Source organism: Hakea prostrata, chromosome 3 (genome assembly GCF_041222555.1).
Source record: "Hakea prostrata isolate BN-2017 chromosome 3, UWA_Hpros_2, whole genome shotgun sequence".
Taxonomy (NCBI): Eukaryota; Viridiplantae; Streptophyta; class Magnoliopsida; order Proteales; family Proteaceae; genus Hakea; species Hakea prostrata.
Window position 1 is genome coordinate 40,726,614 of NC_142602.1, and position 144,179 is coordinate 40,870,792.

A 144,179-nucleotide genomic window follows, 5' to 3' on the forward strand; every position below is an offset into this window, starting at 1 on the left:
GTTGACATCCTATAATGCTGTAATCTTGTGCTCTTCGAAGAAGATCCAGTTTCGAAAGGAAGAGAATTCAGTTTTCGAGTTCCAAGGCGAAAAGGGAAGAGTTAGCAAGAAGTCTTTGACCGCTTTAATGCAAGTACACGCTTTGAGGAAAGTGCTTCACCTGGAAGCAAGGTCAAAGAAGGGAAGAGACTTGAAGAAGTCAGAGTTGCTTGTGAATTTGCTGATGTATTTCCAAATGATCTGTCAGGATTGCCCCCTGATAGGGAAGTTGAGTTTTCCATAGACTTAACTGCTGGAGCGGCTCCGGTATCTAAAGCTCCGTATAGAATGGCACCTACCGAACTAGAAGAGTTGCAAACAGAACTGAATGAGCTCTTAGAGAGAGGTTTTGTGCAGCCAAGTGTATCACCTTAGGGAGCTCTAGTCTTGTTTGTGAAGAGGAAGGACGGTAGCATGCGTCTATGCATTGATTACCGGGAGTTGAACAAGCTGACAATCATAAATAGATACCCATTGCCCCGGATTGATGATCTTTTCGATCAGTTAAAAGGCGCAGCTGTGTTCTCGAAGATTGATTTGAGATAGGTATATTATCAATTGAAAGTGAAGTCAAGTGATATCTTTAAGACAACGTTTAGAACAAGGTATGGACATTATTGTGAAACCCAGCCCTAACCTTGACCCGGAAACCCTGTTGTTTGTAGGTCCGACAACCCGAAGTAAGGCAAGAAGTCAAATATGGGCCATCCCAATGGAAGACTTGGTGTTTGGCTTAGAACCATGAGTGTTGATGACAGGTGTTCCATTTATGGAAACGCACCTTAATGAAGAAGGAATTAGTTGATGGACTTGGAGTACTCTCTAACTTGGTTCGAAGGCATTTCTACCTACTAGGTAAGTCACTTGGTGTGTGTGCAAAACCCCTTCATGTTTGAATTTGATCTGAGCCTTCAATTCCCTATTTTGGACTTGCTGTCTTGCTTGGTCGACTGGGCCAGTCGACCAATCAATCGACCAATGAGATCTGATTTGCTGATTAGGTCTTTGCTTGCTCTATTTAAGTCCAATCTCGAGTCTACTTCGTATTTTTTGCCTCCAAACTCTTTGGAACGAACCAGAGCCCTCTGCAAGTCATCTTCTCTGCATCCTTGGTGATTTTCTTGACTGATCTTCGTCAAATCTCATGCAATTACACAAAAAAGTTATGTGATCATCCTCTTCTATGTTTCGTCTTTGATTCTCCATTACTTTTCTTTCCTTTTCTGTTTGAGGATAGTAGAGTTGATGTTGCATCTCTGTTGCAACTATCACTTTACTCATTCCCTCTCTTTTCCAAAGGATCTAAAGCTTGGTGGATGATCTTCATCAAGATCATCACTCGCTTTTGAAGGAAAACATGTATCTATTCTCTTTCCTTATTTAGATTGATGTTCTTCAGTCTTAGATCTATTTTTCTAGAAGATCTATGCATGCTTTTCATGAATTCTTTATCAGATTAGTGATCCATCATCCTATAGTTTCTCGTCCATGATTTTGATATGAATTCTTCAAGAACCATGATTGATCTAATTATGGTAAGTTTTTGTTTCCTAAATTGTAACTTGAAGACTTGATATTATTGGAGTTTTGAAGTCCTCTATATACCAATACACTACCCATGCATATTCCATCTTGTTTGGTACCCTTTTGAACCACCAAATTTGGTTTTGTATTAAAAAATCTCTGATTTTGTAGGTCACTGCCTTGCTTGGTCGACAGAGGCAGTAGACCAATCAATCGACCAATGAGGACAGCAACCTCATATTTGGTCTGTTTTGGATGATTTGATCTCTTTCCTTTTAGGTATCTGTCCTAATATGTTATATATACTTGCTTAGGACTTTCTTTCCAAGTTTAGACAAGATCCTTTGCGAATTATATAAGGTAAGGATGGTTATTTCCTTAATTACATAGATTGCATGATCTAGTTTCTATATTTGAATCTCTTTGATTTATTTCCTTAAATAGATTCTTACACTTATATACTACTGATGCAACTACCTTGATTACAGTAGCATTACTTGTTTATGCTAATTAATTCATGTATGATTTACTTACCAATTATATACAAGTTGGATGTTGTTATTGATTTCTTTCCCAGCCAGATCTGGAAGTGCCAAGACTGCTCTTATGGAGTTTCTTTTCCTTAGAGTTCCTTAGATTATTTCCATTGCAAACTTTAAACATTCTTTCTTTTCTTAGAACTTTGGTGTTTAGTTTTGATTAAAAATTTTGGACTATTGTAATCTTTTCTTTTTCATTCTTAATAATTAAATACTTGAACCTGTTTTATTTCCTGTCCATTTAATTGTCCTTTATCATGTATTGTATGGAATTGTCACAAAACCTAGATCTTGCGGTGTATCATTCCCACGGGTATTCGGGTATGACCAAATCTGGCTGGGAAGGGTATGACATATACTTTAGTTTTGTCATCACTTCCACACTGATTCAGTTTTGAGATCCTTCTAAGATCCTTATTACTTTACATATTTCTTTATTAATATTATAACGTTGATTTATTCTTGCTCATGATTTGATATTCTATGGAATGGTTGGTATTTGTCTGAGACTTGATCTGTAGGGTTGTGGATCACACCCCTGGGTATTCAAGTAAATGGATACCGGTTGAGTGGATGTGAAAGAGTGATATCAGAGCCCAAGGTTTCACACAATCCTAACCACAAAAAACATAATAGTGGAGCATCCTTGGGTCATAGATCCAGAAGTGATCCAATTCTCTTAGAGTGAATAATAACAACCAAAAAACTAGATACTTGAATTAAAGAAACATAATATATCAAGTGCAAATAATACACAATAACCATGGTGAAACAAACATACATTATATTTAAAGGAAATAAATTCATAATGCATAATAAATAAAGTGAAACAGAAATTATTTAAATTTCTTTAATTGATTAGCAAAATTTTTACAAGATAAAACTAAATAAATACATCTAAAGTCAACATAAGTCAAAATCCTAGAGTTAATAGTCTATCTAGGTGAACTAGATATTCACTCTTCTAGTACTTCTGCTAGCTTTGAGATCTCTACAACTATTGTTCTATTTTCTAAGGCTGTGTGCTTCTACTAATTCGATTGTCGGAGATGTTGCTTGATCAACCTAGTTGAGCATGTATTTTGTAGGTTAGTTCGCCGCTTCCGCAGAACTGTTTTTTGAAGCAACACAACCAATACAATTTCTCGAGCTTCAAAATCTTTGTTGGAAATGGAGCCCTATCAAAGCTATTAAACGAATCGAGTGAATTGGTGAACCTAGGGATTTTTGGGTAAATTTTTCAAAAAATTAAGTGAAGTTTTTATAAAATAAAACAACTCATATTTTTTTTTTCACCTCATGGGCAAAATAGTCATTTCATTTCAATACTATTTCAAAGTTAACAGAGAAGTAACCAGAGGTAACTTATAGTTTCTCAAATGGTCAATGTGGGCATCATGTAATTTTTGCCACTTAAGTAAACAGACAAGAGTTAAGGCTCAATTTAAGTGGGCAACCAACATGAATAAAAATCAAAAAGATAATAGCCAATGTAGGGTTGATCAGTTGATAAGATCAACATCTCTTAGTAAAGAGATTATGGGTTAGACTTTTGCTCATTGCATATGTAATACACCCATTTTTTTAATTTTTTTTTGGTAAAAAAGGAAAGGTTGGGCAGTGTTTTCTCCCTATTATATTTATTGGGAAAATCAATTGGACCACACAGCACGGTCCACACTTTTACCAACCGGGGTTGGTGAGTGGGTGATGATCTCTGCTTGATGGCAGTGGCATCACGACAAATCCATTTACCCTTTCCTGTAAAAGCAGCATCACAAATCTCATGTTCTCAACCAATGAACAGAGCGTCCACAACTGCTAGCGGCCCCCGCATCAGTTTTTATCAATAAGGAGAGGCTGCAACGTTATCCAAATGGTTGTGTATAATGGGGTGCATACAGGCATTCAGCAATGACAGCTCTCACTTGTTCCACTTGTTCTGCTTGTACAACCGAAGCCACAGCGACAGCGTCTGTTCTGTGCTGCCACAAAACCCAGAGGAGGAGAATGTTCGCCAGAACCCTCCGCCGACCCATCTTCTGCAGCCCTCCCTTCACCCCCACTTCTCCCTTTATCCACCACCCCTTCTCATTACGGGGTAATTTTTTATTCTCTCTGCTGTTCAATTAGTTACTGGGAATACTGCAAAATTTATTATGGATTTCTCCTCGAACTCCAATCACACCTGAATAATGAGAGAAGTAAATTATCTGTTCAGTGCGTCATTGTTTTTGGGTAGAGATTTTCTACTGCTGCTTCTTTTGAAAGAATTAGATTTTCAGCTTGGGTTCACAGGGTAGATTCTTGTATAGCTTCACTTGCCATCAGACTTCAATGCTCTCGTTTTGCTATGGAGTTCTATATTTATACAACTGTTTATTGTGTCTAAATTGAAACTACCCTTGTTTGGGATTCAAATTCTATCTTGATGGTACTTGATGGCACTGACTTGTCAATAGTGCCAGCACTAGGGCACCGTTCAAAGCTGATCAGATTAATCTCCTTTGATGGGCAGCACATGCTTTATCCAAATCCCCCGTCCCTTCACCTTTTTATTCACTTTTTCTAGAATAAAAAGGTGAAGGAAGCAAAACTGTCAAATAAAAATGTGAAAGAAGCAAAAACTATAAAGGTGAAAGAAGCAAAAATAATAAAAATTTTCTATTCAAAGGAATTACAACTAGTAACAAAGTTGGATTTGTTTTGTGCAACTCAATTAACAACTGCTGAACCAAATATTTGCCCAAAATATTAATCTCATGCAGCTATCAGAGTTCAGTTGTAGGATAAAAAAGAAGATGGTTCTTTTATAGAGTACTTATAGTCTATAGTCTAAATTAGTGTTTTATTAGAATCAAGTATTCAAGTGCTTCATGTGTTCTGCAGTTACAAATGATTCTAATAGGACTGAAGTTCCTCCTGATCCTACAATTGAAATGTCTGAGGCTGACAAGCTCGTTGATGGAATGAGCTTTGGTGAGCTTTGCAATGATTTTGAGTGCATTAGTAGCCCCTCTATTGAAGCCGCAGCAAGGCAACTAGCGCGTGACATTCTGGAGCTACGAGAAGGCAATCGTGCTCTGGGAACTTTCTCTATCTCTGTCAAGTACAAGGTACTCCCTTTTCTATTATAAACTTCAAATTTTCTTCCATTTCACATGATTAGATATTTTTGTCATTTTACTTGAAGAAGCTAATAACTTGGCAAGTCAAAAGAGTGACATTCTTGGAAAATGTAAACTGCCTATTCAATGCAAACACTTAGCAAGGATCATCTCTCCAGTTTAAACTCCTGCTGATACGCTTTCCATTAAACAGCAAGGAGCCGAACCAACAATTACAAAATGCACTAAGTTTGCATAACTGTATGACCCTTCCACAAAGGAGGTGAGGTGTTAGGATAGTTCTAGGTTGTTGATGAGAAACAGCAGATGTGCTTGGGAACTTACTTCAAGCAATCGTGCATATAATTAAGATAAGATGACCATTTCTAAAGATCATGAAACTTATCACCCAACCCAGTCTTCAAAATCGAAGCCATATAAAAAAAAATCCTAAATTTTATTTTTCCTTTTTTGCAAGTAACTACCAGCTGAAGCTTGTTTGGAAGTAATGTCGGACAATTGTGACAGTGGTTGCAAGCTTATGCCTACTTGACACAGCATTTACAGGGGCTTTGTATCTATACTTAACTTCCTCCAGCTTTTTGGCCCGACCTATGCGAGGATGAAAACCTGAAGCTATTCCACATATGTATCACTTTCTGATTGTCTTCCCTTCTATATGTAGGATAGTTTATTACCTTCCGCCAAAAAAAGAAAAAAGAGTTGTTTATTTACTATCCTGTTTATAATGGCTATTTTGTGTGGGAAGAAAATGAGACCTATCATTATCTGAGATGGCAATTATTGTAACATGCACCTCAACTCAAATTGCCTTAAACCCATTATGTGAGGTTAGCATTATCAATACTAGTTATCCATTTCACCCTGTTTAAGTTTATATCTGCTGTTGACTTCTAAGCAGTCATGTAGTTTTCTAACACAAAAAGACAGGTCAATTTTCCTTTTCCTTGTCCATTTAATGCATTATTATTATTATGTACCAAATTTCCGAATGCGGACCTGGGAGTAGGCTTCTATAGTGGGTTTTGACAGAATGGGAACTAGAAGTGTAGGAAGAAGGGGAATACACAAGGGAAGAAATGCACAAGGCACTCACTCTCAAATCAAAGAGAATACTTAACTTCTATCAAATTCACTCCAGAATTAATAGCCTAGAAGCAAATGTAAAGGGAAATAATAACTCTTTACTATGATTATAACAACTTGAAATAACTACTTATTTCTCCTGGTACGTTTAGGAGAACTGCTAGCAGATTTGCTTACATAGCCTATAGGGAATATGAGAGATGATTATAGTTGTGAGATTATTTTTGTAAGAAGCTGGCCGTGAATAATATCTATGCTCCAACTTGAGGGGGACTGGTAGAATAAATCATAAAATGCACAAAAGGTTTGGCAGAAAAGGGGAATCCTTCTTTTGGAACTAACTCCTGTTGTTTATCCTGTGGGGGATTCTATGATGTGTAGTTGGGTTGTTCTTTCCTTTCTGGTCTTGGATTTCCTTTGGGTTGTTCTTCCTTTTTGGTCTTGCACTGCCTTTGTATTGGATCTTTATATAAATGTAATACGTGTAGAGGCTTCTACAACATAACCTGAAGTCTCTTTTAGTTCACTACATTATTTTTTTCTTCTTCTTCTTCCTTTTCTCCTCCCATTTTGTTGTGTTGTTAAGAAGAAAAGGAAGGAAGATTAGAAGAACGAATAAGAGAGCTGAGAGAGGGGAAGAGAGAGATCGACTAGGGAGCAGAAGGCATTGGGTTGTTCTTCCTTTTTGGTCTTGCACTGCCTTTGTATTGGATCTTTATATAAATGTAATACGTGTAGAGGCTTCTACAACATAACCTGAAGTCTCTTTTAGTTCACTACATTATTTTTTTCTTCTTCTTCTTCCTTTTCTCCTCCCATTTTGTTGTGTTGTTAAGAAGAAAAGGAAGGAAGATTAGAAGAACGAATAAGAGAGCTGAGAGAGGGGAAGAGAGAGATCGACTAGGGAGCAGAAGGCATATGGTTGAAAATCAAAATTAGAAGGTATGTGGTTGGGAATCAAATTCATCTTATTGGCAACTTCAATATTTATCTATATTCATAAAATGGAGTAGTTACACTGTATGATAAGGACTCCATTTGCCCAAGACTCCTTTATGAAAACTTTATAGACTAGAGGTCCATAACACCCTTTAGTACACATAATGGAAATAGCTTACAAAGTTTAGACAATAAATTTCAAGTATAAACTTACGCATAACTATAAACATATACGTGTAACTAGTTAAATGACTGACAAATTCAGAATTGAACTCAAATTTGTTTATTGCTTTTCATGGTAGCTGATAGATAGTCACTTGTGCTTGACTGTTTGCTTCCTTACCTTGATAATAATTAACAAAAACAAGCTTGCATTTTCAAGTTCAGGATCCTGTTAGAAGTTTCACTGGTCGAGAGAAATACAAGAGACCCTTGTGGGTGACTGGTGCACTAGATAAGCCCTTTGTGGTAAGTGCTGATGTTCTTTAATGTAACTTCTTTATGTTTCTAAATATGATTCGGTTTGGCATCAGAAGTGATATACTTGTGGACTGGAGATTTCTAAGCAAGGATAATGTTTCGGTCGAAACTGGAATTTTGACCTTGAGAAAGGCCAAAATTTCGAAATTAGTGATTTTTTTAAAAAAATTCGAACTTCAATTTTAGGCCTTATATGGACTCAAAATGATTTGGATTCTTGCATACTATCTATTTCAAGCATAATAAACACTATAGAACTACTAGTTTACCAAAAAAAAACCATTGAAAATGTAGCATTCAAGTATATATTACATATGAGAATAAGCGAGAATCTTCCATTTGCACCCCATACAAATGACAATACAAGTCCTAGGATGTTTGCCCCATATAGTTGTCGGCAACTGTAGCTCTGTATGTAGCCTCATCCACATGCCTAAGATTTCCTGATGGTTGAAAGTTCTGAATCTCCAAATAAGGAATTGGCTCAATTGCATATGGAAAGGCTGGTGGTAGCTATGGTATAGAATGGAAGATCTGCTCAACAAATGAAGGAACACTCTGGTTGTCAGCATAAGCTCCATACTGACAATAAGGTTCCAGTGGTTAACTCCGATAGGTTATAGTGGGAGAGACACCATAAGCTTTATAACTTTCATAACCATAAGGCTCCATTGGTGGCTGACCCTGAGTCTGATAGCCAGGAGGAACACTATAATGTTCATAACCATAAGCTCCATAAGTCAACCCAGTAGAACCAATACTTTCCATAGCAGTTTCATATGAGAATTTTGCAGGCCTATGCCATCAGGATCCTCTGGAGGTGGGAGTCTCTGGAATCATCTATGCTCATTGATCTTATAGATCCCACTAAGCTCTCAGCATCAGCCGGACGGTAGGATCCATATGATGGCGTGTCCTCCATGCTATAGCCGTGCTGTCTCCCCTTCCCCTTCCTCGAATATGTAGAGGAAACATTTTTGCCTCCAGATGCAACTCCATTATGGTCTGAATCCTATGTCGCATGGGTGAACTTACTCTCACCTGTGAATCTCGGTGGTCGTCCTCCCCCCTGACTCTCACGTATTGCTTGTGCTGGTGCTGGTGCGAGTGGTGGTGGTTTGTTCCTAGGATCAACTGAATCCTGATCATGAGGTCCAACACCCTCCTCATCCCCTCCCATCATCATCATCATCATCATCATCATCATCATAATCACCATCGTTGTCATCGCCGGAGGCCTGAGTTGCATCATCCTCAGTGTCGGACTAGACAATCAAATTCTCACTTTGGGTGGATGCACTAGGGTGTGGCACAAAGGGACGGGTAGGAGCTGCATGTGCATTCCCCTTCTGGGCCATAAAGTCCTCCACATGAGCCCCCATCTCCTATGCAATCTGTTTACTCCCTCCACATTTAGCAATAGCTCTCAACTGCCCTTGATCCAGTCAACTACTGGGTTATCATCATCATCCATCTAAAATATGTTGGTCAACTCGATATTGTTACCCTCTCTGTCTATCCAATGATCCTCCCCCAGTCTTATATTATAGTGTAAGTAGACAAGGTCCTCTAGACGCTTCACACACAATCGGTCGCGCCTCTTTGAGTGGATGAGGTTGAAGGTGCTCCAATTTCGCTCACAACCAGTGGCAGAACATGTCTGGAAGAGCACTTTGCTTGCAATCATACTCAAGTGGGGGTAAGTCACGTCCAAATTTCAACCACCATTCAGCTGCAACAAACATAGACTCCAAGTCATTTCAATACTTAAATAACTAAGTTAAAGATATAATATAATAATTAGATATATAATGAATGAACTTACCCCCAGGGGCGGATTCCCGTCCTGATACGGCCATGAACGACTGAAGCTCCCAGTGGCATCCCTAAATGCCTTTATCTAATATATAAAAAAAAAAAAAAAAAAAAAAAAAATCAATAACTAGGTTAATAACTTAGTAGAAAACTATGAATAAGGATGATTGTTTGTTTAGATGGATTCGGTTCCAACTTCTCCACTACAGTTTGGACGGCATCCATTAAATCTTGCCTCATTTCAAGATTGTCCTTGTAATGGTACTTGGGATTTAAAAAGTATGTTGTGTAAGAAAAAGTATGTCATAAAAGGGAATAGTTAATGCTTAAATACTTAATAGTGTGATAACATAATGAAAATTAAATTTAATCTTAGATTTAACAACTCACCAGCCTTATGTAGTTAATGTTGCAACATAGACTCCCATCTAACTTGGATGATGTAGAGAACTTTCTTGTTGCCGTGTGGGTAGACTTGAGCAACTTGCTGCTTCATCCTATCTATTGTAGCCCATATGTGTGGTAGAGTAGGTCTTCTTTAATGATCTACCATCCTTAACACATGCACTGCGTCTCAAGCATCTTCACCACTATCCTCACATTATGCCAGAAACTCTCATTGAGTATGGTCAATTGTGCTCTCCTTCCTCCTACGGATGAAGAACCCTCCCAGGTAAACCACTGCTCTGATGCAAACATGTTCCTAAGGCCAGTCTTTCTATTACTTTGGATGATATACCAGTTACATAATGGCCTTCTTGATTCAATAATTTCATGCTTGGCTCACGGTAGAATGTTTAAATGAAGGCTCTTCAGACAGCAAAACCATTTGTAAATTTTTAACTTGTACAACTGGTGCTTTGAGAGTGTTGCGTCTAGAACTTCTTCGAGAGCCGGATACTTGGATGACCACTTGAAGACTTTTACAGTCGAATAGGAATAGCTGAGATGCCTGCACTCACAAAGAAAACAAGAACGGGCCGGCCAAGTCTTGGCCGGGGAATCGCCTCCGATGCCCAAGTTAGTCTAGGCAACAATAGAAGACCTTGAGAGAGTTCTCAAGGCGTAGTGAATAATGGTAATATGAATCTCGTCCCTTTCTCCTTGTAGGATGAGGGTTTATATAAAAGATACCTGGAGGCGGCATCTCCTCGGATTTTGCATATTCAGTTGAAGAGTGGGTGAGATATCTTAGGGATCATGTTCCCTTCTTTGGTGGGCCTGATAGAGCCGTTATTCGCTTATTCATCTCCCCAAGTCTCGGAACGGATGTGTTGAGTAGTTATCTGTAACTGACCTTTTTGACTTGGTCGTCTTCAACGTCACTCTTGGACTTGGTATTGAAGGTCTTCTTACCTTTCATACTCTTCTCAAGCATGGCTCCCGAAGGGATAATACACACCTGCCCTGGTGGGTATGTGCTTTCTCCCGAAAGGGTTCTCTGAGTCTCCTGAGGGAAGGAAGCACACTTACCCGAGTGGGTGTGTGTCCCTCCAGAGGGGGCTCTCTCAGTCCTCCCGAGGGAAGGGAGCACACTTACTCGAGTGGGTGTGTGTGTCCCTCCGAGGGGGTTCTCTGAGTCTCCTGAGGGAAGGGAGCACACTTACCCGAGTGGGTGTGTGTGTCCCTCCTGAGGGGGCTCTCTGAGTCTTCCCAAGGGAAGGGAGCACACTTACCTGAGTGGGTGTGTGTGTCTCTCCCGAGGGGCTCTTCAAGTCTTTCCCGAGTGGGTATGTGTTTCCTCTCGAGGGGGTTCTCGGGTTACATATCCTCCACAACAGAGCCCCCCATTCCATGGAATCGGCCTCTCGAACGTAGGGAATGCTTCTCTTACATCTTTTCTCATCCAAGCTTTTATCTAGAGACTCTTGGGTATGTCTTCTTAAATGACAAAAGTCATTTCTTCGAAAGCCTTCTTCAAACGTTATGGTTCTTAATTTGTAACCATTGTGTCGATTTGTTGTAATTGTTTCCTTGTTACGACTTGGGGTAGCCCAAAGGTTGCTTGATCTCAACCGTCGCATCCTGACACTTAGTTGTTAGATCACGACTCTCTTCTTCTTGCCTCCGCTATAGAGGTGTTAGCGTCTGTCATTCTCATTTGAGACGTTTGTTGCTCCGAGTCTCTTCAATTGTCCGATTGACTTCATTCTCTTCAACTAGCTCACCAATCAATAAATCTTCTTTCCTTCCTTGTTTCGCTTAGTTTTGTTTGAATTCCAATTGTCTCTAGACTGTCTTGTCGAGTCGAGAAGCCCCCAACCGGGTTCTCCGAGAGATGCTATTGCCTTTACTAAGGGTGTCATGCTCTTCAAGCCGTTCCACCCACTTGACCCTTGACTGTACCGAGCTTCTTGAAGAAGAAGAAACTAGAGATAGCTTCGAGAAGAAGACTTCAATAGTTCGGGAAACTCCAAAAATTGAGCGAGAAGCAAACATGGTTGAGGTGATCCTTCATCTTCTCGAGAAACAAGATCGATCTCTTTTTTTGAAGTGCCTAAAGAAAAACTTGTTTTGCTTCCTTGCTTTTTTTTTTGTAACTTCGGTCATCACACCCAAATGCTTTAAAGTAAATGAAATTTTTAAGATGGCGCTACCTTTCAATGTTGTGTGATAAATGGCTAACACTGAGGCATTATGGTTCTTCAATCGTCGACGCCTTCCCCTAGTTACTCCCCGGGCATAATGCCTTATGTTAAAACGCTTTGCCTTATTGGAGACTTTGATACTTATACTCTTCGTCTTGGATTCAAGAAGTATGCTCTTGGGTTCTTCGATCTCTTGAAGAACTCTCTTAGGTTCAAGAACTATCTTGAGTTTAAGAACTCTCTTGGGTCTTCTTCATTCGTTGAATTCTTTTGGGTTCTTGAACCTATCTGAATTCAAAAACCCTCTTGGGTTCTTCTTCGTTTGAAGAATGCTCTCGGGTTTTTCCCGAGTGGCTACCCGAGCATTATCCCGAGTGACTCCCCGAGCATAATGCCTTAGAAAAATCTATCCCTTGAAGAACCTTCTTGGGTCTTCTTTGTTTGAAGAGTGCTCTCGGGTTCTTGAACTCATTTTAAGTCAAGAACTCTCTTGGGCTCTTCTTTATTTGAAGAGCGCTCTCTGGTTCTTGAACTTATCTAAAGTTAAGAACTCTCTTGGGCTCTTCTTCATTTGAAGAGCGCTCTCGGATTCTTGAACTTATCTTAAGTCAAGAACTCTCTTGGGTTCTTTTTCATTTGAAGAGCGCTCTCGGGTTCTTGAACTTATCTTAAGTCAAGAACTCTCTTGGGTTCTTCTTCATTTGAAGAGCGCTCTTGGGTTCTTGAACTTATCTTAAGTCAAGAACTCTCTTGGGCTCTTCTTCATTTGAAGTAACGTTCTCGGGTTCTTCTACATTTGAAGAGCGCTCTCGGGTTCTTGAACTTATCTTAAGTCAAGAACTCTCTTGGGCTCTTCTTCATTTGAAGAGCGCTCTAGGGTTCTTGAACTTATCTTAATTCAAGAACTCTTTTGGGTTCTTCTTCATTTGAAGAGCGCTCACGGGTTATTGAACTTATCTTAAGTCAAGAACTCTCTTGGGCTCTTCTTAATTTTAAGAACGCTCTCAAGTTCTTGAACTTTTCTTAAGTCAAGAACTCTCTTGGGCTCTTCTTCATTTGAAGAGCCCTCTCGGATTCTTGAACTCATCTTAAGGCAAGAACTCTCTTGGGTTCTTCTTCATTTGAAGAGCGCTCTCGGGTTCTTGAACTTATCTAAAGTCAAGAACTCTCTTGTGCTCTTCAACTTCTTAATTTTAAGAATGCTCTCAGGTTCTTGAACTTATCTTAAGTCAAGAACTCTCTTGGGTTCTTCTTCATTTGGGGAAGCATTTGTGAATACTTCAATATAACTTTCTTCATGGGAAAGTGAACATTGGAGGTGGAAACGCAGACTGTATTGAAAATCAAATGGTTGCATGATTTGCAAAGCCAGAACTACATGTTTTGATTACTTCTATTGATAGAATTTTCGAACATTCGTGGAATTCCAAAATCCGTCTATTCGCTCTCCGAAAGCTTCTCCACACGCTCTGGGCTCTTCAAACTTGGTCTTTTGCGTGCTCTTGTTGGAGACTTCTCTCGATCTTGTCGCTTCCTTTGAAGATATTTTCAAGATGACCTCCTTAGATGAGTTTCTTGATCTCAACCTTGAGATTTCTACACTCATCCGTATGGTGGCCGTAGTCCTTGTGAAAGCGACAATACTTAGTCATATTCCTATCTTTGGGTCGGGCTCTAAGCTTGCCCGGCCACTTCAAGAGGTCTTTATCTTGAATTTGCAATATGATTTCTGACCTCTTAGTATTGAGAGGTGTAAAGTCCTCGATGGCGAGTCTTTCTTTCCAACTTCCTTTTTTGTCATCCTTTCCCCAAGCGTTTGAGTTCTGACTTTTTTCTCCATAATTCTTCTTCTCCTTTATTCCCTTTGTTGATTCTTCACGGGCTTCGATAACTTCTGCAATCGTTGCTTGCTTTTGGCATTTCTTGAGAAGGGCTCCATATGTCTTGGGCTTGTCTTGAAGTAACACCTCTACCAAGCGTCGTTGAGTTATTCCACTCCATAATGCATTGTATGCCACCGTATCATCCAACTCTTCTACTTCAATAGCCACTTTATCAAATCTTAAGAGATAGTCTTGAACAGACTCATTCGGCTTTTGTCTGATGGCGAAGAGGCTATCTGTTGTCTTCTTACTCCCAATACAACTTTGGAACCAGGCAATGAACTTTCTTCATAGTTCTCGGAAGTTTTGGATAGATCTTGGCCTTAAGCTAGAAAACCACTTTATCGCTGGGCCTTTGAGAGAAGCCGGGAAAGTTCGGCATAATAACTCATTTTCTCGGCCAATCACGGCCATGACAGACTTGAAATAGCTAATATGCTCGCGAGGGTTAGACTTACCTTTAAAAGGAGTGAACGTTAGCATAATGAAATTGGGTGGAAGAGGTGCTCTCATGACTTCCTCAGAGAAGGGCTCTCTATCGACCACATCATAGTCGTCATCTTGGTCCCGATTGTCATGCTTTTTCTCCAAGTCTTCTAATCTTCTCCTGAGACCATGCGCCCCTTGACGCCCTTGTGGAGACCGAATACTTCCAAGATCTGAATATTGGGAAGTAGGCCCATGAGAAGATCTTGTTTGGCTGGTTGACCCTCTCGGGTTATCTGACCTTACATCCCTTCTTCCTTGGCTTTCACCCTCTTGTTCACAAACTCTTTCATTTGGACGTCCTCTTCTTGGTAAATCTCGAGTCTGCCTGAGCCCGGTCAAATGGTTGAACACACTTCCCCGAGTTCGATTTTCTTGAGGAGGTGGTTCTTCAATATGAACTCCTTGAGTTCTTTCTTCAACAAGCTCGTTCAAATGCCTGGGCCTCCTTCGATTATGCCCTTCTCGAACCACATTCTCTAGTCGTTGTCTAACCCGAGTATGACGAGTGGCCTCATGCCTCCTTCCTTCTTGAGTATTTTGAGAGGGTCCTGGTGGCACCCCGACTTGATGAACTAAGCCTCGAACAACTCCTTGGAGTTATAACATTTGTTGTTGCACTTCCCTTTGCACATTTTGTAGATCGGCTATTGTTGCCAGAATTGGGGGTTGATTTGAACCTCCTTCTCCAAATGGAGTTGGTGTGGTTCTTGGATCTCCAGAATTCCTTCTTGACCTTCCTCTTGAATTGGAATTTGTTGATTAGGAGAAGGGAGAACCTCCTCTTCAACACGTTCTTCGCACTTGTTCTCCATCTCCTTTTCTCTTCCACGAGTAGTAACTTGATTGGAATTCGTCATCGGGTTAGCGGTACGTCTCGCCATGACTTTTTGTGACGTTTCCCACAAACGGTGCCAATTTGTTGCTTCTAGAACTTCTTTGAGAGCCGGATACTTGGATGACCACTTGAAGACTTCTACAACCGAATAGGAATAGCTGAGATGCCTGCACTCACAAAGAAAACAAGAACGAGCCAGCCAAGTCTTGGCCGGGGAACTGCCTCCGACGCCCAAGTTAGTCTAGGCAACAATAGAAGACCTTGAGAGAGTTCTCAAGGCGTAGTGAATAATGGTAATATGAATCTTGTCCCTTTCTCCTTGTAGGATGAGGGTTTATATAAAAGATACCTGGAGGCGGCGTCTTCTCGGATTTCGCATATTCAGTTGAAGAGTGGGTGAGATATCTTAGGGATGACGTTCCCTTCTTTGGCGGGCCTGATAGAGCCGTTATTCGCTTATTCATCTCCCCAAGCCTCGGAACGGATATGTTGAGTAGTTATTTGTAACTGACCGTTTTGACTTGGTCGTCTTCAACGTCACTCTTGGACTTAGTATTGAAGGTCTTCTTACCTTTCGTACTCTTCTCAAGCATGGCTCCTGAGGGGATAATACGCACCTGCCCGAGTGGGTATGTGCTTTCTCCTGAAAGGGTTCTCTGAGTCTCCCGAGGGAAGGGAGCACACTTACTCAAGTGGGTGTGTGTCCCTCCCGAGGGGGCTCTCTGAGTCCTCCTGAGGGAAGGGAGCACACTTACCCGAGTGGGTGTGTGTGTCCCTCATGAGGGGGTTCTTTGAGTCTCCCGAGGGAAGGGAGCACACTTACCTGAGTGGGTGTGTGTGTCCCTCCCGAGGGGGCTCTCTGAGTCTTCCCGAGGGAAGGGAGCACACTTACCCGAGTGGGTGTGTGTGTCTCTCCCGAGGGGCTCTTCAAGTCTTTCCCGAGTGGGTATGTATTTCCTCTCGAGGGGGTTCTTGGGTTACATATCTTCCACAACAGAGAGAATGGTATCTTGGTCTTGGTGCTTATAGACAATTACAATGGGCTCAATTACCTCTGTCGCAGTTCATCTTTGCTCTGTACAGTCAATTTCTTGGCGACTTAGCTGAACGAAATGTTTAAGAAAGAGAAGATTTCCTGAAGATGAAAATGATGTTCCCTGGACAGGAAAGATCTTCAGAAACATTACAAGCGTATGCTCCCCAAGTTCTTTGTCCTCGGCGGACTTGATGACCGAAACCTTAAGCAAGTCTTTGTGAATTCATTTCCTGAACCCCTTGGCATAGATGCTCTTAAAAATCTTGCAGCAAAAGGCCGAATCATTGATTCCAACCCCGTTGGTCAGCTCTACCAAGCAATCTTATCTTCTCTAGATAAGCTTTACAGACAGCATACGTTCTTGCAGCAATGGGAGAAAACACAAGTTAAGCTTGGAACTTCATGCAATACCTTTCCCCTTCAAATTAAATGCAAAGATTCCAATTGTACATGTCATACTATGTGTCCGATACAGTTACCCTCCTCATTACTGGTACCAACCCGCTTATTCATCAACTAAAAATAGGAGGATATATATTCGAAGACACGAGGCTTATCTTGCCAAGCTTCTAGGTGAATTCCAATCCCTAGAAGACTGGCTCCAATTCTTTGAATCACACCATGAAAAAAAGGCAATCATTCATTTCCATCTAGACCCGGATAACCTTCATCCAGCTTTTCTGGATTACATTCATCCTGATCCAGCCTTCCAGGACCCAAGCTTAAGCTCCCAAAGCCAAAACCATTTCATGTTCTATAATGCTAGTCATTCTATTTACACTGTTATAGACCATGACCTGTATTCACTTTGTGGCGATGAAAATCATTGTGAAGAATGGCGAGAGTTTCAAGTTGATATGGCTGAAATTAATGGCATCAATCCCGCCAGTATCCTGGCTCAGTTGTTTGGCCCTGAAGATGCATGAGAATTGAACCATGTACTCAATGATCCTGATGTTGTGTATATACTTTCTATTTGGCACGAGTATCGGGTGGATCATTACGAAGACTTTCTGGAAAGCCCGTCTAATGATGATCAAGATGACTGGAATTTAGATTCTGATTAAGCTCGTTGTATGGGTATTTTGTATATGTATTGTATAAAGTTGAATGTTATGTACGCTACCAATGATGTCATGCATGATGTCACGCTCAAAATATCTCACTACATTTCATTTGCGTGTTGAGTGAGTTTGCATTTCATCTCATTCTCCTTGCTCTATAAAAGGAGATTACCAGGGTGTGAATGTAAGGTTGGAAATAAAGTGGCTTTTATCTTGTGTGCTATTCTTATCTTCTTCATAGTTCTCGGACTTTCAGATTATCTTGAATGTTATTTGACAATTTCATTCATAGTGTGGTAATAGAGCCAAAATATAATTTTGACACTACAAATTCATAGATCAACACTCTAAAATAAACATTCTTAAATTTGGAAGCAATCCAACAAGATTTAGATTTACGGCACAAACAAAACAAAAATATAAAAAGGAGGAAGTTGGTTACTCACCTTGCAAGATTTGAGAAAATTCACAAATGGAGGACCAAATCTAGTGTTTGAATGAAATGGAATTTTAGAAATTAGGTGAAAAGAGGGATGAAAGCAATAGAAATAAATTTTTTTTCAAAAAGGGGTCAAAATCTGAGAGGCGATATGGGCAAAAAGGGTAAAAAATGACGATATGTCGAAATTCTGATCGAAAAGGGTGATTTTATAACCTGTGCATGTACTGTTTTGGTGTGATACGAATTGATATGAAATATCGTGTTGTATCGACCTAAATTTCATATCGTTTTGATCAATACGAAACATTTCGTGTGCCTATCATTGTGTTTCATTTCATTTTTTAAAATTGCAGACATTTTGACTGAAATTTTGATAGTTTCGGCCGAATTTTCTTCTATGTTTCTAAGCATCATAAAGTTTAAAGACCAAACTGAATTCATCATCTGAGGGCTAAAAGGTCAGCTATTACTAATTTTAACATAGTGGAGCCATGTTTTGACCAATTGAGATGTCTGGTAAAATATTTTGAAATTATTTTATCAGATCAATATTATTATTTCTTTTATAAAATATTTTGAAATGATTTTATCAGATCAATGTTATTATTTCTTTTTTTCTTCTCGCCCCTCCCAAATGTACCTGATAATTTTAACATGGACGGTTTGAAAATGCAAGGTTGCTTTCATCTATTCAATTTTACAATCTGATAATATTGCTCAAATGTATAATTAGATTCCTCATACTTAAGATTAAACGCTAGATTAAACAAACTCAAATTTGATCAATTTGGCCTCATAGTCATTGGTCTTGGGTAATATATATATATATACAGCAACTTAGAAACTGAACCAGTGAACAAAGAAGAATAAGAGACAAATGGGGAAGAGAGAGGAAAGAGGAGAGGAGGAAAGAGAGCTTTCACATACAAGGCTCCCCCATCTTTCTTACTTTATCAATCAACAGTTATGATTAGTTTATGACATCTTTCATAAGCTAAATTCCAGAAAATCGAAAGTGGATATTGCTTGCAAAAAAGAAACACGTAAAGAAGTAACTTATCCTAGAAATGATTTGCTTGTTGACCAACAAAAGGGCGAAGGGGAGCTTGTAAAAAAGGTAATCTCCTGACTGACTGAAAAGAGGTGAGCATGGAAACTGATTTTCTTGAGCTTCTTTCCTTGCTGTCATCTCAAATTCTTCTCTCAAAAAGTCAGTTCTGGTTGGTACCGGAGTTAAACAAACTCAAATTTGAGCAATTTGGCCTCATAGTCATTGGTCTTGGGTAATATATATATATATATACAGCAACTTAGAAACTGAACCAATGAACAAAGAAGAATAAGAGACAATGGGGAAGAGAGAGGAAAGAGGGGAGGAGGAAAGAGAGCTTGCGCATACAAGGCTCCCCCATCTTTCTTACTTTATTGATCAAAACAGTTATGATTAGTTTGTGACATCTTTCATAAGCTAAATTCCAGAAAATAGAAAGTGGATATTGCTTGCAAAAAAGAAGCATCTAAAAAAGTAAACTTATCCTAGAAATGATTTGCTTGTTGACCAACAAAAGGGCGAAGGGGAGCTTGTAAAAAAGGTACCAAAAGGTAGACTAGCAATTTAATTACAGCCCATACCACATGAGTTCTAATACTCCCCCTCTAGCTGGAGTAGGTAAGTCACCCATGCAACATCCATTCGTGAAGTCAGGTCCAAAGAGTGACTTGGTATAAGTGTCACCTGGTTGCTCAGTTGTAGGAACAAAGGGAGTAAAAATCTTCTTTTTGAGAACAATATCTCTGACAAAGTTGCAGTCGACTTGGATGTGCTTAGTGCACTCATGAAAGACATTACTAGCAATGTACATTGCAGCTTGATTATCACAAAACATCTTTATGGGTTGAGTGACTGGCAGTCCCAACTCAAGAAGGAAAGATTGGACCCACAACAGTTTAGCAACAGTTTGAGCCATGGATCTATATTCAGCTTTGGCACTTAATAATGCAACAATAGTTTGCTTTTTCGGTTTTTCCTTCCCCAAGTGATGAGGTTACCACCCATAAACGTATAGTACACAGTGGTAGATCATCTGTCACCATCTGATCATGCCCAATTGGCATCAAAGAAACCAATAATGTCAATATGGTGATGAGGATGATAAATAAGCCCCTTTCCTGATGCTCCCTTGAGGTAGCACAAGATGTGGCATACAACTTCCCATGGACCTTCTTGAGAGAATACATAAACTGACTTACAACACCCACAGGTCACGTCAAAGGATATGTCTAGTCTAGTAACACTAAGATATATAAGCTTGCCTACAAGTCATTTGTACTGCTAGGGATAATCAAAATCTTACTGTTGGTAGAACCAAATTTCTAAGAGGATCCATGGGAGTATAAATAGGTTCAGCTGCAAGGAACCCTATGTCAGTTAGTAAATCAAGGACATACTTCCTGTGAGACAAATTGATCCCCTTTTGGATTAGTTTCACTTCAATTCCTGGCAAATACCAAAGTAAACTCAAATCCTTTATGTGGAAATATTGATGAAGATAGGTTGTAAGTTTAGCTATACTAGTAGAATTATTGTCGGATATGATAATATCATCTACATATTCTATGGAAATTATCACTGTAGAATACTGATGTCGGACAAAGAAAAAATGATCAGAGTAACAATGTGAAAAACCATATTGAGTGAGAATGGAACTAAACAAGTCAAACCACGCTTGTGGAGATTGGTTAAGCCTATATATCGCTTTGTGAAGCTCGGACACTTCCCTTTACTCCTCCCCTTGAGCAACATGCCTTGGAGGTGACTCCATATATACTTCTTCCTCAAGATCACCATAAAGAAAAGCATTCTTCATGTCCATTAGGTATAGGAGCCAATTCAAATTTGCAGCTAAAGAGATAATGATGTGGACCGAATTAAGCTTGGACAATTGAAGAAAATTTGTCAAATAATCTACAACAAACATTCGGGTATAGCCTTTAGCAGTTAACCTTGCTTTAGGGCACTCAATTGATCCATCGGGAAGGTGCTTAATAGTTTACACCCATTGGCAACAAATGACCTTATCAGGGGGAAAATTCATAAAAGAACAGTGTCTATATCAATTTTCCAATTTTCCACCCATTATGGGAAAGAACCTTATGATAGGTTTTCGAATAATGGCAGCAAACAATGAGGACATGAAATACTGGTACAAAGTGATGCAGAATTGAAGACATATTCAAGAAAGAAGAGGCCCATTGGGTCAGGCCCATCAAAGGCCTAAAGCTATCACCCAAATCAGCCCATGGCTTTTATGGGCTAGGATTATTTTAGTGGGTTAAAGTTATCCCATATATTTTTATCTCCATGGTCTAGACCTGAGCCAAGTCTAGTTCTTGAAAAGTGAATAAAAGGGGCGTTGCTTTGAAAATATGAGAACTCATTGTCAAAGGAGTTTTCCTTTGTCAAAAGTTAGGTAGTAGTTGAGTTATTAATTGGTAGGTAGTGTTAACTAGTGGTTGGATGTTACAATTAATGGTTATGTCTCTTTAGAATGCTATATAAAGAGATTTATGTAAGAGGGTGATGACACAACTCAACCCTCAACTTTGAAGTCAAATTGTCTTTTAGCTATTTCCTCTTTGAAGAATCCTTGTGTTTGATCAAGGAAGATTGGCGTTTGATCCAATCGATCCACCTTGCAATGTGAAGCCCAGGTGTACTTTGTTGTTCTTATTTTTCTCTCAATTCTCTTATATTGTTCCTTCCATGTCTTCTTTATAGTTTTGCCCTTGTTTTGAAGACCTATTCAGTCCATGTTGTTAAGCTAATATCCTAGTACTCACACTCCAGTTTTCAGCCTACCTTCATATCTGAATTTTGTTTATCTTAAGTCCATTAAATCTAAAATTATTCCCTATAAAAGATCCTATTTGGCTATTGTTTTGATCATCAAATATAGTACTACATTACAAAGGAGTAAGATGTAAGCAAAAACAAAGTTATCAATGGGTAAACAGTTGAAGATGTCAAAGTACATAAGTGTTTACCTCGCAAGTAGCATTTGGTAAGTTAGTAGGATATGTAAAGTAAAGAGTGGATCAGGAAGAGCCTGAGATTGTATGGTAGTAGCTAGTAGCACTGGAGGATCTTGCCATTGCTGTCGCCTTTGATACACAATCATTAGCCGATCCTCAATAGCAAGAACAATAGGAAGCAAAGGAGTTGGTGGTACACCATCGGGGAATACCATAGTTAAGTCATCAGGAGAGGAGTAAAGGAGTATCCTCAAAGAAGGTAACATCAGCAATTAAAAAATGCCAGTTTTTAAATAGTGCTAAAACAGTGTTAACCTTTTTGAGTGCGTGAATATCGAAGGCAAATACGTTTTGTTCCATGGGGAGAAAGTTTAACTAAAAAAGGTTGCAAAATACTTAGAAAACAAACAGACCAAAAAACACGTGGTGGAAAGGAAAACAAGGGGGTGTTAGGATGTAAAATAGAAAACGGTATTCTATTATTCAACACAGATGAAGGTGTTGGGTCTCAGATCCGACCCTGGTCTCACAACCTTGGTGACTTGACTCCCAATAAGACCTGCAAAAGAAGTTAGACGCGAGCTGGCTTGGATGCCGGGCAACCTCCTCCAATGGCTAAGCCAGTCGGGGATTAGATCAAGGTCCTGAGTGAATGCTGCTTAGGGTTTTATGAGAAAATGTTTGTGTCTTACCCAAGGATTGAGACCTCATTAAATAGTGTGTGGGTTACCTTACTTAGAACCGACAGGGTCACGAGCACTTGCCTGCCTAACTGTTTATGGGATAGACCTTTTGTTTATGTTGGTGTCTCCTTCTTTGTCTTATCGTGAATGGGGTATTCCATATTCGTCAGATATGATTAGGATAGGTCCCGACCATATAGTTGGGTGATTACTCGGGTAAAGATCCGATCCAATCAGCCACGTGTGTTTGCACGTGTGTATCTTATCTATAACACTAGCCCCCTTGCCCGTGCGGTGATAGCTATCATTAGGCGGGATAGAATTCATCGAGAAGTTGATCGGTGTGATACTCCCGATTTGCATCCCGTCCTTAGCGAATATATGACCGTTGAGCTTCCCAGGTGCCAACCCCATTGGGCGGGATAGAATTCATCGAGAAGTTGATCAGTGTGATACTCCCGATTTGCATCCCGTCCTTAGCGAATATATGACAATTGAGCTTCCTAGGTACTAGCCCAGTCTTATGCTCACACGTCACCTGACAAGGCAGTTGGTCATAATGACTCTTACGGGTAACTCAAATGTCTCACAATCTGAGCCGTTGATCAAATTACTTCTCGTTCGTTCGATTGAGTTCATTTTCACTTCTTTTGGAGGTATAAATACCCCCTTCCATTCTCAGTCGTAAGGGTACATCGCTTTCACTGCTCTCGATTAAGCTCATGATCAATCTTTGCTTTCAGTCGTCTTCGCACTTTCCTGATCAGTAAGTTCATTATTAATCATGCCTTAAAGACGTGGTTTGGGTCCCAACCGTAGATTTAAGTTCGACTTGCCCAAGAACCCAAGGAAGAAAGTCCGTCCTGCCCTGGAGGGCTATGCGAGTCAGGGTGACAACGACCAAATGGGAGCTGTCAACCTCACGGGGGACCTTTTGAAAGACTTGCACGAGCAATCTTCAGAGGACATGTCTGATCGGTCTCCTGGTTATAGTCTTGTTGATGATGATCCGAGGGATTTGAGGAAGTCCTCGGGTTAGTGCACTCTCTTATTGAGTCGGTTAATCAAGCAGGTCAGGTCCATCCTCTATCCTGGTTGGGGAGGACCCTAGCGTAGTTCATCGGGATGCTTCAGATCCCGAAGATGAGTCTGCTTCTCCCTCTTCTTCTTTACCTAATGATCCTTTTTCCCGTGCCGGTCCATCTGGTACTTTTTCCCGATCCGGACCCTTGTCATCTTTTCGGGCTAGTCCTTCTTCCCAAACCAAAACTTCAGTTCCTTGTCCTCTATTTCAGTGCTCGAGCGGGTCTCGTGGCCCTTATCCTCCTAAGCCTAATAGGAAAAGCTAAGTGCCGCTGCCCTTGCTAGGGCCCAGAGCGAGCCCCGTACTCTGTGGCATGTTGATTATGTCCTGAGTACTTTGAGTCCTGACTTATATCCGTGCACCCTTACTTTTATGGATTTAAGTTGGTTCCTTATGTATTTTCACATTCCAGAGGGGTATGAAAATTTTCTCCTAACTAAGGATGACCAGGCTAATCATCCACCCGAGGGATGTTTCTCTATTTATTTTAATGCTTTCATTGGGGGGCTACGCGGCTCCCGTTCCAACCCCTTTTCGATGAGGTCCTTGACTATTTAGCATTTGCCTGTCTAACCTTTGCCCGAATAGATGGCGCAATGTTATAGGTTTTGTAGGCTTCTACGGTAATTTGGGCGTTGTCCTGACCTTTCGCCTCCTTCACTACTTCTTCATGCTCCGTCCTCATTCGCAGCAGGGCTGGTACTATTTGGCCAAAAGGCCTTCTCTTGCCCTTGAGTTTCAAGGGAACTTCATCGAGTAAGAAACCCTCTTGTCCACCACCAAGAAGTGAAGGGAGTTTTTCCTTTTTTGCCGGCCTACTTGTCCTGCTCCCTTTACTTGTGTCTTCCAAAAGAGGACGAAAAAGGAGTTGGACGGGCTAAATACTTAGTTCAACCTAACTCCAAAGGAGATGGATGTCGTTTGGGACATCGGTCGGGTTGATGGAAATTCCTATGCCGTACATGGTTACGCAATGGAATATGTTCCTGTTCTGCAGCTATGGGGTTTCGCCCCAGGTGAGCCCCTCGCTTTGCTTTATTTTCTTCTTTTCTTGTATGTGTGTTTGACCCGACCTCATTTTTTCTTGCAGTGCCTAAAAGAGTTTCTCTGGATGCTTTGACGGCGGCCGCTAGTGGGGTGATATCATTTTCTCGGGCTAGGAAGCCCCCATCTAAATCGAAAGCCCGCTCTTGAGCCGTCCACTACTGCTGTCGTTAGGCCCCCACCTCCTGCTGTTAAGCCCCCTCCCCCAGCAAGGAGTCCCTGGAAGAGGGCTGCTCCCGAGTCTTCCGGGAGGGCCGGTGTCATTATTTGGGAAGCCCCTCGGAAAGTGCCTCCCTAGATCTACTCCCGACTCTACCGAATCGATGGGCACTTTTGTCCCGCAGTGGGAGTTAACTGTTTGAGACTATGTTTTTGCAGATTTGGCTATTGCTCGAAGTTGGGTCGAGAAGTCTACCCTCCCGTTCGATTGGGACTATATGAAGGAGTCCTCGGACAAGGAACTCTTCCCGGATGCGTATAGGTATGTCTCCTTCGTATGCTGGTGAATTTTCATACTTGGTATTTGTAAGGACCCTTTGTTTTGTTCTTTCACTCAGATACCTGGGCAGCTCATTGTTTTGCTGAGGTGGTCGACTAGGCTCATCATCGGGAAGAGGAACTGAAACTTTCTCAGAAGGTGTGTCAGCAGGCCAACCACAGCTCGCATCAAGCCAAACAGGAGCTTGAATCGGTTCAGGAGGAGGTGGAGTCCCTTTGGAAGTAGAAATCTAAGCTTAAGGAGAGCTGGAAAAATATAAGGGGAAGGCTAAATCTCTCGGAAAGAAACTCGGGAAAGTCTCGTCTGATTTGAACAAGGCTAACACTTTGCTAGATGAGGTGACGGAGAAAATGAGCAGTTAAAGAAAACTATTAAGCATATGAAGGCTTCTTCTTCTTCTCCCAAGAGGGGCCCCAAGGATGTGAGGAGGAGAGTATTCGAGGAGTATTTTGAGACCCCTCAATTCAAAGATGCTAGCTCTCTCTGTGGCTGCTTTTAAAAAGGGGAGGGACTAGGCGTTCAAGCTTGCTCGTCAACGGACCACCTTCCCGGACATGGAGAAGCTGCACTTGGTTCTTAATACTTTGGTGTTTGATGAACTCCAATTGCCATGTCCCGAGGATCTTCCTGAGTTGCTAGCGGTGGAGGATCTAGATCCTGTTGACTTTATAGACTCTCCCCTCCCTGAAGAAGACCCTTCTCCCACGCCTTCTCCCGAGCTTCAGATTGACGATGATGGGATTCCGGATGATACTACTCTTGATATTACTACCTTTTTGATGCCGCCCCTCTTGCCGATCAATCTACTGAGCCAGTGCCCACCTCGAGCCAGTCTTGAATTTTCTTTTTATACTTTGTATCTTTTTGTACCTCGTTTTTACTCGGGACTTGTTTTTATGTCCCAAACTTTTGTAAATCGGCTTTTGTCCCGACCCCTTTTTATTGTATTACGTTTCTTTGATCTCTGATTATGTTTATACTGAATCAGGAATGTTTTTCTTGCGGGTGTGACCTAACGTATAGGGCCTGATTTACTAACGCATGATCCTGGATGTCTCCTGACTGTTATGAAGATAGCATATCCGGGACCCACTTATGTGCATGTTTTAATCCTTAAGTGCAAAGAGATATGGCCAAGACTTGTACCCGAGACATAGTACTCAAAAGTACGTTTAGTCCTCACATGAGGTGCAAAGAGATATGATCGGGACTTTACTGGGACACGTTATGTAGAAGTATGTTTGGTCCTCAAGATAGGTGCAAAATGTTACCGGGATTATACCCAGGACATAGTACTTAGGAGTACATTTAGTTCTCAAATGAGGTGCAAGGAGATACGATCGGGATTGTACCCGGGGCATGGTACTTAGTAGTATGTTTAGTCCTCACATGAGGTGCAAAGAGATATGACCGTGATTATACCTGGGACATAATACTTAGTAGTACATTTAGTCCTCACATAAGGAGCAAAGAGATACGATCGGGATCATACTCGGGACATAGTACTTAGTAGTACGTCTAGTCCTCAAGTGAGGTGCGAAGGGATCCGTGGTAGGGTTAGTAGGAGTTTTTATTCTTGAATGTTAGGCTTGTACAATTATTGGCAGAATTTCCTCAGATTGGTGGAGTTCCATGATTGGTCAATTAGCTTTCCTATCCCGGGCTCCTTTAGGTGATACGCCCCTGGCTTTGTTTCTTTGTCCACAATGTGGGGTCCTTCCCAGGTTGGGCTTAGTTTTCATTGATTTCTCGGGTTTGAAGCCCCGGTCCTTCACACCATGAGGTCTCCTGATCTGTATCTTCGGGTCTTCACTCGGGAGTTGTAATATTTTGCCACTCTCTCTTGGTATCTTTGATTCTTGTAGTTGGCCATGTCACGAACTTCTTCTAAGAAATCGAGATTGGTCTTGAGTCCTTGTTCATTTTCTTTCTCCACATAGGTTTGATATCTCACTGACCCAGCCAAGACTTTGACCGGAGCCAAGGCTTCTATTCCATAGGTCAGGCTTTCACCCATTGGGGTTGGGGTGGACGTCCGGTATGACTATAGGATACTCAGGAGTTCCTCTACCCACATGGCCCGCTATCTTCCAACCTCTTATTTATCCCATCCAACAATGTTCGGTTTGTGACTTCTACTTGTCTGTTACTTTGTGGGTAGGTGTTCAATATGGTACCTTTTATTAGAACGTCCCAAACCTAGAGCCTTCGAATTGCTTGCCGTTGTCGGTCACCAAAATTTGAGGTATCCCAAATCGGTAGATGATTTTGTCTTAAAAAATTTCTCCATTTTCTTTTCCGTGATGGAGACCAGGGGTTCTACTTCTACCCAATTTGTAAAGTAGTCAATAGCTACAATAAGATATTCTTGACCCCTTGTGGCTTTAGGCAATTTCCCAACTAAGTGCATCCCCCACATAGCAAAAGGAGTCGGGCATAAGATCGGGGACAACGGTACGAGAGGTCCTTTCGGGATGGAGGCATGCTTCTGACATTGTTCGCACTTGTGAATGTACTCAAGGGCGTCGAGCTGCATGGTTGTCAAACAGAGTCTCGACCTTAAGATTTTTTGTGCTAGGGTTTTCCTGCCCATGTGGGCACCGTATATTCCTTCATGGTCTTCTGCAAGGGCATACTTGGCTCGAGATGGGCCAATGCACTTTAAGAGAGGTTAAGAGAACAAGTGTTTTTACAGTTGGTCGTCCAGAATGGTGAACTTTGCTGCTTGGTTTCTGATTTTTCTGGCTTCCTTTTGATTGGTTGGGAGTTGATCGTCCCTTAGATAAGACATGATCGTGTCCATCCAGCTGGGCTCTTACCCGACCTCCAAGACTTCGGTCTCTTGTATGCTCGAGTAGGTGAGTTCTTTTATGTAAACTTGTTGGCTTCTTCATTTTCTTTTCGGGGGATTTGTTTGAAAATAACCTGATCAAACTCTGCCTTGCATTGCTCCACCTTTGAGAGGTATTTAGCCATCTGGTCGTTTTTTGTGTCATATTCACCTTTGATTTGATTTACAATCAACTGAGAGTCACTCTTATTTCCAAGTCCTGAGCTCTTAGAGCCCGAGCAACTCGAAGGCTAGCCAAGACCCCCTTGTACTCGGCCTCATTGTTGGAGGTCTTGAAGTTGAACCTTATAGCATAATTGACTTTAAAGCCATCTGGGCTCACTAGGGTTAATCCTGCCCTAACCTCGAGTGATTGCTCGAACCGTCCACATGTAATAACCATAGTTCCTTGCGATCATCGTCATCTATTGTTTGAGGAAGACTATTTTCCACAATGAAATCAGTTAGTACTTGGGCTTTTATGGCTCTCCTTGGCTTGAATTCGATTTGATATTCACTTAGCTCGACTGCGCACCCGACCAGTCTCTCAACTACGTCCGATCTATGCAAAATCATCTTGAGTGGGAAGTTGGTCAGCACGATGATCGGGTGTGCTTGAAAGTAGGGCCTTAGCTTTTGCGAGGCCACTAGTAAGGCCAAAGCTTGTTTGTCAATGTCTGGGTATCTTGTTTCTGCATTGATGAGTACGTGGCTCACGTATAGACCGGGTTTTGGGTCGTATCTTCTTTGACCAAGACTGCACTTACTGCGACTGGGGAGATGGCTAGGTAAATGGTGAGATTCTCACCGGGAGTAGGGAGGGCCAATACGGGAGTCGTCCCGAGCGATCTTTTAAGTTCTTCGAAGGCTTGTTGGCATTCTTCAGTCCATATGCCTTCTCCCAGATCTGATGTGGCTTTTAGTGCTTTGAAGAATAAGTTGCAGTTTTCCCCAACTCAAGAGATGAAGCGGTTTAGTGCGGCTACTATCCTGGTCAGACATTGGACATCTTTTACCGTTCTCAGGGGCTGCATATCTACTAATGCCTTGATCTTTTTGGTGTTCGCTTCGATTCCCCGTTGAGATACCATGAAGCCGAGGAACTTCCCGAAAGATACCCTGAACGCACACTTGTCAGGGTTCAGCCGCATCCGGTAGGTTCACAACATGTCGAATGCTTCTTCCAAGTCTGTTAAGTGTTTTGCCCAAGCCAAGCTTTTCATAAGCATGTCATTGATGTACACTTCCACGTTTCTCTCGATTTGGTCTTTGAAGCGAGCACGTCCTCTATCACCCGCCACCGTGCTTACGGCTCTATACCCCAACCCAACTTGCTCTGGCCCGTAGGCTTGAAAAAAAAGCCGTAGTTTGCTGAAAAAGGCCATAAATGGATTAATTAAAGTATATAACATACTTCTTATGGCCTGCCTTGAACTACAGCACCAGCACCTTTCTTGCTCCATCAAGAAGATAGCTTGAATTGGTATTGTGACTACAGATATATAGCCAATAGAAAGAGGAATGGAGAGAGTTGCTTGTTTACTGCTCTCTGGTAGGTTGCCACGGCATTCTTCAACCCAAACAACATTACTCGATAGAAGTAGCTTTCTGGTCCAGTTATGAACGAGGTGTGTTTCTCATCATGTCGGTCCATTAGTATTTGGTTGTATCCGGAGTATGTGTCCATGAAGCTGAGAACTTCATGGCCGGCGATTGGATCGATGAGCAAGTCTATTCGTTGTCAGTAGCAGTCTTTTGGGCAAGCTTTGTTTAGGTCTGTGTAATCGACGCATATCCTCCACTTCCCATTTGCTTTCTTGACCATTACCACTTTTGTTAGCTAGGTCGGGCACTCAATCGTTTCAATGAAGCTCGCTCACTCTAGTTTCTCCACTTCTACTCGGATTGCCTCGTGTTTTTCTAATGAAAAATTTCATCTTTTTTGGATGACCGGGATTGCATCCTTCTAAATCCAAAACTTGTGTTTGGCTACCCTCTTGTCAATCTTGGGCATGTCTTCTGCTGACTAAGTGAAAAAGTCTGAAGTGTCCCATAAGAATTTGGTTAACTCTTTCTTGAAGGGTTCGGGCTGTTACGACCTGATCATCGTCCTGTGCTCTAGGTAGTCCAGGTGTAGTTGGATTTTCTCCAGTTTCTCCATCGGTTCAACCCTCTGCATGTTGTCATTGTCCCGATCATCTCGGATTTCAATGGTGAGTGCGCTACCCGATCTCTTGGACCTTTGTTTCTGCTTCAAGTAATTGACATAGCACTGTCGGGACGTGGACTAGTCGGATTTACACTCCCCTACTCCAGCCTCGGTCGGGAATTTGAGCTTCATGTGCCTGGGTGAAACCACTACTTCCAGCATGTTAAGAGTTGGTCGCCCAAGTATGACGTTATATGCTATTAAGTTTGAACTACCATGAAGTTAACCTGAACAAGTGCATCTCAGGGGATGTCCCGATCCTGAGGTCGAGCTGGATTGTCCCCTCTGCTATGGCTGAAGATCCTGCGAACCCATACTTGCACAGGGAGTCAACATGTCGTCCTCTAGTTTCAACCTTTTGAACGCTTCATGCAATAGTAGATCAACTGAGGAGCAAGTATCGACTAGAACCTGATGGACTTCCCGATTGGCTAGCCTTACCTTTATGATGATCGTGTCGTTGTGAGGGGTGGCTACCTCGTTTAAGTCTTCGTCGGTGAAGGTAATTGGATCAGGACAGGATTGACTCTTCCTTTTTCTTGGCAGGTGCATAACCCCTATGAATTTGGCCTTTTGCTTTGCCTTCCTGACCGACTCGATGGTTGGTCATCCTAATATGATGTATATGGGAGTTTCCTCTCGGTTATTTTCCTTTTTCTGTCTTCTTCACAGCTTCTCCCGGGCTCTGTGATCGGGCCCTTTTTCTGTTGTCGGGTGATTTGTCTTGGGGCACGTCCCGACCCCCTCACGAACTGACCGAGTTTGCCCTCTTGTATTAACTTTTCAATTTCTGACTTGGGGCTGTGACAGTCATTCGTGTTGAGGCCGTAATCCTTGTAGAAACGACAATACTTACATGTCTCAATCTTTAGACCGGGAGTGCATCTTACCAGGCCACTTCAAGGATTTCTTATCCCGGATTTGCATGAGGATTTCTTAGGGTTTGGTGTTGAGAGGGGTGTACTTCCATTTTCCTTTTTCCCGGGCATTGTAGTGCCTATCTCTTTCCTCGTCCGGCTTGCGTTCCTTATTAGCCTTTACTCGAGCGTCTATTACTTCGTACACACTGGCTTGTTTTTGGCACTTACGTAGTAGGGCTCCATAAGTCTTTGGTTTGTCTGATAGCAGGACCTCCAAGAGTCTCTTGTGGGTGATGCCACTCCATAAAGCGTTGTATGCCACTTGGTTGTCTAACTCTTCGATCTCAATGGCTACTTCTTCAAAACGCTTCAAGTAGTCCCGTATGGACTCATTCCTGCCTTGCCTGATGGTGAACAGGCTATCAGAAGTCTTCTTGCTCCCGATCGCACTTCTGAACCGGGCTATGAACTTCCTAGCCAGTTCTATGAAGTTGTTGATATAGCTTGGCTTTAGGCGGCTGAAACATTTGATTGCCGGTCCCTTTAGAGATGCTGGGAAGGTGCGGCAGAGTAGCCTGTCCTCCCGACCCAAGACAGTCATTACAGATTTGAAGTAATTGATATGTTCCTTCAGATCTTCCCTTTCGAATGGGGTGAAAGGTGGCATGATGAAGTTGACTGGGAGGGGCATGTTTATAATTTTGTCCGAGAAGGGTTCCCGGTCTACAACATCGAAGTCCTTATCATGGTCCCAATCCTCTAGCTTTTGCTCCACTTCTGCTACTCTCCTTCGTAGCCGATTCTGTCCCAATTGATTCCTCTTGGACGACATAGTACTTGCTCGGACTAATTGTGACTGGGAGATTGATACTCTTGATCGGGACCCTTGAGGGTGAGTTTTTCCTTCTTGGTCATTTTAGCCCGGTTGACTTCTTTGGGGGAGATCCCAAGTCTGTCTATGTTCCGAGAGTCGATTGAAGGCGCTGACCTTGGTACCGTCCCCGGGTCTTTTCTCCATCTGAGTCCCAGAGTGTGCCTCTTGTCGATCGTTGGCCCGGGTTCCCCTCGCCGTCCGGGCAGCTTGCTGTAATCTTCTTGGCTGAGTGTCGTGTGGGGGTCCCTGTTGAATTCCTACCTGGTGCACTAGCCCTTACAACACTCCTTGTAGCTCGAGCATTCCTCTTCGGATCTCGTCCAGATTTGCAGCGGTGGCAGGTCCTGGGGCCCTGCCGACATACCTTCCCATAGGGGGTGCGTGGCAACTCGGGTTTTGTCCCAATCATCCTCCCAATTAGAGTGCTCGACTCCATCTTCCCGGAGGTTCTAATCATCTGGGTTTTGGTCCCTAGTCATAGTATTTTGTCGGGTAGTTTGCCCTGTATTGATTGTTCATCTCATCATGACTTGTTATCGTTTTCCCACTGACGGCGCCAAATACTGTTGCGTCTGAGATCCGACCTTGGTGAATTGATTCCCGATTGAGGTCCTGACTATGAAGAGGATAAGACTTGCAAAAGACGTTAGATGCGGGCCATCTTGGATGTCGGGCAACCGCCTTCGATAGCTAAGTTAGTCGGGGATCAGATCAAGGTCCCCAACGAATGCTGCTCAGGGTTTTACCAAAAAATTTTCATGTCTTACCCAAGGATTGAGACCTCATTAAATAGCGTGTGGGTTACCTTACTTAGAACTGACAGGGTTCCGAGCACTTGCCCGCCTAGCTATTTCTGGGACAGACCTCTGTTTATGTTGGTGTTTCCTTCTTTGTCTTAGCGTGAATGGGGTATTCCATATTCGTCAGATATGATCGGGATAGTTCCTGACCATATAGTCGGGTGATTACCTGGGTAAAGATCCGATCCAATCAGCCACGTGTGCTTGCACTTGTGTATCTTATCTGTAACAAAAGGCATGCAATTCATCAAAACGTGTAGTAAGAATTGCATCACACCGAAAGTTCCAAATGTCCTAAAGATGTCTATTCTTATGTTTAGCCACCCCCTTCTTTTCTTTTCTTTTTTTTTTTTTTTTTTTTTGGGGGGGGGGGGAGGTGGTATAAGAACGGTAGTTTGATGTATCATGCCCTTAGAAAAACAAAAATTAGATATATCCGTTTTAACATATTCTAAGGCATTATCAGACCAATTTATGTTTTTTTATGGAAGCATCAAATTGGGTCCTTATTTCATTATAAAAACTTTGTAAAACAGAAACAAACTGTGAAGGATTCATTTATGGATACACCCATGAAAAACAAGAATGATCATCTATAGAACTCATGAAGTAATGAAAACATAACCTATCTTTAACTCGACAAGGACCCCAATTATCAAAATATACTAAGGAAATTAAAGATGGGTTATGGGTATACTACTGTTAGGAATTGTTGGCCTATGATGCTTTCGCAGTTCGCATGCTTCACTTTGAAGAGAACAAGTAGACTGACAACGAGGAACCATCAGTTGTAATTTGTACAAGGAGGGAGGACCAAGATGAAATGCCACTGAAGTGGAGTGATACGTGTCGAGGCAGCAGTAGCCCTGTCTCTAGATCATGAAAAAACAAAATAAGAGGGAAAAAAGTGATAGAACAGTTAAGGGTTAGTCAGTTGGCTGACAGAAAACAAGTTCAAAGGCATTTTGGGTGTAAATAGGACGGAAGATAAAATAATGAAAGTTGTAGGAGAGACTGCTCCATGTTCTAGTACTTTAGTGGAGAAGCAATCAGCTAAAATAACAGGAGAGGAATTGGTACACTTGGTCAATAATGAAAATAAATGACTTTCCAGCTTTATGGCTGGAACCACCGTAATGAAGTACTCATGGAGTGGATGTGGATGTGGTAAGAGCAGTACTACCTGTATGGGCTAATGTAGCAGTAGAGGTGGAGACCGAATTGAATTTAAGCTGCTGTAGTCACTTAAGAAGCATGCCATAATCTTCATAGGAAACAGTGGAACTATTAGACTATCCTCTAGATGCAGAGTTTGTGAGTTGCCAATGGGTTCACAAGTGTTCTCCTTAAATTCTGTGTTTGCCAATTCATGAGTCCAGTCTGGTTTACCATTCTTTGCCCAGAACGTGTCAATGGTATGATTAAGCTTTCCACAAAAGATGCACTAGCGGGAGGACTTATCCGGCTGCTGTCCACCATGCTTAATCAAGCCATTACCATTACCTCTTGAGGAGGATTTTCCACGACCAGCCACAAAACCAGAGTAGTCCTTGGAGGAGGCATTTAAGCATTAAGAAGAGCTAGGACTAGTTGATTCAATTGAGAGAGAAGAAGATTTCATTGAGTGAAGGCACCTTCTTCCAGTAAGCAATTGACTCTTGATTGTCTGATAATGAGGATGAAGTCCAGCCAAAAAATTGGCAACATAAGACTTCGATCGTTGCTCCTTCAGTTTTTCAAGGTCAGTTGTGATGGCTGGTATTGGGGAACCTGTAGTTCCTTAAGATAGGCTTTGTAAGTAATGAAATAGTCATTCAGAGATTTGTCTCCTTGAGAAAACAGAATAATGTTTTCATACAATTCGTAGGTGCAAGATATGTTCTTAGCTTGTGAATAGCTTTCATAGAGGCCTTCCTACACTCCCTTGGCTAAATATGAAACATCAGTTTTGCAGCAATGGAGGGATCAAAACTTATTCCATAACAAAATTTTAACAACAAAATTTTCTCTCACCCATTCATCATGAGCAGCCACAGAAGTAGGATCCTTAAGGTCAAGTGTAGGTGGGTCTTCCTTCATATATTTAAGTTTGCTCTTGGCATGGATGTAGGCCTCAACAGTCTGAGTTCATAATAAATAATTAGAGACACCACTTAATTTGATGGTAATGATCTGCTCTTGTGAATCATCAGCAAGTTTAGATTCAATGATGGTCTTAGACCAGTTCAATCACCTCTGATCCAACCCCAAAAGAACCGGTCCTATGGGGTTTGGTCCAACCAAATTTGGACTTATTTAGTATTTTATATCACATTTAACTCAGTCTGTTACTTGTTTTATTATTCATACGTAAGAGTGAGTTAGACTTTGTTTAGGATTTTGTATTGGATTTTGATTTCAATTAGAATTTGTGTTTTATTTCCGGTAAATAGATTGTATTAGGATACGGTTTTCAGGTTGAATTGATTGAAGAGTTTTGTTTGTTATTGGAGAGATTTCCTTTCCCTATTCTACTTCCCCTTCTTCCCCTCCCTACTCTCTAATTCTCCTTCCCCATGATTGCAGCCCTATACTAGACCTGCATGATCTGGTATTAGAGAAGAAGGCCCCACCCCCATCTACTTCTTCTTCCTCTATTTCCTCTCCTCTTCACTGGTTTTATTTCTGTGTTGAGGCAGTCCCCAGAAAAATGAAAAATCCCTAATTCCCGTTCAACAAACCCGCAGCCCTTTTTCTTCCTTTTGCAAATTCATGTTCTGGCAGCAATTATAAAACGAAAAGTATATAAAGAAAAGGGTCTGTGTTCAGCCGCACCAGAAAACAAATAAAAACAAAGAAAGAGAGAGACAGATGAAGAAGAACTCAGAAGTCTGAGAGAGAAGTAGAGGGGAAAAAATGACAGATGATAGGCATGGAACAAAATTCGAGGTAAACAAAAGTTTTGACCCTGTGAAAATGAGAAATTTAGGTTGAAACTTGGGACTTTTTCTAGCAAATTTCGGCAGATTTTAGGGATTTTAGGGTGGAACTTTGTGTTAAGTTAATTAGAGCATAATTAACACATCAGCACATGCATTTTTCTTTAATATATATATATATATATATATATAATATATATATAAAGAGAGAGAGAGAGAGAGAGAGAGAGAGAGAGAGAGAGAGAGAGAGAGAGAGAGGTTTTGGACAAAACACCATGAACATAACATTCAATATATAAATTCTAAGTTTAAAACTTCAAATACAAAGTAACTAATTTTTAGCCTAAGCACACATCACTTAATAACCCAAGGAATTCCCAAACTTTGGGTTTTGTTTCCCTTCTTCTAATTAAAAATATTTTTGTATTAATTAAAATATTAATTATTAGTAGTTATTGAATACATGAAATCAAAATTTGACAACCTAAAATTTTGGAGGCCTTCATAACGTAGATTGAATGATAGTGTCTCACATACATCAAAACAAAGCCAATACATCATGTATATGTAAGTTATTTTTTGAAAAATATAATTTTGTAGGTAATTTTTAAAATTAGAAAAATAAAGAAATACTGGCATACTTTAAAAATTAAATCTAATAATATAAATTATTAGATCTAACTACCAAAGACAACATATATTTAATTCGAGAGAAACTGATGTGTCTCAGTTCTGATCTTGGTTCCGACTAAGCCGTTCTAATATTGGAATACTTGCTCGTGTCCAGAGACGATGAGTCCTGCAAGCAAGGTCAGACGTGGGCCGGCTAGGTTGCCGGGTAACCGCCTTTGATGGCTAAGTCAGACAGTGACTAGGTAAAGATCCCATGCAAGAGCTACACAGGAATTTGCTAAGAAAGTGTTTGTGTCTTACCGGAGGGGTGAGTCTTTGTTTAAATAGTATGCGAGTTACCTCTTTGGTTATAGATAGGCTTCCCCAATGGTTGTCCCGCCTAATCATCCTTGGACTTGACCTTCTGTTTATGGCGATGTTGCCTTATAGGTCCAGCATAGATGGAGCCTTCCATATACATGATGCAATCGGTTGACATCCTGATTGAGTTACTGGTTTTAGCCCCGGTCGGCTCCAGACCTGGTCGAGTTCAATCTTCTCGTATCAGAATCCAACATCATTTGAGCATGAAACAAAGAAAAAATAAAAAGTCTTGGGAAATTTCAATTACGTGATAAAAAATTTTGAAATGACCACCAAGAACTATGGACATCACCAAAGGAGGGAAGGAAATGACTTAAAATCACTTGGAATGCTCACAAAGGTTGAAATTAGAGGGGAAACAAAGGGTTGAAACTTGAGGTTTTGCTTGGGTTTTGTTTGAAATATTGCATTTTTGCAGAGTTTATATTGAAATTCATTATTTTAAGTGAAAAAATCCACCTGGTCGAACCGGTTGACCCATATTTTGACCAAGTTTCGTAAGTTTTGAAGAAATTTTGGAGGTTTCAATGGAAACCTGTGATTTCGTTTCGGTACCCATAGGTTTCGTTTCAACCTTTTCAAAATGGGAAATTTTGCATGTTTTGAGGGAGTATTGTTCCATGTCGGATGCCAAAATAGAGAAAAAAAAAAGAAAGATCAAAGAAGATGAAGTAGCGAGAACCGGAAGAGCGGGAAGGAAAAAAATAAAAATAGAAGGAAAAACTAGAGAAGAGAAGTTATACCTGGGTTTTCTCCTGATTGGTAGTGTTGCAGTTTTGTCTCCAACTCCAAGCTACATTGTGGTTTCCTTATTTCCATAACAACCACGATAAGTTTCCTTTCTCTTTAAACCCATATAACCCCTACATTAGTATTCGGTTCTTTTAGGTCTTAATTTTACCTTTATTTTCCAAACTACCCTTCCATTCTTCTATTATTTCCCTTGCTGCTACTTCTTTCTTTTATTTCCAAGTTTACCCTTCCCTCTAAGCATACCATTAAAATAATCCTCTGATTTTGATCCAAAACTACAATTTCTGCCACCCCCTTTGAAAAGTTTGCACTAATTACAAGTTTTTCATTATACAGTATGATTATTTACTGTTTTGCCATTCCATCCTTTCCTTATTAAGTGTTCTATTATTTTCCCTTCACCATTGTAGCCAATAATTAAGTCCTTTAGCAATTAATCTCTTATAAGGCTCACACAGATGCTAAAATTGATACATGTTCGTGAAATAAAAGTAAACTGCAAGTGCATGGTATCGTGTAGCTAATGGGTTGATCTCACGGAGATATACACTTCAAAATTTAATGATAATGTGAAAGTGCAATGATTTAAAATTTTTAACTAATTAATTAACTAAATTAGTAGATCTAAATGAGTGGTCCTAACACATACATCTAATGCGATCAAATTGAAAATAAAAATAAAACATATATAAACTAACCAATCATCATCTAATAAATAAAAAAAATGCATAAAGAAAGAGCGGGAATAAAAGATGCGAACAATTAATAAATAAACAAATAAAAGGGAAGTGATCCAAGTGTCAGCTCTGGATCTAGGGAAGGGCAGTAAAACTAGGATGGCTTTGATTGTGGACCCTTTGCCGTAGCTTACCGTCCACTGATTAAGAGAATGGATATTAAAGAAAAAAAATGTAGAAAGTAAATAACATAACAAATAACAAATCAATAAATGGAAAAGGGAAACGACTGTAGGCATCTTTGATTAAGGACCTAGGGGATAGGAAAACAATAAATAAATACTGAAAAGTAAATCCTAAGTTAAGAATATGGAGGGTTAAATAGAAGCGGGAATGGAGGGGGGAGTGAAGATTACTGACGAAGGCTACTTACTTGCATCCTTGAATCTTGAATAATAAAAAAAACCTTGAATGATCGATTTGAATCTCAACCAACCCTAATAACCAAATCTAGAATGATCCAAATCTGCAATTGTTAGACCCAGAGAAAAACAAATCCTCTTCAAAATTGAAACTTGAACCTTGAGACTTGGAGCTTGGAGATTGAACTCGATGAAATTGAAATTGAAATTGAAATTGCATTGATCAAAAGAAAGAAAATACACTTGCATAAATAAACAAAATAACTTGAATATTCATTGCATTACATAGAAAAAATTGAACCTTGGCATTCAATCTAGAAACTAGAACCCCACAAAGCAATTAAAGAACTAGAAAAACCTAAACAAGCTAAAGAGAAAAGAAGGTGTGGAAGGCCTAAACAAACTAAAGAGAAAAAAGTCTCCCCTAGGTCTAAGAGGAGAGGTATTTATAGGGGATGGTGAATGGGGTGGAAATAAGGATAATTGAATAAATAAAGAAATATGAGTTAAAAATAATAAAGGAAAAAAAATAAAGAAAGAAAAAAAAATTCGTGTAAGGGTTGGGGGGGGGGAGAGAGATAAAGAAAAACATATAAAAAAAAAATAACTTTATTTGAGTTAGATGTGGAGAAGAAAGAAAGGAAGGAAAAAAAAAATTTTAGAAAAGTAATGTGGGTTAATTAAGGGGAAAAAATAATAATAAAGTGAAAGAAATAGAAAGTGGGGAGAGAGAAAAATAATTAGGAAATAAATAAAATATAATAAAATAAAGTCTTTTAGAAAATCTATGAAAAAAAATAAAAAACCTAATCTTGACTACTTGTAGGCCCCATACATTTTTCAATTGCAATAAAGTAAAATAAAATAAAATCTTAACTAGTTTCAGCCGTAAATCAAAATTGGCTTCTTTATTTCTAAGATATTCTTGGAGTTGGCCCAAAATCGCATTTCTAGCCCATTATGCTTCAAATCAGGCCCTTTTTGCACTTGAGAATTTGAATGGACCTCTTGACGTGTAAAATTGCATGTTTTATATCCAAAACTCCAAATATTTGCTCAAATCTTGAAAAATCCTAAAATCTGCAAAAACAACATAAAACCCAAGGTAGCTCCACTCTAAGTGTGTAAAATGCATGCTTTATGCCCTAAGGTTTCACAAATAAATGTGCTTATCATTACGCTTATTGCTAATATGGATACCATGAAGACGATGTTGAATCTATACAATATCTATTGATTAATTAACAGCCTCTGATAAAGGAAAGCGCCCCTTGGTGCTTGGGAGTTCTTCTAACCGTAATCCTTATGGTACACCACCAAGGTCACCAACCCTTCTACTAGCACCCCCACCCCATCTTATAGAGCTGGTTGTTATGATCATAGTTGTTAAAGTGTTCACCTAGGAGCGCTTAAGCAGCTGCCTTGCTGCCTAGGCTCATATTTGGGTCAAGGCAACCTGGTGTCGTCTTATCGCTTAGGCGACAGCTAAGCGACGGTTTGCCACCTTGTTTGGTGTCACCTTGGTTTTCTCTGCTCTCTATCGCTTAGCCTCGCCTTGTTGCCTTGACAACTATGGTTATGATGACTGTGGAGCAGCAAGGCTGGATGTTTCAGATTTTATTGGTACAATAACCCATAACGCTATCTTGACTGCATTCATTGTTCGGAAACCTTTTTAAGGTGATATGGGTTAACCGAGGGTCGAAAAATATTACTTGCAGAAGCAAAACTGAAGGGTATAGCTCAAGTGTAGTGGATCAAGCATCAACAACAGAATTGAACCCGAGGCATTGGCATAATAAGTACCTGGGCTGAAATGCATGAAATTATGAACATAAGTGTCACATCCCTTCAGCCGGTACCCTATCTAGAATACTTGGAGGTGTGATCCACAGCCCTGAAGATCAAGTTTAGGAACGATCATATCCACTTAGCACAATAACATAATCAAAAGCAAAAACAAATCATTGTATTCAAATAATTTAATAATAAAATCAAGAAAGGATCTCAGAAGGATCACAAAAGAATATCAGAGTGCGGATATAATGATACCAAATCAAAAGAAAATTGTAGAGTATAACGGAAATATACCCCACAGCAAACGCGGAAGGTAGATCGAAAATCTAAAGAAAGGTTTCAGCTATTTCAATTATAAGTAAAGGTCTAGAAGAATAAGTCTGTCGGCTCTTCTTCTTGTTCAATCTTCATCTACTTCACCTTAGGATTGTACTCTTGTAACTTCAGGTCAGCATCTAGCTCACGATCCCATCGGCGAATAAGACGATGTCAGCTGTTGTCAATAGGAGCCGTTAGTGTAGTCCAAACCTATGTACTGGTCACACCATTGGTCATGACCTTCTCTATTGACTTCCAAAGCTGAACCATGTAATGAAGGGTTCTCTGTACTGTAGCACGGGTTTTCTTCCGATTTTGCAAAAGAATCTAAAACCCAGACCCTAAAAGGTAATCTCAAAAAGAACTTAGCAAGTAGTCCAATCACACAACAAACATCTTCACACACAATCCGAAACAATATAAATGCAATGAGATGAAACAATGAATGCAAGTATGCTTCAAACTCTATATATGCTAGTCTCTATTAGCAGACAAGCTTTAAGTCATAGCACCATACTCCTCTAGGTAGGTCTCAAATCACTCTCCCTCAACTTTCCCGGTCTTTTGGTTATCCGTTGGTAATTGGGTCCTGCATCCTTCTCGGACATTCTATGGTTGGGGTTTAGGTCACCACTCTCTCACATCACCATTGGTCTGAGTATTGGCGCGTGTTTTTTTTTTCCAGGGTTAATCTTAGCCCAATGCAAGTCATCTACTGAGTCACATCTACTTTAGATACGTCCATTCCTTGCTTCCCGCGAACCTTTCCGGTACCTTTCCCACTAGAGTCACTGTCTCCTTCCCGGCTACGTAGACTCTTAACCCTATTGGTCATCCACAAATAGTAAACGGGAAGCTCTTATGTCCTCTCACGGGTTGGTTACAGGTTTTGAGTGTCCATGAGCCCAAGACTACTACTGTAACCCTACCAATGAATGGCCCCACAATGTGATTCTTGTCCTCTCACGGGTTGGTTACCGGTCTTGGGTGCCCACAAATCCCCATTGCTTCCACGAGTCATTCGGTCTCAATTCCCTTTCCGATAGGGTCAGATATGACATGGTTTCCTAGCCGAACACTTCTAAACATGCCCTAGGTATATCAACCAGTAGTCAGGGGAAAAGTTAAGGGGTACCATAGGAAAGCGTACCATACCACCTCCACTGGTGTCCAAGGACAAAAACGCCGAAAGGGAATTCCCCATTCTACAACTACAACCTAGGCATTTACATTATATCATGATTCCATATATATCACATTCACATCATTCAATAATCAATTCTAATATGTAAATCTCAATATGAACATGCTATTGTAGTTACAGAAGTAATACAACGTTGAAAGTAAAACAACAGTAGCTAAATCATGCATTCAAGTCATATCACAACAAGGCATGTAAATTTGCATATTGTGAGTGAACGTACTCACCTCGAATTCCAAATCTATAACCTTTAAGAGAGAGATCAGAGAACAAATCCAAAATCGCCTAAACAAGCTCAAACAAACATATATAGGTCATAAGAAACAAATCTAAAAGATCGGAGTCGAAAAAGAGACAAAATAGGGAATTCTGCTGTTAGCAACTCCTTTGGTCGATGGTGCTTTGGTCTATGGCATCGACCAAGCAGGATTGACCAAGCAGACAATGTACGGACAGAATCTCCAAATTTTTATTGAAAACTCGCCGAAACACACCGATTAACAGGGAAATTCTAAAACAATATACTAAGACTATCTATAAAGGTTCAAAAATCTAAAAAGGTCAATGGAAAAGAATTTTAATAAAACATCCTTTTAGGCTAAAACTGTGGATCATCACGGAAAGGCTAGAATGAAAGGGGGCTTAATCAAAAGGATAGAGAACAGTAGATCATGCATAGAAAACAACTAAGGAGAAGGTCTAACACAAATTTAGAATAGAAAACTACAGTAAGAGTAGATCATGTTAACAAAACTAAATCAAATAGATGGAGGATCACTATATGGCTTCAAGGGAGAACATAGAGTGAATGGGGATTCACTCTAAGACAAGGAGATCAGAGGTTGGGTCATTATAGTAGTGTAATACCTTCCTCATAATCAAAACAACAAAAGAAAATAGTAGAGAGAGTAGTAGAGAAGAAAGAGATAGAATACCAACCTTGAAGAAGAGTAATCAAAGAGAGACTTTGGTTGAATGCTTGGGGATCTTCCTTGGCTTGAGGAGGAGGCTCTAGGTTCTTCCCACGTTCTCCAATAATTTAGAGGCAAAACAATTAGGTTTAGACCGAGGTGGATCCAAAATCCAAAACTTCCAAAAATAACAAATATGTTTCCGGAGTTCTTTTGGTCGATGGTATCGACCAAGGAAGGATCGACCAAAGGGTCTCTCTTTGTCCACTTGCTGAATTTTGGATCTCCAGGGTCAAAACCAACATTTAGGCCTTCAACCAACTTATGGAAAGGTCTCACCTGACTTCCTAGGACCTTCCAAAGATATCCACACTGAACTCAGGGTCCCACTTCAAGGTCAAACATCAAACTTATCACTTTTTCATCCAAAACAGACAGGGTGTCCAAGTTAGGGTTAGGGCTGGATTTCACAATAAGGGTTTTTGCATTTTGATTACTTTTTTGTGTCTATTCTTTCAATCGTAAGAGCTAGAGTCATTGGATGGTAATTTGAAATTTGATTGATTAATACATAATATAGAACAACCTTCTGGCACCAAGACCTTGATTCAGAAGCAAGCCTGTAGTTTTAATCCATTTTGGTAATTAATTTTAATCTTTTGCATGATAATTTGTTTGATTTGGACTTATAGAAATTATTTTAATAAGTTACAATTCTCACCTTGCCAATGAACAATGTTTTTAGTTCTAATTTTATATTTCAATAGACAGTGCAAGAAATGGTAATGTTGTCAACAAGTTTGCTTAGTATCAAGTGGACAGTCAAAGGAAAGCCCAAGTTTTTCCTTGCTAGTGTAGGCGGGGACCTGATAGTCAAGGTGACCTCTCTGTTTACTCTAAACCAGATAAGTGGCCAAGTGATTGAGCATGAGGAGTTCTGGGATTTGTCTTCCACATCTGCCTTTACTCAGGCATTTTTTTGGATGTCTCGTCGACTATATGCTGCAACTGAAGCTGGAAAAGACACGGCTGAGGTTGTAAAGGAGTTGACAAAGCGTTCCTCACCAGAGAAAGAGAACTTAGAGATATATCCAGATCCTTCTGGTGATCCAACTAAGGTTAGTTCTAATTATCTATGTTACTTGTCAGAGATCTTTTTGCCATGGTAATGCTGTTCTGTTGTCAGTTCTTTGCGCATGGCCTTATACTTCTGCAGTTCTTTATCATCTCTAGTTTTGATTCTATAAGCCATGTTTCTTTGTTGAATGTATTTATAGATGAATCCTTTCTCAAAAATATGTTCACTAACGAAGAACTTAAAATTCAGATACATTTTAGAAAAAAACTTCTTTGTTGTTCAGCCTTCTTGTTCCTGGATTGGACAGGTGTTATTTTTTTTTGGAATTAGCTAGATTTGGAGCCGGGTTTTGAACATTCATGTGCTCTTGTGTGTGTAACACATGTGGATAAAATTGCATGGATGCTAATATATAGGTATCAGAAAATTTTGGAAATTTCAGGAATGTAGATCCTTGATAAACCATCGGATTTGTTGGCTTTTAGTTACTATATTGATGCTGAATATGGAAGTGAAAGTGCAACGAAACAATATCCATCACAAAAGTGTTAAGGTAGAAATTGTATCAATTGACAATATGATAACGCCACGAATTGGATTCATTCACCCCCCCCCCCCAAAAAAAAAAAAGAAAAAAAGAAAAGAAGAGGATTTGAATAGGTTTTAAGTTACGTTGAAAACACATATGGCATGTTTGTGCATAGGAAATGCAGCACTAAGTCATGATCTCTGTTTGTGCACATCTCCAGTGGCCAAAACCTTTGCCTGATGAGGACAAGGATTCTTTCTTTATTCAATTCTTTCTTGAGTGTCTGTTAATGTGCATGTTGTGCAAGTTATGTTCACTGCAAGTAGGGTTTCAACAGTTCTCCTAATCACTACACAATGCATTCTATGGACATTGAGAAATATGGAACATGATCTGACATGTAATAAATCCACATCATGATTGGATCTTAGATGATCAACACTACTGACGGGCACAAATGTATTTTGAAAATGTTTTCATATATAATTATGTAATATAATAATTAAATAGTACACTTTCTGCACCCTATTTACAAAACAGTTACTAGGGCCTGGATTTGCCAGTCCCTATGGTACAATTTTCAGAGTTAGATGGTCTCCCTGAAGGGTTAGTGGAAAGCTTATCGAGTGTCACCCTTTATCACATTTTATATTAGGTATGCTAAGCAGCTGTTGTGTAGTTAATCTTGTAAATAGACATTAATTATTGGCACACCTCATCTTTGTTCCAGCTTGATGGGTTGACTACAAGAAGACCCTGGTTTCCTTGATTGCAATTCTCTCACCAAGCCAATTGCTCAATCACAGCTGAGGCAATTAGCAGAGAATAGTGAAGACTAAATGGGAATAATAAAAAAGGACCTTCATGTATTAATAGTAATGGACCTGATTTGAACTACACTGGATATCACTCACCAATGCAAACACCATTACGAGACCTTGAACATACCTACCTGAGAGTCTTTCTCTCGCCTTTGAGTTTATTTCACCCTTCCACAACTCGCATTCTTCCCTACCTTCTCTTCCCTCCCTGCTCCCTAATATATCCCAAGTAAATCCTAACTAATTAATTCCATGTAGGCCATATTGTCTGAAAATTCCCAATGGAATGTTGCCACCTGCCCTGCTTCCTTTAGCTTGCTCTGTTTCCCACATGTCCAGCTGTGTTTGATCCCGTGTTCCTTCTATCTGCTGTGGTGTACCCCATAGTTGTCACGGCGACGAGGCGATGCAAGGCGGTTTAGGCTAATTGAGGCGATGAGTCGACAAGGCGCCCTCCGAGGCGCTTTTGAGGCGGTTGAGGCGTTTTAAGTGAAATTTTTAGTGTACATCTCATTCACTCTAAATCTATCATATCTTATATGATAAAAAAACTAATATCAAACTACCTCAAGTCATCCAACATACTACAAACCACACATAATAGGTCCTAAATAAAAAGTCGCAAGAAAAAAGGAAGAGAAGAAGTTGCTTGTCACTTACCACTGCTTGCTGGAGTGTCGCTGCTGGAATGGAAGAGAAGAAGAGAGGAAGAGAGAAAGAGATTAGGGATTAAAGTGAGAGTGAGAGTGTGAGACTTGAGTCAAGAACTTAATCTCTTTCAATTTTGTTTGTTTTTATTTTTATTTTAACATTTGATCACATGTAGCGTCATTATACATATGTATAGGTTCAAACAATAGATACTTTACAATCGGAATCTAATAAGTATTTCAATATATGCCTTCGATTAGGCATCTTTCTCGTGATTTAAAAAAGAAAGAAAAAAAAGCAGACACCTTATTGCCTAAAAATAAGGCGACGCCAATTTGAGGCGCTCCGAAGGAGCCCAGACGCCGAGGCGACGATTAAGCGACGCCTTGACAACTATGGTGTACCCCCCCTAGACATCAGTGGTTTATCAGATCCAAGTAGAGAGGGAAAGTTAATATAGAATAAAGGGAAGGGGCACACCATACTGACACAAACTCTAGGGGCATCAACCTTCCCTAGCTGTCTACCAATTCATCCGTCCTACTTTAATTCTTTATGAAACATCTTTTTCTGCCCCTTACTGATTTTCGGATTTAGGAAGAGATCATCTGAAAGTGGAATTTTACAAAAGAAATCATGATCACCTTGATGTTTTAGGAATTTCATCTTCTTCTTGTTTCTGCTCCCGTGTCTGTAGACTCTTGAGTAGTGCGGAGATAACGGAAGTTTTCCTCTTTGGACTGAGCTCTTGTCAATCCCTTTGAATTGCTTTGACAATCAACCATTTCCAAAGCAGCAAAAGTGGTTGAGGAATTTTCGAAGTGACATGGTAGTGCCTTATAAGAGAACCCCATCCATCCCTGATGTCTCACTCTTGTCAGCAAGGAACAGAACTTGGGTTGGTGGTAGAGCAAACCCCATCCTACCCCCATAACCACAGGGACCTAATTTCTCAGTTATAATTCCATTGGCAGCAGTAATTTCTCAGTCTCTGAATATTTGAATTTAGTAATGAACAAAGTTGAATTGAGATTGGAAGGAACGACAAGGTCTACAAAAGGAGTTCCAGGAAGAAGTGGGGTTGCTGTGAAGTGATATAAAGAACCCATCCCATGAAGATTTGGAGAAATAGCCTCTTTCTATATGACGTTAGACAGAAACTGTCACACCCCACCCGTTGGTCTCGGTTACCCGCCCGACAACCCGTGGGAGTGATCCGTCACAGGATTCACGGTTTTAGTCTATCAACAATAATAAATACAAATAAAGACAATCAAAAGCAAAAACAGTTCAATAAATGAATTAAAGGAATTACAGGAGTCCAAATACTCCAATAAAAATAATAATTGAAAGAATGATGAATTAAAATGAATACGAGTTCAGCGGAAGCAATCAAAAAGAGTTATATTATTTTCTTTCCAGTTTCCTTTTCTAAGGCTAAATAATGTTTTTCATGAATCTCAAGAAAAGGGGTCCTCCAGTTCTTCTCCATTCGCTGAGCGAACTGTCTAACTACTTTCTGTCTTTGTCCATCAATAGGTGCGATAAGCGCATTCGCAGGAGCTCCTGCATAGGCTATCTCCATTTCCCACTGTCGGTGCCACATCCTCTTCATACGGGAAGGTTCCTTCATAGGAAATTAGTCCATCTTTCGGCACAATTCCTCCATCTGTGCAGGCTAATAAAACATATACAATAAAGGAGTGAGTTCTAGAGAACTCAGTAAGAACAATTACAATTCCCATCAAGATATCCAACGAATTAGAAATGCATAAATGATATGAATGAGTGCAAAGTATGAATGATACTATGATTCTAACTATGCAAGTCTCTAACAGTTGACATGCTTTAAGATATATACCAGCCCTCCTCTGGGTAAGTCTAGTCACTCTGATCCGGCAAGGACTGGTTACCTTTGTAGGGATCCTGGGCAAAAAGAAAGGTCCACACCTAGCTCTCAAACCATGGTTGGGGTTAAGTCAACACTCTCTCACCACGACCATTGGTAATGAGTACTGGCGCATGTTGGGGTTTCTAATCCAATGCAAGGTCATACAGGTAACATGTCTACATGAAGTCCAGATACATCCCCTATGGCACCAACCAACTCGGTTTAGTATCCTTCGCAACCTAGGAATGAGAATCCTCACGGACTGGCTACCGCTGTTGGACTCCATTCCATAACCCTATGGTCATCCACATATTGTTGGAGTGGAATGCTCTCATGACTCCTCATGACACCCGGTCCGTTCCTTGGACGTCCATGAGCCCAACCCTAACATATGCAACCCTACCATTTATATGACTAACAGTGGACCCACGTCACATCACTGTCATCATGGGTCATCCGGTTTCAATCCCCCTACCGAAGGGGTAGTAGCGTGAGGGGTACCTAGCCATGCAATTCTAGACTCTACCTAAGAATGTCGTCCAATAGTCATGATAGTGCTGGAGACATCAGCAGGCATGTGTCTCATTCCACAGCCTTCTGATATCCCAAGCTAAGATATCCCAAAGGAATACCTCATCCATCAGAACCTCATACTATGCATCATCAGTATATCACATTCATAATCAACAAAGTATATATGTAAACAAGATAAACAGCAGTAACACAACAAGATTGGTATGTAAAACATGATTACAACAGCTTATACAATGAAAGACTAATTCTAACAGACACTGGTCTAGCATGTTTAAGTCTATTCATAAAGATAGGATTGAATGTCCTTACCTGCATATAAGTAAATCGTCTGTAAAACGGAATCCGTAAACTATTATAAGACTTTCTCTTTAAACAGAGAACACCTATATACAGGGTTACAATAATGCATAAGTCAATTGAATCAATTTGGATCAAAACCAAAAGTCAGTTGGTCACTGTTTACCAGCCAGTCGCTTAGGTTGAGCGACCGCCACTAGTGACCGCCCCAAAAACAGAGAGTTTCAATCCGAAACTCAGGGCTTCGATCATCCGTTTTCAATCCGGATTTCGAGTGATCATGGCCTAAATCTCAAATCTAACACTCCTATAGCCAATGGGTGAAAGGAAACCTAACAATTACCATCATTGGATTACCCAGAACCCCTTGACTGGATCTATCCTTTTCACGAAAGCAGGGTTTCGTTTTCGGATGAATCACATCAAGAAGATTGGAAAGAGAGTTACGATTGATCAAAAGGGTAACCACCATGATGAGGGGATGGGTTAACACGAAATTGAAAGACAAAGGAGATAAAGGATGAAGGGTGAATCCATTACCTCACTCCAGAATACCAGAAACAGGGGAAGGATTGATCTCCAGATCACTGCCAACACTTCAGATCTGCTTTCGGCACTTCTCCGCAGCCGTTTAACCTCCAAAAACGGTAACCACGAATAAAATATTCGTAATTTGAACGAGGGTTACCTTTTATAGAAGTCAGGGGGCAAAATAGGGCAAAACCCCGAAAACAGACCGGGCGGTCGCTCCAGGCAGTCGCTTGGTTTGATCGACCGCCACTAGCAACCGCCCCCATGTATTTTGCCATACAAGGGTGCTTTTGCTAGGGGGTTGATATTCAAGTACAACCTAGCCTTAAAGAAGAGATGGGGGAGATCTTACCTTCATTCCGAACATCTCCAGACATCACTTGCCTTCCAGAAGACTAACTACCAAGCAAGGCAGGCTCTTCAGACAGAGGATTCAGATCCATGGGTTCAGGGTATGGATCATGGACTTCTATCCGAACACTCCACAAATTTACCCGACTAGACCTTCGGGTTCTCGGACCTGCAATACGGGTCTCGGGTTAGAAATACGGGGGTTGTTACAGAAACTGTGTAGATCATAAGCTATATTAGATCCTTGTTGCAGACTAAGCATTATCAGTTGATCTGAAACTCAGGTTAGTAAAATTTACGTTTTCAGTATAGCTTTTACTGCCAACTTTGGCTTAATTATTTTGCAAAGAGAAAAATGGAAGTTCCACTATTTTTCCTATTCTCTACATCTCCCCTGTTTTCTAACTAGTCTATTATTTTCTTTTGGGATTATTCCCAAGACTCATGTTTAGAGAGGCCTGTAACTTCATCGGGTTCTTCTCTTCTGTTATTAAACCAATGTTTTCAGAAAGGGAAGGAAGCATTTCTCTTAGTGATTTGATCCTTAGGTTATTATATCTTACGGATAATCTTGTCTTTAAGTTAAAGGGTATTTTAGTCTTTTAGTTGGTTTTAACTCACTAGGTATTTTAGCCTTTTAACAATGTTAGGAGTAAAATCAACTTGATCCCATTTAACAGGGAAAACTAAAGGTGAGGAGGTTTTCATCAGGATTTCTAGGTAGGAAGGGAAGTAATAGTCATTTTCTTTTGTAAGATTCATATTAAAGTGTAAATTACAAAGAAGGCATCCTCCTTAGAACCTCTTCAGAGAGAGGGGTAAGGGGAATCTAGATGGGAACCCAATTTTAGGGTTAAGTTTTCTAGGATGGTTTCTCTAAAATTAATAGTTTGCCTAGAATCTTCTAGCAAATAAGTCTAAGTATTATGGGATGTTTGTGGATCTCTAAAGAATTTATGGGAAGATCCTAGAGAGGAACAATATGGGTTGTTGGCAAGCTCCCAAGGGATGGTTTGAGATACCCAAAATTAATATGGGATGAAAAGGATCAATCTGAAATTGATATGGAAAGGTCAATTATCTAAACCTAAATATATTGGGTTAATTTTGGGAAAAGGGAAAATTTAGGGTCTTATCAAATTCCCATGGGTTGATTTGTGAGAGGTAAAGTTGTTACTAGGATTGGTAGTAAAAGGGAAAGGTGGTTTGTTTTGGTAAGGTTTAGGGAAGATTTTAGGGATATGGGAAAAGGGTTGGATCACAAAATTCGGTGGTTTCTTGGATGGATCTTGGGCAATCTTCCTTTTCTTTTCTTTCCTTTCCTTAGATTTTGTTTTCTCTTCCTTTTGTTCTCTTCTTTCTTTTCTGTTTTTGTATCTGCCTGCAAGTCGAAAAAGGGGGTGGGAGGGGTCTGATAGAGAGAGGAGAGGGAATGGGGAAACCGCAGGGTAGGGGCTGGGGAGTGTCCCAGGGGGTAGGGGAGGGGTTCTAAGTGGCTGTCGGGGTGGGGGAGTGGGGGATAGGGGCTGCGATGAGGAGGGTGGGGTTTCCTAAGTGCACAAGAGAGAAAAAGGGGTGGGGAGGGACTGCGATGGGGCTGGAGGTGGGGGAAGGGACTGGGGATGCTGGTACTTGTTTTATGCTGGAGAAGGAGAAGGGTTGCTGGTTTGTTGAAGAAGGCTCTTGCTACTTGAATCAAGACTATTAAATCCACCGTGGCCCTCCTAAAGAGAACCACAACCTGTTTCCTACAAGCAATATTAAATATTTATTCAATTCCGACTAAAGTTTACTGCCATTGACTGGCTTATTTTTTGCCTTACATAAAAAAGAATGGACTTAACTCAAACTGGGAGACTCTATCTGGACTCTATACTAAGACTTAGAGACCAACATACCTAGGGTTTCCTTTATAACTTAGGATACCCTGCCTACAACTAAATAATAGAGACAAATTAAAGGAACTCTTCTTGAAATAAAAGACAAACTTTTCTATTAGAGTCCTACTTGAAGGAAAGATTCCTGAAGACTTAATAACTCAACTAAGAAATCATACTAAGAGTTTTAAACTAAATTGGATTCTGAAAATCAAATTTAAAATTCTGAAATTGAATTCCATCGTCTAATTAGGGCTAGAATTGACCAAAATACTCCTCTTTGATATGATATTTTGTCCTCTATGCTCGAAGATACACTTGTTCTTTTAGCAAGGGATAGTGACATCCTTATTGTAAAGCCATGGTCTTCTTAAAGTAATATCTACCATCCTCATAAGTACTACATCGCACCAAATCTCGTTGGAGTTGACTGTAAGGTGGCTGGGACTAGATGTCTGGTTGAAACATCCATCCTGGTATAGTTGAGTCAAGAGACCTTGCTTGGTTGAAGATGCTTCTTTGGCTTTAGTCCTGTTCCCTGTATGAAACTCTCAGAGATGTGTTGATGCTGCTACCACTATCCACGATGGTCTGTGCTATGAGTCCTCCTGCTCTAATGTGGAAGACAAAGTTCCATCGCTAGTCTTCCTCTTCAGTAGTAGCCACTATGGTTTTAGAGATTAGATTAAGTTGGGACGCTGGATCTATCTTATCCTCGCTGTACTCATTCTCAAAGTCTAGTGTTGGACACTTATGGGTCTCTTTAGAATATGAGTTTGGATCTGACTGGTTGTGTCTAAGACTGCGAGTCCTCTCCTCTTAGGACACTCTCTAGCAAGGTGTCCTCTTTCGTGACAGCAAAAACACTCACCAGGATTGCTGCTGAATATGGATCCACAGTTCTCTGCTATGATAGGATTGGGGACCCTTGGTGTCGCTGTTGTAGTGGGACTATAGGGCTTGGCGCTTAGTTGTTCGTTCAAAATTCTTGACTGCTTTACTTCTTTTCCGCCAATAGGGACTTTGCTTGGAGGGCTTTATCGAATAGTGTGGGTTGAGTTCTTCTAGGAGTTCAACTCTATTAGAGTTTTTGTTCGTATAGCTTTTTATTTCTTGTTACCTAAGTGAGGGTATTTATGTAATAGTGTTATTTCACTTTATTATATATAGAGGGCATGAGATCACACTGATCAAGTGAGCCATTCTATCAACATCATGTTTCTCGACATGGTATCAAAGCCTAAGTTCGATTAGGGAAGAGAAGAAAAAGAAAATCTCGCTAAGGAAGACCTACCTCCATTGCTGAGACATCTCTTCACCTGCAACTATTCCAAAAGCCATCTACCCTCGACCCCCTTTCGGTCATCAACCCAAACTGTACCACACCTATCGCAAAAACATTCGCTGACGAAGATCTACCACTTCCGCCACAGCAATTGCACCATTACCGCTGCAACCCAACACCTTCTTCTTCATCTGCAACACCCCATCGCACCTAACAGACCTACAACTGCTCCAAAACCTATCGCCTAGACCTAACAAAACTGCAACTGCTCCATAACCCATTGCCTAGGCCTGCAACTACTCTAAAACATATTGCCCAGACCTACAATTGCCCCAAACCCATCACCTCTTCTCGTTTTCACCTCCAACCTTTCTTCCGCCATCAACCAAAGAAAAAAAAAAGAAAGAAAAAAAAAGACCAGGGCCATTGACTGTGACTCTGCTTCCGCCATCAACCCTACTTCTAGCTTCTTCTCTCTTTCACCTATCGAGACTGCATCATTCTATCCCCATCGAGATTGCATCGCTCCATCACTTTACCTAAACCCAGGGTTGATGCATCTAATAACCTATTAGCCCATCTCATGGACCAGACCAAAACATCACATCCTTTAACCAAACCATATTTTGTTTTTTCCCCTCCAAACCTACGGTTTTATTAGCCCAAAACCAGAAAGAAAAAAATATTGATGTTTTAGGGGCTTAATTTGTAAATTTGCATATTTTCAGAGATTTAATTGAAAATTTGCATATTTTATGGACCTATTTGTGAATTTATATAGTTTCAGGGGCTTATTTTTAAATCTGCATATTTTAGGGACTTATTTGCAAATTCATATTTGCAGGGGCTTAGTTGTAATTTCTCATAGTTTTAGGGCCTCTATATAAAATAATAATAAAAAACATTCCCTAGATTTGTTTGGGTGGTTTGGCTTGCATTCTGCGACATTTCTATTACTTTGAAAGGGTGAAGAATTTTGGACGAAAAAAAGAAAGAAAGGGTGAAGACTGAAGAACTGCAGACAATTTTGTCAAAATGGCAACTGCTGATGGTAGTCCTACTCCCACTGGCTCCAAACATTACCCCACTCTTCATCCTCTTTTGGTGAGATTTGATGGAACAAATTATTTGATCTAGTATCGGTTTGCTGACCTAACAGTCACTAGAAGAGCATTTGTTGGACACATTACATGCACCACTATCAAACCTGCTATTATAGGTGTTTCACAGGATAAATGGATCTCAAATGACTCTCTTATTATGTCATTTCTTTTGAATTCCATGAATCCAAATATTGCCTATGGATACCTATTACTTGATACTGCAGCCCAAATTTGGGAGGCTACTACTGAAACATATGGACAGTTGGGGAATGATGCACAAGTTTATTAGCTATTAAAGAAGCTTCATGAGACTACGTAAAAGGAACTGACTATGGCCCATTATTATGCGGAGTTGCGATCTCTTTGGCAGGAGTTATATCATTATGGGTGATATGGGGATTATTACCCCACTAATCCAGATGATGTGGCTACTTATAGGAAGCACGTTGATAAGATTCGAGTATATGACTTCTTGGCAGGTTTGAATGTGGAGTACGATCAGATCAGAGTGCAAGTATTTAGTCGTTCTCCCTTTCCTATACTTGAACAGTCTTATGCCCTTGTTCAGTGTGAAGAAAGCCGTTGTTTAGCCATGCTTCATGCTCCTATTGTGGAGAAATCAGCCTTACAGTCTGTTAGCACTAAATCTAATTCAGCTAAGGAGATTGTCAAGTGTGAGCATTGTCATAAACCATATCATACCAAGGCCAATTGTTGGAAGCTCTATTGGAAATTTGCTGATTTTGAGCAAAAAAGAGCACAAAGAAGGGGAAAACCGAAGTCTAATCTTTCTGAGACGGTTTTCACAACACCCTCTATAGACATTGATTTTTCACAGGAGGAATTAACTACTTTGTGACGTATTCTGCAGTCTCCTACTACCGGTACAGCCTCTAGTATTGCTTCCTCCACTACCCATACCAACTCCTACTTGCTACTTCAGGTAAAACTTTTACAGGTTTCCATATTTCTGCTCCCTGGACCATTGATATGGGAGCCACATATCATATGACAGGTTCATCCTTTTTTTTTTGACATTATGCCCCAACTTTTGGAAAAGATAAAGTTTGAATGCTGATGGCTCCTATTCTTCCATTGCTGGAAAAGGAACAATTCAGCATTCTCCATCACTTTCTTTGTCTAAAATTTTACACGTTCCCTCTTTCTCTACTAACTTGCTCTCTATCAGTAATCTTACACATGCCTTGAATTGTAAAGTGACTTTTTCCCATCTTAGTGTATCTTCCAGGATTTGGTCATGAGGAAGGAGATTGGACGTGGACCTTTCTATCACACCACCACAACACAACTTAGGAGTTCAAGAAGTGTTTTCGACCAAGGGGAGACTTTGGCCAAGTATACCTGAGGACTCTAATTTTCCCCCTCCATTTTTTGAACCATGTGAAGAACTTGGTTAGGGGGAGACCATTCCTGTGAGGCACATTATCGAGGTCTTTCAAAACAAGATTGACCAGAATAAGGAGGTGCAGACTTATCAGAGGAAGAATTACAACCGGCCAAAGCAGGTGGAGAAAGGTGACTCGTTAACACTTCAGTCTCCTGCTCCAGAATTAGATAATCAGATTCTATTGTTCCCCTTGAGGTATCTTCTTTGATCTTCCTATTATTGCTGTTAGAAAAGGAGTCAGTACTCAGCATCATGGTGGGAGATCCCGCTCTCGAGCGAAATCTCGCCACTCAAGAAAAGCGAGATCTCGACCGAGATGGCGAGATCTCGGTCGAGATCTACCAAAAAAATGGCGGTAGTCTCGATGGCCCATCTCGGTGGGTTTTAGGGCTCTGGTTGGGTTAAAACTTGGTATTTAGCCTATTTAAGGCCTTTTGAACACATTGGTGGCCTTAGATTTGTGAGAAAATAACCCTAACTATGTCTCCTAAGTCGACCCTATGTGTAAAACCGAAATTTTGTGAAATGCAAGGTTAAAGACTTAGAGTCTTAGTCTCTTAGAGTCTTAAAGAGTCAGAGAGACAGAGACAACATGTAATATTGTAATGTAAAGATATCAAGTAATTCAAGTTAATGAGTTATCATTTATCAACTATCAAGTATCAAATACAATAACATTACACAACAAGTATTCAAGTCAACAAGTGATCAAAGTTCAAACTATCAAAGATTCAAAGTAATAAATTGTTAAATAAATGTCTTGGGGGAAAATCTTACATTTCTTGAAGATCACTTGAAATAGGCTTGAATCACTTGAAATATGTTTAAATTTGTTGTTGTAGATGAGTTGATGATGTTGTTATGTTGAATCCCTAACAAATTCCGGCCAAATTCAGGCAAAAAATCGAGTTTTCCTGCCAAATTTGGGCTTCTGGTGAGATAGAGGAGAGAGAGAGAGGCTCGAGAGAGCCCTCTCTCGAGCGAGACAAGGGCTTTAAAAAGCCCCTAAAGTGTGGAAAAAAGACCCGTTAGCGAGATCTCGCTGAGATATTGGCGAGATCTCACGAGATGATCGAGATCTCAAGCAAGAATTTCGCAGATCTCGCCAGAGATCTCGTCTCGCTATTGGAAAAAAGTGAGATATCTCGGCGAGATCTCGCGAGATCTCCCACCATGCTCAGCATCCCATAGTTAAATATGTTTTTTATGACTCTTTGTCTGACTCTTAACGTGCTTTTATATCCTCTTTATCATATGTATCTATTCCTAAAAGTTGGTAGGAAGCCTATACTAATAAGAGATTGAAGGCAACTATGGTAGTGGAAATGCAGGCAACGAAGAAAAATGATACTTGGGAGCTGGTTACACTTTCTCCAGGAAAAAAACCCGTGGACTGCAAATGGGTGTTTGTAGTTAAACAAAATATGGATGGATAAGTCAACAGGTTAAGGCTAGACTAGTTGCAAAGGGATTTACCCAGACCTATGGGATTGATTATCAGGAGACTGTTGCCCATTTTGCGAAACTAAACATTGTCAGAGTTCTGTTGTTTGTAGTTGTGAACAAAGGCTAGAACTTACACCAATTAGACGTAACGAATGCCTTCTTACATGGGGAGTTACAAGACGAAGTCTATATGGAAATCCCAAATGGTTTCTCCAATGACAATATTGCAGGGAAAGTTTGTCAGTTAAAGAGATCAATTTATGGGTTAAAACAGTCTCCTAAATGTTGGTTTGGACACCTCCTAAAGGAAATGACTTCTATTGGGTACAAGCAAAGCAATGCTGATCATACACTATTTGTCAAGAAGTCAAGTACTAACATCACACTTCTCATTGTTTATGGACGATATTGTCATCACAAGGAATGATGGTGAAGAAATTCAAAGGTTGAAGGACTTTCTTTGCAGAGAGTTTGAGATTAAAGATCTAAGGAAGTTACAGTACTTCTTAGGGATTGAGGTGGCTCGATCAAAGATAGGTATATTCCTATCCCAAAGAAAGTATGTCCTAGATTTATTATTAGAAGTGGGAATGTTGGGGTGTACCCTATTGAAGTTGGAGCTAAATTTAAGGAAAAAGAGGGAGAATCAGTGGACAAATGAAGATACCAAAGGCTGGAAGTTAATTTCAAGTTACTGTACCTTTGTTGGAGGTAATCTAGTTACTTGGAGAAGTAAGAAACAAAATGTGGTAGCTTTATCCAGTACCCAAGCTAAATATAGAGCTATGGTTCGTGGAGTTTGTGAGCTACTATGGTTGAAAGGCTTGCTAGAAGATATTGGAGTCCAAGTTCTAAACCCTATGATGCTATATTATGACCACAAGGCTGCTATTAATATTGCTAATAATCCTGTGCAACATGATCGAACTAAGGACATTGAAATTGACAGGTTTTTTGTCAAAGGAAAGTTGAAACAAGGGCTCATCTGCATGCCTTTTGTGAAGTCTGGAGACCAAGTGGCAAATATTTTCACTAAGGGTTTGAAGGAAGGAGATTTCCTTCCTATTGTAGGCAAGCTGTGCATGCCTAATATCTATACCTTAACTTGAGGGGGAGTGTGGGTTGAGTTCTACTAGGGGTTCAACTCTATTAGAGTTTTTGTTCATGTAAATATCTATTTCTTGTTACCCAAGTGAGGGTATTTATGTAATAGTCTTATTTTCATTTTATTATAAATAGAGGGCTTGAGATCCCACTGATCAAGTGAGCCACTCTACCAACATCGTGTTTCTCAACAAATAGGTCTCTTAGGTCTAGGATGTCTATGACTTCAAGTGCTAAATGAATGTCTGGCTTCAGACCAAGTTTGAACCAAGTTGTGGTCTGGAGCTTGCTTTCCCTGGTGCCTATCCTAGATGCTAAAGAATTGAATTGCTAGATGTAGTTAGCCACAGTCTTGGTACCTTGCTCAATGTATGGATTTGCTCTTGTAGTCTGGCCTTGTAGTGTTCTGGAAGCTACCTTTCAGTGAGTTACTTCGGCATCTAGTTCCAAGTGGTTGGTTCTCTGCCCTTGTATTGCAGCTCTTGCTCAACAGTACTCCACCAGTCTCTAGCCATGCATGCCAATATAGTCTTTACTAGCATCATCTTCCTGTCTTCTGATAGGTCATTCCAGTTGAAATAATCATCAAGGGGAGCTCTCCAATCGTGGAAAACCTGAGGATCTATGGATCTGCTGACCTCCTAAAGCTACAATGAGACCTTGTGGTTGTCTGCACCTCTTCTTTGGTCCTGTCCTCCACTGAAGTATTACTGTAAATATTCTTCTAGTGAGGTTTGCACTCCCTGAGGTCTCCTCTGCTGTCCATCCTCGATATCATATCGATCATAAACTGGGTTGTCATACCTGGACGCTTTGGTATGCCTGTTTCTGTCTCTGGAGTTTCTAGGAGGATATGGTTCAGCTTCTCCATCATCTTTGTACCTCCTTGCACCACTGAGTTCTTCTCTGTTGGGTACGTACACTTGGAGTTAAGTCTAGGTACTGGCAGTGGAGGGTTTCTGTAGGGGATCTCCATTCTTGGCTTGCTCAATATTGGTCACCCTTGTATTCAGATCTTGCAATTGAGCTAGCATGTCTTCTTGTGTTTTCAAGATTTGCTCTAGCTGTCTAGGGATTCCTGGCTAATCCATCGTTATGATATGAAGGAAGTAGGACTTGCTGGAACTGCAGCTCTGATACCAGATGATGGGAACCCAATTTTAGGGTTAGGGCTTCTAGGATTGTTTCCCTAAAATTAAAGGTTTGCCAAGAATCTTCCAGCAAATAAGTCTAGTATTATGGGATGTTTGTGGGTCTCTAAAGAATTATGGGAAGATCCTAGGGACAAGTTAGGATTTATATGGGTTGTTGACAAGCTCCCAAGGGATGGTTTGAGATACCCAAAATTAATATGGAATGAAAAGGATCAACCTAAAATGGATAAGGAAAGCTCAGTCAACTGAACCTAAGGGGGCCAGGTAAATTTTGGAAAAGGGGAAATTTAGGGTTTTATGTTTTATCAAATTCCTGTGTTGATCTTGAGAGTTAAAGTTGATCCTGGGATTGGTAGGAAAAGGGAAGGGATAATTTGGTTTGTTTTTGGTAAAGTTTAGGGAAGACTTTAGGGATATGGGAAAAAGGTTGGATCACGAAAATTGGTGGTTTCTTGAATGGATCTTGGGCAATTTTTCTTTTCTTTTCTTTCTTTTCCTTTTCTTTTTCTTCTTTCTTATCTGTTTTCAGATCTGCCTGCAAGTCAGAAAAAGGGTTGGGAGCAGTACGACAGGGAGAGGAGAGGGAATGGGGAAGCTTCAGGGTAGGGGAGGTGTTGGGGAGGGGCTGGGGAGTGTCACATGGGGTGGGGTGGGGGGGTTCTAGGTTGCTGTTGAGGGTAGGCGAGAGGGGGATAGGGGTGGGGTCTCCTAGGTGCACAAGAGAGAAAGAGAGTTGGGAAGGGCTGGAGGTGGGGTAAGGGGCGGGGATGCTGGTACTTGTTTTACTGTTGGAGGATGAGAAGTGGTAAGGGGATAAGTCAGTTTGATGCATGGAGAGACTTAACACCAAGATCTTTCTTTTCAGCAAATTGTCTGTATTCTGCAAGGCATCTCTAAAGCATTTCTGACCTGTAAAACAGTGTCTAAGAATATTGTCCACAAACTGCACCACCATCCCCCAATTCACTTCCTGTGCTTTTCAGTGGATGATAAACCAAGTTAATTTGGTGGAGAACAAACCTGTGGCAGTCCCTCCCCACACCACCATGTTCGCTTTAGTATGAGCAATCCTTTCTACTAGTGACAAGTCTCTCCATGCATCCATCAAAGTTGTTGATTGGCCTATATAGTTTCTCCACCTTCCCTCAATGAGAATCTTGTCCACCATCTCTATTGAGACCTGACGTTAAGCCTGATTGTGTTCCCGGAGCTGTTGATCAACACACCTTTATTGTGCCAATTTTCCAGCCACATGCAAGTCCCCTTTCCATCTTCAGTGACATGTTTAAGGGGTTCTGCCTTATCATTGTATTTCAAAACCTTTTCACCAAATCCAAGAACAATTAACAATTTGTTTAACAGTCCATATGGAATCTTGTTTTAAGGTATCTATTGTACACCTAACAGACCCATATAGTGATGTGAACCCAATTTTAGGGTTAGGGTTTTTGGATGAATTTCCCTAAAATTAAGGGTTTGCCCAGAATCTTCCAGCAAATGATTCTAAAATCCTATCGGAGGGTTTGGATGTTTGTGGATCTCTAAAGAATTTATAGGAGTATCCTAAAGACAAGTTAGGATTGATATGGATTGGTTTTGGGATAGTTGTGACTTGTAGGGAAGGACAATGAGATAAAATTGGGATCTAATGGGTTGATAGGGAAAACTTAAGGTTTTACCAAATTCTGTTTGGATGATCTTGAAAGATAAAATTGACCAGAGGATCGGTAGAAAAAGGAAAGGGATAATTTGGTTTGTTTTTAGGAAAGATTTTAGGGATGTGGGAAAAGGGTTGGATAAAAAATTGGTGGATTCTTGGATAGATCTTGGGCAATTTTTCTTGAGTCTTTCTTTTCATTCTTCTTTTTCATTTCTGTTTGCAGACCTGCTGCAAGTCAGAAAGAGGGGTGGGAGGGGTGCAATAGAGAGAAGACAGGGAATGGGTGAGCCGTAGGGTAGAGGGGGGGGGGCTGGGAGGTGTCACAAGGGGTAGGGGAAGGGGATCCATAGTGCTGTCGGGGGTGAGGGAGAGGCTGGGAGGGGCTGCAATGGAGAGGGGATGGGGTTTCCAAGGTGCACAAGAGAGATGGGTGGGGAGGGGCTGCAATGGCTAGGGATAAGGGGAGGGTGTTAGTACTTGGATGCTTCTGTTGAAATGGAAGGAGCTGGAACTTGAAGCTTCGCTGCTACAATTGAAGTCAAGAATATCAACATCTGCCATGGCCCTCCCAAGAAGGCCACAACCAATTTTCCAGAAGAGATCTCTTTTCTTTATTCAGTGCAGACTTATCTTCGACAATTATAGGCTAGCTTATTTATAGCCTTACATAAAAAGAAAGAATCTAACTATAATTGGGATACTTTATTTGTACTCATCTAAAACTTAGAAACCAACTGAACTAAGGTTCCCTTCATGAGTTAGGATACTCTTTTACAACTAAATAACAACCACGTAAATTAATAGAACTCTTCTTGAAATAATGGACCTAATTAACTATAAGTTTCATACTTTAAAGAAAGACTCCTGAGGACTCAAGAACTCAACTACCAACTAAACTGAGACTTTTAAACAGAATTGGACTCTGAAAATTAAAACTAAAATTCTTAAGTTAAATTCCAGCAACTAATTAGGGCCAGAATTGACCAAAATACCCCTTTTGAGGGTTGGCCAGCCCTAGCTGCGCCACTTTGGAGTGGCCTTGGGGCCCACTCTAAGTCTTTCAGCTAGGGGATGGACACTTGTTCACATCAGTTCTCCCCCTCTTAAAGACATTCATCCCTGATGAATGGTTTGACTATGCTGAGACTCTTAGTGCAGTTGGGACTGCTAGGCCTCGTTGGAACTTCATTGGACTGGGCCATCATAACTGGTGTGCTCTAGGTGGGGTCTCTCTGGTTGGTGCTATGGTCTGCCTTCTCCTGGAGTCTTTAGCAAGCTTTGGGGGTAGTAGCATGATCTTCTGCCCTCTATGCTTGAAGATGCACTTGTTCTATTGGCAAGGGATAGTGATGTCCTTGTCATTAAGCAATGGTCTCCCTAAAAATAATGTAAACTATCCTCATAAGTACTACATCACACCACATCTCCTCAAGAGTAGGAGTGTAAGGTGACTGGGACTAGACACCTGGTTAAAAGTTAAAACATCCATCCTAGCATCGTTGAGTAAGAGACCTTGATGGGTGGGGATGCATCACTAGCTTGAGTTCTTGTTCTTTGTATGAAACTCTCGGAGACCGCACGCTCACACTTCTACCACTGTCCATGATGGTCTGTGCTATGAGTCCTCTTGCCCGTATTCTAGTGTGGAAACTAGAGTTCTGCTGGTACTCTTCCTCTTCAGTAATATTCACTAGGATTTTAGAGATCAGATTGAGTTGAGCCTCTGGAACTATCTTCTCCTCACTATGCAGCAGTCTATACTCATCTTCAAAGTCTAGTGCTGGACACTGATGCATCTCTTCTGGACCTGGATTTAGATCTGATTGGTTGGTGTTTAGGACTGCGAGTCCTCTCCTCTTAGGACACCCTTTTTTGGCGCAGTGTCTTCTTTTGTGACATTAGAATCACTAACTAGGATTGCTGCTGAAGATGGGCCCATAGCTCTTTGCTCTAATAGGATTTGGCACCCTAGGTGTTGCTGTTGCAGTGGGAGTGTAGGGCTTGGCACTTGGTGGGTCTCTTCTAAAGTGCTAAGTGTCTGCTTCTTTTGTGCCAATACGGACTCTGCTCGGAGGGCTTTGTCGAATAGGTTTCTGAGGTCAAGGATGTCTGTGACTCCAAGTGCTAGTTGAGTCTCTGGCTTCAGACCAAAGTTTTAACGGGGTCATGGTCTAGAGCTTGTGTTCTCTAGTGTGGGTTTTGGATGCTGTGGAATTGAACTACTGGATGTAGTCAGCCTTAGTCATGGTAACTTTCTTCAATGTATGGAATTGCTCCCCTGGTCTGGCCTTGTAGTGCTTTGGAAGGTATGTTTTAGGTAGTTCTTTCTGCATTTGGTTCCAAGTGGTTGGTTCTCTACCTGCGTAGTACAACTCTCGCTCCATTGGCTCCACCAGTCTCTGGCCATGCTTATCAACTTTGTCTTTGCTAGCGTCATCTTTCCGTCTTTTGATAGATACAGGTTGAAGTAATCATTAAGGGCAGGTGTCCAGTCATAGAAAACTAGGATCTAATGACCTGTTAAGCTCCTTCAACTCTGCCTTGACTTTGTGGAGGTCTACACCTCTTCTCTGTTATTGCCCTCCGTTGAATTATGACCTTTAATAGTCCTCCGGTGATGGTTGTGCTCCTTGGACCCTTCTTTGCTGTCCCTCTTCCACATCATAATTGTCATACATAGGATTGTAATACCTGAATTCTCTAGTATGCTTGTTTGTATCTCTGGAATTCCTGGGTGGATAAGGTTCAGCTTCTCTGTCTTCCATGAACCTCTTTCTTTGCACAGTTGGTTTCTTCTCTGCGGGGCACATACACCTGTGATCTAATCCTAGGTGCTTGTGGTGGAGGTGGTGGTGTCTGTATGGGATCTCCAATCATTGCTTGCTCAAGATCAGTCACCCTTGTGTTTAGATCTTGCAACTGTGCTAGCATGTCTTGTTGGGTCTTTAGAATCTGCTCCAACTGTCTAGTGATTGTTGGTTCGTCCATGGCTATGACATGATGGTTACTAGGACTGGCTGGGACTGATGCTTTAGGGAAGGACAAGGAGATAAAATTCGGATCCAATGGGTTGATAGGGAAAAGTTAGGGTTTTACCAAATTCCTATGGGATGATCTTGAGAGATAAGATGACCCTAGGATCTGTAGGAATAGGAAAGGGATAATTTGGTTTGTTTCTTGGGAAGATTTTAGGGATATGGGAAAAGGGTTGGATAAAAAATTGGTGGTTTCTTGGATGGATCTTGGGCAAATTTTCTTGAATCTTTCTGTTCTTCTCTTTCTTTCTTCTTTTCAATTCTGTTCTCAAATCTGCTGCAAGTCAGAAAACGGAGTGGGAGGGGTGAGATAGAGAGAAGAGAGGGAATGGGGGGAGCCATAGGGTAGAGGAGGTGTTGGAAACCCAATTTTAGGGTTAGGCTCCTAGGATGATTTCGATGTCCGAAGTAAAAGAAGCTTTAAGGAGGATGAAACTCGGCAAGACACAAGGTCCTGATGAAATCCCAATTGAAGTATGGAAGAGCTTAGGAACCCAATGGACTAGTTTGGTTGACTAAGTTGTTTAATAAGATTATGAGCACATGGAAAATGCCAGATGATTGGAGGAGAAGTGTTGTGGTTTCAATTTACAAAAATAAAGGAGATATTCAAAGTTATAATAACTATAGGGGCATTAAATTGATGAGCCATACGATGAAATTATGGGAGAGAATAATTGAAACCCGTTTGAGACACTTAACTACAGTTACGGAGAACCAATTTGGGTTTATGCCAGGAAGATCTACAACGGAGGCTATTTACTTAATTAGGAGACTTATGGAAAGGTATAGAGAATGTAGGAAAGATCTTCATATGGTATTTATTGACCTAGAAAAAGCTTATGATAGAGTCCCTAGAGCGTTAATTTGGCAAGTACTAGAGAAAAGAAGTGTTGCAAGTAAATATATAGATATAGTTAAGGATATGTATGATGGTTCGGTGACTAGTGTTAGAACAGTGGGGGGACAAAGTAATGAATTCCCGATAATAGTTGGGCTACATCAAGGGTCAACTTTAAGCCCATATCTATTTGCACTGATAATGGATGAATTAACCAAAGACATTCAAGATGAGGTCCCCCGGTGTATGCTTTTTGCGGATGATATTGTGTTGATTGATGAGACCCAAGTGGGGATTAATACCAAATTAGAATCATGGAGATTAGCTTTGGAATCAAAAGGCTTTAAACTTAGTAAATCGAAGACAGAATATTTAGTTTGTAACTTTAGTCATGATCGGCCAGATGATGAGGTGGTGATACTTGACGATAAAGAGATTTCTCAGAGTGATTGTTTTAGGTACCTAGGTTCAATCATAAGTAAAAGAGGTGATTTGGAAGATGAGGTTTCCCAAAGAATTAAAATAGGGTGGATGAAGTGGAGAGGTGCGTCCGGAGTCTTATGTGATCGGCGTATTCCATTAAAGCTTAAAGGAAAATTTTATAGGACCGTTGTTCGACCAGCTATGATGTACGGTGCAGAGTGTTGGGCTGTTAAAAAGAATCATATAGATAAACTGAGTGTAGCAGAAATAAGGATGCTAAGATGGATGAGTGGCAAAACTAGGATGGATAAGATAAGAAACGATCATATTAGAGTTGGGCTGGGAGTTGCTCCCATAAGTGATAAGCTTAGAGAAAGTCGTTTGAGGTGGCACGGCCACGTTCAACGGAGACCTATAAATGCTCCTGTACGGAGAAGTGATATAATCCATATTGAAGGAACTAGAAGAGCTAGGGGTAGACCTAAGATAACCTTAGGAGAAGTGGTGAGAAAGGATATGTATAGCTTAGGCCTTGTATCTAGCATGGCCTCGAACAGAACTGATTGGAGGGCAAGAATCCATGTAGCCGACCCCATTTAGTTGGGACAAGGCTTATTGTTGTTGTTGTTGTTGTTGTTGCTCCTAGGATGATTTCCCTAAAGTTAAGGGTTTCTCTAGAATCTTCCAACAAATAACTTTAAAACCCTATGGGTGGAATAGATATATGGAGGAATCATGGGAAAGGCAAGGAGATAAGATTGGGATCCTATGGGTTGATAGGTAAGAGATTAAGGTTTTACCAAATTCACGTGGGATAATTTTTGGATGACTAAAATTATTCTAAGATTAATGGAATTTGATACAGGTAAAACCTGTCAAACATATTTGTTCCGCCATAACCAGAATGTCCCGACAAATCCTGGTCGGACCATGAGTGAAACAACCAGCAACCAGCAATGACTATTGTCTCATCCACCCAGCGAATACCCTAACCACGATACCCGGATGTGTGATCCACAATCCCAAAATAAGTTTAGGGCGACATATACCCACATTGCACAATAATATAATCAAGAGCAAAGAGCAATCACTGTGTACTATTATTTAAGGAAAGAATCAAAGTTGTAACTCAGAAAGATTACAAAGAATTATTAGAGTGTGGAATAAAAGATACCAATCAAAGAATCAAAGTATAGAGTAAAGTGGAAATAAACTCTATAGGCAAAGCGGAAAGGTAGATCAAACTCTAAAGTTTTACAACTGAATAAAAGTATAAAAGACAAAGAATCAATCTACGTTTAATTGTACATCTCCTTAAACTCAAATAAAGTATGTCTAAACTCGAAGATTTCCGTATCCAAATACGACGCTCCAGCTCTAAGATAAGACTAATCTTGGTACGCACCATCATCACACTGGAAATCTTCATCGTTATGTTTGTAACAGCTAGTGTCTTGCATGGAATACGAGTCACTTGTTGTGGCCTTGTAGTCCAGGCTCTTGCAGTCATCAGTACTTGTAACAAGATCGAAGAAACATTGTTCCCAAAGGGTGAGCCCAAAAGAACTCAGCAAATAGTTCAATCACAAATAACAACTACAAATAGTTCAGAACAAGCATAATGCAAATGATTTGAGACAATGATGCAAATATGCTTCTAACTATATACATGCTAGTCTCTAGTGGCAGATATGCATTAAGATAGAACACCATTCTCCTTTGGGCAGTCTCAATCACTCTCTCTCATGGCTCTTAAGCACCTCTTTTGGGTTCTTTGTGGTAATTGGGTCAGGGCATCCCTCTGACATTCCATAGATGAGGTTTAGGTCATGACTCTCTCACTCCACCATTGGTCTGAGTACTGGCGCGCATGTCAGGGTTAAACCTAACCCAATTTAAGTCATCTACTGAGTCATATCAATCTCAGTGTAGGATACTTCCCCTTCCGTGAACTAGACAATCCGTTCCGTGTCTAGGCAGTCCTTTCTAGTATCTCCCTCCCTAAAGTCATTGTATCCTATGGCACCCAACCAATCAGACTACGGACTCTTAACCTTATTGGTCATCCACATATAATAAACGAGAAGCTCTCATGTCCTCTTATGTGTGACCTACCGGTCTTGAGCACCTATGAGCCCAAGTTTATTTTGTGCAACCCTACCAATGAATGACCCCCAATAATGTGATTATGTCCTCTCACAGATCAGATACCCGTCTTGAGTGCCCATAATCCCCATTGCTGCCACGGGTCACTCGGCATCAATACCCTCGCCAATGGGGTGAGATATGACGGGGTTTCCTAGCCAAACACATCTAAACAATACCTAAGTATGTCATTCAATAATCATGGAAAGCGTCAAGGGGCAACATAGGAAAGCGTCCCATACCACCTCCATTGATGTCCCATGATAGAAATGCCAAGAGGGCATTCCCCATTCCATAATTACAACTAGACAAACACATCATAATTTGATTGCATAAAATATCACATCAAGATCAAATAACAATAGAGTCATTCACAATCATACTTCTGAAATTACAAAAGTATGACAAATATGAATAAGTCATATAATAGTAGCTAACACATGCGTATAAGTTCTATTAATATGGTGAATGTAAGTATGCCAATTGTGAGTGAACGTACTCACCTTATACTCGATTTGTAATCTCTGAAGAAAAGGTTAAGGGTAAGTCCAAAGTCACCAAAGAAAGCCTAAACAAACAAGTATTGAACATAAGGAACAAACCCAAAGGATCGAGACGAAAACGGAGTCAAAACAAAAGAAGTTGCTGTCTTAGACACTCTTGGTCGTTTGGGGTGACCAAGGCAGTTGACCAAGCCTCGTTTACGGACCAGAAAACCTAAGGGTTTGATTGGAAACTCCACATTTGGGTTCCAATCACTTTGAAATTAATATGAAAATTCTGAAATGGTATATGGAGACTATCTATTATGATTTAAGCATCAAACATGGTCATCGGAAATAAGATCTAACAATTCACATAGTAGGCCTAATCCGCAGATTCTCAAGGATAGACTAGAGTGAGTGGGGATTCACTCTAGAGATAAGAAATCAGTAGATCATGATTAGAAAACAACCTAGGAATAGATCTAGCATAGATTAGAAGTTAAAAAACTCACATAAGAATGAGGTCACGAAGATCATGCTAGGCTAAACACCAAAATCATACCGTGTTGCTTGTGGAAGAAATAAAGTGAATGAGGATTACTCTAAGACTATGAGGATGAAGTAGTAGGTCATAATAGTAGCATAAAACCTTCCTCACAATCATAACAATGGATTGAAACAGTAGAGATAATAGATCTAGAGAAAATGAGATCGATTACTAACCTTGTAGAAGAAGATTCGACGGAGGTATCTCTCACGGATGCTTGGGGATCTTGTTTGGCTTTGAAGAGAGAGAGTTGTAGGGTTCTTCTCACGTTCTTCAACAGCTTAGAGGCAAAGTGGTACGAATTAGATCGAAGTTTGTATATATAGAGCTTCGAAAACCTAAATTTCCAAAAATACCCAATTATGTGCTGAGGGAAGCCTTGGTCGCTTGGGGCGACCAAGGCAATGCACCAAGCAATGCCAGAAGGTCAAAAACAGACTTTTGGTCTCCGAAAGCCTCAAGCTTCTCTTGGATCCTTCACCAACTTAAGAAAGGGTCTTACCTAACTTTATAGGACCTTCCAAAGGTGTTAACACTGCACTCATGGTCCATCTCCAAGTCCATCATCATTTAAATTACTTCTCCTTCCAAAGTCAGTTAGGGTTTCTACACTAGGATCTTCATCATGAACCTTCATTGGTTCTAGGTCACATCCAATGGGTTCCAAAGGGATGGCCCAAAGCTGTCTTCCACCTTGACTTCAGCTCTTCGGACCTACAACATAGATTACTGGGTTAGGGTTTGTGAGGGATTTTACAACTATAAACTTCCTTAAAATTAGGAATAAGAGTCCTGACCGAGTTGGAAAGGACAGATTGTTCATAGAGTCCGGAGTGGACTCAACAATCACAATAAGGGTGAAACACTCTCTCCCAACAGATAAGGACCTAATTGCGAAATTCAGGTCGAACTCACTCATTGTTTTGCCAAGGTAACTGCAACTATAAAAACCCATACCAACACCAGTGTTGATTTTCAAGAATCAATCCAACTAGCTATTTTGCTTGTTGCAACCTGCTTGCTTCATTAAAATATTGGGTAGTTGACTAACTTGAGTGTCGGAGGTGTTACTTGACCAACTTGGTTGAGCACTTTTTTTGCAGCAACAATTGGCGCTATTTGTGGGAAACTGATCAAAAAGCCATTATGCATACCAGTGTGAAGGTGAACAAGAGATTAATAAAGGGGATGCACCCCAAGGAATCGAAAAAGTTCCTCATCATGATGCCCCAGCAAATCAATCCGATCAGTTCGTAACATTGGTCAATTTAACGAGTTGTAGAACCAAATCCTAGACCTGAACGAACTCATTAAAGCAAGCCTCTATCAACAAGTAGCAGTGCCGAGGACCGGCCAACAATTTAATCCAATTAACCTTGATGAAAATGGAGATGGTTGACCATCAAAGCAAAAGGAGGTACGAGTACCACCACCCGACCACTCGTCACAACCATCTCAGAGAAATCGGGAGAAAGGAAAAGAAAAGGTCGGGGAGAAATCTCGACCATCACTAGAGGTAGCGTTTAAGGACCCTCCTCCAACTGACAATTATGAAGATCGAGGAAGTAGTTCTCTTCTTCCTGACAACCTACAAGTAGGAGATAACAATGGAAATCCAGCCAAACATGTTGATTATGTAAACAAACGGTTCGAGGAACTTGATGAGAAGTTGAAAAAACTAAAAGATTGGGGCAAGGATTCGCTATATTTTGTCCTCAAAGAAGATCCTTTTGTACGAGCGAATTCAAAAGTCGAGATGTCGCGAAATTTCAAGTGCCCGACCTTCACAATGTTCGATGGGACAAGATGCCCAAGACATCACATCATGCACTACAAGTCTGTCATGTCCTTTTACAGACACAGGGAAGTAACCATGTGCAAAATTTTACCCGCTTCATTGATTATAGCCGCATCCAAATGGTTTTTGGGATTACAGAATGGGACAATAGAGAATTTCGACCACCTTGGTTGGGTTTTTTGTCATGTTTTCAAAGTGGAGTAAGTACAAATAAAAGAGAGGACACTTTGTTCTCTATCAAGCAAGGACGTACAGAGTGAATCAAAAGTTATCTTTGGAGGTTTAACAACATGACCATTCAGATCGAGAATTTAGATGAGAAGAAAGCCTTTCATGCACTTTATCAAGGGCTCAATCATGAAGGACTGCTTGACGCCTTTTGTTAGATATACCCGAGACATATGCAGATTTGCTCAAGCAATGCCATAAGCAGGCTAAGATATCAGAAACTAGTGAGTTCCTGAAGAAAGAGCCGACCACAGAAAAAGAAAATAAGGAAAGATTTTAACAAAACAGGAATCCAACTACAAATCCGAGCAAAGGTTGTCAGACAAAGTCAACAAAGCTACCTGACGGAGCATACACTCCCCTGGATGCTTGAAGATTAGAGATTTTGATGCAAGTCAAAAGCCAATGACTACTTAAATGGCCGAACAAACTTTAATCCCGACTAGAAGATCGTGATAGAAGTAAGTACTGTGAGTTCCACAAAGATCATGGTCGTTAGACTAATGATTGAAGGCAGTTGAAGGCAGAGATTGAAAAATTACTCTCAAGGACAATTGAAGAAGTACGTTCGAGCAAAGCAAGCAACCACCCAAAGGAGACAGGAAAAGAGCTAGGTCGACCAGCAGAGAAGGGCATAAAAGCCCTAGCAGAGGCCGACCAGAGGGTGAGGATGACAATCAAAGAAAATGATCTCCAATATATATGGTGCTTGGTGGTCCAACAAAAGAGTTAATCTGACAGGAAAAAAGAAAAGCTCGTTATGTAGGTAATGCCGAACTTGAAAGGGCGGACAAAAGGGTGGTATCAGAGCCAATCACCTTCTCTTACAAAGATATGCAGGATATAAGGTCTCCCCATGATGATGCCTTGGTGATTAAAGTCATTATGGTCAGAAGTGAAGTCCATAGGGTACTAGTGGATACTGGTTCATCAATAGACATCTTATCCATAGAAGCTTTTAGAAAATTGAAATTAAGTGAGAAGATGCTTATCCTATGCGGAGCTCAATTATATGGATTCATAGGGTCCTTTACTAGGGCAGAAGGAACAATTAGATTAGACCTCCAAATAGGTGAGACCTATGCAATAATCTAATTATATGGTTTTTCGCGACCTGTCTGCCTAGAACGTCATCCTTGGTCGACCAACCTTTGTGCTTTGGAAGTAGTAGTGTCCACATTGCATATGAAAATGAAATTCCCGACCAAGAACGGTATCGGAGAATGCAATGCCAATCAAAGGTCTAGTCGGCAGAGTTATGTCAATTATATGAAGAAAAGAGCAAAAACCAGTTCGACCATGTCTGTCAAAATTAGGGATGATCGAGACTAAGAAACAATGCAAAGAGTTGAACCAGTTGAGAAGCTAAAAAGAATCTGTCTCAATCCTAACGAGCCAAATTAGGGGATAATGATCGATGCCGAGCAAGAAGTTGATTTCAAAGCCAAATTGACTTTATTTCTAGAAGAAAACTCGAATGTCTTTGGTTGGTCAGCAGATGATATGCCCGACATAGATAGATGAGTGATCGAATATAAGTTGTGTGTTGACCCTCATGCGATTCCGGTTGTCCAAAAAAGAAGAAATTTCTCTGTTGAGAAACACGAGGCAATCCGAATAGAGGTTCAAAAATTAAAGCAATATGGGTTCATAAAGCCCATTAAGCATTCAACCTGGTTGGCCAATGTGGTGATGGTAAAAAAGGTGAACGACAAATGGCAGATGTGCACAGACTACACCGACCTCAACAAAGCATGTCCTAAAGATTGTTATCCACTTCCAAGGATTTACCTTCTCATAGATGCAACTGCTGGATATAGATGTTCAGTTTTATGGATGCCTTCTCAGGATACAATCAGATCATGATGCACCCAGATGATGTGAAGAATATAGCCTCTATGACTGACAAAGACAGTTGTTATATAAGGTTTCCATTGGTCTGAAGAATGCAGGAGCTACCTATCAGAGAGCGGTTAACAAAATCTTTACCGACTAGATTGGCAAAAACATGGAAGTCTATATAGGTGACTTGCTGGTAAAAAGTACTTTAAAGACCGACCACTTGACCAACCTAGTTAAAGTAATTGATGTACTCCACAAAATGAAGCTTAATCCAGAAAAATGTGCTTTTGGAGTATCATCTGGAAAATTCCTGGGTTTCATGGTGTCCTAAAGGGGAATCAAAGCAAATCCAAAGAAGATCAAAGCAATTCAAGATATGAAGCCACCAAGTAGCATCAAAGAAGTCCAAAGCCTCACTGCGGGTAGCAGCTTAAACAAATTCATGCTCGGGTCAGGAGAAAAGTGTCTGCCATTTTTTAAGGCTTTGGAAAATTGTCCAGTCAAAAGACAGAAATATGGAACAAAGAATGCCATAAAGCTTTCGATGAATTAGAAGAGAAATGATCACATCCACCTCTACTTGTCTGACCGATCACTAAGAAAGAATTACTTCTATATTTGGCCACATCATCCATTGCAATCAATGCAATGCTCATCCAGGAGGAAGGTAACATACAAAATCTAGTTTGTTATATAAGTCATGTTGTAATCGATGCAAAAACCAAGTATCCTGAAGTAGACAAACAAGCATTAGCTTTAGTTAATTTAGCACGAAAGCTCCGACCATACTTTCAGTCACACCTTATTGTTGTGTTGATTAATTTTCCTCTGAAGAAGATATTGCACCGACCGGACATGGTAGGATGACTAGTAACCTAAGTGATTGAATTAAGTGAGCCTCAGATAGAGTTTCGACCCCGACTGACCATCAAGGCTCAAGCTCTGGTGGACTTCATTCTCGAAACTCCACAAGACGAGCAAGAAGAAAATATATTCTCTTCCAAACCAATAAAAAGATGGACCCTATCCGTGGATGGATCTAGTAATGCACAAGGAAACGGAACAGGATTACTTCTACAAAGTCCAGGAGGATTTAAAATAAAGTTTGCACTCCGTTTCAAATTTAGAGCCTCCATTAATGAAGCAGAATATGAGGCCTTACTAGCTAGCCTCAGGCTAGCTACTACTCTAGGGATCTAAAACCTAGAAATCAAAAGTGATTCACAATTAATTGTAATTCAAGTAAATGGAGTATATAAATGAAAAGAAAAAAGGATGAACAAATATCTAAGCATGGTTGACCAATATAGACAACACTTTATAGATTTGCTAGTCAAGCAAGTACCTAGAGTAGAGAATGACCAAGCAGATGCACTCTCTCGCTTAGCTACAGAAGATCTGGATGTCACAAAACCAGTAATTTATTTAGAAGAGCTGGTAAGTTTGAGCATCTATGTGGTCAACCACATGCAAATACAGATCGAGCGAGGCTGAATGGATCCAATTGTTTGCTATTTAGAGCATGAATGACTTTCAGAAGATAAAAAAAAAAAAAAGAAAAAAAGAAGCCCGAACAGTTTAGCAAAGAGTTGCCCAGTATACTATTAGAGAAGGTCGGCTATACAAGAAGTTAGTTACACGACCATTGCTACGATGCTTAGGATTCCAGAAGCTATCAAAGTTCTGAAGGAGATATATGAGAGGATTTGCGGAGCTCACATGGGTGCTCTAGCGATTGTAAATGAAGTATTAAGGCAAGGATATTTTGGCCCATTATACAAAAAGACGCAAGAAGTTATGTTCGGAGATGTGACAAATGCCAACGTACCTCACGCCCCTGTTATGCCCCTTTTCGCAAGATGGGGGATAAATTTGGTAGGAAAGTTACCAAAAGCTTCAGGAGGCAAAGTCCCTAGTGGTTGTAGTGGACTACTTTACAAAATGGACAAAGGCTGAACCTCTGGCTTTGATTAATACCGACCAAATGAGGAAGTTCATCACACTCAACATCATATATAGATATGGAGTCCCAAAAATAATTGTATCCGACCACGAGAAGCAATTGAAGAATCTAGAATTCGAAAGATTTTGCAAGGATCAAAGGAGTAGAAGCTCATAGCATACCCTTAAAGTAATGGTCAGGTCGAAGTTACCAATAGGGCTATGCTTGACAGATTGAAGAAAAGACTTGACCAATTAAAAGGAAGGTGAGTAGATGAATTACCCAGTGTTCTCTGGTTATATCGAACAACACTCAGAACGACTATTGGGGAGTCACTATTCTGACTTGCTTATGGAGTAGAAGCTCGTATATTAGTCGAAATCAGATTGGATCCCTCAGAGAGGAGGAATTCGATGAAGAAGCGAATTTTGAAGGAATGAAGGCCAATATAAATCTACTTGATGAGATAAGAGACAAAGCCCAATATCGTCTGGAAGAATATCATAGACGAATTACAACTTACTACAATGCCAAAGTCAAAATCAGACAATATTTACCAGGAGGTCTAGTCCTTTGCAGAGCATCAGCCTCAGATTCCGACCAGCCAAGGGAAGCTAGCCCCGAACTAGGAAGGTCTATACATAGTGATCTAGCAGGTCACTCCAGGAGCATATCATCTATGCGACCCTGAAACCGAACAACAAATTCCTCAATCAAGGAATTCAAGCAATCTCAAAAAGTATTATCATTGACATACTTATTTTCTTTTGTTTCTTAAGAGAATTCTATCCCTAAGTTTGTTTCACTGTTTGGCAACATTTTCATTTTATTAAGCAATCTATTTATTCGTTTTGTTAAACCAAAGCTTCGTTTTATGAAGCAAAAACACATCTATGTATGCTTGGGATAAAGTGATCGAAAAAATTATTCAAACAACATACTACCTTCCGATGAAGAGATCCTGAATACTTCAAGCTACCATGCTTGTGGGGAACAGCCTATAAAGGAAACAAAGAAAATTCAACCAGGAACTATGAAACATGATAGCGTGAAATATATAAATAACTCAAAAGATATAATAGCTAGAAAGGCACGATATGGAATGAGAAGTACAACTGTTCAACAATATATACATGGATAGGTAGACTTAAATTCAGTTTGACCAATAAAAGATACGTGTTTACAAAATTATACTTAGAAAAAAGAAGAAAAAATGTTCGGTCATGGTTGGGTGGGCTGGTTGACCCCTTCTTCCTCCAGTAACTCTTCTCCCAAGCCACTGGCATCTGTCTCCGCTTTGAAAGAACTATCTTTCTTTGTAGGCTGAGAGCTGCTCAGCGCACCGGCCTCAGGGATCGACTCCTAGTTATAATCTAAGAAGTCCATTACATCCACTCCTTGAGGTTTGGGCAAACGCTGCCGACCATCACACCACTTGGGTCGAGGAACTTTAAGGTTGTAAAAAATTCCAGGGTCGATAAAGCTCCGGAACTTGTCTAAGTTAAGGTCTCTAAACTCCCCAATGATGCTCGAAAAAGTCTGTCTTCGCGCATACTATTACCCTAAAGCAGCCACCTTTGCCATAAATTGACAACACTTCTTGGTCCTCACTCATCTCCGGATCACTTCATGACGTTACTCGTTAGAGAGGTCCTCAAAAGTGCTCAGAAACTTTTCTTCAACCAACTTTGAAAGATGAGAAACCTCATGATCGGAAGCCAAGAGCTTTTGCAACAAGATGGAAACTTCCTTTTCCTTCTTGGCAAGAGTCTTCTCTTTGCCGACCAAGGACCCTTGGGTTTCCTACAGTTGGGTCTAAAGTCAAGCCATCTCAAGCCTTATGGCTTTGTTCGTCCCTTGCAGAGTAGCCCCTTCCCTGACCAACTCTACCTCCCGAGCAACCAAAGATTCCTTGCTTGAACGCAAGATGGCCAACTCTTTGTCTTGCTTCTTCATACACTGCTCTAATTTGCGAGTGAAGAAGTGATCCTTCCGAGCATGATAAATCATCTCTCCTAATGATTGAACTAAAGCACATGCCATCTTGTGATAAGACAACCAACTATTAGAGAACTTATCACAAAATAAAATTAGGACAAACATTAGATCGAACATACCAGATAGTGACATTGTGAGCATAAAGCCGACTCATCCCTCAAAGGTAAGACCGGTCAGCTGGTAGAAGAACACCAGCCTACCAATTGTTGGCGACCAAGGTTGGCTAGTAAATACAGAAGAACCTGAAGTTATCGACCAATCAGGTCGAAGAACATCTCTCAGGCTAGTAACAGCAGAGCCAACTAGAACCGAAGTGGTGGTTGGGTTTATTGGCCTTGAACCAACTGCATCACTGGGAGGGCTTTTTGACGATATCATCCCCGCCAAGGATCCTTATTTGAGACTCCCGAGCTTTCCACCTTCTTAGACGACCTGGGAGGAAGATTAGAAGTTGAAGCAGGCCTTCCTCTCTGTCCTGGACAAACACTCTATCTCTTCTTGGAAGGAGATGTTTGAGAACCCCGACCCTTGTCTGACTTGGTCGGGTGACACGCCTCTGCATATTGGAAATCCTTCTCAGCAATGGCTGCCTTGAACTTTTCTTCTCCGAGCAACATTGCATCCACAATTAACTGAGCATTAAAAGTTAAAAACTCTAAAAAAGAAAAGACATCACCATGAAGAATTAAGGAGAGGTCACTGACAAAAATCCCCAATGGTGCAGGATGCTTGGGTATTTTGGGCAGTATCCGTTCACTGCATGGGAATTCCAATCTTCGGTTGGGATCTGCAAGATTCGATCCCTAGCTTCTTGTTCGAACGGGTTTAGATCAGGGAAGAAATTCGACCCTTCTTTAGGACCCTTTGTTCACTGAAGAGGAAAGTCGGGAGGACAGGTTGGTCGGACAAAAAAATATTGAGGACGCCATCGGTTGTTATTAGACAAGAGGGTACCATTCCTGACAAAGTTCCCATCCCAACCTGATTGTTGTGAAGTCCACTTGGAATTGTGGGACCAAAGGGCCTATTCTTGTTTCTTAGCCATAAAAAATGGAGAAACAAGTTCAAAGAAGGGGTGATACCGACCTCCCTTTGCTTACGGAAGCCCCAAAGGCAAACAATGTTGCGCCAACTGTTCGGCGCTAACATACCCGGACACATACCAAAATGATTGAGTACCAGGGTGAAGGGGAAGTCAAAATTCGCCCTTAAAGGTATCCTTCAGAACAACAAATTCTCCTTTTGGAGGTCGGTGTGCTCGTTCATGCTCGGAAGGAACTCGAACAGCCTATTCGTTGGGAATGGCGTATCAAGCCCAAATAAGCTCCAAGTCCTCTTCGGTAATCTCTGAAGGAAATTTTTTTGGCCCAAAGGTAGTTGGATCGAAGTCAATGTGCTTGGGAGTACAAGGTTTGTGACGGTTGGCCTTAGACTCCTCGGGAGAAAGGCTATTAACCCACCTTCTCCTATTCGCCTTAAAACGAGCTCGTATGCTAAGAGGCTTACTAGCCTGATGATCGACCATCTTTTGTCAAGAACTAGGATCTTGGTCAGATTCTTTGGAAATGTTTCCCCCAAAATCTTGACTAGGAGCTGGGGAGGAAGGCTCGACGTTCTGAGTACCTTCACTTGAGGGAATATCACTCTCCACACTCAATCTATCACTCTTAGTGACAGAGCTTGAAGGGCCAACAGACCTAGAGGACCTAGGGGGTTTTGACGCCACAGACTTCACTCCCATTTCTTCCCGGACTAAAGGAAAATATTCAGAGATAAAGGAAGACACAAAAACAAACAAACAAATACAAAAGCCATCACTAAAGACATTACAACAAGAGAAATGGAATAAATATATGAGGAAGGTGAGGAAACTTACTTGTTTTGTTGAAATAAAACAGGAAAGGCACAAAGAACACAAAAAATCCAAGAAAATGCTCTCCGAGAAATCACCTCCGCTTCAAATGCCTCTCAAGAATAAGATGAAGTAAGAAAAAAGGTATAAAATTTCCCTTTTTTATATGCTTCAGAAGATTCCAATCTAAAGGTCCTAAAAGTGACTTTATCCGATGGGGCAAAGGGGGTGACTTTAGATCTCCTGTCTAGATCTCAATTGGGTGGTTCAGAAGAATAACATCTTAACGATTAGGATTCCATCTCATAAAAACAAAAGAGATTCATATCTAATGGTGTAAAAGGACGTTGATCAGACGTACGTGAGATTCTAGATGGAAGGCGTGGATGAAAGGCATTTTAACGGATAGAGATGAAAGGACACTTTGAATTTAAACCGCCTAACGTCACTTCAAAAGACGTGGCCACGTGTCAAAATGGGAGAAATTGGGGGACGTGCCAGCATTCGCAGCCTTTTTCTGCTGTGCAACGTCACTCACCATCAATGTGCCAGCAGATGACTCAACGGGCATTACTTGAGTTAAGTTTCTGACCAAAGACTTTGGTTGATCTAATAGTAAGTGTTTGGAGAGAAGAATAGTCCCTAAGCCTGAGCACCAAGATGCTCCACCCTAGAGACTAGGGAACTTATGATACGGGTAAAACCTGTCGAACATATTTGGTCCGACCATGACCAGAATGACCTGAACAAATCCTGGTCAGACCATGAGTGAAACAACCAGTAAGCAGCGATGACTATAAACTTCCTCAAAATTAGGAATAAGAGTCCTAACCGAGTTGGAAAGGACGGATCGTTCATAGAGTCTGGATTGGACTCAGCAATCACAATAAGGGTGAAACACTCTCTCCCAACAGATAAGGACCTAATTGTAGAATTCAGGTCGAACTCAACTGCTTTGTCAAGGTAACTTAAACTATAAAAACCCATAGCCACACCAGTGTTGAGGTTTGTTTTTCAAGAATCAATCCAACTAGCTATTTTGCTTGTTGCAACCTGCTTGCTTTGTTAAAAAATTGGGTATTCGACTAACTTGAGCGTCGGAGGTGTCGCACTTTTTTGCCAGTACACTTGATCGAGCAGGATTTCACAGCAACAGAATTGATATGGAAAGGTTTTAGGAAGATTGTGGGAATGACTCTTGGATGAAACAAAAGATAAAGAAGATTTTGTTAACAAAATTGTATGGGTAGGGAATTGAGATGAAAACCAAGGAGGGAAAAGTATAGGTAATTAAGTGTTCAAATGGAATGTGGAGTATCTTGGATGAGGGAGGGAGCTTGCAGCAAAGAGAGGGGATGTTGTTGAATTCTTGAAAATTTTCCAATATTCTGCCAAGAATCTTAATTTTCTTGTTCTTTATTCCCTTTTTTTTCATTTCTTCTTTTCTCTCTTTTTTTCCCCCCTCTTTCTTCTTTCTTTTATATTTCAATTCTGCCGCATGTTTCAGAAAATAAAAGAAAACAGGAATTTAAAAGAAAACCGAAAAAGGGGGGGGGTTAGGGAGAGGCTGCCACAAGAAAAAGTAGGGGGAGGGCTTTCTTGCTGCCACAGGGGGGAAGGGGCTATGATGGCTAGGGATGAAGGGGGAGGGGCTAGGGGTGTATGCACTTACTTGTAGACTGCTGGGAGTATATGAATGTTGCTGTTTCTTGAATCAAAAAGCTGCAATTGAAGGCAAGAATACTTGAAAATCTGCCGTGGTCCTCCCAAGAAGGCCACGACCCAATTTCCCACAAGAGGTATCAATTCTTTATTCAATGCAGACTGAAGTTTACAATCATAGGCTGGCTTTATGTATAGCCTTGCATAAAAAAGGAGGAACTTAACTCAAACTGGGAGACTCTATTTGGACTCAACTAGAACTTAGAAACCAATCTAACTAGGGTTCCCTTTATAAGATAGAATACCTTTTTACAACTAATTAACAACCACCCAAATTAAAGAATTCTTCTTGAAATAAAAGATGTAACTTATCTATAGGAGTCCAATTTTAAAGAAAGACTTCTAAGGACTTAAGAATTCAACTCACAAATCAATTCAAGACTTCTAAACAAAACAAGACTTTGGATATAAAGAAATAAATTCTGAAGTTAAATACCAGCATATAATTAGGGCTGATGATCAAATTACCCCTCCTGGAGGGTTTGGCCTGCCCTAGGTGCACCACTTTGAAGTGGCTGTGGGGTCCACTCCAGGGATTTGGCCAGGGGCTGAATTCTGTTTCACACCAGGAGGGGGGCTGGGAGGTGTCGCAGGGGGGTATGGGAGGGGATCTAAGGTGCTGTCGGGGGTGGGGAAGACACTGGGATGGATGGGGGTGGGGTTTCCTAGGTCTGCAAAGAGGAGATGAAGTGGGGAGGGGCTGTGATGGCTAGAAGATGCTGCTGTTGAAGATGGAAGGTGCTGGATCTTGAAGCATGGCTGCTGCAATTGAAGGCAAGAATATCTGAACATCCGTAGGGGCCCTCCCAAGAAGCCACAAACCAATTTTCCACAATAGATACTAATTTCTTATTCAATGCAAACTAATCTTTACAATGATTGGTTGGCTTATTTATAGCCTTACATAAAAAATTAAAAAATAAAAAATAAAAAATAAAAAAAAAAATTCTAACTCTAATTGGGTGGGGTGACTCTATTTGGACTTTGTTAGAAAACAAGCTTTAAACAATCAAAATAGCAGTTGAATTTGAACAAAGAAAAGAGAGAAGAAGAAGAAGAAGAAGAAGAAGAAGAGAAGAGAGATGAAGAACCAATAGAAAAGACCTGTGATTCTTAGCTAAAGAGTCTAGAATCACTGAACACTTTTATTTATAGCTTATAATGAATCTAATACAACTTGAGAGACAAGTAATTGTCCTCTAGAAAAAATGAAACAAAATATTACAGCTTTAGTAACTTCTTAACTCCTAAAATAGAAAGTTCTGAAAATAGAAACTACCACCAAAATAGAAACTATGCTTTCTAAAAACTCCCAAAACTTATGTAGCAAGACTCCCACATTAGAAATAGAAAATATAATAAAAACAATAGCATAATACTGTTCACGTGAACAGTAACGTGAACAGTAAAACTTCCAAATTTACGTATACTTCAACACTCTCCCTTAAGCTGGAGCATACAAATCTCCCATGCCCAGCTTGCAACAGATAAACTGAAAACTTGGTCTGAACAGAGCTTTGGTGAACAAATCAACTAGTTGGTCAGTAGAGTTCACAAAAGGAGTTGCTATAAGCTTCTTCTTCACTGCATCACACGCACAAAGCGACAATATACCTCTATATGCTTCGTTCTCTCATGGAACACTGGACTACTAGCAATGTAAGTGGCTGCCTGATTATCACAAAACATTTTCATTGGGGTAGAAAATGGAAATCCTATTTCCTCTAACAATGAACGAAGCCACATCAATTCAGTAGCGGTTTGGGCCATAGCCCTATACTCAGCTTCAGCACTAGATCGAGCAATGGTGGATTGTTTCTTACTCTTCCAAATCCACTAAGAAAAGTACAATAACCTGTGGTTGACCGGCGATCAATGACGGATCCAACCCAATCTGCATCAGAAAAGGCAACCAAGTCCATACTCCGATTTGGTCGATAGATGAGCCCTTTTCCGGGCTCACTCTTGAGGTACCGAAGCACTCTCATTGCTGCGTCCCAATGAGCCTTCCTAGAGACTGCATTAACTGACTCAACACACCAACAGAATAACAAATATCAGGACGAGTAACAGTAAGATAAATAAGTTTCCCAATAATACTCCTGTAACGATGGACATCATCTAACAAGTCACCATCATCACGTCCTAACTTCAATTAAGGATCCATGGGAATGTCGCTAGGTTTAGAAGCAAGCATGCCAGTCTCAGTCAAAAGATCTAACACATACTTTCTTTGTGACAAACTTACTCCTTATTTACTGCGGATCACTTCAATCCCCAAAAAATATTGTAGATCACCTAAATCTTTGGTTTGGAAAGATTTTTGTAAGTGTGCCTTAACTGTATGGATTGCATCAACATCATTTCCTGAAAGAACAATATCATCAACATAAACTGCCATAATGACAACACAATCACCCCCGCCGTCTAACAAATATAGAGTGATCGAATAACATCAGTACAAAACCAAAAGACTCCACAGTCTTGCTAAATTTCTCAAACCAAGCCCGTGGAGACTGTTTGAGTCCATAAATCGCTTTATGAAGCCTCGCAAACACGAACACTTGTCCTCCCCCCCGAGCAACATACCCCGGAGGTTGCTCCATGTAAACTTCTTCATAAAGATCACCATATAAGAATGCATTTTTTATGTCAAGCTGAAAAAGAGTCCAATCATAATTCACACCAAAGATATCAAGACACGGACAGAATTAAGTCTTGCCACAGGAGAAAAAATCTCAAAATAATCTACACCATATGTTTGTGTATAGCCCTTAGCCACCAAGTGGGCCTTAAGCCTTTCAACCATACCATCAGAATGGTACTTAATAGTATACACCCACCGACAGCGGACCACATCTTTCCCAGGAGGTAAGTTGACTAAAGACCATGTATGACGAGAATGTTTACATCCATTTCCACATCCATAGCGGCTTTCCAGCCAGGAATTTTAAGAGCTTCGGTATGATGGGTTGGAATATGAACGGCAGACATAGACAAAGCAAGGAGGGAGATGAGAGGTGGAAACAAAATTGGAAACAGGATAAACAATGTTAGAGTGTAAAGTGCAAGTACGAGTACCTTTCCTTAAAGCATTTGGTAAGTCATCTGAAGGCAGAGTGGGATCTCCACTAGAAGAATCTGCCGGTGGAGAGGATGAAGAAGGAACATCCGTAGGGCCAGCTTCAGGCTCCACTAAAGGAGAGCCGCTAATATTGTTAGGAGGAACTCTACTATCCACAATATGTTCTAGCAACTTATGTCTTCGCTGATAAACCTGTAGAGGAACATTGCTAGTTGAAGGAACTAAAGAGAGAATAGGAAGAGTATCATCCAAAACACAATTTTCAACAGACAACGATTGACTAAGATAATAAGGAGTGTCTTCAAAAAAGGTCACATCTGCACTTGTAAATTGTTTGCGAAGAACTGGATCATAACAGCGAAAAACCTTTTTGAGTTCGTGAGTACCCAAGAAAAATACACTTAATAGAACGGGGGGAAAGTTTATCCAAAGGATGTGGTATGTGAACAAAACACACAACCAAAAATTTTGGGTGGAACTGAAAACGGTTCTCTATTGGGAAAAACAATTGAAAAAGGAGATTTTTCAGAAAGCAAAGGCATAGGCATACAGTTAATTAAATGACCAGCAATCAAAATCGCATCACACCAGTAACTCTTTGGAACATTCATCTGAATCAAAATAGCGCGTGCAACCTCCAAGAGGTGACAATTTTTGCGTTCAGCCACTCCATTTTGTTGGGGAGTGAATGAACAACTGGTTTGATGAATTATTCCTAGAGAATCACACAAGTTAGATATATCATGTTGCACATATTCTAAAGCATTATCAGACTGAAAAATTTTAATAGGAAGAGAAAATTGAGTCCGAATTTCATGAATAAAACTTTTAAATGTAGTTAAGAACTATGTCCGATCCTTTAAAAGATACAACCATGTAAGACGAGAGAAATCGTCCACAAAAGTAACAAAATATCGAAAACCATGCCTATTACTAATTCTACAAGGGCCCCAAATATCGGAATGAACAAGAGAAAATAAGAACTCACTACGAGAGATAGAGCGTGGAGGATAGGTGGCACGATGATGCTTCCCTAACTCACACGCTTCACAATTTAATCTAGACACTGATTTAAAAGAAGGAAATCAAATTTTTAATCTAGGTAAAGACAGATGGCCTAAACGATAGTGCCACTGGAGAGCATCTACACAATTATCAGAAAGAGCCGCAATAGGGGTAGCATAGTCCAGATAGTAGAGTCCGTTCCTTTCACACCCTCCACCAATCGTCTTCCTCGTGTGAAGGTCCTGGAAAACACAATAAGTGGGAGTAAAAGTCAGAGAGCAGTTTAGTGCTTTAGTTAATTGACTAATAGATAATAAGTTAAAAGGAAAGTTAGCAACATGAAGTACAGATGATAAAGTAAGAGAATAGGTGTGGAAGTCCCATTAGCTTTGACAACAGAATTTTTAGTGGTAGATTTAGAAAAAGAGCTAAAAAGTGATGACTTACCAGTCATATGGGAAGAGGCCCTTGAATCGATGATCCAAGGGGTGGGAGTAGAAGTGAGAAGTGATGTGTTACCTGCATGAGAAAGTGTGGCAGCAGAAGTACTAGTGGATGTGGAAGCGCCAGTTTCAATATTTTGCAATCGGCGAAGGATTTGGCTTACATCATCTCTTAGAGTCTTAGACAAGTCCCCTGAAGAAGATCCAGAACCACTATCGTTGTTTGCTACAGTATCAGTACCACCATCAGAAACGGCATGATTGGCAAGGTGCTTAGCCCACTCTGGTTTTCCATGTTTGGCCCAACAAGCTTCCACTAAGTGCCCTGTTTTACCGCAATGAGTACAAAGTCGAGATGTCTTATCAGACAGTTAAACACTACGACCTCCAGAAGACCTACTAACTCCCCCTGAACCACAACCATGTCCCCTTCCATAAGAGGTAGTGAAGGCTGAATTTTCTCCTTTAGAACTTTTTTTGGGAGAACTCCCTTCAGGCAAGGCAATACGTTGAAGTCTAGAATATGCTTCACTAAGATTAGGGACATGCTCACCAGCAAGAAGATGTCCTTTGACAAATTTCAGGTCAGGGTTCAATCTTGCAAGAACTTAAACACCTAAAGGCATGAATATTAGTCTTGTTTTTAACATCTCAGATCTCTACCCATATTTTGGTGACCCAAACTCAAGGACAAGTTCTTCTCAAGCGAGAGAGGATGATGAAGCCTAAGCCCCAAACGGTCAACCCAAGGTGGGGACGCAGTCAAGGACGAGTTCTTTTAAATGCTCTTGACCGTTCAACCTCCACCCCTCTTCTCTTCCCCTCAAATGTCTCTCTCTCTCTCGCTCTCTCTCTCTTCCCCCCCCCCCTTATAGTCTTCATTCTATACATATATATGTAATCCCATCACGGAAGGAGGTTATTTACTTGGAAGATAACTTTTGCTTGTGCACACTTGTGTTAAAAAGTTGAGTGAATCCTCTAGGGTTGAGTGAGTCCCCACCTTGGGTTGAGAGAGTCCCCAAGTTTTACCAATTCCTTGTACCATCATTCAAGATTAATAGTAAAGATTATCATTTGCATTGTCTTTCAATATTGGATCCTTTGGCTACATCAGATTCTAAACATGTAGGGGCTATTTTGTATATGATAAATCTCAGAAGATATTTCTAACCTCTGCCTAATGTCTTGGTTGTTTATTCAGTTCTTCCAAAGGGATGACAACTTCCAAAGGGATGCATACCAGATTGCACTTTTCCTGGCTGTCGTCTATTTTGTTGTACAGTTCTTGAGGACAACCTTGTGAACTCAACCCTTCACATTTCTTCATCTGTTACTGTAATAATACCTGTTTGTTTCACATATTTCAGTATCAGTAAATCTTGTGACTAATTTTCTATTGAGACTACAGTTTCCAGTAACTCTCTGAACAATATGATTGCCATTTTGATGCTGGCACCTTTTTTTTGGTTCATATTTTATACACCAATGTATTTACACCTCTTCTAATTTAGGCTAGAACTATGAATGAATTATTGTAGATATTTGTACTTTATTATCTGATGAATGCATCTGGCTCCAGAGTTTGCTTCTCTTGATATGTTTCACTCTCCAGGCAAATGTTTGAGCAGAAAGCTGTCAGGAGGAAAAATGTTTACGATGGATGAAACTCATAAATTTAACATTGACATGATCTTTGGGTTACTTGAGAAGGAAATGCCCCAAAATTGCTGGAAACGGAAGGCTAAGTAAATCCGAGCCTCGCCAAGTCCTGTTAAACTCGGGAACCATTTGTTGAGATAAATGATTTTCTAGAGACTTCGTCTACAAGATGTAGATTCACTGAATTGATCAACCATAACTATGCATATAAGTCCTCTGGCTGATTGGAATCAGGACTTTCCAAAGGTCAATTTCAGCTGATACAGATTGTCAAGAAAATGATCATAAACAGAATTTTTTATTTGCCACTAGTGGGTTGATGGGAAGTTGCTGCATTATGAGAGAACTGAACAAAAAGAGCTATACTGAACTCCAATGCACAGGAGAGTCCATTTTTCTTGTCATTTAATTATGGTGATCGTGTGAAACAGCATATAGGGGCAATTTGGCAGAAATTATCCCAAATTGGGGAGACCGGAACCTAGCGTTGGCTATTAATATGAGATTTTTAAATTGTAATTCACATTTGATGTGGCAGGAAAAGAAAGGTGGCAACCAGAATATAACCAAGGATCTGGGGCAGAGCTAGGATTCAACAAGGGGGAGGAGGCGAATATTGAGAATCCGGATCGCCTCCCCGTTGGACAAATAATAACAGTTTTTCACCACATATATTGTGTGAGCCCCATATGAGATCCATTGGGAATTTCACCTCCAAATTATTTTATCATATTTTGACGTAGAACCTACACATTAAAAATAGAGTTAAATTTTTTTGGGAATAACTAATTCAAAATATATATTTTTTTTCAATTTTAGGAATAAGTTGTTTAGAGAATTCTTAGACCATTTTTTTAAAATTTCCTCCAAATCACTAGAATTGACTGAAAATTATAAAAATAAATTGAACTCAACTATGCAGTTCAACTTTGTATTCTAATTCCCACAAATTGTTTAACCATAAGCTAGTATTTGATTTAAAATTGAACCTAATTAAACAAATCACTAGACAATAGTATAGAAAATTTTGAACTAATTTAAAAAAAAAAAAAAAGGTTTAAGAATTGTTTTCTAATTGTTTAGTCCATGGTTTTTTAAAAAGAATAAGAATTAGATACTAGTGATTTGTTTAGTTGATTCAATTAGTTCAATACAATGTTAGAAAAAATAACTAGTTCAATAATTAATTGAAAAAATATTCAATTAGTTCGTGTATTAAAAAAAAAACAAAGAAATCGAAAGAGAAAGAAATAGAGGGGGGGGGGGGGGAAGAGAGACAAAAATAAATTGAGAAATAGAAACACCTAATTATGGAGAAGATTTAGGAATAAACTCCAAAGTTTGCTAGCTTTTCCAGATTTTTCATAAGCTGTTTTTTGATGCGTGAGGAAAGAAGAGGGGGAAAAAAGAAGAAGAAAGAAAAGTGGAGTGAATAAATACGAATGGAAAGAGGAGAGAATAAATAGGGAGAAATTTTAAGGGATTATTAGTTAGTTTATATATGGGATTTAACTTTTCATTCCTTAAAAATAGGGTTTAATAATAATTGTTAGATAATTATTGAGAATGACATTTATATCTGTTATCTTTTCCTTTAAAAATTATTTCAATATTGGAGGGTTGAGGGGGGGGGGGGACAAATAGTGGTATTTCACATGTGGAATGAGAAAAAAAAAGGGAAAATGACCAAATTTTTGTAAAAATGGGGGAGGGGCCATGTCACCCCTCAGCTCCTATGTAGCTCCCCATATGTCTAGGATTGCATAGAGTTTTTGAAATTGGTAAATACTGGCAGTCTAATTGATCTGGGTTTGAAAGGTCCAACATATACATGGACAATTAGAGAAGAGGGATTGAAAATATAAGGATTAGACTTCATCGAACCTTAGTGAATTGTTAGTGGAGAGCTCTCTATGGTTGCAATGTTGTTTGTGAAACCCGCTTTTGGTCCAGATCATAATCACCTAGTGCTGGAATGTAAGGCATGGTACTACCATTTGGCGAATTTCAGCTGGTTGACCAAACGAATTTTGTTTGGCACCGAAACAATATATGCTCTATATTGCCGGAAAATCAACGATTTTCCGGCAAATGACGAAATACTGTCGAAGTTCAAGTGAAATTTCCCCAAACCTGACATCTATTCGACGGAATCACAAAAATCTTCCTTGCTATTCCTTCCTTTCTCTCTCCATGCAAAGAACTTAGCATATATTTAATGGATTTTTGCGATAAGGTGAGAGAGGTTAGGGTTTTTTTTCGCTAATAGATTCGACTGCGCACTCTGCTTCTGAAAGGAACCAACAAGGCAACAAGTGGCGATCTTTGCAATTCCAGCTTTAGTGAACCAATCAGCGATTCCAAAGTTCAAACAACATGTATTGGGGAGCCAACCACCAAAGGTAGAAGAATTCAGAAGAAAATGAGACGATCTTCAGCACTCTTTCTTCATCTATGCTTTTCTTCGTCGGAACTGCCATCGCAAATAGCCACCCATGAGCTTCATCTCTGCTTTGCCAGAACCGCCGTCACAAAAGGAAGAAAATATAAGAAAACGCACAAATATTTAATGGCTTTCTAAAATCTCAAATTTGATCCAGTTGTTCACACTTCATGCATCCATTTAAAAGTAACTTTTCATTGTTTCAAATATTTAATGGCAATCTAATCCATTTGTTCACGCGTCACCTTTCAAATATTGAATGGCTAGTGGTACCTTGGGAGCCGAGCAATCGACATTCACATTAATATTATTATTTAATGAATAATGAGTGACCTTTTGACTTTTGTTGTTCTGCAAGTTTCTCATACTCTCATGTCGGCAAAATTAGTTTTTTTTTTTATTGGAAAAATCTAGACGAATTTTGCCAGGTTCGCTTAGGTGCAAACCAGCGAATTTCACACCTTGCTGTAAGGGAGGAAAATGCAGAAGACAAGTGCCATTTCGATTGAAAGCACTTGGTTTAGGCACCCACAATGTAAGTCATGGTGGCTATTCAAGAATAGAGTAAAAGTCAAATTGGATCAATGGATGACAGATTGAATAAGAAAATGGACAACTACAAAGTGGTTTTTAAGAAATCCAACCGGGAAGAGATTGTGCATCTCCAAACAAATATTGAGAATCTGAAAAAGGAACTAGAAGTCCTCCAATCTATAGATGGCAGTTCATACTGTTGGGATTTAATATTTATTAATTTAAATATATGCCCAAGGGCAAAACTGGAAAATCACTTTTAGGCGGTTACAAAATATAGGGTTATATATTTGTAACCACCGCATCACTTGAGTGTGAATTATTCGTGCGTGAAATTTTTTCCAAAAAAAAGGCGGCTCCCTTACTCTCTCTCTCCCCCTCTTCAAGAAAACGTAGGAAGAGTCTTCCTTGTGTAGTTTTTTCTTCTCCTTGCTTTAGATCTCTATACCATCCTTCCACGACATTCGGGTTGTGGAATTTATTCCATTTCCTAGAGATTGTGGAATCAAACCAGTGGAGCTTTGGTGGAGGAACGAGGATGTGGATCCAAATTACTTCCGTTGTAGATGTTCTATATTTAGGAAAGCAAATCCAAGTAAGGATCTTTCCCCTTCAATTATGTAATTGATTTATGTGGAATATAACCTACATTGGTATCAGAGCTATGTTTTCTACGATTCTCGGTTCCTCCCTATTCACTCTATTCCTTTCGTGAATATCACGGTGTGATTTCAGTAAAAGCCTAGCATGACCTTCATGATGGTATTCTCTTTTGAGTTAATTGATTTTTAATCCATGCTAGATCTAATTTTAAGTTATTTTAAGACCTTGATCTATTGTTTTCTAAGTCCTAGAGTGTGAAATCCATCCCTAAACCTAGCCTGGAGACCTTATCTGTTTTGGGATAAAGAAGTGACTTGTGGATATTAAACCTGTAAGTGGGACCCAGAATTCAGTGTTGATAGGTTTAGAAAGTCCTAAAAAGTCAATTCAGACCCTTCCCTAAGTTGGTTGAAGGCCTAAGTGATTGGAGTTAACCTTGGAGATCAAAATTCAGCATTTGATTATGGAAGACCCTTTGGTCGATCCTCCTTGGCCAATCCCATCGACCAATGCAGCTCCAAAAGCTGATTATGTTATTTTTGGAAGTTTTGATTTTGGGATCCTCTATTGTGAAACCCAACCCTAACCCTGACCCGGAAACCCAGTTGTTTGTAGGTCCAGCAACCCGAAGTAAGGCAAGAAGTTAGCTTAGCCATTTCAGTTGAAGACTTGATGGCTGGAGTGGAATCCTTGAGTGTGGATGTCAGTGTCCCTTCTATGGAAACTGCACCATGATGAAGATTGGATTAGTTGATGGACTTGGAGTGCTCTCTGTATTGGTTCGAAGGCATTTCTACCTACTAGGTATGTCACTTTAGGTGTGTGCAAAACCCCTTGATGTTTGGACTTGATTTGAGCTTTCAATTCCCTGTTTTGAAGTTGTTTTTCTGATTGGTCGATTCATTGGTCGACTGGACAGGTTGACCAATCAATCGATCAATTGATTTTGTTTTTGAAATTTAAATCGTGGCTACTCTATTTAAGTCTAATCTCGGGAATACTCCGCCTCATCTGCCTCCTAAGCCTCTGGAACGAGTTAGAACCCTATTCTAATCGATTCCCTTGCATTCTTGGTTGATATCTCACAAGAACTCAAGCAATCTTCATCCTCCAGCATCAAAGGTATGTGTATGATCTCTTTCCTCTCTATCTCTGATTTTCTTTTCTTAAATCTGTTCTTGATTAAGATCAGGAAGATGATGTTGCATTCTTGCAACCATCTATTCCATGATCTCATCATGTTCCTTGAGATCCATGATCATCATCATGATCTCATCCCTTGCCAGTTAAATCCTGGAAACCCTAACCCTCGAAACCCTAACCTTGTGTGGTCATCTGGAGAACCTTTGGTAATTCCCCATGGGAGGGAAACCTCTTGGGTAAAATTTATATGAACCTAAACTTTATCATTGAATGATTCTTCTTGTTATTTTTGACTAACAATTTACCTCCCTTCATCTGGAACTCTCAACCTTTTCATGGGAGCCAAAAAGGGTGAAACCCTAATTTCTTGGGTAAAATCAAGAACCCCCATTTTGATCATGTTAGAAGACTTTCACTTTATTTTCTTTACTAGAATTGTAACCTATTAATCTTTAATTCCTTACCCTTGATGATATTATATTTTTCCTTCATAATCTATGTTTAACCTAATTAGGTTAACTTTCTGGTTCCTGAGTTGTGACCTGGAAACTTGATTTGATTAATGGTTTGTTGTCCTCTATAGACTTAGATGTTTCCATTAAAGTTTCCCCCTTATTTTGTACCATTTTGAACCACCAAATTCGGATTCATATTCTAAAAATTCTGATTTTTGAAGGCTATCGTCTCGTTGGTCGATCAAAGTAGACCAATCAGTCGACCAATGGGTACAGCAACCCCATTCTTGGTCTGTTTTGATTGAATTGTGATCTTTCCTCACTCATAGTATACACTTGTTTAAGACTCTTTTCTCAGGTTTAGTCAAGGTCTTACTTGATTCTCTAAGTTCCTTTACGAATTAGAAGGTAAGGACAGTTATCTCCTTAACTACATAGATTGCATACTCTCTGGTTTCTACTTTACGAAACTATGAGTTGTTTACTGTTTGTACACTTTATATTCTGATGTACTACTGTGAGAACAATAGCTCTTTATCATGATTCTTTTATTACTTAGACTTATGTGAGATTGCTTATTACTTTATTGTTTAATGATTTGATCATGACCTTACATTCTCTTTTATATAATGAGTTGCTGATTGTATATGTCATGACTGATCTGAGACTGTGTTTGATTAAGTTTGGTTTGGGATTGGGAGGTGTCCTTTTGACACTTCTGTCCTTGGACATTATCGGAAATAGTATGGGATGTTCTCCGAAGATGCCCATCGACGCTTTCCCGAATCAATGGATGTCATACTAGGGCTGTCTAGCAGTGTTTGGCTAGGATGTCCCCATTATATCAGACCCGATTCGGAAGGGCATTGAGACCGAACGACCCGTGGCAGCAATGGGGATTCACGGGCGCTCAAGACCGGTAACCAACCCGTGAGAGGACAGGAATCACATTGTGGGGGCCATGTATTGGAGGGTTGCATATGGCTAGACTTGGGCTCATGGGCGCTTAAGACCGATAACCAACCTGTGAGAGGACATGAGAGCTTCCCGTTTACCATATGTGGATAACCAATAGGGTTGATGAGTCCGTAGTCCTGGACTATTAGGACTCTAGTGGAAAGGATACCAGAAAGGATCGCCAGGGGCGAGGAATGGAAGTATCTGGACCTGAGTTGATGTAACTGAGTAGATGACTTGCATTGGGCTAGGCTTTTCCCTGACATGCGCCGGTACTTATGCCAAATGGTTGTGAGAGAGTGTGTTGACTTAACCCCCTGCCATGGTTTGTCCTGAGGGATGCCGGACCCACTACCGAAAGGCGTTGTGTGATTGACCTACCCAAAGAAGTACGGTGCTATGACTTAAAGCATGTCTGCCATAGAGACCAGCATACATAGAGTTTAGATGCATACATACATTATTTGTTTCATATTGTATTGCATCTTGTTATGGTTTGCTTCCATGTTATTTATGTTGTTATGGATTAACTACCTTACTGAGTTTCTTTGAACTCATTCCTTTTGTACGTTGTTTTTGTTAGACTATTCTACAGGTACTGATTACTATGGCGAACAGTACGATGAAGCGCAAGCTGATGAAGCGTACTACACGCACGGTGTGGGCAACAATCAAGATTACTCTGATGATCCCTCAGTTGATCAAGCTGCGTACTATGACTAAAGACAACGTGGAGGTGGAAAGTCTCAAATGGATTGATGAAGTCCACTATTTTGAAGACGTTATATATAGAATAGAAAACCCTGATGTTTAGATATTTCTCTTAGTTCCTTTGATTTAGTTGTTATTTCTTTTAGACTTACATTCTGCGTTCCGCTGTATTTTGTGGAGTGAGTTTCTGCCTCACTCTACTTCTTTTGATGTGATTACATCTGGTATCATTTTTGCACTTTGAATATATTGATTATTCATTTCTTGATTTTAATCTTTTGCTTATAATATTTTAAACCTTGATTATTTCCTGTTTATGATTATGTTATTTTATATGTGGGAGGATGATTTCCTCAATACTTGATCTTCGGGGCTGTGGATCACACTCTCGGGTATGCCAGTTAGGGTATCGGCTGGGAGGATGTGACAGAATGGTATCAGAGCCCAAAGTTCGAGGAAATCCTAACCATAGAAAAACGTAACAGAACATTCCTGAGTCATAGATCCAGAGGTGACTCATCTACTCTTAGAAGTGAATAATAGAACACTTGGATTAGAAACTGTATAATGAAGCATAACTGAATACTTCTGAATAATGCACAATAATTATACTTAAACAATTGTCACTTAATGCAATACAAGAAAAGTGCATAATACACAATAATAAAAGTGAAACAAAGTGAACTTCGTTAATATTTAGAGTTTTACAACGATTAAATATGAAAAGCATAAAAGGAAAATCCTAAGTACAATCTATCTAGGTGATCTCCTCTGATCTCTGTAAGCTTTGAAGTCCTCTGATAGCTGAGTCACCTAGTGCTCTATCCTATCCTGTCGTGACTCCATCCTCTCATACATCTGCTCCTGCCTGACCTCCATCCTCTTCAGCATGGAAGTCATCGATCTCACCTGTGCACTGAGATTTGTAGTCTCTGGAACTGCATGAGAAGGGCCACCTGTCTCAAAGTGCGAGGAAGGAAACTTGTGATGCTCCGGCATAGCCTCGTGCATCTTTGTATCATCTCCGGCCTGATCATCACTATCTGGACCGATATCCTCCTCTCCATCCTCTGACTCCTGCTCCTCATCCTCTGTCTCATCATCATCCTCACCCTCTGGACCAGGAGATCTCACAGTTTGTTGCAGCCTCATCTGACGAATGGTCCGAGTCCCGATAATGTATCCTCGTGAACCAGTGTCCACTGGTGTATCCTCGGAACTCACCCCGAAATGCTTGAAGATCAAGGTCAGTAGCCTCCCATAGCAAAGGTTTCGCATGCTAGGCCGCAGATCCAGCATGACCTGCTGTATGATGTAGGAAAGGTCGATCTCGAATCCCATGTAGATGCGGTAGATGACTAAGGCTTCCATCACTATGACCCGATGGTGATGTCAAGTGTCACACCCCACCCGTCGGTCTCGGTTACCCGCCCGACAACCCGTGGGTGCGATCCTTCACAAGATCCAAGGTTTTAGTCTATCAACAATATTTAAGACAAATATAGATAATCATGAGCAAAGAATATTCAATAACTGAATTAAATGAATTACAGGAGCCCAAAATGCTCCAATATCAAAGGAAAGAAATAAATAATAAAGGATAAAACAAAAATGAGGGCAGCGGAATAATTCAAAAGTATTTATATTAGTTTCTTTCCAGTTTGTTTCTCTAAGTCAATGAACTTAGACTCCAGTTTAATAAGGTGAGGGGTTCTCCAATTCTTCTCCAGTCTCAGTGCGAACTGCCTGACCACCTTTCGCCTCTGACCATCAACCGGTGCGATAAGCGCACTCCATGCACCCGCAGGAACTCCCGCACATGCTATTTCCATCTCCCACTGGAGGTGCCACATCTTTTTCAAACGGGATGGTTCCTTCATAGGGAACCAGCCCATCTTCAGATATAAATCCTTCCTCTGTATAGGCTAAAAACATACAAAGAATAAAGGAATGAGTTCTAAAGAACTCGAGAAGAAACAATCATATATCTCATCCATCATCCAAAAATGCCATGATACAACAAGTAATATGAATGAATGCAAAACATGAATGATGCTATGATTTCTAACTATGCAAGTCTCTAATAGCCGACATGCTTTAAGATAAACACCAGCCCTCCTCTCGGGTAAGTCTCATCACACCGATCCGGCAAGGACTGGTTACCTCTCGTAGGGATCCAGGGAAAAAGGGAAAGTCCACACTGCTCACAAACCATGGTTAGGGGTTAAGTCCACACTCTCTCACCACGACCATTGGTAATGAGTACTGGAGCATGTCTGGGTTTCTAATCCAATGCAAGGTCATAATGGTTACATGTCTACATGAAGTCCAGATACATCCCCTATGGCACCAACCAACTCGGTTCAGTATCCTTCGCAACCTAGGAGTAAGAATCCTCACGGACTGGCTACCTCTGTTGGACTCTACTCCTTAACCCTATGGTCATCCACATATTATTGGGGCGGATGCTCTCATGATTCCTCACGACACCCGGTCCGGTCCTTGGACATCCATGAGCCCAACCCTAACATATGCAACCCTACCATTTATATGACTAACAGTGGACCACCAAGTCACATCACTGTCATCACGGGTTACTCGGTTTCAATTCCCCTACCGAAAGGGTAGTAGCATGTGGGGTACCTAGCCATGCAATCTAGACTCATCCTAACAATGTCATCAATTAATCATGATAGTGCTGAAGGTATCACAAGGCATGTGTCCCATTCCACAGCCTTCTGATATCATCAGCCAAGATATCCCAAAAGGAACACCCCAACTATCATAACCATATACCAATTACCATAATCATATAACATTCACAATTCACCAGGTAATTATGAAATCAAAGCAAACAACAATAGTATATTAGAAATCAATACAACTACAGCAGCATATAATAATAGAAATCAAGACTAACAACTATCAGATTAACATGTTCAAGTATATGTAGATAGATAAGATAGACGTCCTTACTTGCATATAACTGAAACGTCCGTAAAATGGAATCCAGTAACTATTAATAGACTTTTCTTTTAAATAGTAATCACCTAAACACAAGGTTATTAGAATATATAAGTCACATAAATCAATTTGAATCAGAACCGAAATCCAATTGGTCATCATTTTACCAGCCGGTCGCTTAGGTTAAGCGACCGCCACTAGTGACCGCCCCAAAAACAGTGAATTTCAATCCGAAACTCAGGCTTCTGATTACTCGATTTCAATCAATCCGGTTTTTGAGTAATCTCATCCTAAGTCTCGAATTAAACACTCCCTAAGCCAAAAGGGTAAGAGAAAATGATCCACTATCATCATCAATAGATTACCCCTAACCCTCTCCTTGATTGGATTTACCATCTCACGGAAGTAGGGTTCCGTTTACGGTTATTCCATCTCAAGTAGATTAAAAAAGAGGGTAAGAAAATCCAAGGGGTAATCACAGAGACGAGGGAAAAAGGGTAAAACCAATCTAACGGAGAAAAGAGAGTAGAGAACGAAGGGTTAGTTCAACACCTCACACCAGAAAGCCAGAGAAGAAGAGAACTGATCTTCCAAGCCACTGTCAGTACTCCAGAGACTCTTTCGGATCTTCCCCGCAGCCGTCTAAACTCCCAAATAAGCAACCACGAATAAAGTAATCGTTAATGAGACGGAGGTTGCCTTTTATAGAAGTCTGGGGGCAAAATAGAGCAAAATCCCCGAAAACAGACCGGGCGGTCGCTTGGGCCGATCGCTTAGGTTAAGCGACCGCCACTAGTAACCGCCCCCATGTAATTTTCCATACAAGGGTGCTTTTACTAGGGGCTGATACCCAAGGCCAACCTAGCCCTAAATAAGAGATGGGGGAGATCTTACCTTCATTCCGGACATCTCTGAACAACACCTGACTTCCAGAATTTCCAACTCCAGCCAAGGCAGGCTCTTCAGATAAAGGATTAATATCCATGGTCCTGGGTATGGATCATGGGCTTCAATCCGGATACTCCACAAGTTCACCCGACTAGACCTTTGGGTTCTCGGACCTGGAATACGGATCTCGGGTTAGAAATACGGGGGGTATTACATCCAGCCTTCGGCATGATGTTTCGGCCAACGATGCGTCCGATGATCCGTGCTGAATCTGTCATCCGTCCGCTGTTCCACGGAGTGAAGCATCGGCGACTATCCCACAGTGTAGAGCATATCTCGCGCAGCTCATATGGCATCAAGTAGCTATCTATGTCTGCCCCTGCAGGTATCCATATGCACTGATCTGGGTAGTGAGGGACCCGCAAGATCTCAGCCAGTGATCTCATAGAGAAGCGGATCCGAGTCTGAAGGACTCTGCTCCTAAGTACAAGCCGAAGTGGATGTCCTGGACCCCTAGCCTCCTCAGTATAGGTTAGGTTGCTGAAGAACAACCTCACTAGCTCTGGGTATATCGGCAGATCCTCTGTAAAAAGATGTGTCCACTGCAAAGTGTCGAACCTCTGCTGAATCCTGAAGACCCTGAGCTGACGAAGGTGTAGTAGACGTCCTAGCTCGATGTTACAGTAACTGAAGTAGGCCTCGTATAAGAACTCGGCCTAGGGAATGTCAAATCTATCTGGCCTCCGAACCTCCTGTCTAGGCTCTGAAGGAACCTGACCTCTGCCTTTGAGTGCCCCTACCATACGACCCCAACCTCGTCCTCGTCCTCGTACACCCCTTGGCATGGTGAATGTCTGTGGAAGAAGCAAAGACATTGTTGTTAATGCTATTTAAAAATTTAAGTTAAAAGGGTATTTTCGTAATTTTTGGAAAATTTCAAATTTGGGGAAATTTTGATTTGAAGATACTAGCATGTGCACAATACTTGGAATTTCATGGCTATAAAGTTTATTTGAGGAAAATTGATCGAAATCTCAGTCTAAAGTGGAAAATTCAGCAAGAAGAATTTGGGGTATTTTTGCATTCTAGGTCAAAATTGGATTTTTAAAAAGTTGAAATTGGTTAAATCAAACTATATGGACATATTCACATTATCATTTTGAGCATGTAGCAATTGATTTCATGCGAAAACTCCTAGCGGTTTGTGAGAAAATGAAATTTTTCTAAAGTTAATGATTTCGGTACGAAAACCTTGCGAGAAGTGCAAGAAGGTGTTAGAACTTGTTGTCTATGCATGGAATAGTGTTAAAACCTAGGGAATATGTTTCTAAGTATTCCTAAACATGATTTCTAACAATGGATACAAGCAAAACATGGATTTGATTGAAATGCAAGCATGAGAAGATGAAAGTGAAAGAGAAAATGAGAGTTTTACCTTGTGTGAGATGAATGTAGGTTGTGGTGTTGTTGTTGAAGCACTAAATCACTCCTAAAGCACTTGGAAGAACCTTTGGAGTCTTTCCCCTGAGCTCTCTCACTTTTGGAAGAAGTTAAAATGAAGTTGGAATGTGAAAATGAGGCTTATAATGCGAATTTTCGTATTCTGTCTTGATTGGTCGACTGGGCAGTCGACCAATCAATCGACCAATGGACCCAGTGAACTCATTTTGTGTTGGATTTTTGGAAAATGTGATTTTTGCCCTATGATTTGTTGTTGGATGACTAAATTGATGTATTTAAGCATGATTTAAGTTTTCAAATCATTTGGACTTGTGGATTATGTTGAAACTTCGAAATTTGGTATTTTGACGTCCTCAGTTTTTGCAGAATGATTACTTTGAGAAGTGGACATGGGGAATCTAGTGGTCATGGTCGTGGTGAGATACCTGAAGATGGTCACGATCAGCGTACTAATACTGGTGATCAGGGTACCCATGACATACCCAGTGCCCCGAATGTGGGAAGTTTTTGTGATATTGCCAATATTATGGGTAATATGATGCAGCAACAAGCAGCCCAGTTCAACCAAATGATGACCGGTTTCATGACTCTGCATAATGAAACTCGTGCAGGTGTTAATGGAAATCTTCATACTGTTGTCCCGAATGTGGGAGGTTTAGCTGGAACTCCTCATACTCATCTGATGGAAAGTTTTCTGAAGATGCAAGTGCCCAGCTTTACTGGTGTTACCAAGGACCTCTTGTTTCCTAACAAGTGGCTTCGTGAGTTGGAGAAGGCTTTTCGTCATTTGCAGTGTACGGAAGCTCAGAAGATTTTGTTTGCTGAACAGAAGTTGCAACATGAAGCTGATGCTTGGTGGACCTCTACTCGGCCTGTTTTGGAAGGTTTGCATGCAGGTGTGGTAACTTGGGAATTGTTTAAGGAAGCTTTCTGCATGAATTACTTCCCTCGAGGCAGTGAAAGATGCGAAGGAAGCTGAGTTCATGGTTCTCGCGCAAGGATCTTTGTCTGTGTTGGAGTACCAACAGAAATTCGAGGAGCTTCATTTCTCTGCTCCTGATTCTCTGAAGTTTGATCTTGCCAAAGCGAAGAAATTTTTAAAGGACTGTGCCCGGCCGTTAAAGCTTACCTCACTGTCCAACCTATAGTGAGCTATGCTCAAGTGGTGCAGAACTAGAAGAAGTTGGAAGAAACTGAGAAGGAGAACGCTCATGTGCAAAGGCCCTGGCAGCCTAGGAATCCTGGATTGGTGGATTGTAATGATCGGCATTTTGTGAGACCCATATCCCACTCCTGCTTTTCAGTCTAGGAGTGTAGGTCAGAACCCTGGTTTTCGGCAGCCCGGCCAGTTTAAGCAGTATGGCGGGAATCGACAACCAATGAATGCGAATCCAAGGCCATTGGTTCAGAAGCCCTCTGTTGCAGCTACTCCAATTGGACCCAGCAATCCTGTTTGCTTTTTCTATAAGCAGCCTGGTCATTTTGCTCGCGAATGTCCTAAGAGGCCTGTCCAGCAGCTTGCCCCAGTGGTGAAGAGTGCTCTTGCTCGTCCCTCTGGTAGAGTGTTCAGTATCTCCAGTACTGAGCAAGATGCAAACCATGAAGTGATTACAGGTACGTTGTTAGTCGCTTCTATTCCTGCATTTGTTTTATTTGATACGGGTGCATCTCATTCGTTCATATCATCTGCATTTATCAAGAAGACTGACCTAATCCCTGAGAAATTGTCTAGTTGTTTATTGATTAGTACACCTACTGGTCCTGTTGTGAAACTAGATAAAGGATTAGTTAAATGTCCTGTGTTGATTAGTGAGAAGAACTTGGAAGCCAATTTGGTACTTCTTGAGATGAAGGACTTTGATGTCATTTTGGGAATTGAGTTGACAGCCCACAAAGCTGTGTTTCTTTGTTCCTCAAGGAAGATCCAGTTCCATGTTTATGGAAGTCCGGTTTTTGAATTTCAAGGTGAGAAAAGAAGGGTATGTATGAAGATACTGTCCGCACTGATGCAAATCTATGCCCTAGTAGATGATGCTTCATCTGAAGGCAAGAGTAAAGTGGAGAAAAGTATTGATGAAGTCAAAATTGTCTGTGACTTTGTTGATGTCTTCCCTGATGATCTATCGGGAGTGCCTCCAGATAGGGATGTTGAGTTTTCTATTGATCTTATCCCTGGTGCCGCTCCGGTATCTAAGGCTCCGTATAGGATGGCTCCTACTGAGTTGAAAGAGTTGCAAAACCAGTTGAATGAGCTCATTGAAAGAGGTTTCGTACAACCTAGTGTGTCACCTTGGGGAGCTCCGGTCTTGTTTGTCAAGAAGAAGGATGGTAGTATGCGTCTGTGCATTGACTACCGAGAGTTGAATAAGTTGACTATCAAGAATAGATACCCGCTGCCCAGAATTGATGATCTCTTTGATCAGTTGAAGGGTGCAGCCGTGTTCTCAAAGATTTATTTAAGATCTGGATATCACCAGTTGAAAGTGGAGCCTAGTGATATTTTCAAGACAGCTTTTTGAACAAGGTACAGCCACTATGAGTTCCGAGTCATGCCTTTCGGATTGACTAATGCTCCTACTGTGTTCATGGACCTCATGAACAGAGTCTTTCACGATGTGCTCGATAAGTTTGTGATTGTCTTCATTGACGATATCCTAATTTATTCAAAGAGTGAAGAAGAGCATGCAAGGCATCTAGATTTCACTTTGCAAAGACTGCGAGAAAAGAAGCTTTATGCTAAGTTTAGCAAGTGTGATTTATTGCTCAAGAGTGTAGTATTCCTCGGCCATGTGGTTTCAGCTGAAGGTATTCGTGTTGATCCTGAGAAAGTCCAAGTAGTGGCTGATTGGGAAAGACCGAAGACAGTTCGGAAATAAAAAGTTTCCTTGGATTGGCAGGTTACTATAGAAGGTTTATTGAGAACTTTTCCCGGTTGGCTGCTCCTATGACTAAGCTAACCAAGAAAGAAGAGAAGTTTGTTTGGTCTGACGCTTGTGAGAAGAACTTCCAAGAGTTGAAGGATAGATTGACAAGTGCCCCGGTTTTGACCATACTTGATAGTTCCGGTGGTCTAACAGTCTACACTGATGCGTCAATGATCGGTTTGGGTTGTGTACTGATGCAACATGGTAAGGTTGTAGCCTATGCTTCTCGGCAATTGAAAGATTATGAGCGGAATTACTCCACTCATCATTTAGAGCTTGCCGCGGTGGTTTTTGCTTTAAAGATTTGGAGACATTACCTCTACGGTGAGAAGATTGCCATTTTCAAGGATCATAAGAGTTTAAAGTACTTCTTTACCCAAAAGGAGTTGAACATGAGGCAAAGAAGATGGTTGGAATTGGTTTCGGATTATGATTGTGATATTCAGTATCACCTTGGGAAGGCAAATGTTGTTGCAAATGCTCTTAGTAGGAAGATTCAAAAGAAGACCATAGATTTGAATACTTTGAGTCTACCATTGTTGTCTTCTATTAAGAGTTTTGATTTGGAAGTTGTCCCTGAGAATTCTGATTTTGTTCTTTCTGCCATGACGGCAAGATCTGGTCTTAGAGATAAGATTGTTGCTTTGCAGTGTTCTGATCAAGAACTTAAGGATAAGTTTGAGAAGGTTTCTTCGAATCCTGAGTTGGACCCCGACTTTGGTATATCCATGGATGGTGCTTTATTGTTTGGAGGGAGATTGTGTGTGCCGGAAAATTATGAAGTTAAGAAGGAAATATTGAAGGAAGCACACCAGTCGATCTTTACAGTACACCCTGGAAGCACCAAGATGCACAAGGACTTGAAGGAACATTTTTGGTGGATAGGTTTGAAGGCTGATGTTGATGATTTTGTTGCCAAGTGTGTGTGAAATCCAGCCCAAACCTAGCCAAGACACCCTATCTGTTTTGGGTAAAGAATGTTTAGTTTAAATGTTACACCTTAAAGTTGAACCTTGATTTCAGTGTTATTATCTTTGAAAGCCTTAGGAAGTCATGTCAGACCTTTCCCTTAGGGTAGATCTGTAATGTCCAACCTTATCCTAACCTTGACCAAGCCCGGAATCTGTTATGTTTGTAGGTCCGAAGACCCGAAGTGGGGGAAAAAGATACTTGTAGACCCTTTTGGTTGATGAGTTGGTGTCGGAGCCCAAGCCCATGGACATTGACGATGATGCCCCTCACTTCGGAGCATTGTCAGTGTTAGTTTTGAATTTGCGCACCGAAGAGGGGTGAATTAGTTGAAATACCTAATGAACTCTTGTGCTCATTCCGAATGTTTTTCCCAAAACTAGACTTCTTGATGGACTTGTAGGAGAAAACCCCACTCAATTTGACCCCATATAACCCTCCAAATCACTGTCCGAAGTTGCTGAACTATGTCTGGCAAATCCTGCTTGCGCATCGAAGAAGGAGAGGTTAGTTGGTGGACCTAATGAATTCCCATGCTTGATCTGAAAGTATTTCTGAAAACTAGACTTCTTTATTGACTTGTAGAAGAAAACCTCACCCAATTTGACCTTGTATAGCCCTCCGAATCCCTGTTTGAACCTTGTTGTTTTGCTTGGTCGACTGGACCACTCGACCAAGCACTCGACCAATGGTTTGCCAAATCCGTGAAATTGTAATTTTAGGGTTTTTTCACTTCTATTTAATCCCTACTTCGTGTTTCTTTGTTACGGCTGCCTCCTAAACACTTTTGGAATGTAAGAAGACCTCTCTGAAACTCTCTCTGGTGATTTCAAAGATTCCTCTGCAGATCTGAAGCCTCTCATCTCTGATCTGACAATTCAAGGTTAGTATCTCTTATGAATTTCTAATTATTCTTTCTTCGTTCTTGTTCTTGATTGAGATCAGGAAGAAGATGCTACAATCTTGCAACCATCTATTCCATGATCTCATTCCATCCTTTGAGATCTATGATCATCGTCATGATCTCAACCCTAGCCAAAAGGGAGAGATTTTGAGGGGAAATTCTTGGGTAACCCTCATGAGAGGTTAACCAATTTGGGAACCCTTTTATTTCTGTTAATTCATTGGACCCTCTCCAAAACCTTTATTGATTGTAAATTCTTTGCCCTAGGGTGAATCTTTATTCTCCCTAGTCTTTCCGTGGGATACACGGATCCTTGTTAGTAAATCCCTAATCGTATGATTAGAATTTCTTTCCTTTCACTTTAATTGAGAACCTTATTTTCTCTCATTGGTAGACCCTTCCTAATTCCATTTTTGATTTTGAAATACTAATGAGATGTTCCTTTATCTATCTTGGGTTGTTTTTGTGAGAATTAATTATGGGTAACTCTCATGAGAGGTAACCATATATGAAACCCTAATATTCTTTTATCTGTTGGAAACTCCCCAACACCTTTTTAGATTGTGCATTCTTTGTTTCTCTTGTCCTAGGGTGAATCTTTATTCTCCCTAACCTTTTCATGGGAGCCATAAAGGTTGAAACCCTAATTTCTTGGGTTAAATCAAGAACCCATCTTTTGACCATGACTTGATGATTTTATCTTCCCAAAATGTTTCTATTAACTTAAACTAGAATTTCTATGATTTCTTGTTAGTTTCTTGATAACAATCATTCCTTTTCATCCGATGATCTTAACCTGTTCATGTGAGCCAAAAGGGTGAAACCCTAGCCAATTTAATTTTTGAAACCCTAACCCTTGTATGATCTTTCTGAACCCTCTTGGTAACCACCTGATGCGTCCAAAATCTGCTCAGCCCTTAGATCTCCATGTGATGTCCTGCAAAACGAAAGCATCAGATGTGGCCCGACAGCTGGGGTCGGGGTCGGGAGTCCACCTCCGAAGGCTAAGTCAGTTGATGAACTTAATCACAAACGGCTCTGCTAGAAGCGCAGAGCTAAGGAATGAAGAACTGGGAAAGATGATCTAGATAGCTGATCACTGATAGTTTAGGTCTATCAGTATGTATCTGAACCTGAGTCTCAGATAGTATTCTTTTCGATCCCCTCACCTTGTATGGTAGTGAGGTTTATATAGAGTGTACCTTCGAATCTCCTTCGTTGGATGCACTTGAGCCTTCTTCGGGTAGTCGTTGGATCTTATCAGTTAGATCCGTTGAGCAATAGACTTCTACTAGTTTGGGCTAGTAGAGGACTCCTGAGATAACCTTTAGGTTATGCGATGATTATCCCTTCGATGCAGCCGTCAATTCGAGTCTGCCATCATTAGGGTGATTACCCTAATCCATAAGTAGGATTAGGGCACGCTTGCAGCTGAATAAGCTTCCTTCTTCAGCAAGCCATCTTCCGGATCCGGTTCGCTCGGGAGCGAGTTGGATCTCTCCGTCTCGACCGGGGTCGAGGGTCGGACCAGGTATGAACTCGGTCTGATCATAATCTCTCCATATCACGAGCCCCCCAGACCAAGCGTTCGGTCGATCCCGAGGGCTTGGTTTTTAACCGGGTTCGTCGTCGGGTGATAATCTCTGCGTGCTTCATTAAATGTCATATCACATTTAATGCGGTGGTCACTTTTCCTCGAGCGTTGTGAGTGTAAGGCCACATATCTCCTTGCGCTTGATCTGTCGTGGCTCACGTCATCCAAGCGACGGTTTCCGAATGCCTATTTCGAATTCGTGAGTTCAAACTTTCAAAACGTCTTTCAATCTTGATCGCTGATTTTGAATCAATCTCGATCGTTCAGATTCCCGAACACTCGTGCGGGAGTTTTAAAAGCGGTTTGTTGTCTTTGTAGGTTTCATTCTTCCTTTCTGAAATTTGAACCTTTGTTGTTCGCTTCGCGCCTTCCTCGCTCTCAAGCTTCCGCCTCACCGAATCAGTAAGTTTACTAGTCTTTTTCTTTTTGTAGTTTATCAAAACAAGTAATGGCGGACGATAGGGCTTCTCTAGTACCCAAGTGTTGGTAATAGCAGTGATGCTTTTGCTTCTCCCCGCTCCCGAACAATCGATAGTGATAACAAAACCCTAACCGTCCTCTCGCGCGAGTTCGCTGAAGTTTCTCAAAAAGGTTTTGAAAGAAAAACCGAAACTTCTCCCCGTCCTTCTCGAGTCCGGATCTTCCAAGATTGTCGAGTCTTCTAGGCAGCCTCAAACTTCCGGGTCCAATGGTGGACTTGGCTCTGTTCCCTCCATTTACGATGAGGAAACCCTTCTTTCAGCTGTCCAAGATTTTGATTTTCCTTCCTCATATCAGGTTAGGGCTCCCCACCCCGATGAGAGGGTTGATTCATCCCTTTCGGGTGAATTTTCTCTCGTATATAGATGCACCGGAAAGCGGGGTTCGCTTTCCCTTTTTTAATCCTTTGTTCTCCGCAGTTCTGAATCATTGGAACATTTGTCTCGGAATGCTCCTCCCCAATAGCTGGCGTCTTATCGTCGACTTCTTGGGTTTGTGTTTTGAACTTGGCATTACGCCATCTCTTTCTCTCTTTGTACATTTTCATGTTCTTTCTATCTCCCATCCTCCCGGATGGGTTTTTCTGTCCAAACGCAATAAGGCTGAACTTGATTGGAGGGGCAGCATCCTTGTCAAAGGAACTTGCCCTTCTAACCACAAAAGATGGCGCGAACGATACTTTTTCTGTCGAGCGCCTCCATCAGATCTTAACTTCCCAACCACCTGGAGGAGGTGTACTTCTTCTTCCGAGAATAACCGAGGCCTTCCCTTATCAAGAAAAGACGAGGCGGCCATCAGGAAGATCAAATCCATTCCGTGGTATCAAGAGATACATGGATTTGAAGTGGAGTATAACTCCATCCTTCAGTACTGGGGCTTGGCTCATTGTGAGCTTCTAACCACCATCCTTTAATTTGACTAAAGTGATATGTTTTTAATTCCGACTCTTGTCCTTCTTCTTTGCAAGTGCCTCCAAGAATGAACCCCGAAAGCCTCATGGGTGAAGGCCGCTAGGGCCGTTGTGACAGCTAAGCAACGATCGCCCAGAGCCTTGACTGTAGATCAAGAGGCTTCTCTTCCCTCTCCCGACCCCTCTTATAGGGGTATCAGGAATATCAGGCCTGTGGCTGATGCTTCGGGTAAAGGGAAGAAACCGATGGTGGAGAGGTCTAATGTCTTTTCCTCCGCCCGAACCAAGAGGAGGCATGACACAATTGATGCTCCCTCCAATAAAAAATCCAAAGCTTCAACGGATGGTGAGGAGGTCTTCACCCCCTAGTGGACCCTGAAGCTGACCGACAGGGTGACTCGGGATCCCGAGAAAGCTGCAAAATGGAGCTCCCTCGCCTTGCTCCTTCGATCGCCAGGAATTTGAAGCCCTGGATGACACCTCCCTTGTTAGTCAATCTACAAGGTACCGGTCTTCTTGCTTAGTTATTTTTTCATAATTCCTTATGACTTCTTCTGATATTTTCCACCTTCCCAGGAATGCTGTGTTGAGCTTTTATCAACACATGGAAGCATTGAGCCGGGTTGGTCGCACCAGCTCCTTGCTGCAAACCTGTGAAGAGAATTTGGCGAAAGCCAATTCTGAAATAGACCGGCTGACTGCAGCTGCCGTGGAGCTGCAGAAAAAGCATGAGGAAGAAAAATCTCCCTCAAGGAGGCCCTCGAAGCGTCGAAGATTCGTGCCTCTGCTGCCGAGCGCGAGGCCAGGAAGCAAAAAGCAGCTGCCACGTTGTTTGGTGACAGGCTTGAATTCAAAAGTAGGGAGCTTGAAGAACATCTGAAGTTGGCGATCCCTAGCAAGCCCGAGCATATAAAGCCAGAGCTTCGGAAGGAGTGTGTTCGGAAATACCTGAACAGCGTACCTTTCTCCGAGCTGCTAGGTATGTACAACCTTCAAGCTTATTGCCTGGGGCAAAACGACGTCTGGGAGTGAATCCTCGGATCAATCCCTGCCTTCGACACTGCTCCTTTTCGTGAGGTGTGCCACAAAGAGGTCTTCGGGAAAGTTGATATGGATCTCCCGGACTGGGCTTAGGAAGAAGATGATCCTTTTCCAGCTGACCCTCAATATGAGGCATACCTGGCTGACGAGCCGGCACTTCCAGAGGAGAAATCACAAGCCGAGTCTCAAGTTGCTGCTGCAGAGGACTCAGCCGATGCCATTCTTGAGGAAGGCTCTTCTCATGATCCTGAGAAAAGTCCTCCCGACCAGGGTCCCTCGGGCAACAATGAAGAAAAGGCTTAGGGAGTTATCTTTTTGTACAGGTTTACCCTCTATTTAATGAATAGACATTTCTTTCTCATGTTGGCCTTTATATTTCCCCGTCTCCTGCCGAAATCTTGCCTTGAACATCAAAGTATTAATGATAAAACTCATCACTTAACTTTACATTCCTCGCCGAACAATAATCTTGTAGAAATATTGTGAAGATGCGTTTCGGGAAGATGCATTAGTCTTCCCCACTACTTTATTTATTGCAAAGTCCGCACGTTTCCCTTCTCGCGAAGTTCAAACGTTTTCCGCTTTTTGTATACCATTCATCTGTTTCCAATGAATCGAAAATACATCCGTTATTTTAATGGCGGTGCGACGATTGGAGGTATCTCTCGCATCAGGTGCTCGCTTCCACATGTTTCCATGTGGCATCCCTCCGACCGTTGATCTTGCTTTCTGCGGATTTCGAAGCGTCATTTCGATCTAGGTCGTCGGTTGTCCTTAGCCTTCAACCGTCGTCTTAATACCTGAGGCTATTTAAAGCCTTCGTGGGTACTCTCCATCTATCCTGACTTCTGCAAGTTAGATTTGCTAAAGTGCTAAAGCGACCTTTCGTCCTTCGGCCTGCTTCCGTATTCCTCGTACTCCAACAACAGCTCTATCAACTTCTGAACAAGTGAGTTTTTTGATTACTCATCTTTTTCCCCACTTCCCCCCTGAGTAAACTGCACAGTAGTTATACTTGGTGTAAAATCCAGCTTTTACCTAACCCCGACCCGACCCGGTCATTGTTATGTTTGTAGGTCCAAGGACCCGAAGTGGTGGTAGGAGGGACTTATGGGCCCTACTGGTTGATGACGTAATGTCGGGATTCCAGTTTATGGACATTGATGATGCTGCTCCTTCCTTGAGCACATTACCAGTGTTAAGTTAGAATCTGCGCACTGATGAAGAGCGAGACAGTTGAAATAGCAAACGGACTCCGGTGCATAATCCGAGGTACTCCCTGAAACTAGACCTCTTGAGTAAACTGTAGGAGAAACCCCATGCAATTTGACCTTGTATAGCCCTCCAAGTCCGCACCTAAAGTTCTGTACTATTCTGTAAATTCTGCGAGTTTGTTTTGGTCGATACTATTGGTCGATACCATCGACCAAATGTATCGACCAACAAGTCTCGAGCCCGCATTTAAAGATTCTTAGAATATTCTTTTCTATTTATTTATTCCTCGAGACTGGAGCCCTATCCTCGCGTCTTTAACATCCGGGACGTGAGAGAGCCTCCCAAGAACTCCTCCTTGGTAGTGGTGAAGCATCTTCTTCATCAATCATTGCCAACCACTTATTCCTACCTTCTTGTTCCACTTTAAAGGTATGACTCTCTCTCCTAATCACTTTCTCACTCATCTTTTCTCTATTTTACTGTTGGGACCATGGTCAAGGTGCTGCAACCTTGCATACACCTTGCCATGAACCTTCTAAACCCCATACAATGATGTTTTCACCGATATGACTATGATTGATTCACCTCATGATCATTGACTACACATTTCCATGATTTATTGCTTACCAACTTGCTTTATTTACCAAAACTGAGATGAAGCTCGTGATTTACTTAATCTATACCTTGCATATGTGCTCCATGTTACTTCTAAACGATTCCCTACCTAATCCCCCATGTTTTCCCCTAATTTGCATTGAGTTATAGCCAATGCTATGATCTACAACTCTTAACCTTAATATGTCAATTTGGGGATTTCCAAATGGACCATTGGATTATGAAAGTTTCTTGATAATTAGTGTCCCCATGTTGTGCCTAGACTATCCTCCAAGTTTCATGTCAATCCGAGACCGGGAAGACCAAATCCGGGCAAGAATCCGGAGCCGCCTTGCCGTCCTGGAATTGATTGGTCGATACTATTGGTCGATACTATCGACCAAATGTATCGACCAATAGAGTTGTCGCACTTTTGCCCGCTTCGATTCATTTGATCTCCGATTGTTCGATTTCTTCTCTAACCTTTCATATATGCTTGTTTAGGACTTTAAGACTATTTGGGCCCTGCTTGTGATCTTGGACCATTCTCTTCTCCGATTCAAGTAAGGATAGTTATCGATGTAATTACCTAGGATATGGAAATCTTGACTTGGTATTCCTATCCTAGTAAATATAGTTTCTAATTCATATCCTTATCATGTTAGACTTGCTACATATGTATTTTAACGGTAGCTTTGTGTTTACATTATATTACTTCAATGTTGTATCATGTTTATCAATTTCAATATATGATGACTTATGTCAATGTCATGAATCGAATGTTTATTATGACGTTGTATCTTGTGAACTGATATGATGAACTTGGGCATGTGATTGCTTAAGTATAACTTGGGATTGAGGGGTACCCTCACTGGTGCTTCTGTCCTTGGACATCGGAGGGAATAGTTGGGATGTTCTCCGAGGTGTCCATTGACGCTTTCCCGGGTTATTGAATGACATGCATAGGATTTGTCTAGATGTATGGCTAGGATGTCCCTATCATATCAGACCCGATTTGGAAGGGCATTGAGACCGAACAACCCGTGGTAGTAGTGTGGATTTGTGGGCGCTCAAGACCGGTATCCACCCCGTGAGAGGACATAAATTGCATTACGGTTACCCGAAGGGGCCATTTATTGGTAGGGTTACAAATGGCTAGACTTGGGCTCACGGGCACTCAAGACCGGTGAAATGATCCGTGAGAGGGACGTGAGAGCTTCCTGTTTACCATTTGTGGATGATCAATAGGGTTGATGAGTCCGGTGAGTAATATCCGTGACTCTAGTGTGAAGGATACCGGAAAGGATCCCGGAGGGGAGGAATGGAAGTATCCGGAGCTCGGCATGATATGATTAAGTAGATGACTTGCATTGGGCTACGCTATACCCCGACATGCGCCAATACTTAGACCAAACGGTGATGTGAGAGAGCGGTGACCGAAACCCCCAACCATGGATTTGTCCGAGAGGGATGCAGGACCCAATTCACCTCGGTGATGAGTGACTGAGACTACCTAAAGAGTATGGTGCTATGACTTAAAGCATGTCTACCATAGATGACCAGCATACTTAGAATAAAGTCATATTGCATTATATGCCTCATATCATCTGCATCATTTTATGATTATCTTGTGGTTTATGTGTGGAGGGATAACTTCCTTGCTGAGTTCTTTTGAACTCATTCCTTTTCGTTGCAATATTTTGTTAGGCTATTCTACGGGTGATTACTCCGATGGTACCCTCCCCGAGACGGACCCGGATACCTCATACTACTATCCGGAGGCTAGCTACATCGAAGACTTCGGTGACCATACCGAAGAAGATCACCCGGCGTACCGGGGTTAGCCCCGGAGTTGTATGGGAGCGGCCATGTTGGATCTCCATGGTCCTCACTTTTGAGGAGGACATATCCATTGTGGAGGAGACTTATGAGTAGTTACTACTTCTTTTTGTGACAGTTAAACTTAGAAGAATTGTAATAACTTTAATTTATCTTCATAACTTGAGACTTGTACTTAACTAAATTTTGACCTCACTTCCGTTTGGTGAAGGAGTGGATTCCGCCACGCCTTCTTAAGTTATCCGATTTGATATTTATTTCCGCACTCGATTATGTCTGACACCTTATTTTTGAATTCCATGATCATTCATTGTTAGTTTATGATTATTATCTGTTCATGATTGTATTATCGTTGATGTGGATTATGTGGTCCCTGAACTATGGATCTGCGGGGCTGTGGATCACATCCCGGGTATGCCAGATAGGGTACCGGCTGGGTGGATGTGACACTTGGGGTTTAGTTTTTTGGTTTTGTCAGAAGTGATAGAAAACTAGGGTTTCCCCCTTGTTGTTGTCGTTTGTTTCTGTACTGATACGGCTTGTTTCTTTGCATAGTGGCTCCTAAGATCAACCCGAACTTTATTAGAGAAAAATCTTGCAAGAAAATCGTTCCGTCGGTGGTGGTTGGGGCCAGTGCGGTGGTTTCAGCTAGTGAATCCTCCAAGCGTAAGGCGACTGCTGCCGGTGAATCTTCAAGTCAGATTCCCGCAGTTTCTATTGATGTCGTCCCTGCGCCTCCTTTGCCCCAAGTGATCGCTCGTCTTTCCCAGGAAGATCTTGATCACTCCGTTGCCGATGGTGCTGCCGGCGCCCCGCCGGTGAGAGCTCGTTGGTGCACCCCCGAAGGAGACTCTTCGGGCATCCGAGGCAACTATGTTGGCGTCTGATGAAGGTGTGATCCCAGCAGGTGCTGCTCCTATTTCCAACTCCAGTGCTTGTTTGGCATCCTCCTCCTCTCCTTCCAAGTTGGAGGATTTTGCCACTAGGAAGCGCCATCGGGTGACAAGTGATGCAGCTCATCCTTCTCTCTGTGTAGCTCATCCTTCTCATCCTTCGCCTGAATTAGTGTCAAACGAGTTTGACAGAGCGTTGGAATGGTGTACTACTGCTCGAATGACTTCTGAGAGCGCAGTTCTTTCCAAACTTCCAGATGAAGTCTTTACAAAGTCACTGGTGATGTAAGTCTTTTTTTATTATCCTCTGATTCTGAAAAATTACTTTTCTTCTCCTCGTTAACTCGGAAGTTGTTTGCAGGAGTCTTGCTGGTAACTTCCACAACCAAGTGGAAGCAGTTTCTAGGCTCAGTAGGTTGAGCAATGAAGTTTCCAGGCTTTGGGAAAATCTCCGAAGCTAAAGATGTTGAGATTGCTCGCCTTCGGAATCTAGCTTGGGAGGTGGCAGGAGAAAAAAATTCGATGATTGGTCGTCTTCAGTAGGACTTGGATGATGCCGGGGAGAAGATCCGGCGATCGGAGCGAACAGTTGGAAAGTCGGGAGCCAAAGGATCCGAAACGTTACCCGAAAGGCAAGCTGTCGTTCCTTTGCCCGAATCCCTTCCAACCGATGTTCGCAGAGCTCGCGTCTTCAAGTATTTACACAAGAAGCCCTTTGTTGATATGCTGAATGCTTATAACTTGCAGGCGTACCGGGATGGTGAGAACGAAGTATGGGAATCAATATTAAGGAAGGATCCTCATTTTGATACGACTCCCTACAGTGTTGTTTGCCATCCTGAAGTATTTACCGACCTGGGTATTCCTCCTCCTGACTGGACCAAGGATAAGATTGATCCTCCACCTTCCGATCCAGATATTATGCAATATCTGGAAGATTCTCCTGTTTATTCTCCCCTGGAAGAAGTCAATTATGACGAGCTTGTACTGAATGCGAGTTTGGTCGAGGACCATACTTCTCCTGGACAAGCTGGACAAAGAGTATGAAATTGCGGAGGATTTTATGCATACCGAAATATTTTTGTAATCCTCATTTCTTCTCTTCTTTTCCTTGAATCCCCACCAATGGTTGACTCATATGTTTGTTCTAGCAAAGTCGCGTCGATCTTGTATAAGTTCTTAACAGTCACCTATGATGACTTTCTTTTTTGACCAAAGATTGTATCCAGCTTTTGTAATTGTTTTGATACTGGCCTCTTTGGATCTTTTGAAGAAATAAGAAATTAACTTTATCTTGAACTTTGCTTGTCACATCCCCCCAGCCAGTACCCTAACTAGCATACCCGAGAGTGTGATCCACAACCCTAAAGATCAAGTTTAGGAACGATCATATCCATTTTCCACAATAACATAATCAAAAGCAAGAACAAATCATAATGTTCAAGTAATTTATAATAAAAGTCAAGAAAGGATCTTAGAAGGATCACTAAAAAATATCAGAGTGCGGAATAACAAGATACCAAAATCAAAAGACAACTGTAGAGTATAGCGGAATTATACCATACAAATACATGCGGAAGGTAGATCGAAATCTAAATAAAGCTCTAAGCTAATACAAGTAAAGTAAAAGATAAGTCTAGAAGAAACAAAGGAAATCTAATCCACATCTTCAGTCAGCTCTTCTGGTTCTTCAGTCTTCATCTTCTTCACCTTGCGCTTCCTCATACGGGCCGTCAAAGAAATCCAAACCTGTAGAGCAGTCTAACAACAGATTGTACAAAAAAAAGGAATGAGTTTCGAAAGAAACTCAGTAAGGCAAGTTAATCCATAACATCATAGATAACATGTGGCAAACCATAACAAGATGCAATGCAATATGAAACAAATAATGTATGAATGCATCTAAACTCTATGTATGCTGGTCTCTATGGTAGACATGCTTTAAGTCATAGCACCGTACTTCTTTGGGAAGGTCCACTCACATCCTCAACCATTTAAGATATCTTGGATTCTCTCACGGATCATTTCACCGGTCTTGAGCAGCCGGTTGGTAATGGGTCCTGCATCCCTCGGGACAAACCATGGTAGGGGGTTAAGTCAACACACTCTCTCACAACCGTTTGGCATAAGTACTGGCGCATGTCAGGGAAAAGCCTAGCCCAATGCAAGTCATCTACTCAGTTACATCAACTCAGGTCCAGATACTTCCATTCCTCGTCCCTGACGATCCTTTCCGGTATCCTTTCCACTAGAGTCCTAATAGTCCCTGACTACGGACTCATCAACCCTATTGGTTATCCACATATGGTAAACGGGAAGCTCTCATGTCCCCTCACGGATCATTTCACCGGTCTTGAGCGCCCATGAGCCCAAGTCTAGCCATATGCAACCCTCCAATAAATGGCCTCTTTCGAGTATCCACAATGTGATCCATGTCCTCTCACGGATCTTTTCACCGGTCTTGAGCGCCCACGAATCTCCATTGCTACCACGGGTCGTTCGGTCTCAATACCCTTCCGATTCGGGTATGATATAACAGGGGTATATCCTAGCCAAACACTGCTAGACAGCCCTAGGTATGACAACCATTGATTCGGGAAAGCGTCGATGGGCATCTTCGGAAAACAGCCCATACTATTCCCTCCGATGTCTAAGGACAGAAGCATCAATAGGATACTCCCCATTCCCAAACCAAACTTAAGCAAACACATTCTCAGATCAGTCATGACATACACAACCAACAGTTCATCATATGCAAGAGAATGTACAAGCAAAAAATCAGATTAAGCAGTAATAAGTAACTCATATAACATGAATAATGAAAAAGATAATATAAATAAGTGCTACTGTTCTCACAGTAGGAGATCAGAATTAAAATACAACAACAGTAGGTAATCTCATAGTTTCATAAAGTAGAAACCAGAGAACAAGCAATCTATGTAGTTAAGGAATTAACTGTCCTTACCTTGATTATCGCCGAAGATAATCCAAAGATCAAAGAGAGAGACACCAAACATGGCAAAAACACCCCTAACAAGCATAGATACAACATTAGGAAAGATACCTAAAAGATCGGAGAGCAAACAAATCAAAACGAGCGAAAACTGAAGCTAATGACTTCATTGGTCGATTGCCTTGGTCTACTGACCCAGTCGACCAATCAGTCGACCAATCGAGTCAGTACGGAATAGTGAAAACTGTTTTGGCCATAACTTCTTCGTTTGAAGTCGGATTGATCCGAAATTCGAAGGGGAACTTCCTAGGATGTATTAGAATCATATGGGAAGATAAAATCATCAAGTCATGGTAAAAAGATGGGTTCTTGATCTAACCCAAGAAATTAGGGTTTCACCCTTATGGTTCCCATAAAAAGGTTAAGATCACAGGAGGGAAGGAATTGATGGTTGGCCAATTACAACTAGAAGAATTAAAGAATATTGAATTTAGATCAACCTCCACATTACCCATGAGGTTTCCCTCACATGGGAGGTTACAAAAGGTTTCCAGAAAGATCATACAAGGGTTAGGGTTTCAAAGGTTAGGGTTTCAAGAATTTAACTGGCTGGGGTTGAGATCATGATGATGATCATAGATCTCAAGGAACAAGATGAGATCATGGAGTGGATGGTTGCAAGAGTGCATCATCTTCTTCCTGATCTCAGCTAAGAACAGATTAAAGAAAGAAAATCAGAGATGGAGAAGAAAGAAAAGAGAGTAGACATACCTTTGATGCGAGAGGAAGAAGATTACTTCAAGTCTTGTGAGAGATCACCAAGGAATGCAAGGGAATTGATTAGATTAGGGTTCTAACTCGTTCCGAGGCTTAGGAGGCATAGGAGGCGAAGTAATCCCAAGATTAGACTTAAATAGAGGAGACAGGACCAAATTGGTAAATTCAGACACCATTGGTCGATTGGATTGGTCTACTGGTCCAGTCGACCAATGAGTCGACCAATCAGGACAGCAAGGTTCAAACAGGGATTCGGAGGGCTATACAAGGTCAAATTGAGTGAGGTTTTCTTCTACGAGTCAATCAAGAAGTCTAGTTTCCAGAAATACCTTCGGATCAAGAATTGGAGTTCATTAGGTCCACCAACTAAGCTCATCTTCTTTGATGCGCAAGCAGGATTTGACAGACATAGTTCAGCAACTTCGGACAGGGATTCGGAAGGTTATATTGGGTCAAATTGAGTGAGGTTTTCTCCTGGAAGTCCATTACGAAGTCTAGTTTTGGGAAATATATTCGGATTGAGCACAGGAGTTCATTAGGTATTTCAACTAATTCATCCCTCTTCGGTGCGCAGATTCAGAACAAAACTGATGGCTCTCATGGAAAGGCTAGGGGTAATCAAGATTCACCCTAGGGAAAGAGAAACAAAGAATGCACAATATGAAAAGGTGTTGGGAAGTTTCCAACAGATAAAAGAACATTAGGGTCTCAGATATGGTTACCTCTCATAAGAGTTGGTTACCTCCCATGAGAGTTACCCATAATTAACTCTTACAAAAACAACCCAAGATAGATAAAGGAACATCTCATTAATATTTCAAAATCAAGAATGGAATTTGGAAGGGTCTACCAATGAGAGGAAAGAATGTAAATAAATTCAAAGGAAGGAAATCCTAATATCCCATGGGAAGACTAGGGAGAATAAAGATTCACCCTAGGGAATAAAGATAAAGAAATCATAATAAAGAAAGTCTTGGGGGAGGATTCAATGAATTAATAGAAAATAGAAGTGTTGCCAATTGGTCCAAGGAAACAAGAATCAACTCCTCAATCATGAGGACACAAGGGAAGGTCATGGTAATAGTATGAGACCTTCCCCACAATCATAAGGATAGGTAGAAAATTCAGGGAAAGTATCATCAAGATTGTTGGTGGAATCAAATTCAAGAATCATCGCCATATGGCTTATAGAACATAGAGTGAATTGGGGAATTCACTCTAGGGCTAAAAGAATTAGAGAAGAGGTCATTACAGCAGTGTAATACACTTCTCATAATCAGAATATCAGAAGTAGAGAAGAAAGAATGAATTAAAGAAGAAGCGAATTGAATATTAACCTTTTAGAAGAGAAACCGAGGAAGAAATCTGAACAGATGCTTGAGGGTCTTTCTTGGCTTCGAAGGAGAGAATATAGGGCTCTTCCCACGTTCTCCAAAGGCTTAGAACAGATTGGGATTGAAAAACATGGAGTTCCCCCCCTTTAAATAGCACACAGAGTCCAAGAATTACTAGGATTTCACCAAACTGACCAAATTGACCCTGCTGATTGATTGGTTGCCAAAGAGGAAGATCTAAGGTCCTTTCCACGTTCCATAGAGAGTTAGAAACCTAGTGGGAATGTTTACCACGAATTTAAAAGAAATAAAGCTTTTAAAAACCTTAAAACAGAAAATTACCAAAATGCCACTGCTTGGACAGCTTGTTCAAAAATAGGGATTTAATGGGCCTAACTTCAATATTTTTGGATGGACTTCTTTCAATGCATCATACTACTTACCTAGTATGGAGGGATGTCTTCAAACCAGGTCTAACTAAGCTTTAGGTCCATCAATCAAGTTCTTCTTCACTAGTGAGTAGTTCAACACCAAATCAATTAAGGTTTCCATAAGGAAACACCATCATCAATATCCATGGGTTTTGGGTCAAACACCATATCTTCTACTGAGATGGCCCACAAAGACATCATCCCTCATTTTGGGACATTGGATCAACCCTAAGAGAAAGGTCTGACATGGCTTCCTAAGATTTTCAAAGATAGTAAAACTGAAATCACGGTCAAACTTCAAATCAACATTTAAACAAAACTGAAATCACGGTCCAACTTCAAATCAACATTTAAACAAAACTGAAATCACGGTCCAACTTCAAAGTCAACACTAAACAAACCCTTCTTTACCCAAAACAGATAGGGTGACCTGGCTAGGTTTGGGCTGGATTTCACATTGCTAGCCACTTGAATCACTGTTGCATTAGGTCTTAGTTGTTTGAAACAATGCCTTTACTTAAGGATTTCTAGAGAAATACAATAAGTCTGAGAAGGAACTCACTCGGGTTTTAAACCGATGCCTTTACTTAAGGATTTCCGGAGAAATACAATAAGTCTGAGAAGGAACTCACTCGGGTTTTAAACCGATGCCTTTACTTAAGGATTTCCGGAGAAATACAATAAGTCTGAGAAGGAACTCACTCGGGTTTTAACCCGATGCCTTTACTTAAGGATTTCCGGAGAAATACAAATAAGTCTGAGAAGGAACTCACTCGGGTTTTAAACCGATGCCTTTACTTAAGGATAATTCAAAAATTCAATAAGTCTCGAAGGAACTCACTCGGGTTTCAAACCGACGCCTTGCAAAAGGAACTCACTTGGATTTTCATCCGATGCCTCGACTTAAGAAAGTTCGAAAAATTTCCATAAGTGTTGAAGGACCCACACGAATTTTCATCCGATGCCTTATAGTTGGATCTTGTTCTTGAATGTGGTGTATGATGCCCCCCAATCAAAAGATAGTTTGTTGAAAGCCAAAAATTGCATTGATTGAGTTGAAAATGATTACATCGCGAACAAAATTGAAATCATCCTCAAGGATAAAACTTTTTGAGATGCCTAGCACTCCACGAACGATCCAACTCTTTCTCGGGTATTGATGTTCTTCAGCTGTAAGCTCCCGAACCGACCGGTTTCACAACCATATAAGGTCCTTCCCAGGAAGGGTCCAATTTTCTTTGGTGACGCGGGTCGAAAGCTAGGGTGTTTCTCAACACCAAATCTCCGGCTAAGTACCAACGATTCTTCACTCGAGTATTATAATGAGACGCTATCCTTCTTTGATAATGTTGAGTTCGTGCTATTGCCTTTGCTCGAACTTCGTCCAACAAATCAAGACTATCAAGCAGTCCTTGTTCATTTGCTTTTTCCTCGAACTCACGATCCCGTAATGTCCCCGCCATTATCTCCACTGGTGCCAATGCTTCGGATCCATATGCCAACCTGAATGGAGTTTCTCCTGTGGGTGTTCGAACCGTAGTTCTATAAGCTCATAGTACATTATGAAGTTCTTCGACCCAAGAAGCTTTGTCAGCTTCGAGTCTTCTCTTTATTCCTTCTAGTAGCGTCCGGTTAGTAACCTCTACCTATCCATTGCTTTGGGGGTATGCCACTGAGGACATACGATGCTCGATCATATATGTTCCACAGAATTGCTCAAATTGTGGACAATCAACCGAGTACCATGGTCAGTGACAATAATATTTGGAATCCCAAAGCGATATATGATTGATTCAAGCACAAATTTCTCCACTTTTTCTCGTAATTGCCGCCAGTGCAATCGGCTTCTACCCATTTTGTGAAGTAATCAATTGCTACTATCGATATTCCCGTCCGCTTTGATGCCTTGGTGAATTTGCCCATGATATCAATTCCCCACATTGCAAAGGGAATGGGATTTAGAATTGAAGTCATAGTTTCCGCCGGGCGCTTCGATACTGTAGCATGAATTTGACAGTTACCACATCGATGAACGTACTCCATAGCAGCCTCTTGGACCTTATGCCAATATAACCCAAGTCTCAGAATTTTGTGAGCCAGGGCTCGACCACCCATGTGAGCTCCACAAATTCCTTCATGAACCTCAGCCAAAGCTGATTTTGCTCCTTCGGGGCCTATACATCTCATAAAGGGTCCAGCATAAGATCTTTTGTATAGTCTCCCATTCTGAATGACAAATCTAGCTGATCGAATCTTGATCAACCTTGTCTCTAATGGATCCTCAGGTAATTTGTCATCCCTTAGATACTCGATTATTGGATCCATCCAACAATGTTCTGCTTTAATATAAGAAATTTCTTTTTCATGATAACTTGGAAAAGTTATCTCTTCAATGTAGACCGAAGGGTCTAGATTCTTTTCCTTGGCATTGGCTAGTCGGGATAGCTCATTTGCCACTGAATTTTCATTCCTCGAAATCTGAGATATCTTCAAATTCCGAAATTGGTTTTGAAATGCCCGCACTATCTCTTGATATTTCGCAAGCGTGGTTCTTTAATACCATACTCCCCCCGGACTTGGTTGACTATAAGTTGAGAGTCACTATAAATAGTAACATCAGCAATAGATAATGCTTTTGACAACCGAAGTCCCGCTATCGTAGCCTCATATTCTCGCTTCGTTATTACTTGCGTCAAATGCGAATCTCAAAGCATATCGAATAATAAATCCTGCTGGACTTTTTAATAGAATTCCAGCTCCTGCTCCATCTTTATTACTCGAACCATCCACATATACCTCCCAAGTGGTTGGAATAATGGGATCCTCAACGGTGGGTTCCACCGGTGCAGCAGTTTTCTACTACAAAGTCGGCTAATGTCCGAGCCTTGATTGCGCTTCGGGCTTAAAGCTCACTTGGAACTCGCCTGGAGTTCAACCGACCAGGACACCATCCTTCCGGACAAATCAGGTTTGTTAAGAACTTTACTAAGAGGAAAAGTTGTAAATACCTCAATTGGATGAGCCCGAAAATATGGCCTTAGCTTCCCGGCGGCCATCATGAGAGCCAGAGCCTACTTCTCAATCTGTGAATATCTTGTCTTCGCATCTAGCAACACGTGGCTTACATAGTAAATCGGCCACTATTTTCTATCTTTTTCCCGAACAAGTACTTGCACCGACCGCCGAAAGGGACGTCGCTAGATATAGCTGTAATATTTCCCCCTTCTCTCAGTCCGGACAGGATCGGTGGTTGTCCAAGTGCTTCTTTTAATTCCACGAAAGCTTTCGGCACTCTTCAGTCCACTTTGCTTCCTTACTCGCCCTTCAGGTCTTTAAGTGCCTTGAAGAAAGGCAAACATTTTTCTCCGGACTTGGAGATAAATCGATTTAAAGCAACAACTCTCCCCTGTTAAACACCGTACATCCCGAACGGTTTTGGGAGCCTCCATATCAATCGAGCTTGTATTTTGGCAGAATTAGCCTCAATTCCCCTCTCGTGATACCATGAAGCCCAAAAATTTGCCCGAGGAGACTCCAAAGGCACATTTTTCTCGGGGTTTAGCTTCATTTGATGTTTCCGCAGTACTGAGAATACCTCATTCAAATCCGCAATATGATTTGCCTTTGTAAAGCTTTTCACTAGCATGTCGTCAACATAAGCTTCAACATTCTTTCCTATCAGCTCTTTGAAGATCTTGTTGACGGCCCTCTGATATGTTGCTCCTGCATTCTTCAGGCCAAAAGGCATGACCTTGTAATAATAGCTCTCACGATCAGTCATGAAATCCGTATACTTCTCATCCTCCTTATTCATAAGGATCTGATTATACCCCGAGTAGGCATCCATGAAACTTAAAGATTCATATCCTGCATCGCATCTATCAAGAGGTCAATCCGAGGCAATGGGTAGCAATCTTTTGGGCAAGCTTTGTTAAGATCTGTAGTCCTCTGTACACATCCTCCACTTCCCATTCGCCTTTTTTACCATTACCACGTTGGCCAACCAAGTTGGGCACTCAATTGGTTCTATGAAACCAGAATTCTTAAGTTTTTCAACTTTGCTTCGAACGGCTTCATACTTTTCAATGGAGAAATTTCTTCTTTTCGTATCACTTGGTTTCGCCTTAGGGTCTATCCGAGTTTGTGCTCTGCAATGGCCCGATCGATTCCGGCATGTCCTCAGCAGACCATGCAAATACATCTTTATTCCGTTGAAGAAAAAACTTCAACTCATCTTTAAACTCTTCCAAACTGTTCGGACCCGATATAAGTAATCTTTTTCTCATCCTCGGTACACAGCTGGATTTGCTCCAGCTTCTCCACTGGTTCGGGTCTTTGCATCTCTGTCTCTTCCCGATCATCTCGAACTTCTATAGGCAGGGCAGTTACCTTCCTCGGGCCCTCCTTGTCTTTTAAATAGGCAACATAACACCGCCGAGAGATCTTCTCGTCGAGGAGACTTGACCAATTCCCATATCCGTCGGGAATTTTATCTTCAGGTGCTTTGTCGAAACAATAGCACCTATCTTGGATAAAGATGGTCGCCCGAGGATCATATTATAAGCTTGGCGGTTCCCGAACCACCAAAAAATTGATTCGGGCAGTTGTTTCCTTAGGAAAACTTCCAATGGATAAATCCAACTGGACCGATCCTTCCGCCACTACAGATGACCCTGTAAAGCCATATAGATGTGTGGATGAAGGTTTCATCAAGTCCTGATACACCTTCAATTTTTGATACACTTCGTAGGAAATTAGGTCAGCTGCAGACCCTGTATCAATCAAAACTCTATGCACTTCCCATCGTGCAATCTCTACCTTGATGACTATAGCATCATCATGAGGTAAACAAACATCTCTTTCGTCTTCCTCGCTAAAGGTGATAGAATCTTCACCATTCAGCTTCTTCCGCTTCTGCGTCTCTCCGGTTCCAACAAATTTGGATTTTGTTTTCAGACTCCGGAGTGATTCGGGCTCTGGTCCCCCGAAGATGGTAAGGATCGGTGACCGAGTAGCTTCAATCACCTCCTTGCCTTTCTTAGACTTCGGGGCCTCCCTTGATCGTTCCGAACTAACCGAACGATCCCTTTTCGGAGCAGCCGCACATGGCTCATGTGGCTCCTCCCTTCTTCTGCTAACGAAACTGGACAGATGTCCCTGAGATATCAATCTCTCAATATCTGTCTTCAGATGACGACAGTCATTAGTATAATGACCATAGTCCTTGTGGAATCGGCAATACTTTTCCCGATCCTACTGCTCTCCCGGTTTCAAAAGAATTTTAGGCGGCCACTTTAAAATATTTTTTCTTTTGAGGATATTCAAAATATCAGCCCGAGGAGCATTCAATGGAGTGTACTCACTTTTACCGGGGGACCTTTGGCGCCAAGGCTGAGATTTTCCAACCCGATCGCGAACATTTTTCTTTGGCTTCTCCTTCTGCTCAGGAGCCTTTTGTTCCTTATTGGAGACTTTGTTATCCCCTTGGCACGCATCTAGAATCTCCATGACTTCAGCCTGCTTCTGGCATCTTTGTACCAACTCAAGCATAAGTCGCAGGCATATCCCGTAGTAATAACTCCAGGAGTTTCCGATTAGTGAGTCCCATGAATAGAGCAGTTCGGATACTTGTTCATCCAAATTTTCTATCTCCATCGTCACTTTGTTGAATCTTTTCAAAACTCTCCGATTGATTCGTTCTTTCCTTGTTTGACAAGAAACAAGGTTTCTTCCGTTTTCTTGACTCGTATTCCACTCCGGAATCGCCCTATGAATTGGCGCGCCAATTCGTCAAAGTTTACGATCCTTCCGAGAGGGGAGGTTCGAAAACCACTTTTGTGCTACTCCGGTTAGAGATGAACCAAAAACCCGCATAAAATTTCATCGAATTACCTGAAATCGCCATGGTCTATTGGAAATAGCCGGTGTGAGCTGTTGGATCTCCGGAGCCATCGAATGTTGAGAAGGTAGGCAAACGGAAGTTATGGGGAAACCGATATCTCGCAATTGGCTCGGCAAAGGGAGTTTTCCGAATGACCGAGTAAATATCCTCGGTTATTCTTCCCTTAGCCAACCGCCCTAATTTCTCATTGATGTTGGCCAATTCTTGACCAATGCGGGTCGGGTGATCTTCAGCAATATGATCACGACCTCGATTAACACGATCATCCCGTGCTACTCGATCATCACGAACAGCCCGTCCTTCCCGAGCATTCCTCTCGTCGCGAATCGCTCGATCATCATGAACGGTTCTTCTGATAGTGGGTGAGTGAGTTCTTACCCCTGTATCCAACCTTGTGTCTGAATCAGTTGTACTCTCTTGCGGTCTGTCGAACCAATCGTCTCGCCTTGGTTGATCATCGATCCTCCTAAGTCCTCGGTCTCCTTCACGGAAATTCTGATTGATATTCCGGTCTTCAGCCAATCTCTGGTCACGTGGCAATGCACGTCTCCCCTGAATCGCGCCGATCGGGCTCTTGTGGTAAAACCACTCGTCTCGGTGAGCATGCGGAGTGCTTGGCTCACCTCCAAGAGTTGAATCTTTACCTGATCCAATTGATCTTGGATTGTATCAGGAGGAGGATTACGTCCTCCCTGGCCACCATCTACCTCGATAGGATTTTGGCTTTCCTGGGGAATATCTGGATTATTCACTCCAGGGATCTGAACACCGGAATTGCGTTGTGCAGCGGCTGCTGATCTAGTCACCATGGCTTTTCAAGTTGTTTCCCACAGACGGCGCCAATTGATGCGTCCAAAATCTGCTCAGCCCTTAGATCTCCACGTGATGTCCTGCAAAACAAAAGCCTCAGATGTGGCCCGACCGCTGGGGTCGGGAGTCCACCTCCGAAGGCTAAGTCAGTTGATGAACTTAATCACAAACGGCTCTGCTAGAAGCGCAGAGCTAAGGAATGAAGAACTGGGAAAGGTGATCTAGATAGCAGATCGCTGATAGTTTAGGTCTATTAGTATGTATCTGAACCTGAGTCTCAGATAGTATTCTTTTCGATCCCCTCACCTTGTATGGTAGTGAGGTTTATATAGAGTGTACCTTTGAATCTCCTTCGTTGGATGCACTTGAGCCTTCTTCGGGTAGTCGTTGGATCTTATCAGTTAGATCCGTTGAGCAATAGACTTCTACTAGTTTGGGCTAGTAGAGGACTCCTGAGATAACCTTTAGGTTATGCGATGATTATCCCTTCGATGCAGCCGTCAATTCGAGTCTATCATCATTAGGGTGATTACCCTAATCCATAAGTAGGATTAGGGCACGCTTGCAGCCGAATAAGCTTCCTTCTTCAGCAAGCCATCTTCCGGATCCGGTTCGCTCGGGAGCGAGTCGGATCTCTCCGTCTCGACCGGGGTCGAGGGTCGGACCAGGTATGAACCCTCCCCCCCCAAACCCCCCCCAAACCCCCCCCCATGGGGGGAAACCCCAAGGGTAATATTTATGATAACTAGATTTGATATTCTATAATTCTTCTTGTTGTAATTGGCCAATCAATTTGTTTCCCTTCCTTTTTTGTTCTCCCCCCTTTTTCCCCCCCCCCAAAAGGGGGAACCCTACCTTCTTGGATCAAACCAAGAACCCTTAGTTTGATCTTGTTAACAGCCAATCAATGTGTTTTCTTTACTAGAATCATAACCTATCATCCTCTAGTTCACTATCCTTGATCCATACTATATTCCCTTCATGATCTATGTTTACCCTAATTTCTTGGGTATATGTTATTGACCCTGTTAACAGCCAATCAATGTGTTTTCTTTACTAGAATCATAACCTATCATCCTCTAGTTCATTATCCTTGATCCATACTATATTCCCTTCATGATCTATGTTTACCCTAATTTCTTGGGTATATGTTATTGACCTTGTTAACAGCCAATCAATGTGTTTTCTTTACTAGAATCATAACCTATCATCCTCTAGTTCATTATCCTTGATCCATACTATATTCCCTTCATGATCTATGTTTACCCTAATTTCTTGGGTATATGTTATTGACCCTGTTAATAGCCAATCAATGTGTTTTCTTTACTAAATTGTAACCTATCATCATCTAAATTCCTTATCCTTGATCATACTGTGTTTTCTTCATGATCCTTGATTTAACCTAATTGGGTTAACTTTTCGGTTCCAAGGTTGTATCATGGAAACTCGATTTGGTGGGTGGTTTGATGTCCTCTACATACTAGGATACTGCCATTGTAGTTTTCCCCTTTATTTTGTACCCTTTTGAACCACCAAATTTGGGTTCATATTCTAAAAATTCTGATTCTTGAAGGCCACTGTCTCTATTGGTCGACTCATTGGTCGACTGGGGCAGTAGACCAATCAATCGACCAATGAGGACAGCAACCTCATTCTTGGTCTGTTTTGATTGATTTGATATATTTCCTTCTATGTATCTTTCCTAACATGTTGTATACACTTGCTTAAGACTTTCTTCTCAGGTTTAGTCAAGGTCTTACTTGATTCCCTAAGTTCCTTTACAAGTTAGAAGGTAAGGACAGTTATTTCCTTAACTACATAGATCGCATGCTCTCTGGTTTCTACTTTATAAAACTATGAGTTTGCCTACTGTTATTGTATTTTATACTTCTGATGTACTATTGTAAGTACAGTAGCACTTCTCATATGTTTTCTTTTCCTTTATCCAAGCTTATATGAATTGCTTATTACTATATTGTTTAATGATTAGAGCATGATCTTCTATTCTCTTTTATATGATGAAGTGTTGACTGTGTATGTCATGACTGATCTGAATGTGTTTGTTTAAGTTTGGTTTGGGATTGGGAAGTGTCCTTTTGACGCTTCTGTCCTTGGACATCGGAGGGAATAGTATGGGATGTTCTTCGAAGATGCCCATCGACGCTTTCCCGAATCAATGGATGTCATACTAGGGCTGTCTAGCAGTGTTTGGCTAGGATGTCCCCGTTATATCAGACCCGATTCGGAAGGGCATTGAGACCGAACGATCCGTGGCAGCAATGGGGATTCACGGGCGCTCAAGACCGGTAACCAACCCATGAGAGGACGGGAATCACATTGTGGGGGCCATGTATTGGAGGGTTGCATATAGCTAGACTTGGGCTCATGGGCGCTTAAGACCGGTAAACAACCCGTGAGAGGACATGAGAGCTTCCCGTTTACCATATGTGGATAACCAATAGGGTTGATGAGTCCGTAGTCTGGGACTATTAGGACTCTAGTGGAAAGGATACCGGAAAGGATCGCCAGGGGTGAGGAATGAAAGTATCTGGACCTGAGTTGATGTAACTGAGTAGATGACTTGCATTGGGCTAGGCTTTTCCCTGACATGCGCCGGTACTTATGCCAAATGGTTGTGAGAGAGTGTGTTGACTTAACCCCCTGCCATGGTTTGTCCTGAGGGATGCCGGACCCACTACCAAAAGGTGTTGTGTGATTGACCTACCCAAAGAAGTACGGTGCTATGACTTAAAGCATGTCTGCCATAGAGACCAGCATACATAGAGTTTAGATGCATTCATACATTATCTGTTTCATATTGCATTGCATCTTGTTATGTTTTGCCACATGTTATTTATGTTGTTATGGATTAACTTGCCTTACTGAGTTTCTTTGAAACTCATTCCTTTTTTTGTACAATCTATTGTTAGACTTCTCTACAGGTTCGGATTTCTTTGACGGTCCATATAAGGAAGTGCAAGGTGGAGAAGATGAAGACTGAAGGAGAAGAAGAGCTGACTAAAGATGTGGAATAGTTTTCTCTACATTCTTTTAGACTTATCTTTTACTTTACTTGTATTAGCTTAGAGCTTTACTTGGATTTCGATCTACCTTCCGTATGTGTTTGTAGGGTATATTTCCGCTATACTCTACAGTTGTCTTTTGATTTGGTATCTTGTTATTCCGCACTCTGATATTCTATAGTGATCCTTCTAAGATCCTTTCTTCACTTTTATTATAAATTACTTGAACATTATGAATTGTTCTTGATTTTGATTATGTTATTGTGCGAAATGGATATGATCGTTCCTAAACTTGATCTTTTGGGCTGTGGATCACTCCCCCGGGTATGCCAGTTAGGGTACCGGCTGGGGGGATGTGACAGTGTGAGACTTGCCAACGTGTGAAGGCTGTTCATCAACCTCCATCTGGATTACTTCAGCCCCTTCCTGTTCCTAGTTGGAAGTGGGAAGATATCTCTATGGACTTCGTGACTAGCTTACCTCGGACGAGTAAAGGCAATGACACTGTGTGGGTGATTGTTGATAGGTTGACCAAATCAGCCCATTTCATTCCTATGAAGATCACTCATACTCTGGATAAGCTAGCAAGACTTTATGTGGATAATGTGGTGCGTCTGCATGGTGTGCCAATGAGTATTGTTTCTGATCGTGATCCTAGGTTCACCTCAAGGTTTTGGAACAGTTTGCAGAAGGCTTTGGGAACCCAATTGAATTTAAGTACAGCTCATCATCCGCAAGTCGATGGACAATCTGAGCGGACAATTCAGACTTTGGAAGATATGCTCAGATCTTGTGTAGTGGATATGGGTGGAAATTGGGATGAGCACTTAGCCTTGGTTGAGTTTGCCTATAACAACAGTTATAAAGCAACGATAGGCATTGCTCCATTTAAGGCTTTGTATGGTAGTACTTGCAGGACACCATTGTACTGGACTGAGATTGGTGAAAGAAAAATCTTAGGTCCTGAGATGATTGAAGGTATGAGCGCAATGATCGATATGATAAGAGAAAGGATTAAGTCTGCTCAGTCTAGGCAGAAATCTTATGCTGATAAGAGAAGGACCGATCTTGAATTTCAAGTTGGAGAGAAAGTTTTCTTGAAGGTTTCACCAGTGAAGGGCATGATGAGATTCAATGTTAAAGGAAAACTTAGCCCCCGTTTCATTGGACCTTTTGAGATTTTGGAGAAAGTTGGACCTGTTGCGTATCGATTGGCATTACCTCCGTCTATTGCTGCTGTGCACAATGTGTTTCATGTTTCGATGCTCCGGAAATATACAGAGAATCCGGAACACATTCTACAGCAAGCACCTGAAGGACTTAGTGCTGATCTCACCTATGATGAAGGCCCAGCCGAAATTTTGGATAAGAAGGACAAGCAATTGCGAAATTGCACCATCCCTTTGGTAAAGATTCATTGGAAGAATCATACCCCTGAAGAAGCTTGTTGGGAGAAGGAAGAAGATATGAAGGAGAAGTTTCCTCACCTCTTTGGAAGCACAGGTACGCTTTCAATTTTGAGGACGAAATTTCTTTAAGGGGAGGGGAATGTGAAACCTAGCCCTAACCCTGACCCGAAAACCCTATTGTTTGTAGGTCCAGCGACCCGAAGTAAGGCAAGAAGTCAGCTTTGGGCCATTTTAGTTGAAGACTTGATGGCTGGAGAGGAATCCTTGAGTGTGGATGTCAGTGTCCCTTCTATGGAAACTGCACCCTGATGAAGATTGGATTAGTTGATGGACTTGGAGTGCTCTCTGTATTGGTTCAAAGGCATTTCTACCTATTAGGTATGTCACTTTAGGTGTGTGCAAAACCCCTTGATCTTTGGACTTGATTTGGGCCTTCAATTCCCTGTTTTGAAGTTGCTGTTCTGATTGGTCGACTCATTGGTCGACTGGACCAGTCAACCAATCAATCGACCAATTGATTCTGTTTTTGAAATTTAAATCGTGGCTACTCTATTTAAGTCTAATCTCGGGAATACTCCGCCTCATCTGCCTCCTAAGCCTCTGGAACGAGTTAGAACCGTATTCTAATCGATTCCTTTGCATCTTTGGCTGATATCTCGCAAGAACTCAAGCAATCTTCATCCTCCTGCATCAAAGGTATGTGTATGATCTCTTTCCTCTCTATCTATGATTTTCTTTTCTTAAATCTGTTCTTGATTAAGATCAGGAAGATGATGCTGCATTCTTGCAACCATCTATTCCATGATCTCATCATGTTCCTTGAGATCCATGATCATCATCATGATCTCAACCCTTGCTAGTTAAATCCTGGAAACCCTAACCCTCGAAACCCTAACCTTGTGTGGTCATCTGGAGAACCTTTGGTAATTCCCCATGGGAGGGAAACCTCTTGGGTAAAATTTATATGAACCTAAACTTTATCATTGAATGATTCTTCTTGTTATTTTTGAATAACAATTTACCTCCCTTCATCCGGAACTCTCAACCTTTTCATGGGAGCCAAAAAGGGTAAAACCCTAATTTCTTGGGTAAAATCAAGAACACCTATTTTGATCATGTTAGACTCTCACTTTATTTTCTTTACTAGAATTGTAACCTATTAATCTTTAATTCCTTACCCTTGATCATATTATATTTTTCCTTCATAATCTATGTTTAACCTAATTAGGTTAACTTTGCAGTTCCCTGAGTTATCACCGGAAACTTGATTTGATTAATGGTTTGTTGTCCTCTATAGACTTAGATGTTTCCATTAAAGTTCCCCCCTTATTTTGTACCCTTTTGAACCACCAAATTCGGATTCATATTCTAAAAATTCTGATTTTTGAAGGCTACTATCTCTGTTGGTCGACTCATTGGTCATGGTCGGGCGACCAATCGGTCGACCAATGGGTACAACAACCCCATTCTTGGTCTGTTTTGATTGAATTGTGATCTTTACTTCTATGTATCTTTCCTAACTCATAGTATACACTTGTTTAAGACTCTTTTCTCAGGTTTAGTCAAGGTCTTACTTGATTCTCTAAGTTCCTTTACGAATTAGAAGGTAAGGACAGTTATCTCCTTAACTACATAGATTGCATACTCTCTGGTTTCTACTTTACGAAACTATGAGTTGTTTACTGTTTGTACACTTTATATTTTGATGTACTACTGTGAGAACAGTAGCTCTTTATCATGTTTCTTTTATTACTTAGACTTATGTGAGATTGCTTATTACTTTATTGTTTAATGATTTGATCATGACCTTACATTCTCTTTTATATAATGAGTTGATGATTGTATATGTCATGACTGATCTGAGATTGTGTTTGATTAAGTTTGGTTTGGGATTGAGAGGTGTCCTTTTGACACTTTTGTCTTTGGACATTATCGGAAATAGTATGGGATGTTTCCGGGGTTGCCCATCGACACTTTCCCGAATCATTGGTTGTCATACCTAGGGCTGTCTAGCAGTGTTTGGTTAGGTTGTACCCCTCTCACCTTAATAACACAACGTAGGATGGTTATAAAAACCCAACGACCAAAGACAGGAATGGGCATTCAAGCTCCAAAACCGCCAACACCAACACAGAAAGAGGGGAACAAAATCTTTGGGAGGGGGATTTGGGGGTGGGATATTAACAGACACTGGCGCCTCGGGGGCCCTAAAACCGTAACCAACCCGTGAGAGGACATGAGAGTTTCCCGTTTACCATTGTGGATGACCAATATGGTTGATGAGTCCATAGTCCGGGACTATTAGGACTCTAGTGGAAAGGATATCGGAAAGGATTGCCGGGGCGAGGAATGGAAGTATCTCGGACTGAGTTGATGTAACCGAGTAGATGACTTGCATTGGGCTAGGTTTTCCCCGACATGCGCCGGTACTTATGCCAAATGGTTGTAAGAGAGTGTGTTAACTTAACCCCTGCCATGGTTTGTCCCGAGGGATGCCGGACCTACTACCAAAGGCGTTGTGTGATTGACCTACCCAAAGAAGTACGGTGCTATGACTTAAAGCATGTGCCTAGAGACCGGATACATAGAGTTTAGATGCTACATACTTATTTGTTTCATATTGCATTGCATCTTGTTATGGTTTGCTTCCATGTTATTTATGTTGTTATGGATTAACTTCTTCAGAGTTTCTTAAACTCATTCCTTTTGTACATTGTTTTTGTTAGACTATTCTGTGTATTGATTACTATGGCGTATTAGTACTGATGAAGCGCAGGCCGATGTGGCGTACTACACGAGGTGTTGGCAAATCAGAGTCTCGATGATCCTCTGTGACTGCTGCGTCTACGTTAAGACAACGTGGAGGTGGAACGTCTAATGGATTGATGAAGTCCACTTTTTGAGACGTTATCTATAGAATAGAAAACCCGATGTTTAGATATTTCTCTTAGTTCTTTGTTTGTTGTTATTTTTTTGATTGTTCATTTGTATTTTGTGGAGTGGTTTCCGCCTCTCTCTTCTTTTGTTTGTTGCTCGGTTCTTTTGCCTCGTTATTTGTTTTCTTTCTTGCTTTTCTTTGTTTTTTTTTCTTTGTTATTTCTTTTATGTTGTGTTTCGTTGTGTGGAGGATGTTTCCTCATCTTGTTTGGTGGTCTGCTATGTGTTGGGTGTTCTGTGATTTTTGTTTTTTTTTGGCCTCTTTGTTTGGCGTTGGATGACCTCCTCTAGCGGGAGTCCCTTCTGCTTGTTCTTTTTGATCTCTTCTTTGTTTGTTTTGATCTCTTCTTCTATTCTGGTTTGTGTTTTGTTGTGGGGGCATCCTCCCCCGGCCGTGCCTTTTGTTGTTAATTGTTGATGCTCTTTTATAATCTGCTTTTGTTGTCATATAACATGGATTATCGTTGGTTTTGATTTATTTATGTTTTTTGTAGTATAGAGGTGAGGATCACTCCTTGCGGGGGTAGTTGAATATCTGTTTACCCGTCTGGTGTGGTTCTCTGCTGTTTCTTCAGTTTTCGTTCCTTTGTGTGGTTGTGGCTATCCTAGAATGGATATCCTGTGGATCTTGAGTAATTTTTGGAGGCACCCGGAGGGTGTGTTCTCGTGGTCTCTCTGTGGGGCTCGTTCTTGATCTTGTAGGATAGTCTACAACTTTGCACGGAGTGAGTTCAGACTTGCGGCGGGTTGTTCCTTCCGGTCTGTCCTCTGTGCGTGTTGGGTGTGTTGTTGTTGCTGTCTTTATGGTGGCTGTTTGTTGCTCTCTTTCTTTGGTGGGTCCGGTTTCTGGTGGGTCCTACATCCCTGGGCGTCTGGTGGGGTTTGTCTCCTCTCCTCCCTTTGGTTGTTTGGCTGTTGTGGTGTGGTCTCTGCTCGTGTGGTTGTCTGTCTCTTCCTCCCTTGTCCTTTCCGGTTCCTTCCTGGTTGTGTGTCTCGGACTTCCCCTGTTGGTTTTGGGTCTACGTCCTCTCCGGTTGGTTACCTGGTTGGGCCCTGGCGTCTGCTTTTGCACCCCACCGATAATGGTCTCTAACGTATCCCCTGTGTCTTGTCCTCTCCGGGTGGTTTCTCTGCCCCCTCCCTTCTCGCTCTCTCTCCCCTTCCTTCGGGTCTGTTCGGCTCCTGCCCCCCTGCGTCCTTTTCTCCTTCGCTCTGGGCTCTGCTCCCTCTTTCCCTCCGTGTCGGCGTGTCGGCTTCCCCTCTCTCTCCTCCCCCCCCCTTCTCAATTCCATCATATCATACATAAATTTTTCATCTTGAGAGTATATGTACTGATCTCCTTTTTCATTATCTGATCCAAATATATATCATGGTACTCTATCTTGAAGTACATCTCTTGATGTTAGAATCCGTTGAATCTCCGTTTCCAACTATTCCCATCCTTTATTATCTCGCCCTTCCTTAATCGTGAGCTAATCCGATCCATTAGAAATCCCAGTTAGTCTTGCACCTAGACAATCACATCATCAGAGGAGATCAAGCAAATCGAGATCAGGGGGCTTGGTTGGTACTCGCCGTGAATAGTTCCGTTGGTTTTGTCCGACCTTCTTCCGGGCTCGGCCGGGGCCCCCCCCCCGGGCGGGCCGTCTTGTTTCGTTGGGGAGTTTTCTTGGGTTCCGGGAAGGGGCTGTGGTTCATGTTGGAGAACTTGCCCCCTTTCTGGCCTTTTGAGATTTTGGAGAAAGTTGGACTGTTGCTGTCGATTGGCATTACCTCGGTCTATTCTTTCGTGCACAATGTGTTTTCATGTTTCGATGCTCCGGAAATATACGGAGGAGAATCAGGAACACATTCTACAGCAAGCACCTGAAGGAGCTTAGTGCTGAGTCTCACCTATGATGAAGGGCCAGCCGGGATTTTGGATAAGGAGGACAAGCAATTGCGAAATTGCACCATCCCTTTGGTAAAGATTCATTGGAAGAATCATACCCCCTGAAGAAGCTTGTTGGGAGAAGGAAGAAGATATGAAGGAGAAGTTTCCTCACCTCTTTGGAAGCACGAGTGCGCTTTCAATTTTGAGGACGAAATTTCTTTAAGGGGAGGGGAATGTGAAACCTAGCCCTAACCCTGACCCGAAAACCCTATTGTTTGTAGGTCCAGCAACCCGAAGTAAGGCAAGAAGTCAGCTTTGGGCCATTTTAGTTGAAGACTTGATGGCTGGAGAGGAATCCTTGAGTGTGGATGTCAGTGTCCCTTCTATGAAAACTGCACCCTGATGAAGATTGGATTAGTTGATGGACTTGGAGTGCTCTCTGTATTGGTTCAAATCACTTTAGGTGTGTGCAAAACCCCTTGATCTTTGGACTTGATTTGGGCCTTCAATTCCCTGTTTTGAAGTTGCTGTTCAGTTTGGTCGACTCATTGGTCGACTGGACCAGTCAACCAATCAATCGACCAATTGATTCTGTTTTTGAAATTTAAATCGTGGCTACTCTATTTAAGTCTAATCTCGGGAATACTCCGCCTCATCTGCCTCCTAAGCCTTTGGAACGAGTTAGAACCCTATTCTAATCGATTCCTTTGCATCTTTGGTTGATATCTCGCAAGAACTCAAGCAATCTTCATCCTCCTACATCAAAGGTATGTGTATGATCTCTTTCCTCTCTATCTATGATTTTCTTTTCTTAAATCTGTTCTTGATTAAGATCAGGAAGATGATGCTGCATTCTTGCAACCATCTATTCCATGATCTCATCATGTTCCTTGAGATCCATGATCATCATCATGATCTCAACCCTTGCTAGTTAAATCCTGGAAACCCTAACCCTCGAAACCCTAACCTTGTGTGGTCATCCCGGAGAACCTTTGGTAATTCCCCATGGGAGGGAAACCTCTTGGGTAAAATTTATATGAACCTAAACTTTATCATTGAATGATTCTTCTTGTTATTTTTGAATAACAATTTACCTCCCTTCATCCGGAACTCTCAACCTTTTCATGGGAGCCAAAAAGGGTAAAACCCTAATTTCTTGGGTAAAATCAAGAACACCTATTTTGATCATGTTAGACTCTCACTTTATTTTCTTTACTAGAATTGTAACCTATTAATCTTTAATTCCTTACCCTTGATCATATTATATTTTTCCTTCATAATCTATGTTTAACCTAATTAGGTTAACTTTCTGGTTCCTGAGTTATCACCTGGAAACTTGATTTGATTAATGGTTTGTTGTCCTCTATAGACTTAGATGTTTCCATTAAAGTTCCCCCCTTATTTTGTACCCTTTTGAACCACCAAATTCGGATTCATATTCTAAAAATTCTGATTTTTGAAGGCTACTATCTCTGTTGGTCGACTCATTGGTCGACTGGGGCAGTAGACCAATCAGTCGACCAATGGGTACAACAACCCCATTCTTGGTCTGTTTTGATTGAATTGTGATCTTTACTTCTATGTATCTTTCCTAACTCATAGTATACACTTGTTTAAGACTCTTTTCTCAGGTTTAGTCAAGGTCTTACTTGATTCTCTAAGTTCCTTTACGAATTAGAAGGTAAGGACAATTATCTCCTTAACTACATAGATTGCATACTCTCTGGTTTCTACTTTACGAAACTATGAGTTGTTTACTGTTTGTACACTTTATATTCTGATGTACTACTGTGAGAACAGTAGCTCTTTATCATGTTTCTTTTATTACTTAGACTTATGTGAGATTGCTTATTACTTTATTGTTTAATGATTTGATCATGACCTTACATTCTCTTATATAATGAGTTGATGATTGTATATGTCATGACTGATCTGAGACTGTGTTTGATTAAGTTTGGTTTGGGATTGAGAGGTGTCCTTTTGACACTTTTTTCTTTGGACATTATCGGAAATAGTATGGGATGTTTCCGGGGTTGCCCATCGACACTTTCCCGAATCATTGGTTGTCATACCTAGGGCTGTCTAGCAGTGTTTGGTTAGGTTGTACCCCTGTTATATCGGGACCCTGTGGGGGCCATGTATTGGAGGGTTGCATATGGCTAGACTTGGGCTCATGGGCGCTTAAGACCGGTAACCAACCCGTGAGAGGACATGAGAGCTTCCCGTTTACCATATGTGGATGACCAATATGGTTGATGAGTCCATAGTCCGGGACTATTAGGACTCTAGTGGAAAGGATATCGGAAAGGATTGCCAGGGGCGAGGAATGGAAGTATCTGGACCTGAGTTGATGTAACTGAGTAGATGACTTGCATTGGGCTAGGCTTTTCCCTAACATGCACCGGTACTTATGCCAAATGGTTGTGAGAGAGTGTGTTAACTTAACCCCCTGCCATGGTTTGTCCTGAGGGATGCCGGACCTACTACCAAAAGGCGTTGTGTGATTGACCTACCCAAAGAAGTACGGTGCTATGACTTAAAGCATGTCTGCCATAGAGACCAGCATACATAGAGTTTAGATGCATACATACATTATTTGTTTCATATTGCATTGCATCTTGTTATGGTTTGCTTCCATGTTATTTATGTTGTTATGGATTAACTTGCCTTACTGAGTTTCTTCGAAACTCATTCCTTTTGTACATTGTTTTTGTTAGACTATTCTACAGGTATTGATTACTATGGCGAATAGTACGATGAAGCGCAAGCCGATGAAGCGTACTACACGCAAGGTGTTGGCAACAATCAAGATTACTCTGATGATCCCTCGGTTGATCAAGCTGCGTACTACAATTAAAGACAACGTGGAGGTGGAACGTCTCAAATGGATTGATGAAGTCCACTATTTTGAAGACGTTATCTATAGAATAGAAAACCCTGATGTTTAGATATTTCTCTTAGTTCCTTTGATTTAGTTGTTATTTCTTTTAGACTTACATTCTGTGTTCCGTTGTATTTTGTGGAGTGAGTTTCCGCCTCACTCTACTTCTTTTAATGTGATTACATCTGGTATCGTTTTTGCACTCTGATTATATTGATTATTCATTTCTTGACTTTAATCTTTTGTTTATAATATTTTAAACTTTGATTATTTCCTGTTTATGATTATGTTATCGTATATGTGGGAGGATGATTTCCTCAATACTTGATCTTCGGGGCTGTGGATCACACTCTCGGGTATGCCAGTTAGGGTGCCGGCTGGGAGGATGTGACATCCATATAATGCAACCTCGTGTTAAACCCTATTTTTTGGCCTCTCAATTGCTATTGAACGTGGGAAGAACCCTAGAGCCTCCTCCTCAAGCCAAGGAAGATCCCAACCATTCCTACTTGATTCTAATTTGATCATCTTCATCAAGGTTAGTATTATGCTTCCTTCTTCTCTGATCTCTTCTTCTTACTATTCTAGTTTGATGTTTTGATTGTGGAGAAGGCATTACTGTCACATCCACCCAGCCGGTACCCTACCAGGCATACTCGGGTATGTGATCCACAGCCCCGAAGATCAAGTATCGAGGAACCATGCCTCCCACATACACGATAACACAATCATGAACAATATAATCAATGTAATGTCATAATAACAATGAGATTAATACAAGATTAAAAGAGATAATATAATCAGAGTGCGGAAGTAAAATATATCCATGCATAATTACAATCAGAGTATAGAGAGTGAGCGGAAATCACTCCCTAAATTGCAGCGGAAAGTAGTTCGAATATCATAAGGGTTTACAAACCAAGTCTCAAGAGATAGAATAAAGAGTTAAACATCTAAACTAAGGTTTCTTCAGTTTTACACAAAATATCCTCATAAGTGTAAACAAAAGACACTAGACACGGCTGCTCCCACTCCAGGGTAGAGCTAATCCTAGAACGCAGCATAATCACCTGCGGGATCTTCAGAGTAATATTTGTAGTAGCCAGCACCCGGAGGGTCGTATGCTTCATCAGTGGTCTCCTCATAGTGGGGGCCATCAAGTTCTTCGATACTTGTAGGATAGTCTAACAAAACATTTGCACAAAAGGAGTGAGTTCAAAAGAACTCAGCAAGGCAAGTTATTCCATAATAACACAGATACATGATACAAAACATAACATGATGCAAGATGATATGAAATAGATGATGCAAATATGAATATGTATGCTAGTCTTTGTGGTAGACATGCTTTAAGTCATAGCATCATACTTTCTTGGGTAGGTCCGGTCACTCGGCTTCGGTAGGCAATGGGTCCTACATCCCTCGGGACAATCCATGGCTGGGGTTTAAGTCATCACTCTCTCACATCACCATTTGGTATAAGTATTGGCGCATGTCATGATAAAGCCTAGCCCAATGCAAGTCATCTACTCAGTCGTATCAAGTTAGATCTAGATACTTCCATTCCTCACCCCTGGCGATCCTTTCCGGTATCCTTCACACTAGAGTTAGCATAGTGCCTAACTACGGACTCATCAACCCTATTGGTCATCCACAAATAATAGACGGGAAGCTCTCACGTCCTCTCACGAGTTGGTTACCGGTCTTGAGTGCCCGTGAGCCCAAGTCTAGCTATTTGCAACCCCACCGATAAATGGTCTCTAACAAGTATCCACCATGTGATCTATGTCCTCTCACGGGTTGGTTATCGGTCTTGAGCGCCCACAAATCCACATTACTACCACGGGTCGTTCGGTCTCAATACCCTTCCGATTCGGGTCTGATATAACAAGGACATCCTAGCCAACACCACTAGACAAGTCCTATATATGACATCCAATAATCCGGGAAAGCGTCAATGGGCATCATCGGAAACATCCCATACTATTCCCTCCGATGTCCAAGGACAGAAATGTCAAAAGGACATTCCCCAATCTCAAATCATACTTATCCAATCACATTCTCAATTCCATCATATCATACATAAATGATATTTCATCATATGAAAAGAGATATAATGTAACATGATCAATCACATATGTATTTAACAAGAATAAATAATCATGATAACCAAAATGATATATAACATGGTACTACTATCTTGAAGTACATACAACAGTCATATGATGTTAAGAATACAACAAGTAAGGTGAATCTACCAAGTTTCCAACATAGAGGCAAGATTCACACAATCCATGTAATTATGATAATAACTGTCCTTACCTTAAATCGAATTGAAGCTAATCCAAAGATCCATTAGAAAGTCCCAAGTTTAGTACTTGCACCCTAGACAATCACATGTGCAACATCAGAAGAAGAATCAAGCAAATCGGAGATCAAACGAGAGGGCTTGGTTGACTGACTCAGTCGACCAAGTGAATAGTGTCGGGGCTGAATATGGATTTTTGGTCCGAAACCTATCTTCCGGAGCTCGGATCACTCCGAAATTTGGATGGAATGTGATATGGAGAAAATATGATCGGACCGGGTTCATACCTGGTTCGACCCTCGACCCTCGGTCGAGACAGAGGGAATCGACTCGCTCCCGAGCGAACCGGATCCAGAAGATGGCTTGCTGAGGAAGAAAACTTATTCAGCTATAAGCACGCCCTAATTCAACTTATGAATTAGGTTAATTACCCTAATGATGGCAGACCCAAATTGACGGTTGCGGCTAATCATTATCGAAGGGATAATCATTGCATAACCTAAAGGTTATCTCAGGAGTCCTCTACTAGTCCAAACTAGTAGAAGTCTATCGCTCAACGGATCTAACTGTTAAGATCCAACGACTACCCAAAGAAGGCTCAAGTGCATCCAACGAAGGAGATTCGAAGGTACACTCTATATAAACCTCACTGCCATACGAGGTGGGAGACGAGACGGAGACTGAGACTCAGACTCAGATTCAGATCATACATCGATAGACGTAAACTATCGAGGGCTTACGATATAGATCACCTTTCCCGCTCTTTATTCCTTAGCTCGTGCTTCTAGCGAGCCGTTTGTGATTAAGTTCATCAACTGACTTAGCCTTCGGAGGTGGACTCCCGACCCCCGCGGTCGGGCCACATCTGACGCTTTCGTTTTGCAAGTCATCACGGGGAGATCTAAGGGCTGAGCAGATTTTGGACGCATCATTTGGCGCCGTCTGTGGGAAACGACTTGTAAAGCCATGGTGACTAGATTGGTAGCAGCCGCTGCACAACGCGATTCCGGTGTTCAGATCCTTGGAGTGAATAATCCAGATGTTCCCCAGGGAAGCCAAAATCCTATCGAAGTAGATGGTGGTCAGGGAGGACGTAATCCTCCTGATACATTCCAAGATCAATTGAATTAAGTAAAGATTCAACTCTTGGAGGTGAGCCAAGCACTCCGCATGCTCACCAGACGAGTGGTGTTACCACAAGAACCTGACCATCGCGATCCAGGGAGGCGCGTGTTACCACGTGATCAACCGCGTGATCAAACATTGGCTGAAGACCGGAATATCGGTCAGAACTTTCGTGAAGGTGACCGAGGACCTAGGAGAATTGACGATCAACCTAGGTGGGACGATCGGTTCGACAATCACGCAGGAAAGTACAACTCGATTCAAATACAAGGTTGGACACAGGGGTGAGAACTCACTCACCAACTGTCAGAAGAACCGGTCCCGATGATCGAGCAGTTCGCGACGAGCGGAATGTTCGGGAAGGATGGGCTGCTCGTGATGATCGAATAGCACATGATGATCGTGTTAATCGAGGTCGTGATCATATCGCTGAAGATCACCCGACCCAGATGGTCAGCAATTGGCCAACATCAATCAGAAGTTAAGGCAGTTGGCTAAAGGAAGGATGACTGAGGATATTTACTCAGTCATTCGGAAGACCCCCTTTGCCGAGCCAATTGCGGGATATCAGTTTCCCCATAACTTTCGTTTGCCTACCTTTTCTACATTTGATGGCTCCGGAGATCCAACGGCCCACATTGGCTATTATCAGCAGACCATGGCAGTTTCAGGTAATTCTGACGAAATTTTATGCAGGGTTTTTGGTTCATCTTTAACCGGAGCAGCACAAAAGTGGTTTTAGAACCTCCCCTCTGGAAGGATCGTAAACTTTGATGAATTGGCGCACAAATTCATAGGGCGATTCCAGAGTAGGATACAGATCAAGAAAACGGAAGAAACCTTGTTTACTGTCAGACAAGGAAAAAGCGAATCGATCAGAGAGTTTCTGAAAAGATTCAACAAAGTAACGATGGAGATAGAAAATTTGGATGAGCAAGTTGCCAAAACTGCTCTATTCACTAGACTCACTAACCGGAAACTCCTGGAGTTATTACTACAGGATATGCCTGCAACTTATGCTGAGTTGGTACAGAGATGCCAGAAGCATGCCGAAGTCATGGAGATCCTAGATGCGCGCCAAGGAGATAACAAAGTCTCCAATATGGACTAGAAGGCTCCTGAGCAGAAGCAGAAGCCAAAGAAGAATGTCCGTGATCGGGTTGGAAAATCTCAGGCTTGGCGCCAGAGGTCTCCCAGTAAAAGTGAATATACTCCATTGAATGTTCCTCGGGCTGATATTCTAAATATCATCAAAAGGAAAAATATTTTGAAGTGGCCACCTAAAATTCTTTTAAAACCTGGGGAGCAATAGGATTGAGAAAAATATTGCCAATTCCACAAGGACTATGGTCATTATACAAATGACTGTCGTCATCTGAAAGCATATATTGAGAGATTAATATCTTAGGGACACTTGTCCAATTTTGTTAGCGGAAGGAGGGAGGAGCCACATGAGCCACGCGCGGCTGCTCCTAAAAGGGATCGTTCGGTTAGTTCAGAACGATCAAGGGAGGCTCCGAAGTCTAAGAAGGGCAAGGAGGTGACTAAAGCTACTCGGTCACCTATCCTTACCATTTTCGGAGGACCAGAGCCCGAATCACTCCGCAGTTTGAAGACAAAATCCAAATTTGTCGGAACCGGAGAGACGCAGAAGCGAAAGAAGCTGAATGGTGAAGATTCTATCACCTTTGGTGAGGAGGATGAAAGAGGCGTTTGTTTACCTCATGATGACGCCATAGTCATCAAGGTAGAGATTGCACGTCGGGAAGTGCATAGAGTTTTGGTTGATACAGGGTCTGCAGCTGACCTGATTTCTTATGAAGTGTATCAAAAACTGAAGGTGGATGAGGAGTTGATGGAGCCTTCATCCATGCATCTATATGGTTTTGCAGGGTCGTCTGCGGTGGCGGAAGGATCTGTCCAGTTGGACTTATCTATTGGAAGTTTTCCTAAGGAAACAACCGTCCGAATCAATTTTTTGGTGGTTCGGGAGTTGCCAGCTTACAATGTTATCCTCGAGCGACCATCTTTATCCAAGATAGGTGCTATTGTTTCGAAAAAACACCTGAAGATAACATTCCCGACTGATATGGGAATTGGTCAAGTTTCCTCTGACCAGAGGATCTCTCGGCAATGTTACATTGCCTATTTAAAAGACAAGGAGGGCCGAGGAAGGTGACTGCCCTACCTATAGAAGTTCGAGACAATCGGGAAGAAGTAGAGATGCAAAGGCCCAAACTAGTGGAGAAGCTGGAGCAAATCCAACTGTGTACCGAAGATAACAAGAAGATTACTTATATCGGGTCACAACAGCTGGAGAAATTCAAAGATGAGTTGAAGTTATTTCTTCAATAGAATAAAGACATATTTGCATGGTCTGCTGAAGACATGCCAGGAATCGATCGGGCTGTCGTAGTGCATAAACTCTGGATAGATCTGAAGGTGAAACCAGTGATACAGAAAAGGAGAAATTTCTCCATTGAAAAGTATGAAGCTGTTCGGGGCGAGGTTGAAAAACTGAAGAATTCTGGTTTCATAGAAACAATTGAATGCCCAACCTGGTTAGCTAACGTGGTAATGGTAAAAAAGGCGAATGGGAAGTGGAGAATGTGTACAGATTACACAGATCTCAACAAAGCTTGCCCTAAAGATTGCTATCCGTTGCCTCAGATTGACCTCTTGATAGATGCGACTGCAGGATATGAAACTCTAAGTTTCATGGATGCCTACTCAGGGTATAATCAGATCCTTATGAATAAGGAAGATGAGAAGTTTACGGCTTTCATGACTGATCGTGAAAGCTACTACTATAAAGTCATGCCATTTGACCTGAAGAACGCATGAGCTACATATCAGAGGGCCGTCAACAAGATTTTTAAAGATATGATAGGAAAGAATGTTGAAGCTTATGTTGATGACATGCTAGTGAAGAGCTTTACAAAAGCAAATCATATTGCAGATTTGATTGAGGTATTCTCAGTACTGCGAAAATATCAAATGAAGCTGAATCCAGAAAAGTGCGCCTTTGGAGTTTCCTCGGGCAAACTTTTGGGCTTCATGGTGTCACAGAGAGGTATTGAGGCTAATCCTGCCAAAATACAGGCTCTAATTGATATGGAGGCTCCCAAAACTGTTCGTGATGTGCAGTGTTTAACAGGGAGAGTTGCCGCTTTGAATCGATTCATCTCCAAGTCTGGAGAAAAGTGTTTGCCATTCTTCAAGGCATTCAAAGATTTGAGGGGCAACAAGGAGGCAAAGTGGACCGAAGAATGCCAGAAAGCTTTCGAGGAGTTAAAAGAAGCACTCGGACAACCGCCGATCTTGTCCCGACCAGAGAAGGGGGAAATATTACAGCTATATCTAGCGACCTCCCTTTCAGCGGTCAGTGCAGTACTTGTTCGTGAGAAAGATAAAAAACAGTGGCCGATTTACTATGTGAGCCACGTATTGCTAGATGCGGAGACACGATATTCGCAGATTGAGAAGTAGGCTCTGGCTCTCATGATGGCTGCCAGGAAGCTAAGGCCATACTTTCAGGCTCATCCAATTGAGGTATTTACAATTTTTCCTCTTAGTAAAGTTCTTAATAAACCTGATTTATCTGGAAGGATGGTGTCCTAGTCCATTGAACTCAGCGAGTTCCAAGTGAGCTTTAAGCCCAGAATGGCAATCAAGGCTCAGGCGCTAGCCGATTTTGTAGTAGAAACTACTGCACCAGTGGAGTCCACCATTGAGAATCCCATTATACCAACCACTTGGGAGGTATATGTGGATGGTTCGAGTAATAAAGATGGAGCAGGGAGCTGGAATTCTATTGAAAAGTCCAGCAGGCTTTGTTATTCGATATGCTTTGAGATTTGCATTTGAAGCAAGTAATAACGAAGCAGAATATGAGGCTTTGATAGCTGGACTTCGGTTGTCAAAAGCATTATCTATCGCAGATGTTACTATTTATAGTGACTCTCAACTTATAGTCAACCAAGTCCAGGGGGAGTACGGTATTAAAGAACCACGCTTGCAGAAATATCAAGAGATAGTGCAGGCATTTCAAAACCAATTTCGGAATTTGAAGATATCTCAGATTTCGAGGAATGAAAATTCAGTGGCAGATAAGCTATCCCGACTAGCCAATTCCAAAGAAAAGAATCTAGACCCTTCGGTCTACATTGAAGAGATAACATTTCCAAGTTATCATGAGAAAGAAATTTCTTATATTGAAGCAGAGCATTGCTGGATGGATCCGATAATTGAGTATCTAAGAGATGACAAATTACCTGAGGATCCGAAAGATGCAAGGTTGATCAAGATACGATCGGCGAGATTTGTCATTCAGAATGGGAGACTATACAAAAGATCTTATTTTGGACCCCTTATGAGATGTATAGGGCCCGAAGGAGCAAAGTCAGCTTTGGCTTGGGTTCATGAAGGAATTTGTGGGGCTCACATGGGTGGACGAGCCCTGGCCCACAAAATTCTAAGACTTGGGTTATATTGGCCTAAGATCCAAGAGGCTGCTATGGAGTATGTTCGTCGATGTGGCAACTGTCAAATTCATGCTACAGTATCGAAGCACCCGGCGGAAACCATGACTTCAATTCTAGATCCCATTCCCTTTGCGATGTGGGGAATTGATATCATGGGCAAATTAACCAAGGCATCAGGCGGACGGGAATATCTAATAGTAGCAATTGATTACTTCACGAAATGGGTTGAAGCCAGTGCACTGGCAGCAATTACTGAGAAAAAAGTGGAGAAATTCGTGCTTGAGTCAATCATATATCGCTTTGGGATTCCAAAGATTATCATCACTAACCATGGTACTCAGTTCGACTGTCCGCAATTTGAGCAATTTTGCGGAACATATATGATCGAGCATCGTATGTCCTCAGTGACATACCCCCAAAGCAATGGACAAGTAGAGGTTACTAACCGAACGCTAATGGAAGGAATAAAGAGAAGACTCGAAGCTGATAAGGCTTCTTGGGTCGAAGAACTTCATAACGTATTGTGGGCCTATAGAACTACGGTTCGAACACCCACAGGAGAAACTCCATTCAGGTTAGCATATGGATCCGAAGCATTGGCACCGGTGGAGATAATGGTGGGGACATTACGGGATCAAGAGTTCGAGGAAAAAGCAAACGAGCAAGGACTGCTTGATAGTCTTGATCTGTTGGATGAAGTTCGGGCAAAGGCAATAGCACGAACTCAACATTATCAAAGAAGGATAGCGTCTCATTATAATACTCGAGTGAAGAATCGTCGGTACTTAGCCGAAGATTTGGTGTTGAGAAACACCTTAGCTTCCGACCCACGTCACCAAAGA

At 41.3% G+C, this 144,179-nt stretch overlaps 1 protein-coding gene across 5 annotated transcripts; it reads left to right on the forward strand.

The window, feature by feature from the left end:
* Window positions 1-3,876: 3,876 nt before the first annotated feature.
* On the forward strand, window positions 3,877-86,171 carry LOC149022234 (transmembrane protein, putative (DUF2358)). Of its 5 annotated transcripts, none has more exons than XM_089150415.1 (5): window positions 3,877-4,203; window positions 4,992-5,218; window positions 7,643-7,723; window positions 43,563-43,913; window positions 85,522-86,171. In XM_089150415.1, the coding sequence occupies exons 1-5, from the start codon at window positions 4,017-4,019 to the stop codon at window positions 85,531-85,533; spliced, it is 858 nt and encodes a 285-aa protein (XP_089006541.1). In that variant the 5' UTR covers window positions 3,877-4,016; the 3' UTR covers window positions 85,534-86,171. The 5 variants fall into 5 exon arrangements, with proteins under 5 accessions (XP_089006541.1, XP_089006542.1, XP_089006543.1 ...); XM_089150416.1 differs by lacking the exon at window positions 85,522-86,171 and adding an exon at window positions 85,111-85,502 and having other exon boundaries at window positions 3,884-4,203; window positions 43,701-43,913; XM_089150413.1 differs by lacking the exon at window positions 85,522-86,171 and adding an exon at window positions 85,111-85,501 and having other exon boundaries at window positions 3,886-4,203.
* Window positions 86,172-144,179: the final 58,008 nt, after the last annotated feature.

Excerpts from the sequence above, each read along its gene's own strand:
- LOC149022234 (XM_089150413.1), top strand. The coding sequence starts at position 4,017 with ATGACAGCTCTCACTTGTTCCACTTGTTCTGCTTGTACAACCGAAGCC. Across the intron at positions 4,204-4,991 it reads CCACCCCTTCTCATTACGGG|TTACAAATGATTCTAATAGG; the intron begins GTAATTTTTTAT and ends TGTGTTCTGCAG. Across the intron at positions 5,219-7,642 it reads CTATCTCTGTCAAGTACAAG|GATCCTGTTAGAAGTTTCAC; the intron begins GTACTCCCTTTT and ends TTTCAAGTTCAG.